Source organism: Ictidomys tridecemlineatus, chromosome Y, assembly GCF_052094955.1.
Source record: "Ictidomys tridecemlineatus isolate mIctTri1 chromosome Y, mIctTri1.hap1, whole genome shotgun sequence".
Classification (NCBI taxonomy): domain Eukaryota; kingdom Metazoa; phylum Chordata; class Mammalia; order Rodentia; family Sciuridae; genus Ictidomys; species Ictidomys tridecemlineatus.
The window spans coordinates 21,381,122-21,525,300 of NC_135494.1; the positions used below are offsets into that span (position 1 = coordinate 21,381,122).

General features: G+C 35.6%; 1 protein-coding gene across 1 annotated transcript; it reads left to right on the plus strand.

Moving 5' to 3' along the window:
- The first annotated feature begins 25,608 nt into the window (after positions 1 to 25,608).
- LOC144372100 (uncharacterized) lies at positions 25,609 to 100,364 on the plus strand. Its single transcript, XM_078035519.1, is given in 5 exon segments — positions 25,609 to 25,647; positions 47,004 to 47,072; positions 89,300 to 89,405; positions 89,962 to 89,969; positions 98,868 to 100,364. Coding segments are annotated over 4 exon segments (1,521 nt in total). The 5' UTR covers positions 25,609 to 25,647; positions 47,004 to 47,069; the 3' UTR covers positions 100,272 to 100,364.
- Positions 100,365 to 144,179: the final 43,815 nt, after the last annotated feature.

Consider the following 144,179-nt stretch of genomic DNA (forward strand, 5'->3'; position numbering starts at 1 on the left):
GAGATACTTTGAAAGTTTATAAATATATCCTTGGTCTCTAAAATTTCACCTACTAGAATTAATATTTCATTGATGATTCCTCCTTGTGTCAAATTATTACTATTGGGATAGCCAAATGATGATTTTTTTTTCATTGATTCTACATAACCAAAAATAGAAAAACCAACCAAAAGAGGGCAATAAGAAAAAGCTTATCATTTTGGTACTCTCTCACCCCAGACAGATGTAGACAGCAATTGCAATTTCAAGCTGATTACACATCTTTTTGATGCGTCCAATTCATCCTGGAGTACATTTGACTTTCTTGCAAAATAAAATGTTTCAAGCACATCATTTATTTTCTTGTTCCAGAGCTAGAATTAGCTGGAAGCTCTGTTTTCTGTTAGAGGAGGAATATCTGACCAGTATTTGAGGTGGTTTTCATAATTACCTTTGGGGTTATCATGTTAAGGACATGTATCATATCTATACTATAAAAATGTGTATTTTTTTTCTTTTTAATACATTTTTAATTGTCAATGACCCTTTATTTTCTTTATTGATGCACAGTGCTGTGAATAAAGCCCAGTGCCTCACTCATGCTAGGTAAGCCCTCTACCATTGAGGCACAACCCCAGACCAAAATGTGTATATTTTATATAATAAACACATGAAGAAGGGTCTTTTGCATATATTCTGATTTTGTCTGTATATATTCATGTATAAAAAGATTTAAACTGATAAATTACATATACACATGTAAAGAATATTTATTACAAATTTTTTTAGAAATTGTCTAAGTACTCTTTAAGAATTCAGTTTTTATATCTGTAAAATAATGTAGTATGTAATCATTTTTGAAAATAAGGTGAGATTTATAGAATATGTATTATTTCAACTACAAAGCATATTTAAAGCTCTGGTTTGTTAACACATCTTAAGTTCATTTTGTTCTAATACTTCTAACAACTTGCCAAGTTGCAGAAAGAAGCTGCCTGCCACACTGGCACTCTACCTGGTTACAGAAATTTTATTCATAATTAAATTTTAATTTTCATTACCAGTTGATAATTACTCAAAATATTTGACTCTCAAATTAACCTGAATGCTGCTGGTGAATTGCACATAGGGTTCCCTCTTCCACAAACCTGCCAATATATTTGGTGATATTAACATTATATCAGGGAAATATTTCTTCAGAGGAGCACATCATGAAAACTTTAGGCTTTGTAAACCAAAATTTTTCTGTGGTAATAGCCTCAAATCTGCAATATATAATAACTTAATGCCTGATGGCATTCCAATAAAACAATATTTTCAGGGTAAGGGGGTGAGGCTCAGTGGTAGAGTACTTGCATAGCAAACAAGAAGCCTGAGGACAAATCTCAGCATGGCAAAAGAAAACAACAATAGAAACACTTTATTTGCCACACTTTATTTGCATAACCACTGCTCCACTCCCTGCTCCCTCACCATCTTCACCATCTAGGTGCTTGACAGGGAAGTGTTCTCTGGGAAGATCATGCTTCTGGTGATGAGATACTCTTCCAGAAGGGGCTAAAGAGTGATGAACCAGCGAGAGGAGGGGTTCACCCAGCTGAATCTAATCCTCAACCTCAGCCTGGAACTCATACCCATCTCATCAAGTATTCTGATGATCAAGTATGCAAGGCCTAGGAGGGTTCTGAGGCCTGTCTGCACACTTGTCAGGCAACGGAGTCTGGGTTCTTACTGAAGAGCATTTGCTCATTTCAAACTCACTGTTCAGCCTCCTGGGAGCTACAAATGGCTTTTATCAAACAGTCCAGGTGTGTACTTGCTCACCCCAGTCTCCAAACACACCTTCTTATTTGCTCAGAGTGGCTGTTGTCCACAATTATTATTTAATTAGTATTCCATGCAGACCAGACCAGGAGTTGCACTTTCCAGGCCAGAAAAAAAAAAGGTGGTGAGATGTTTTTGACATCTTTCAGCATTGCCATTCTCCAAAAAAGTGAGGAGGTGGAGGCTGGCTTCTCCAACTGGACAAATGGGCAAACACAGTGCTATTTCTGCAAGAAGTTTTGTACCTGAAGACCTGAAGGGAAGCTGCAAGAATCACAAAATATAATCAGAATTTGTCACAGGACTCTGCACACGGGTTTTACTATGTTCAGAAAATCTCAGAACCTGTGGAGACTTACCTATACAACTGGAAGTTAGTGTCCACTCTCTCTCCTTATTTCTCTCATTTCTGCTGCTATAATTCATGACAGCAAGAAAGAAAAACAGTTTTTTCTTATCTGCTTCTTCCATGACTTTCTATTCTTTTTCCCCTTTATTTTCTCTATGGGAACCTGTGTTTAACAAGGTTAGTCCACATTATGTCTCCATAGGGGACCCAACAGCTTCAACATTTGGAACAATTTTTGTCATCAAGAATAGGAACGAATGAGGAGCTAAATTGGTGCTGACAGTGTATCCTGAGATATCTTTTCCACATTTGGGGCCTTGGGCTCACCTAATGGAGGAACCACACTTGAGATAAAAAAAACATGGGTTCTCTGTGCTTCTGCTTTCTGTTTTCTCTGTTTTTTTTAGCTAAGTCACTTCTACTTCTGGACCTAAGGTCATCAGGTATGAAGCAAGGGTGTTGGATTGTGCATTCATTTTCTGGGCTGTCATAAACAAAGGACTACAGACTGGGTGGCTTACACAAATAAAATTTATTTTCTCACTGTTCTGGAAGCCAGAAGTTCAAGACCTAAGGGTCAGCAGTGTTGGTTTCTCCTGAGGCCTCTCACCCTGCTTACAGGTGCTCTAAGCATCTTTCCTGTGTTCACATCGTTTTCCCTTGCAGTGTACCTATGTATTAATCTTTTGTTTTCTTTTTAAACTTTATTTTTTTATTTATTCACCTACTATTTATTTATTTATTTATTTATGTGTTGCTGAGGATTGAACCCAGGGTCTTGCACGTGTGAGACAAGTGCTCTACCACTGAGCCATAACACCAGCCCCCTAATCTTTTCTTATACTGATAACTTGTATTGGGCCAATCCTGATGAGCTCATTTTAAATAAATTATCTCTTTAAAGACCCTGTCTCCAAATTATGAGATATTTGGGTCATGACTTAAACATCTGAATGTTAATGGCATGGAATTCAGTCAATAACAGAGCAGATCAGCATTGTCCAAAGCATGGGCTTCTGCTACTGGTGAAGTTGACTTCATGTCAAAAGAGAAATCTAACTTGGAGAACTATTCATTTTTCTGAGTACTTGAAGAAGGAAGTGTTCAGCTTGATAGTAATGTGTCTTTAACATCTTTTTGAAACTTACTGGTACAAATGGAAAGCAGGCCGCAGGCACAGACCCTTAGGTGGTAACCATAAATATATTGGTTACCTATTGCTGTGTAACAAATCACCCTCAAACTCTAAGTACTAAAAAATGTACCTTTGATATACCACAGTTTCTAGGTTCAGGAACTCAATAATGATTTAAGTGGGTATTTCTGATTCGTGCTCTCTCCTAAGGTTGCTGTCATCTGAAGGTTTCACTTGCACTTGTGCATCCACCTCTAAGGTGGCTCCCAGTTGTGCTGGCAGTTGGCAGGAGCCCTCAGTTCTTTATCTTCCAGGCCTCTGCCCAGCCTGCCTGAGCATCTTCACAGTGTGGTGGCTGACTTCCTTCAAAATGAGAAATAGGAAAAACCAGAGAGCAACATGGTAGCAGCATTTCTTATATTTAGCCTTGGAAGCCACTTTCATAGAACCCTATTAGGTCTCTGTGGGATGAGTAAGATACAGCTGAGCTTTATTCACTGTAGAAAGATCTCCACAAAGGCATAATTATCAGGGATCACTGGGAGCATCTCAAGACTGGTACACTAGAAATTCATATGTTTTATCTTCTGCACTTTTTCGAGTGGCATGCTGTCTGTGTTATTATATAACCTGCTTTTCTTTACTCAATAATATGTTTTTGAGATATACATTGGTATAGATCTGATTCCTTAATTAATTTGTGAGTATTTGCCATTTTTCTTTATCCTTTGCCCTATTAATGGTCATTTAGATTGTCTCCAACTTTTGTTTTTATAACAAAGAAAATCTTTGTACCTGCCCTAGGATAAATAATGAAAAGAGAAATTGCTGGGTTGTAGAATTTGTGTATCTAATTATCAATTGCCCCTTAAAATAGTCACATGAGTTTCACAGCTATTCACAGAGTAGGAATGTTTCCATTTCTCTTTGATATAACCAACTCTCCCTGCAGCCAGCCATTTTAAATTTTGCCAATCTGAAACATAAAATATACATTTTTATTATTTTTATTTTTGGTTAAAAAACACATCAAATTTCCCAATGTAGCCATCTTTAAAGTGACCAGTTCAGTAGTGTTAACTATATTCACATTGTAGTGGAACAGATCTCTAGAACTTCTTCCTTTTGCAAAACTGAAACCCACATTTATTCAATAGTTCTCCATTTGCCTTCTTCAGCCCCTGGATTCTACAATTCGTTTTGTTGTAGAAATTTGACTACTTAAGATAAATAAAGATGTGTACATAGTACATATTTGTATTTTTTGCATCTGGCTTTATCTCAGCATAGTGAACTCTATGTACATGTAAATTGTGGTATGTGACAGTATTTCCTCCTTTCCAAGTTTGCATAATATTTCATTGTATGTATATGCCATATTTTCTTTCCTTATTTGTCTATAGATAGAATTTTATGTTGTTTCCATACCTTGGCTATTTTGGAAAATGTTGCTATATACACAGGTGTATAATTTTTTTTTTCAGTTCTTCCAAACATATATCCCAGAAATAGCATTGATGGGCAACTTGGTAGTTCTGTTATTAATTCTTGATGAACTTTTATGCTGTTTTCAAGTGCACTCACCTTTCTACATTACTACCCAGGGGAAAAATTTTTCAATTTCTCCACATTCTCAACAACACTTGTCACTGTTGTGCTAACAGTACCACTCAACATTTTGATTTTATACCTTACCAAGCACCAGTGGATTTAGGCATCTAAACACAATCCTTTTGAAAAATGGGAAATTATACTTCTGGGAAGTTAAATCCCTTGCCTCAGAGTACAGGGCTCATCAGTGGTAGAGCTAAAATAGAAGTCAGGATCATGGCCCACAAAGCTATATGCATCAATATGTCACCCTGCCCTCAAATTTGCAGTGATTCTTCAAGAAAAGAAAGTAGGGGAGAAAGAGCTGCTCCATGCTTCTGAATTTCTGCCTTTTGAACTTCACATGAGTAGAGAATCTGCCAAGCATTGTTGTTTTTGGACATGCGGGCTAAGTGGCTTTTGCCTCCACCTGGAAGGAAGCGGCGTCCATGCTAATACCCCAGATGGGTAATGTGTGATCAGAAGATTAGCTCCATTGTATGAGGCTGGATGCTTTCCACCAGAATTGTTTATGGAATACATTGTTTTTGCAAAGTTATTTGCTCCAGTAAATCTTCAAGCTCTTCAGGCCCCCTTGCCATGTAGAGGGTAAGATTTATGGGTAACAAGAAGTGTGGGCAGGAAAGGTTTATGAAAGAACGGATCCTCTGGGAGACTTCAGGAGTTCCTTCAAAAAGCAAGATTGTGGCCCTATTTTGTTTCATTTTTGAAACTGGATGTGCCAACTGGGTGTTGAACTTTTGTTTACTCTTGGTTGTGGGTGTCAATATTGTTGTGTTACTGTCTCTATTCCACATGAGCTCACCTCTGCACATTTCCATTTGTGTTGCTGAGATTTTGAGACATTACCTTGGTTTTGTTTTCCCTTGCCTTTCTGCCAGAAATATTATGCCCCTAACAGTATATACATGTACCCATTTGTTGTGAATCTACTAGCAGATGGTTCCTGTAGTGCCCAAAAAAAAACACTCCCCATTCAGAGGCAGTGCTCTTTGTGTGGTCTCAGTGTTGTAGTTCTGTGACAGAGAATGCATAGTGTCTGACATGTGGCAGGGTTGTCAGCTGCTAACATGTGCTGTCTCTTCATTGTTCTCTCTTTCTATACACCTACCCAGTCAGATAGAAAAACTGTCCCATCACTAGGATTTTCATACTGTTCTCAAATCTCAAGAATTAGGCTGTCTGATAGAGAAGGATGCAGAAAGCAGGAAGAAATATCAGGCTTCTTATCTCCTCTGAGCCTCAGTGTTCTTACCTGCACAATGGCATGATAATGTCACCCTGGAACCTGATATTCAGGTAGTCAAGCATATTGGTAGCTAAAGCACTTAGAACAATGCCTGGTACCTGGAAAACACTTAATAAAATGTTCTTGTTATTTCGTTGGTCTAGACCCTGTGCTAGGGATGCAGGAAGATTAAATGAGATGTAACCTTGTCTCTAAGAACTCAAGGTCAAGTGAAAACCACAATGAACCATCTAGTATATGAGGGAAGGGTAGAGAAGAGTGCAAAGTGGGCACTTATACCTGACGAGGGTATCAGGGGAGTCCTCTCGCAGAAGGTGATATTCAACCTGAGGTTAAAAAATGACTGCCTTTGCTACTTAGGCAATCCCACCAAAAGCACATCAGAGCCTCGCTGGACATCATTGATGTCTATGACTCCCATAATTATTCATTCATTCATTCAATCAGTTAACTGAGTATCAATGAAAACCTCCTGGTGATATGATACAACTTGAGCATTAAAATGAAGCTTATCAATCCTTTTGCAGCCACTGACTCCCCTCCCTGGTCCCAGCTGGCTCCAGGCACAACTTTGACAGTGTCCATAGAAAACCAAAAGGATGGAAGAAAAATGAACATGGAGGTTTACTCTCTATCCTGTGACTTTGCCAACCTGCTCCATGTCTCTGCCCCTCATCAGTCCTGTTAACACTGGGAGGTGACCTTGGTTCCCATTGGAAAAATGAAAATACTGAGGCCCAGAGACAGTTGTGTATTTCCATGGTGCCTTCCACTTTGTTTGTCTGGGAGACCTGGAGGAAGGCAGTATCTGCAACAGCAAGACCCATCATAAGCACGCTCTCCCCACAGCTAGACTGTGTGGAACTAAGCTACTTCTGGAGGTCTGTGACTCCCCCAGTATTCCTCCCAGACTAAACCCTCTGATGAGAGAAACTAGAACTTGAATGGAAATGGTTACTTCGTGACCCATATTTCCTTGGTTCAAGAGGTCTTTTCACCAAAAGACTCCATTGTTTCAGAATTCCTTCCTATATTCTAGTTTCACCAAGATGGTGTGGGGCTGTGGAAGGGAATCCAATGCCTCAAGCTGCTGCGCTGTAAGCCCTTGCCAGTCTCTGGGACAGTGACCTCCTTGCCCTTTGTCACTGGTTTAGCAGGCTACAGTTGCAGGTCCTACAGCTGCTGGACTTCTGGACAGTGATGGTCCACCCAGTCCACTCCTGGCACCTCCCAGTTGACCAGCCCTACCTTTCTGGTGCTAATTTTCTGCTAGAAAACTTGTTGCTCCACCCATTTTCCCTTGGTCATCTCTGCTCACCTTGTAACTTTCGGTCTCAGAGCCACTTCACCCCTCCCACAGCAACTCCTGTTAGTCTCACTACCACAATCAGTTTATTTCTGTGTCTCTCTTCAGGACACATGGAACTTTCAAGAAATTTTTGGATGCAAACTGCAAACTCTCATTCTGCCTAATCACACTGTATGCTGATTATATTTTGACATTGTCCCTAGTCAGAATTTCACATAGGAAATGATGCCAAATCTTCTCTGCTTCTGACTTTTCCATGCCCTCTATCTGCAATCTTCTGCTAGAAGTTCTGCCTAGATGAACATCTAAAATCTGACCACTTCCCCACCTGTGTCTCCTTCTTCTTTCATACTCCAGGCTCCACTGGGCTGGAGAGGGGCTAGCCTTTGAAGCTGCCAGAGAGGTGACCCCAAGAGAAGATGTCAGATAATCAGAGAACATATCGTGGCAGGTATCAGAAAATTTTACCAGTTACCCTGCCCATTGAAGTTCTTGAGAGGACTAAATGGCATTGTGCATATATATGCTATCTGTTCAAATAAGAATAGACCAGAAGAACAGATGGCTTGGATTCACATCCGACCTTCACCAGCAGGAAGCTCTATGACATATGACATTTCATTTAAACTCTAAACCTCAGTATGCTTGGCTATAAAATAAGAATAACATTAACCCTCACCTAACTGACTCCTGGGGTGAAATAACATGTCTAAGTCCCACTCACACATGGGTTTAGATGCTAGTGACAAAGTTTGAGTGTCAGTTTTGGAGGAATATGTGTTCTTTTGGTGCCACCCTGAATAAAAGTGAGTTTTAGTTCTAGTAAGGAAGAAGGAAATATATGTAGATTAGGTTTCTAGCAAGTGTCCCTGACCACAGTTGGTAAAGTTGCCTCAGCAGAGTGCCTAGTACAGAGTAAGTACTGGAACTATTAGCTAGTGGCAGTAATACTGATCATGAACTAAGCCAAATGGGATCTAAAATTTTGAATTAGTGTCTACTTGGTGGCAAGGATATTATGAAAGAAAGTCAGTGGAGTCCGTGGGAATCCCTGTGGGAATCCCCTTATTGTTTCTCTGCCAGATCCCTGTCTACATCACACAGAGTAGGTGCTTAATATTCTGTTGAGTTAATTAATAAGTATATCTCTTAGGTTCAGATGGGTTTCAGCCTCCTTCACTACATTTTTGAATCTCTGTCCCTATAACCTTCACTTGACATCCAAGTGATTTTTTTCAGGCACTTATTAGCTGGGTTCTACCCATCCCATGGTGTGCAAAAGCAAAACAGCATATTAAATTTCATTTCTAGCACTTTCTGGCCTGGGCTTTATGGACCCTGTCCTTCTATTTGCAATGCTTCTCCCTTCTCAACCTCCAGCAAGTGCTGATCCAGCAGCTAAAAGTAAGACGTGTGAATTTCTTCTCACTGTGTGGTCAGGTTTCTTAATCAATAGCCTGACTTGTCAGCACCAAGTAAAACAACTTTGATTTGAAGAGAAAGAGGGAGCCAAAGGACATGGGGCTGAAAAAGCAAGCAGCGAAAGAACCCTTTCTCCATACATTAATTAGTTCATTAAGTCAACAAATACTAGCAATTCTTTGAGCAAAGACAGGGTGCCACATGTTGCACTAAGTGCTATATGCAGATTTGCTCATTCAGTTCTCAAAATATTTCAAGGTGCTGTGATGATTCTTATTTTATACATGAGATGAATTAGAGAACATGTATGTCAGTAGCTGTGGAACTCTATCCTGAGTTAACTCTGCGCTCAGGGGCCAAAGATAGCAGTGAATAAGTAAGACAGGTCTTTCTCATCCTGCCTACGGGTGGGATATGAACAAAAGCCAAACAACTGGGGGCAAGAAATTGGAGAAGATGGTTAATGGGTACAGGCTTGCAGGACAGCAACAATCACATCTAATATTTCAGGACATGGTGGGGTAACTATGCTTTACCACATTCAATTGCATATTTCAAAATAGCCACTAGGGAGGACTTGTAATGCTCCCAGTAGAAAGAAATAATAAATGTTTGAGGTGATGGCTATGCCAATTGCCCTGACCTGATCACCATGCATTGTACACATGTATCATAATGTCACACTAGACCCCATAAACATGGACAATTATGTGCCAATTAAAATTTATATACACATATTTATTAAATGCATACACACATATTAAAGCAAGCAACAAAATTCACAGTAATTTCAAATAGTATTTTAGTTAGGCATGCTTTTGGAGGCAAGTAGAAGATAACCTGATTATCATGGCTCACACCCTAGGCCTTTGATTTTTCTCCCTGGAGCAGAAGATAGGAGGATGCTGGTATTGGATAGGTGGCTCTAACATTTGCATCCTCCCTGGGGTCCTGCAGTGTTCAAATACCTCCCCTCCTGTCCTCATTCCTGTACTTCAGCAGGAGGTAAAGAGGTGAAGACAGTGTGTATATCAGGTAGGGCAAGCAGATTTCTGCATCTCTCATGGGCCACCTCTGCCCAGCTGGCCACAAAAAAGAAGAGCAGTTACATTGGAAGTCATGTCCACTACCAACAATTTCTGATAAAGAAAATACCATGGAAGAAATTTACATGGGGTAATTGGTTAGAGGGATTCAGTGCAAAAGGTAGTCAGGGAAAGTGACATTTGAACCTCTGTGACCAGGAGCCAGCCCTGAAAATACTTGGGACACTTTTCCACATGGAGAACATCACAATACAAAGATCTTTGTTTGAAAATGATCATGGGAAGATCTCAGGAGACAGAGGCCCAGGGTAGTTGCAGCTCAAGACCGAAAGAGAGCAAACAAAATTAAGGCCAAAAGGGAGAAAGGAGCTAGATGGTGCAGGTCCCACAAGAAGTTGAAAGTTATTTGGTTCTAAGTGTAGTGGGAAGGTGAAAGCTTTTCATCAGAGGACTGACATGATCTGATTCATGTTTTAAAAACAATTACTTGGGCAGAAGAGCTCTTTTGAAAGTGAGGAGGCTTAATAAGAAGATCTAATTCCAGGTTATGTTATAGTTTTTCACAGCTCCTTCCTCTTGGTTAATTTTTTCTTCCTCTTTCACACCCCACTGCCTGCTGCTTAAAACTGGGCAGCTCTAAATTAAGCCCCTATTCTTTATTTCCTTCTTGTCTGTCTCTCCAGGTCTTTGCACAGGGCAAGACATTTGGCCAATGATTGATCAACATGGCTTGAACTGAACTGGAAAGAAGCGAGTACTTTTCTCAAAGACCTGTGAGCTCCTGCATCAACTCACCCTCCACTCACATCTTTTGGCTAGGTCAGTGGCTCTCAGCTGGGTAATTTTGCCTCCAAGGCGAAATTTGGTAATATCTGCATGCATATTTGGCTGTCATAACTAGAGAGAGAGTGGGGGAATGCTACTGGCCTCTAGTAGGTATTGGCTAGGGACACTGAAGAACAGTCTACAAAATGAAGGACACTCCATTACACAGAATTCTGTGGCCTCAAGTGCTAATAGTGTTGAGGCTGAGAAAATGTGGTTTATTTACATGCCTGCTTTTTTATTTCTCTAGTTTTTTCCTTTAAATATTTTACTTTTAAAGTGGAGTTTTAGAAAACACCATAAATTACTCCCCAAAAGTAGAAACTCATGTCACTTTCTATAAATAGATGATAATTGAAAGATACATACTCAGAAAACTAAAATCTATGGCATTCTAGCTGGATATTGTGATGAGCTCAAGACTCCAAACCTGAAGCTTGCTTTCTCTTTGTTAAAAATAGAATGTGATCAAGGTCCTAAGGATTAAGAAAGACTGAGGAACTATTCCAGATTAAATGAAAAATATGTGTAATCTGATTCCTAATTGGTTGTGCATCAGAAAAAAATAAAATTATCGAAAATTACTTCATTGGGACAACCAGAAGACTTTGACTATAGATTGTATGTTGGATTATATCATGGTGTCCACATTTCATTCCTGAATTTGGTAACCATATTGTGGTTATACAAATGAATGTCCCTGGTCTTAGGAAATACTTGAAATATTTAGAACTAAAGATCTTACATTGGAATCTCAATGCTTTAAAATAGTGTGTGTGTGTAATATGCATGTGCATAAACATATACCTATACACATATAAATACGTACAGAAAGAGAGGCATGCACACACAAAAGCTTACAAGGTAAATTGGTCAGGAATAATAGCTGTCAAATCTAGTGTATAAAAGATTATTTTGCTGTTCTTGTAACTCATAGCCTTGAATATTTCTAAAATAAAAAAAATTACACAAACAAACAGAAACTATTTTGAATTTACTTCTCATGGCACAAATCTCAAAAAAAATTTTTGGAGAACTGGTAGAGCACTTGCTTAGCATGTGTGAGGTACTGAGTTCGATCCTAAGCACCACATAAAAATTAAATTAAAAAAAAGGTATTGTGTCCATCTACAACTAAAAAATACATAAAATTTATTTTAAAGTTTTTTTAAGAGCTCAGGAGGCCTTCAGATGTTAAATGGTTTTTAGTGAATTGAATGATTCATGTTTTATTCCCCAAATTATTATCAAAATTAAAATGTCTCCTAAATGGAAAAAAATAGTATCTGCCCTGTCATTAAGTTTATGTAGATAAGATAGCCAAGTTATCTAAGAATCCAACCAGACTTGTTCTTTTTTAGGAGGGGTGGGGCAGGGTGTGCTATGATTGTGACATCACATGTCTGCAGAGCTGTCATTTTGCACATTCATGGAAGAATATGTTTGGTTGTATCCTGAGATTGTGATGCTCCTAGCATGTGTTGACTGATAATAAAGAAACACTAGCAGTAAGAGAGAGGTGTTGCAGATGGACTATGCCCAAGAGACTTTATTATCAGAAAGACTGAAAGAAAATAGATAGGATGCTGATTTTCCTCACTGCAGTTCACTGTGTTCAATTCACCCAGAGGCCTCTGCTGGCTCATCAGCTGGCTGTTTCTCTTCAGTCTCATCAAAGTGCTGTTGTGAGACTCAGTTTCCCCACCTGCAAAATGGAGATAATACAAAGTAAGCTGACTTGTAGTAGGGTCATCATGCCCTCTGAAGTCTCTAGCTATTACTGACATGAAACTCCACCCCCACCAGCATTCCAAGTGCCTGAGGGAAATTCCAATGCCTCTGCAAAAAACTCATTGAATTCCTAAGACCTTACATTCTTATGATACTTAGGGCTCAATTTCCTTCTTTCTTGGCTGATGTCTTGTTGGTCATCTGAGTCCTGTGACTTTGTATGTAAATCCATTGTCACAAGAAATCAGTCCTTTCCTGGGATTTCCAATACACACACATACACACAAAAAGAAGACATACAGGCTCAAAAATATACACACAGAGATGCACTCTTATGGATGAACTCAAACACATAGAAATAATGTACACACACAGATATGGACTGCCTCACAGAACCAAAAAAAAAAAAAAAAACACATAAAAATATAGACATACATACTTATAGACACTGAAATAGTTAGACATACACACACACATACAAATTAATAGACACAGAGACCCATGGACACAGACACCAAGCTTGTATGTGCAGCAGACTTTACAAAGGTTTGGGGATTTGGAAGGAGTTTTTAATGCAAACAACTTGTATAAGTTGTGAATGCTAGGAATCTTCCTTCAAAGCTCCCTTAACTGCTGTCCCTTTCCAACTTTTATATTTCCTGCCCTTCCCCAATATTCTCCTCCACTGTTTCCCTTATCAGAACAATTTGTTTCTTTTCAACTCCCTAATTTCAAAGTGTGCTCTGGACTTCTCTTTGCACCTCTCTCTTCTGATGATCTAGCTATGCTGAGAAACACTCTCTGATTTGGTCTTCTGCCCTCACATCAGGTTTTGCCAAGGAAAAAGAGCAGGAGAGAGATTAACTTGTCAACTGATGTGAACTATGTCACATGCCCTCACACAGACCTAACCTAAAATGCTGGTGTGGAGCTCACCTCTTGATTCTATTATTATTTACCAAGGGTTTTGTATTATGTTGTTTAAAGTATTTTTCTCCCTCTACAAAATCACAAAATATTCCTGCAGTCTCTTCACCCAGTTTCCTCTAATATTAACTCTTAAAAAGATTAACTAGGCTCAGCAGAAGGGTGAATTCCTGTAATCCCAGAAACTCAGGGGGGTAAGGCAGGTGGATATCAAGCTTGAGGCTAGCCTCAGAAAGTAAGCAAGGCCCTAAGCAACTTAGCAAGACCTTGTCTCTAATAAATAAATAAATAAAATAATAAGGGATAGGGTTTTCTCTCAGTGGCCAAGCACCCCTGGCTTCATCCCCAATACAAATACATAAATAAATAATTATAGTATAACTATAAAAACAAAGACAAAAACCTGGGTATAAAACTATCCACTAATCTATAGACTTTATTTGAATTTCACCAATTTTCATTTAAGGTCTTGTTTTTGTCTGGGATCTTGTGTTGCATTTAGTCATAATGACTCCTTAGTCTCTTCAAGTCTGGCAGTGCCTCAGTCTCTCTAGTCTTTTATGACCATTATCCTTTTAAAAGATGCTGCTCAGATGTTTTGCACAAGGTCTCTCCTCTTGGGTTTGGTGTTTACTTATGATTTGGCCGGGAGATGCCACAGAGGTGAAAGGTCCTTATGGGATTATTTGGTGGGAAGGGGGATACATCAACATGACTGGTTAGGAGTGATATTAATTTCAATCTTGTGATGCTTCTTGGATTTCTTATTATAAACTTACTATTTCTGCCTTTGTTATTAATAAATATCTTGGGAAAGATACCTTGAAAATATCTTATTTCTCTCTCAAGTTTTACTTATTTAGGGGATGTGGCTCAGTGGTAGAATACTGGTGTGTCATGCATGAGGCCCTAGATTAAATTCCCATACTAGAGGAAAAAAAATGTTTTTGCTCACTAACATTTTTGGCATCCATTCATAGATCTTACCCATAACACTTATTATTATAGTTTCCTAAAGGTTATTTTATTTTTATTTCACTTATTTTTCCTTTATTTATAAACTGTAATTTCTTTAAGGAAACAACTTTCTCTTTCTCTATTCTTTTCTTTCTTATTTTTTTTCTATTCATATGGACTTATGGTTACCTATTTAATTCTATGACTTATAGTCCAATACTATATTTAGTTGCTCAAAATGTTCCAACTTTGGCTGTTGGAAACTCTTTCATATTGGTTCCTGTATTTTTTCAATAAGTCCCTATCAAATTAACCAATTTATGCTGCAATCATTACATATATGTCACAAGGAATCCTCCTGATGTATGTAATTATAATGTACCATTTTTTTTTAAAAAAAAATTAAGCCCCTATTCCTTATTAAGTATCTCTCTATTTTCTGCCACCACAAGGTGTTCCAGGGTTATTATACATTTTTTCTGCTCCATTTCTGGGAGCAACAATTTCTTCAAGTCTCTATTATTGGAGAATAGTATTTAGAATCCAGATCTGGGTGGAGATCTGTCCTGCTCATTTCTTTGGAACAAGAGTTCTAAGTCCTCTTAGTGTTCAGAATTTGGAACTATGTTTTGTCTATAAATGCATGCATACACATACATCTCTTTTTCTTTGTTTTTTTTTTCCTTTCATTAAAAAGCTTTAGTTTATAATGATACTACTAATTTCAATTCTTTACCACAGTATTTATCCTAATGTCATTTTTTTTTTTTTTTTGTACTCGGATTGAACTCGCGGACATTCTACCACTGGGCTACCTCTCTAGCCTTTTTTATTTTATTTTGGGACAGGGTCTCACTAAATTGCTTAGATTGGTCTCAAACTTTCAATCCTGCTGCCTCAGCTTCCTGAGTAGTTGGAATCACAGGCCTGCACTACTGCACCCATCTAATGTCCTCTTTCCTTACTTGTAACTGTGGAATTCGTTCTTCCTTTTCTTTTTTACATTGAAAGGCTGTTGCTTACATATTGCTAAATTGTGAAAAATGTTCCTCGATTATGCCTCCCCAACTTTTTTCTCCCCTAAAAATGGCTGACACAAGAATACAAGATAGGTTGCTATATATTGCTGTCAGAAGCTGCACAAAAGAGAAGCCAGCTGATTTTATGGTCCTTATTCAGGCAAGAAGTACTAATCACACCCTTTATGCTTTATCAGTAGTGGGGTACAGGAGGGTCAGCCCAGGCTGTGGAATGTAAGCTCATTGTTCCAGCAAAATGAGTCAGATGAGATGGGAATGAACTTTTATTTAAGCCATTGTGTGTCAACATGGTTCTGAAAAAGAAAAAAAAAAAAGCATTTTCTCACTTCATCCCTCTGGGAAAAATTCCCAATCTGAGGCCTTCTCACTTTGGTCATTGGCCTTCCTGGAGGCAACTTGCCTCTTGGGCCACCTCTTTATCTCTTCATTGATTTCTGGTCTCTTTTCAAAGCAACAATGCCAACATACCTGCTGTTTTCTTTTCTTGCTACAAAAGAGGCTCTCCTTTATTTTCCACATGCCCTCTGGGTGTTCATCTCAGTGTGGGGTCTCAGCAAACACCACTCAAAGCTTGGGTTTTCAGAATATTTTCAATCAGAAAAGTCAAGATTCCATTTTTTCTTTATTCTGTAGCTTAAGCTTTGTTTTCCCTCAAAGGTTTCCTGTTCTGATGACATTTGGGTTGTGGGGAAAGTGATAAACCCAACCTGATATTTTATTAAATTGGGAGCCATCTTGCCACAAAGTCATGAAAAGCTAATTTCGGCTTTACTAGAAATTACTGCAAATTCTGAACCTGCTTGAAATGCCTGCCCGTGCTTTGAACTCACCCATGCCTGGCTCTCTGACTAGATAGCAGCCCTCTCTGAAACTTTAGTGACACCTCATAAATATTGGCCTTCCCTGGCCAGACAACGACCCTCTCTGAGGCTCTAATGGTCCTCATAAATTCTGATGTTGGGGCCAGCAAAAAATGTAAACTGCTTTCAGAGTTCTGTTATCTGTAACCCCCCCCCCTTTTGTGTAACTTTCTGGGCTATAAAGCTGGGCTGTAGGAAAGCTGGGGCTGCTGTCTTGTTCCCACGGTTTTGGGAGAAAAAGGCTGTCTGGCCGGTTGAAATAATAAGCTTGCTTTAATTTGATTTTAATTGGAGTCAGTGGTCTTTTCTTGCGTCCTGGTCTAACAATTTGGAGTTCCCCAGCGAGATGACCCTGCCTGACCAGATCACAAGACCAGACTGCTGGAAATTCTGAAGCAGGCCTTAGCTCCAGGGCTCCAGGGTGGAGAGCCACTCTAGGGGGTGTGCAACTTGAGACGTTCCAAGGCCTCGGGTGAGCCTTCAGTCCCTGGAACCCTGCAGTGAACTGCCGCACTAAAACTATTAGCAAGCACCTGGTGGAGGAGGCCTCCATAGGTAAGTGGCGCCTTTATAACATCTGATATCCGGTTAAGGGAGATCTCTTCTGATGACAAAGAGGTGGCCTGGCAAGGCTCACATATACTCCTGTCCGGACAGTACGAAAAATCGTTCTGTCTTTTGTTCTGTTCTGTAAGGAATTCCTCTGGAAGGGTAGAGAGGTGCTGACGGGCACGCACGCACTCCTACCCCGGAGCTCTGGCAAGACGTTGCATTGCTCCTCTGTTTTTCTGTTTTGGCATCGGGTTTCTGTTTTCTTGTTTTTGTTCTGTGTTCTATATTTTTTTTGTTTGTTTGTTTTTGTTTGTTTTTGTGCGTTTTGTTGTGTGATTTCTGTGGTGAAAACTTAAAGATATTGGACGTAAATATGGGTAATAAAGCAAGGAAGCCTGACATCCCTTTGGACTGTGTTTTAAGGAACTGCGATGAACTTTATCTCCCTTTGTTAAGCAGGAGGAGAGAAGCCCCTAGCTGGCTGCTTGAAGCACCTCCAGTGCAGAGGGCAATGCCTGCTGGGGACCTAAGAACTGAGTGTCTTCCAGGTTAACAAATGAGACTCCTTTAAAACCCCTTGTCCCTCCAGATCAAGAGAGTCACAACCTTTGGGCAGAGTCCCTGGTGTTTCTCCTTTGTTAGCAAAGCAATAAAACTCTCTTTTTCTTTTTCTCAAAACCCTGTCCTCATTATTAAATTGGCATTAATTGGCTCTAAGGTCAGGAACCAAACTTTCAGTTACAAATTTTGATACCATCCCCCCCCCCGAACTTTTTGAGAGCTGACTACTGAAATGTTAGGAGATGGAGTGTGCTTGGGGTGGAATCCTGTAAGTAATAGGAGGGACTGAGGGACTCCCAGCAGCTGCCGAAGCCCTGTTGCTTCGGGGATTCCCTCCTTCTTTCCCTTCACTGTAAGGATTATGCCACCTCTATCTTCTTTAAAAGAGAAAAAGAAAAAGAAGACTCTTAATGCAGTAAAGTCGCCATAGAGACCCTTGATTTTATATTTCAGGTTGCCCCTCTGTGAAAACATCTGGTCCCCTTGTGGGGACATCTATGGTGCCACTGGTGTAGGAGATTTTTCTCTTATCTGCTCTGTTTTAAAGGTTTCTGTCTGTCAGCCATAGTCTGGAGCTCCTCTCTGTCTGTCCTGTGTCTTTGTTTCTGACCCTTTAAGACATGTGCAATAGTGTGTTGATATTATAAATTGTTTTTTGGGAATGATCTTGGCTGAATGTGTGTCTAAAAGATGATGTTTTATTGTAAAAATCTGGTATCTGAATGGGTTTTTGATGCATTGCACAATTTTGCAGTTAAAAGTTGGGTTTAGGTAATTGTTTAGTTTATGATTTCAGATAATTCATGCCAGAGAACTTAAATACTTAGGATGGAAAACTAAAGAACTCTACTTCCAAGTTGGCAAGTAACTTCCCAATCATTCAGTCTTTTTTTTTTTTCACCAATTTTGAATTTGGTAGCCTGGGAAAATGTTACTGTGTGTACCAGTGCATTAATTTGGACAAGGATAGTAAATCATAGTATGGTATCTGTTGACAAAACAAGTTGTAAAGATATAAAATTTTGTGAATTGTATCTTAAACTTGTATCATAATTTTCAACATTCCAACCTGAAAATTATGACTTATAGTTAAAATGCCTTAGGCCTGAGGGGTCTGCTCAGAATAGCAGTTTTTCCCTGCTCCTTTCAGACCTCAGCCAGGACTTATTTGAAATGCAAATGAAAGAAGCCTGCAAGCTCAGTAGGAGACTGATCTGAGACCTAAGGAAAAAAAAAGTAAATTGTATGGTATTTACTAATTACTGGCCAGTCATTTTTACTAGGACTCTTGTTTTTTTTCCTTAGATTTTGTATTTTTTTGAGCTCATGATTTTGACCCTACAGACTTAGGTTAATGTCTTTTTGATCAGTCCTATCTTTGACCAACTGTGGAGTTTTTGAAACATTGCAATGGAGATTTCACCTGCGAAAAGCTACTAAGGCCTTTACTATTGTTATGTATGCACACTTTTGTTATGTGTTGTATGTCTATATATACATATGTCCGTATATCATATATATGATATACAAATTAACATATATAAGGAGCGCTCATAAAAACAAATTAAAAAAATGGATCCAAAGATCTTTAATTCATGTGATTTAAATGGTTCAATATTTTAAACAGATAAAAATAAATGTCTTTAAATTTAAGCTTACAAGTTTTTCTAGGTGTTCAAAAAACTCATAAAATATTAATGTCTATAAAATGTCTAATATGCCTTGGTTCTAGGACTTTTCCTTCAACAAAAAATGGTTTACACTGTTCAATACATTTGTCTAATATTTTGATAAATAAGTAAAGTAAATTTGATATGGGATTACTCATTCATGAGTACTTTTGTTAGATATCTGATTGATTTACTAAGGTCTGTATAAGTTTGTACTAAAATCTGTATAAGATTGTAAAAATCAGTCATGTGTTAAAGAGACAAAAATTTCTTAAAACATAAGTTTACCCATAACATTGTGTTTATTAAGTTTTACTTTTTTCTAGAGCAAGCAACCATAAAAATTAAACAACTGGTTAAATAAGAACTGTTATTTTAGAGCACTGTACTGCTCACACGCGCTTCCGGGTGGTCCTTTTGGAAAGCATTTATATTGAGATATGGTCTCACTAAGTTGCATAGGCTAGCTTTAAACTTGCCATCCTCCTAGCTCAGTCTTCCAAGTAGCTGGGAATACAGGCATGTTCCACCTCATCTTCCCGGGGCTCTCTCTTAAAGCAGATAAAATTTCTATTACCATTGTCTCTAGCAAACTTCCCCAAAATATCCTGGGCTCTAATAGCTTATGAGAGGCCAGTGTTCTTGGGTAGAAATACTAGCTGCTTTACGTAGAAAGGTTAGTGCACTAGAGGATGTTAGGCATCCCAAGAATCATTGGTAGGGCTGGAGAAAATAACTTGAGGCTAAGCTTCAAAGAAAAATGCCCCAAACCACATGGAGGCTTGGCCAGATTAACAAAGGATGGCTTTTCCCTTGCTTCCCTGGAGTGCCATGTGCCAGGAGTCTTCTTCCCTTGTTTTAACTCCTGCTGCTGTCAGCCCAGTGCTGCTTATCCTAACTGATACAGAATTATCAAACTAAATGTGTTAGTGAGTGGACAGCACTTGGAGCTGTGCTAGGCACCTTGTAGCTGCCCCTTTGATTAGATTTCACTTCCTGACTAATGATTTTACAGAACCTGACCTAGAAGAAGTAGACTATGCTGTCTTGTGGAACAGGATCAAACTCAGACTCAGGTTCAAATTCTGACTAACTATGAACACTTATGCAAGTTTCTTCATCTCCAGGACTGAAAGAATATATACCTTCAATAAATTTTAGCTCCTCTTCTTTAGAAACAATTATTACGATTTTCTCTGGAAAGAAATTCCATGTGTCTTCTCCCTAACATCATGTATATTCTATCTCCTGTATGCCATTCCATCATACTTTGTATCAGAAAAATGTTATCCAAGGAGACTACAGAATTCAATACAGTCTCATCATTTTCTGGTTCCTGCACAAAAAATATCACAGGGAGGCCTTAGAAAATTCATGCAATGAAGCTGAAACATTTTATTGATAACAATTTTCCCAAGATGGGGGATTTTAGCAGATGACCTCCTAGGCGTGTCTCTGTTTACTTTGGTGAACATTGGGGCCAGGGATAAGGTGGGGAGTTAAGACTGGTGCTAAAAGGCAGTGCCCTTGGTGCAAGTAGGGACAGGGCCTGGGGGTTGTCATGGAGGGCACTGGTTTGGGCTCCAGAGGAGCCTAGATTCCAATGTGGGCTCTTGCCACTTCCCAGCTGTATGACTTGGAGCCCATTGCTTAATCTTGCCACGCCAATTTTTCCTCTGTGAAATAGGGAGGATGGTAATACCCTCTTAGGGAAGTTGTGAGGATCCAAGGGGTGTTGTTAAAGTTCTCAGCTGCTATGATTACTATTTTTACCATGGGGGCTGAGGCTCGCACGTTCAGGGCCTGGGCAGGTGCATGCGCAAAAACACCGATGGGCCACATGAGACAGAGGTGCTGCCTAGCACCTGAGTTTTAATCCTTTTGGGTCATGGGGTAGGTGGAGTGGATTCAGGGATGAGGATATGGAGAGAAGTTTGCAAGAATGACTAGTACTGACCCTCAGGCGCGGTGGGCGGTGTAAAGGGGAGGGGCCAAGCTAGATCCAGGCTGGAGTACTGAGGGGAGGACCAAAGTCTCGCGAGATCTCACAGCGCTGGCGTTAGTGGTTGCAGAGGAGACAGCAGGAGAGGTGAGCAGCGGGCCCTGGGCAGAGGTGGCCATGACGGTGTCGGTGGTAGCGTCGGCTATTGGGAACTGAAGAGGGTGAAAGCAGCAGAGACCCATCCCCTGGCAAGGAGAGCGGGGCGGGTGGGTGGCCAGCTCTTTGGAGGCAGTCCAGCAGGGCCTGGGGCTGAAGCCGCGCCGCCTGGTCGGCGCCATACCTGATGGTGCAGGGTGGGGCGGCTGGGCCTTGGGCCAGTTCCCCCTCGCCAGTCAGATCTCGCTCTCGGTGGGATCCCGAACCCACCTCAATCTCCCAGGGCGGTGGGTTTGGCACTTCTGGCCATGGCTGATTCACTTTGCTGTGTGCCAGGCACTTAACTTGTTCACTTCCATGCTAGGGCTGCACAGAGAGGTGCAGCGCCCTGCCCAAAGTTGCACTGCTTGGATGTGGTGGGATGGGGCTTTCAATACTTGCACAGGCCTGTGCCCCTTCCTTGCCTCCAGTCCTTTTCCAAGCAGTGCTTGCAGCTGGTTTCCTGGGGTCCTGGTGGGGCTGCAGAGGGTGTGTCAGACCCACTCTGAAATTAGATGCAGCATGGTATGTGAATTCATTGGGAAAGGGTTTTTTCAAGCCTTTTGTCCAATTCCTGGAAGGTCTTCCACCCCTAATCTGTCATTTGGTGCTGTGTCAGAGAGAATAGGTGGCCATAGAGTGACCTTTGTACACAATGTGTGGGGTCAATAGCCCAAGGCTTGCCTCAGGCAAAGGAAAGTTTGATTCCCATTGAAGCACGTTATTCTAGCCTGGAACAATTGGTTGTCAACCACAGAAACAAGGCCCCTGGGTTTGGTGGTGAGCATTTGCAGAGCCCACTTCACTACTGAGCAGTGAGTTTCCTAAATCAGAGAACCTACCTACACACATAAGTGAAAGTGGGTATGATACTTTCACTTACATGTAAAAGAGAAATAAGGGTAGAACAATATATGATATGCAGTGCTGTCTCACTTATAACCAGAACTTTCAGCTGTGGTGGAAGACAGCATGCTTTTGAGTGCTTGCACCTGCTGCTAATCAAGAAGTTTGAGTGGTATTAGGATCTAGTTCAAACAAGAAAATCAAAGAGGGAGATGAAGATGGAAACTAGGGAGAAAACAGTGTTGGGATAACTTTATTTTAGCTAATAAAAAAGAAAGCCTAGATTGAAGTAGGGATGACATGTCAAGGTCAATTACACGGTGCCTCAGTCTACCCACAGGTCATACTATGGCCCTTCCATGGATCCCTTTACCAACTATGTCACAGGACATCCTTTGTGTCTTGTGCTTTGAGGTACTACTACTTGAGGGAACAGTAATGAGTTCCTTCAGTTGCTAGTAATAACAGTAAAATATTAATAAGATTAAAATTTTTGGATTAATTAAGGTGAGATTTATCTGCTATCTCATACTGTTAGCATATATACTACTCTATGTATACTCATTATTAAATTTATGTTGAGTTAATGTGTAGTGTAAAGAAATGAGCACTAATTTTCAGACAGTTTTCTTATTCTGCTGAATCATCCCTTACTACTTTGTCTTACATAATTAGAGGCAAGCTGTGGGATTTCCTATAAAAGCTTTAAATATTATATCTTTTTTATTTTTTATTTTTAAATTTTATGTCTTAAAGAAATGCTCACTTAAAGTGGGCTTGATTAAACCATTTTAAGATCAAAATTCTTGTGACCAGGATGAATCTTGATGATACAGATCCATCCCACCCAAGCATTTTGTGAAGCCTAGATCCTGGCTCCCAAATACTAAATGCCCCAGGGTGTCCCCCAAACTCTTTGATAACTAAAAATTTTTTTAAGGACATTTCTGACTCTTTGAGAATACTATTAAGAACATATCCATTATCTACTGAATTTTAACAAGAAAGGGGTGGCAAACAACTTTTTTCTATGATTTTTTTTTTCTGAAGTGTCTGACATATAACATAGACATGGTCTTGGTTAGTGACACTTTTGTCAATTATTTTAGAATCTTGGAAGGCATAGTTGTTTCCTGTCACAAAATCTTGTCTGTGTTTGATGGGAATTTAAATGAGAAATGTTGACAACACTAGAATCATTTTAGAAGTTTGATGTTAGAAAAGAGTTGGGCAGTGACAGCTGTGTGTATAATAGCAGGTCTGAGTTGAGTAGAATATACATTCATGTCATCACTTAGGTGCTGGGTTACTTACAGGGATTGGATTGAACCCATAGGCACTCTACCACTGAGTTATAACCCTTTTTTCCCTTCTTGAAATGGGATCTTCTGAAGCTGTTGAAGCAGTCTCAAACTTGGGATCCTCCTGCTTTCCTAATTTCTTACTCCTTCAAAAAGCTTTTTAAAAAACAGATTATCATATCCTTTAACTTGATTGAAGGGGGGAAAAGCATATTTTTTGTGATAACCACACCAAGATTGCTTTTCAGCATCTAATTTAAGAGCAAAAAATCTATATAAAAATCTATTTAAAGCTTTTTTTTAAGTCTTATATATAGGTGTCTCTTTTTCTTCTTTGTGTAAGTATTCTTTTTAACGTTAAAAAAACTTTTTAATGTTCTTTTTGTTAAAAGTTAAAATGACACAGCCATGCTTGGAAAAATCTGATTACCAACTGCTTTGCCTCTCCCCCCTTCACCCCTTTTTTTTGGATAACCTTCTTTAATTTATTTCCCATAGATGCCAATTGTTTCCTTTTATAGTTGGAGAAATGCCAGTGTACTATATTCTTTTTATATAAACTGTAGCATAATATGTAACTAATTCTGTCCCATGGCTTTTTCTTTATATGCTCTTGAGATCTTTTCCTATTAGTATTTATTTAGAAAGAATATAATCTTTGTTTATAGAAAACACTTTTTTATAAAAAAAAAAGCTGTGTTTAAATAGCATCTATTAAGTGCCTTGTTTACTTAACCAGCCACCCTTGTGGGTATTTGGGTCTTCTCTAGGTTTATCAAAAACCGTACTGTGGTGAAACAGCTTTTATATATATCATTTTACATATGCAGGTACATCTGTGGGATGCATTCCTAGAAGTGGGATCACTGTGCCAGAGGGCAGGACATTTATGGCTTTATTAAATACTTCCTTACTTAAGTGTTGCACCATTTTAAACTCCCAAAAGTACAGTTTCTCCTCTTTACCCTTGGAGGATTGGTTTGAGGACCCCTTTGTGGATACTGAGATTCAAGGATGCTTGAGTCTATTATATAAAAAGCATAGTATTTGCATATAACCTATGCACATCTGCATACTTTTAAATCATCTTTAGATTGCTTAAAAGACCTAATACAATATTAATGCCATGTAAATAGTTGTTACACTGTATTATTTAGGGATTAATGGCAAGGAAAAAAGTTAGTATATGTTCTGTATGATAATTTTTTAAATTTTTTTAAATCCAGTCTGAATACCACAGATACAGGAGGGCAGATTGAAGTGTATGAGAGAGTTCCTGTTTTTCTGGGGCCTTTCCAATGTACTGTGCCTTTACAACCCTTGAATTTGTTAACAGTTTGATGGATGAGAATTATCAATATAGAGTTGTTTTAATGTACATTGCTATCATTATTAATGAGGTTGAGTAAAACTAGTTTTACTTCTTTTTCTGTAAACTCTCTATTAATGTGTTTTTTCACATTTTTGTTTCAAATTGCTTTTTTTCCCTTTATCAATTTCTAGAAATTTATAAATTGTAGAGATTAGCCCTGTGTGATATGAATTGAAATTTTTCCCCAAATTTTCACTTATTTTTTATTTACTTTCACATATTTTGATATACAGAAGTCTTACATTTTTTTCTTTGAATTCTACAGTTTATATTACTCATTATGGTATGTTGATTTTTTAAAAAATTTTTCTTTATTTCTATGTGGTGCTGAGGATTGAACCCAGTGCCTCAAATTGCTAGGCAAGCACTCTACCACTGAGCTACAGCTCCAGTCCAGGTATCTGGATTTTAAGTCACTGAAAGGCCTCCAAGATTTTTAGAATTTGCCCATGGTTTCTTTAAGTACTTTTATGGTATCACTTTTATATTTAAATATTCAAACTAGGATTTTTTCTGGTGTTCAGAATGATGCATAGGTTCAACTTTATCTTTTTCTGTGTGCCTGTTATTTTCAGCTGTTGATTTTAGAGCCCTTCTTTGAATACTCTTATGGTATTTTAACTTTTGGAGGTATTGGGGTGTCTCTGGGGTTTGTATTCCATTAGTCTTTTTCTTCATACACCAGCATCACATTATTGGTTTTATAAAAGTTTTAACATCTTCTAAAACTAGTTTCCCCTTGTTGCTTTTCATATTCCTGGGAATTCTTGCTTGTTTATTTTTCCATGAGTACTTTTGAACTATTTTGTCTGGTGCCAGAAAAACAAAAATCTAAAAGAAACAAACATCAGATTAAATGTATACATTTAAAATCTATTTAACTTCTCCAACCTTTTTTTTTTTTCAGGTGCTAAGAAAGAATGTAAGACAGGAAAATAATTGTGGTAAGTGTTTTATGATTTTACATCTTAAAAATTCTTTAATTATTATTATTATTTATTCTGCTTCTTTAAGTTTTAAAAGGGATATTTTTTTAGGAGTGTTTCAGTTCATAGAACCTGTGGGTGGTAAGGTGGATACCAATAATGTGAGCTGTCTGAATAATGATGTTTGTCTTTCCCTATCTCTTTGACTCTAATATTTTAATTTCTATTATCTTGTCATTTTAAAGTGTGGTTCTGAGAAGGAGATCCTGTATTACATCTAGCAACATTCAATGAATTCTTTCCTCTTAAATAGGAGGTTGAAAAGACTTCAAGTAATTTTGGTGATATAGAGGCACTTCTTTATCTTAAAAGTTTGTTGTGATTTTTTATTATAATAATTAGAAAAATTTCTACCCATAAAAACAACATAATAACAATAGTAAGCCCTCAATTCTTGCACAAAGAAATGGCCACCATTAACTCATGTTTGGAAACTTATTGATGGATATGAAAGTATACAGAAAACTTTAAATAAATAGCAGTATAAAAGACTTTCAATAAATAGCAGTTTCTCTCTATATGGAGCTATGTGGTCATTTTTAATATGTTTTATATATCTCTATTTGTGAGTTGAAACTGATGTGCATAATCATGGGTGATCGATGGCTGCCTAGTTCTATTTTTTTTTAATTATTATTTTTTTATTTGTCAGTAGATCTTTATTTATATATGCAGTGCTGAGAATCAAACCCTGTTCTTCACAGGTGCCAGGCCAGTGCTCTACCACTGAGCTACAACCCCAGCCCTTGCTGCCTAGTTTTCCATCATTTAGAGGCATCATACTTTATCTATCTACTCCTTTGATAACCATTTACATTGTTACTTGTTTTTCTTTCTTGTGAATAATGGTATGTTGGTAATAGTATACTTATTCATTTATCTTCTTAGAGGTATAACTGCCAGGTCAAACATTATATATGTTTTAAATATTGATAACTATGGCTAAGCTGTTATCTGTAAAAACTATCCCCTTCAATGACCATGAGAATCTTATTTTCAAAACCCTTGCTCATACCAAGTTTTGTTAATCTTTTAATCTTTGCTAATCTAATAGATAAGAAAAAGTACATTTTTGAGTAACATGTTTTTAGTTGGTATTGGGGATTTAGCCCAGGGGCACCTCACCAGTAAATTAGATTTCCAGAACCTTTTATTTATATTTTATTTTATTATTTTGAGACAGGGCCTCACTAAGTTTCTGAGGCTGTCCTTGAACTTGTGATCCTCCTGCCGCAGTCTCTTGAGTTTCTGGGATAACAGGTGTGTTCCACTGTATTCAACTATTGAAGGAAACCTTGTGTTATTCAAAATTTTTTTTCATTCAATATTCTTATTAACAAAGAATTCTCTTCTTAAGTACATACTTGTGACTCTTATGTGTCAGATATTCTTAGGAATAAATGTGATGCAAATATTTAAGTATACTGAGTTGTTTTTTTTAATCTTTTGCCTTCATTTTAAATCAATATTAATATTTAAAAACTTGAGGTTTGGGATGTGGCTCAAGTGGTAGTGTGATAGCCTGGCATGCATGAGGCACTGAGTTCAATCCTCAGCACCACATTAAATTAAAATAAAGATATTGTGTCCACATAAAAAGTAAATATTAATAAAAATTGAAAACTTGATCAACAAACTATAATTGTTTTGAATACAGAATGTTTTCCTCTGCAAAGAGCAGTACTTTTGTGGTTTATTCACTGAAATGAAGCCTAAAGTAACTTTCAAAATAATTTTTTTAACAATTTTCATACATGGATACCAATGGCTTAATAGCATACAGAATATTATTTCCATAATTGGTTGATAATATACTGTTTTTGAGTCATGTAAACTATGTGATTGTGTGTTCATGTGTAAACCTATGTGTATTAAACCTATGTGTATTTCTTCTGTCCAAAAGATTTTTTCACTTCCTGATGTAAATATGATTTTTAATTTTATATTTGCTTTAGATTTTATTTCAATCAAATAAGAGTTACATATAAAGATGGCCTCACATGAAGCAGATTCACAACTTTGTCATTGACCTACTGTTTATTCTTTGGATTAATTAAAAAAAACATTAAACTGTCTTCTATATATAAATTACATCTTGATTGCCTTTCCTGAGGGGGCTTTTGTTTTCACTTCAATTAACATTATCTACAGAGTACCCCAAGGTTTGTACCATATGGTCCAACTGGTGATTTATTCACCAGATTTTATTCAGCACTGAGTACCTACCTACCTGGTGGGGCATCCACAGACACCCAAATCATTATTTACTTATTTGTTTAATTTTTTTTGTATTGGGGATTTAATCTAGGGGTACTTTACTACAGAAACACATGTCCAGCCCTTTTGTTTATTTATTTTTTATTTTGAGATAGGGTCTTGCTAAGTTGCTTAGGGCCTCTCTAAGTTTCTAAGGCTGGCCATGAACTTAGGATCCTCCTGCCTAAGCCTCAATCTCCCAATGGTTGATACGTATTTATTATTAGGTTGAAGATGTGAAAGTCAATACCCATACATTTTAATTTAGAGAAGACAAACATAGTTTTATTTAATTTAGATGTGCATAACTATGGCACTTGCTACTATTTCATTTGATGGTACTATGTTTCAAAATTTGATTTGTACTATATTCTAGTTAATTTTTAAAATCACATAAGCCATGTATTTTAAATTTTTTTTTTCATTATGGACAGAGTAAGTATTTAAACTAGGTATGCTGCTGGATTTGTTTAAGGTCTGTTTATGTTTCCCAGTATAGGCATGGCAATATTTTTCATAATATGTTGTTTGAAAATTAGGATAAAGTAAATGCCCACCCCACAAACAAAGTAAATATAATTGTATGGTTTACTTTTTTTTTTTTTTTAATAAAAGCAGAGAATTAGATTGCCAGTATTTGAGTAGAATAAATAAGTCTTTGTCTGGGACCTGCCTGTGAAGATTTTCTGACTCCTAAACCAGTTTTTCAAGGCCTAAGTAAATAGAGAGATGGAAAAATTAATGATATAATAGATTTAACCAGTGTTTTATTCTGTATTTTGTATATTTGATTTCTATTGAAATACAGGATTCTAAAGAATAAATGTAACTAGTTTTAATTAGTATTATTTCAGAAGTAGTTTTTCATGTGAAAATCTTAAAATCAAATAATCCTCTAGCAATTTTTATTTGCACTTTAATTTGCCTAGCAATTGTTTCTTTTTTTAATATTCATTTTTTAGTTTTAGTTGGACACAATACCTTTATTTTATTGATTTATATGTGATGCTGAATATTGAACCCACAGCCCTGCATGTGCCAGGCAAGCACTGTACCACAGAGCCATAACACTAGCCCCTAGCCATCATTTCTTAATACATAGTCCAAAATTAAATCAAGGCAGACTTGAAATGTCTTCATTATTGGGCAAGATTAATGAGGTTTTTCTGAGGTTTTTCTTCTGGGATCTTATTGTGGCTAATGATGTAATCTTATTTGTTTTCTAAAATCTTGATGTTTGAGGTTCTTGAATCTCTTTTCTGTGGCAGTAGAGGAAATTGTTTATACAGTGCCTTTTATTATACTGATGAGTTTATTTCTTTAATTTGTGCCCTAATGCCTACTAAAAATATCCCTGAAAAGTGAGGGATTAAATAGAAGTTGTAATTAAAATGAAGGCTTTATCCTTTATTTCTCCTGTCAGCTGCATTTGTTAAAATTTTTATACTACATTTAAATAGATTTTAAGACTTTATTACAGTGTTTGGATTGTGGCTCAGTGGTAGAGTGCCTTCCTGGCATGTGTGAGGCACTGGGTTTGATCTTCAGCAAAAAAATCAATCAATCAATCAAACAAACAATCAATTAATTATGTTCTTCTACAACTATCAAAAAAAAAAAGACTTCATTACATATAACATGGGTTGGATTTTGTGCATTTGAAACAGTTTCTTTCTATATGAGGCATAAAGCTTAATTTAGACTGGCATAGTAAGTGATCATTTTATTGGAAAGTTGGGTAGACAGAGAAGTTCAGTCTTCCTGTGAAGAATTTGAGACTTTGTACTCTTTGAGATAAAACAGCTTTGCAATCAAGGTGGTAGTACTGAGCTGCAGTGGGAGGAGAGATGCCAAGTGCTGGTGTACAGTGTAGATAAGAGCCACTCAGGGTTCCTTCTGTGGACTTTGCAATTGACCAGATCTCCCCAAGGGGCACTGTTAACTCAAAGTCTTATGAGTGGAATTTTAGAAAGAGGAGGGAATAAGAGTAGCTTTGGGGCACAAGGTCCATAAAGATTTCAGAGCTTAGTGAAACTCCCAAAGTTTTGAACATCCCATTTCCCTGAGAAATTTCCTCCCTCCTAACCCTGAAAGTTTTGTCCAGTGTGTGACATAATGCAAATTTGTGTGGAGCTAGGCAGAGCAAGTCTATTACTACAGAGTATAGATGCTGTCTTTAATTGGACATCCAGCATGGGAATATGGCTGAAAAACACTATCCCACACCCCCACACCTTATCTATAGCAGTGCAATTGGAATTTCAAACAAGCTTTTTCTTCTTTGGTTTGTTTAGAGAGGACACCTAGGTGCAGATTGTGTTTGTGTATGTTAAACCCACTGTGTTTTGTTTTAGATATATTTCAGTCTGTTCTAATATAACAATTTTCTTCAGTCTAAACATTCTAGAAGCCATAACTCAAACATTAATTGTTGTCAATGAGAAAGGATATCTTCTCACATCTTTTCTTGGTGGTTGAAACCATCCCACTTCTTTTTTCTTTTACCTTAAAAACAGATTACTGACACCTGGAAATTATAAACACATTGCATCAATCTTTATGGAAAGATTACCAATTATTGCACTGCAAAATAGGCATTTCTTTCTAATAGAGTGTTTCTCTTCATGTTTTTCTGTCTCTCAGTTTGGTACTTTTAAATACCTTGTAGGTGAATGAATGCTTTGTGTCATGCTGTGATTTAATATTTTTAGAGACTTTATTGATAGCTTTTCAAAACCTATGTGGGAGGGGAATGGAGGAGGAAGATTATTCATTCAGTATTAATTCTTCATAGCTCTTTAGATGTTTACAAGGTAGAATGATGGCCAATATTAATTACACCTACTCTGGTATAAGTTCTGAAATGAGTATTTTCTGTGAAGAGTTGTGAACAGTGAGGATTTTTGTGGTGGGCTTGGATTGAGCATTGCACTGTGCTCTTTGTGTGCATTATTACTTCATTTTATTCTCAAAACAACAAGGACTCAGTAAAATTGTGAAATTTGTCCTTGGGCATGTAGCTAGCAGGTTTAAAAAAATAAAAACAAACAAACAAAAAAATATCACTTGAATTCAGATTTCTCTATCTAAGTTCCAGTGCTTTCTTAGGCATACAGAGAAGGGTAATGCATACAGAGAAGCGTATTGGTAGAATCTTAGAAAATTGTATTGGACTTCAGAGGCTGCAACAGGAAGATCAATAGTATAAGGCCAGCTTCAGCAACTTAGTGAGACCATGTATTAAAATAAAAAGGTCTGGGGGTTTAGCCCCTTTATAGTACATCCATGTGTCGTTCAATCCTCAGTTTCACTAAAAAAGAAAAAAAAGTTGTTAGACTGTTTCCATTGTTGTATTTTAGATAATGGAAATGTTGAAAAGACTGACAATTACTTTATTCTCTCACCACCCTTGCCCTAATTCATACTATCCTTTTTATTTTTAATGTTCCTCAGAATCAACTAATGAAGTCTAGGAGCATGCCAGGGTGTCTGGCTCATTGTGTTCAATACAACATAGGCTTGATTAATTTAGCAGAACTCTGAAATGAAAGGTTCATGCTGCCAAGTACAAACAGACCTTCTGTGGGATGTTAATTTGATTATAGAAGAGAATGCTTGTTTTTTGTTTTTTCCTTGCTTTGTGCTAATAAATAAGCTGGCAGATTTTTTTATGAGTATACAGGATTTTGACTTGTTTATATCATGTAATTGATAAGAACTGGATAGTCTTAATAAACATTTTTCTTTTTGTAGTTCTTGGTTAGTTTCATTCTGTAACCTGCCAGCTAATTGTGAATTGCATTCTCTTTTGTTCTCTGCTCTTTTTACTTTGGATTTGGTTTTTAGATTGGTTGCAATAGGAATTTATTGGTAGGAACATAGATTATTTCCCCATTTGAACAGATTGTATGTTTTTATGACAGATTATTCTGTCACAGGCAGAGTGATTCACCAGAGCCTTGTGCAGAGGTGTTACTATTTGACTTTGTGTAGCCATTTTAAAAAATAACAGCTTTATTGATATATAATTCACATTACCATCAAGGTCACCCCTGAAATGTGCAATTCACTAAGTTTTAGTATATTCACATAGTTGTGTGCCTATTTTGTGTCTAATTCTGAAACACTTTTATCACCTTCAAAGAAGACCCATACCATTTAGTCATTACACTCCACTCACTCTTGCTCCATGTAGCTATGAATCTCTTTTCTCTCTTTGTGGATTTACTTGTTCTGGACATGTTATATAAATGTAATCATTCAATATATGGCCCTATGTGTCTGGCTTCTTAGCCTTTTTTTGAGATAGCACATAACAGAACTTTATTTTTTTTTATTGTGAAATAGTGTTCTGTTATGTGGATACACTGCAGTTTGTTTATCCATTTATTAGTTGATGGATATTTGGGTGACTTGCACTTTGTGGTTCTTATGATCATGCTGCTGTGAATATTTTTGTTTTTGAGTTGACTTATGTTTTCTTTTGGGTAGATACTTTTGAGTGAAATTTATTGGCCATAAGTAACTCTGCCAGACTGTTTTATAAAGTGACTCTACCATGTTACATTCCCATCATCAATGTTTGAAGATTCCATTTCTCCATATTCTTGCCAACACTTTAATATGGTTTTTTTTCATAGTAGTCATCCTAATGGGTATGAAGTGGCATCTCATTGTGGTTTTGATTTGGATTTCTCTGATAACTAATGAAATTGAATATTTTCATGTAATTGTTTGCCATTGTTTATCTTTCTTAGGCAAATGACTATTCAGATCCTTTGCCCATTTTAAAATTGAGCTGTTCTTTTCTTGTTCAGTTGTAATAGTTCTTATGTATTCTGGATATACACAAATGTACTCTTATCAGATATGTGAAGTATAATATTTTTCTTATTCTATAGCCTTTTCACATCTTATGAAGCATGTAGATTTTTTATTGGAGTCTAATTTGCCAGTTTTTTTGTCTCCTTATGCAGTTTCTCTGAAATTTTCTATAAGTTAAAAAACCTCGGACCTTATTTCTCAAATCTCCCATTAAATTTTTTTCTACAGAAATAATGGTCATTTCATTAACTACACAATGGGTTAGAGATATTAAAAAAAATTGTGTTTTCAAATATTTTCATGAAATTAATGGAAGAAGCCCAAGATTTCAAACCTGATATCTAGTGCCCTCTTTAAAATCAGAAAATGTCTTTGAGTGTTCTGCTTAGCTCAGAATGCACATATTATTCTGTAAATATTTATAGGTGTCTAATGTATTCTGAGGACTTGACTGGGCTTGAAGATCTAGGAATGCTGGAGACATGGTCCTGTCCTTTAAAAACAAGAAGTCATGTGTCAGGCTACAGATTTCTACAGAGGGTAGTGGCACCAGTGGAGGATAAGGGGTGAGAAATCCTAACAGTGAGTCATTGCTGGTGCTCTGTCTGCAGAGATGCATGGATGATCAGAACCTTTTGTTATAATCTTTGATTCTTCCTTTCAGATACTTGCTGCTGTGTGTGTTGTGTATATTGGCACCAGTGATCTGTAACAGCAATATTTATGGATATGTAATAAAATGTAGACATCATTGTGATGACTTTGATACCCAGAAGCAAACCTGAAGAAAGCCACTTTTCTGTGATTTCTTCAGGTTTTCAAGAATGGGAACTTCCTACTTACTAATTAATTCAGTGTGGTGGGTGTGGATTTCTGAGGTCCAGTCCAAAGCCAAGCAGTTCTGGGTAGTCAGAGCTAAAATTTGAGTCAAGGAGAAACAGCTCTTTGGCTGGAGAGAAGATTGTGTATAGAGAGTGGGGTGAGACCTGTTAAAGATTTTAGATCTTTCTTTAATAATGCAGAGCTATTGATGAGTTTGGGTGTGTGTGGGGAATATGGTTTTTCTTGTTATTGTATCACAGATGGTGGTTGTGAGGACTAGAAGTGGGGCTGTTGGACTAGTCCAGATAAGCGCCAATGAAGACCTGAGCTAGTGTACTGATGGTTGAGGTGAATACACAGACTGGAAATTTTTTGAAAGTGCAAATCTGGATGCTTGGCTGCATCAACCATCATAAGTTAAAAGGAGGATTATTAAGAAGAAAGATTTCTGAAGAAGGTTTCAAAGGAATGAAATGCCACAGAAGCCAGCAAGATTTTAGGCCCTTGGGGTTAAAAGTGACAAAGCAGGGGTCATCCTCAGGCTCTCTAAAAAGAGGGAGGAAAGAGGGTCTCCTCCCAGCCATACTTTTTAAAATCCCAAGAGCACTTTTTTTTAAATGTATATATATTTTTTAGTTGTTGATGAACTTTATTTTGTTTATTTTTATGTGGTTCTGAGAATCAAACCTGGTGGCTTACATATGCTAGACATGTTCTCTATCACTGAGCCACAACCCCAGCCCCCAAGATTACTTGTAGGTTTGGTTTTATTGCCTCCTGCTAAGGCAGAAGCTTTGCTGGGAACTCTCTGCTATCATCACTAGCATTCCCAGAATTTGGGAAGCATTGTGGAGCAGAGCCATCTGTTTTTTTTTTTTTTTTTTTTAATTCAATCTGGCTTGGGCAGTTATTAAGATTTGAAGCAAAGGTTGAAAATGCCTCAAAAGTTTGTGGCCTGAGTAGCCTATCATGATAGCATTTCTGTGCAAGATCAAGGTTCACAAGTGAGTAGACTAGAATGCATGAAGTAAACCGAGTTCACTTTTAGACCAGCTTACTTTGGGATGTGACTGCCCAGATGTTATGTTCCTGTGACTATTCACTTGACTCTATTCACTAATAGAAGCCTCTCTAGGGACTGGTTCTTTTCTTTGCTATGACTTTCAGAGCCTAGCATTACTGTACTTGGCACATCTGTGAATGAATGCATATAGGTAGCCATGCATAGCAGGCATAGGATGGATCATTTGATCAAGAAATATAGATTTAGGAGCCCCATGTAGAGCTAAGTGATTGATAAGTCTTGAGATTTATTCTTATTGGCTAAAAGACTTTTATGAAAGTTCAGTTGTGGTGTGGACCTGTAATTTTCATGTCTAAGTAACAAAATTGTGCCTTTTTGCCCTGCCTAGAATTTAATGCCTGTAATTTTCTGTTGATAATCCTGTCAGTGATTTTGTGTGTGTGTGAGGGGCAGATTAGAATCAGACTTGTGATGAATAGGTAAATGAAAGTGATAAGGCAGAGAATCTCTATTTTTTTTTTTTTTTAAGAATAACTGAGTTATAGGATGGAATCTTGGAAGTGATTTCAGATCACTCCTGTAAACTCTCACAAAAGATGTTTATAAAACACTTGGAACAATATATATTGTACTAAGAAAATGTGCTGTGATCTACTCTAGAGATACAAATCAGAGAACTTAATAAATCAGGTCTTATTTGTGAATGGAAAGGACTGAAAGTTCACCTTAAAAGTAAGAATTCAGTTGATGTCAAGATTGTGTATTCTGAGTAGCAGAAGTTAATGTAGTTCCATTTCTTATTCAAAAATAAAATGATTACAAATTTAATATTTTGGCATCTTGAAATCTGACTCCTGATTCCTATATCTTAATAGTTTTTGTAATACCAGCCTAGAATGGAATTTAACTTTAATATTTTTACTCTTTAATTTTGAGATGACTGTGTTTCTAATTCTGTCTTCACTCCATATTCAGTAAAGCCAAATTATTTTTAGCTTAGGTATGCCATAATTTTTATTATTAAATTTTATAAAAACATAATTTTTTTTATATAAATTAGTAATATTTCTCTCCACTTGGGAGAAGCTGCTTGATTCTTTTAAAAAATTAAGGCAAAAATATAATTATATTAACTTAGAGGCTAAATATTTTTGTCCTACCACCCTATCATATAACACAATATCATCGTCAGTTGCATATTTGTTTGTCCCTTGGTGTATTTGGGAAATTGGCTTCAGAACCCTCCTTAGACACCAAAATCTGAAGATACTAAACTCTCTTATATAAAATGATGTAATATTTGCATGTAAATTATACCCATTTTTCCATGTACTCTCTATCATCTCTAGATTATTTACAATATCTAATATAGTATAAATATGGTGTAAATAATTGTGATGTTGTATTACTTAGGGAATAATGACCCTCCAAAAAGTCTCTACATGTTCAGAACAAAAGCATGTTTTTTCCCAAATATTTTTGATCTACAGTTGGTCAAACCCATGCATGTAGAACCCTGGAATATTGAAGACCATTTTTTAAAATATTTATTTATTTTTTTAGTTGTAATTGGACACAATACCTTTATTTATTTTTATGAGGTGCTGAGGATTGAACCCAGGGCCTCTCATGTGCTAGGCGAGTGCTCTATTACTGATCCACAACCCCAGCCCACCAATGTGTTTTTAACAATTATGTTTATTGTCTCAAATCTTCCTATTCCCTGCAGTATATGTGAGCCTTTTAAAAAAAATTACTTAATTTTTTTTGACAAAAAACATTCAGTTGCCGAGTGTCTTTTAGCAAGTTGTAATAGACATTTCTAAGAATTCAAATTAAGTTATAGCATCTCAGCTTTTTAAATTACTGTAAGATACAGTGGTTTTCTTCAAATTAAAATGCTACAGGAGGGCAGTAATTGACAGTGGAGGTGTCAAGAGGAACCATAATTTGGCTCTTAGCTTCAATGGAACTCAAGCTGTATTGTTATTTCACAACATTAATTACAATCAGTATCAGAGATGAGATTTAATGTTTCATAATTTTAATTATAAGTGGTTAAATGTCTTTGCTTTTTTTTCACCAATTTACCAATTTTCATTTGTAAAACTCCAAAAAAAATCAATAAATAGAAGATGCAATAACTCAATACTATGGTTGTCTTCTTCATCTTTTGTTTAGCATATTGCTTCTCAGTGAAGATAAGAATACTTGGATATTGTGCTTGCAGAACTCATTGTCTAGATTCCATGATTACTGAACACTCAGGATTAGTATTGTTTAATGTAGATATGAATTTGCGTATGATGTGTTTGAAAGACGTGTAGAGAAATCATGTCAGTCAAAATTCATTAAAAGCTCATTGTTTAGCAAAATTATACCTTTGAGAACACAAAACATGACAGTTTTGAAGAATCTGAATAAATTTAGAAGAAGAGTAAATTTTTAAGGGAATCTGAAGCACATACCATCCACAGTTACCACTAACAAATGATTTTTATAGATTTTTGGGTACCTGGCATGAGTTCCTGGGTTCTTTTTTCAAATTACTCATTAGTTGTAATCAGTTATACATGACAGAAGAAAATGCTTCAATTCATTGTACACAAATGGAGGAGATGTTGGGTTCTTTTAGATAAACAACCTTAAACGGTATTATCATTGCAAGGGAAAAAGATAGTGTAAGGTTTTCAAATGGCTGCCCTTGCTATGCTGTAAAAGGTCTTGTATATTATGGCAGAGCTATGGATGGTTTTTTTTGTGGTGAATAATTAAGCTTGCATCTTCTATAAAATATAGTAATTTCCATTATTGGTCCAGTTAGCTGAGTTCAGTAATGAAGAATATGCTGTTACAGAATATTATTTTTGATACCAACTGTTAGAGAATTTACTTAAAACTTTCTATTTGTTATTGATATTTAAAAAAATAATAATTTGGGGTCTGTCTTTTCATATCCTTTTATATTTCTAAGCCAGAATGACTACTTAGAGCTGGCAGACTCCATACTTGCTGTGTGTGGAAGTAATTTTTAATCTTTGTTCTGAGTTCACTTAAGATATGAGAGATACTTGTCATTTTGGAATTCTAAGCTGTTAGTATACAGTTCTTCAGTCATGTTATTGAAATTTATTATTTTAACCTTTAATTAGAAGAGTCATTGTTCTTCGCTGTCTGTGGTCTTCTTCCATTGCTATTCTTTCGTTATGTGATTTAAGTGTTGCTAAACCTTACAAATTATTCCGTGGAATAAATTTTAATTTGGTACTGTCCATTCTTCAAAAAATCCAGCCCTTTTAACCATAACATACAGAGAGCACATGTGCAGTAAACATTTATTTGAATTAATGAATTTCTTTAGGGCTGCTTTCAAACACAGTGTTTTCAGTATTCAGTGACTGAGCCTACAGTACTGATAGTTTAGCTAAACATTCAGAGTTCATTTGAAGCCAGTAAACAGACAACTGTGCAATCCAGGGAGATCAATTTGTTAACTTTTCTATCCAATAGTAATTTAGGTTTATTTAGAGAGAGAGAGAGAGAGAGAGAGAGAGAGGGAGAGAGAGAGAGAGACAGAGAGAGGGAGGGAGGGAGGGAGGGAGGAGAGAGAGAGAATTTTTAAATTTTTGTTTTTTAGGTTTTGGTGAGTACAACATCTTTATTTCATTTTTATGTGGTCCTGAGGATCAAAGCCAGCACCGCACCCATGCTAGGTGAGCACATTACCACTTGAGCCACATCCATAATCCAGTAATTTACTTTTACAGTCGTGTTTATATAGAGTAAATTTCAAAGGAAAAGGTGTATTTGAAGCAGTTATATGAGTAAGTTTGCTACAGTGAAAATTTTCGGTATGCTAACAGAAAAGGGACAATGTAAAATTGATATTATATAATTCAGGTAGCTCTTTTTAAAGACAGTTTTATTGAGGTATAATTGACATCCAATAACCTTCACGTTTAAAGTGTATGATTTAATCATTTTTGACACATATTCACACCCAAGAAACCATCATAACAATGAGGAGAATGAAAAGATCTATCACCACCCCAAATTTTTATGTTTTTCTCTCCTCATGGTCCTCTGTCCCTTTCTCCAGGCAACCACCAACCTACTGATCTGCTGTCATTATAGGTTAGTTTACTTATTCTAGTGTTTTATGTAAATGAATTTATATCACATGTACTCTTTTTTTTTTTTTGGCTCTTTCACTCAGTGTAATTATTTTGAGATTTGTCTCTGTTTCTGATTATACCAGTTGTTTATTCTTTTGAGTGCTCAAAGTATTCCATTGTATGCATGTATCTGTTCAACATTGACAGCCATTTGGGTGTTTTCAGCTTTTGGCTCTTAGAACTAAATATATCTGAACAACTATATTACAGATCTTTGTGTGGATTTATGCTCGCTTTTCTCTTTGGAAAATACCCAGAAGTGATATAAGTAGAACATGTGGTAGGGTATTTTTAATTTTTAAAACTGAAAAACTGTTTTCCAAGTTGTCGTTTCCTTTTACATTCCTACCAGCAGTGAATGAAGAATCAGTTGCCCCAAGTCTTTATCTTAAATACTTACTGTGGTAGTCTTTTTAAATTTTATTCCTCTAATAGATACATAGTATTACCTCATTGTGATTTTTAAAATATTTTTTTAGGTGCAGATGTACACAATACCTTAATTTTTTAAATTTATTTTTATGCAGTCCTGAAGATTGAACCGATTGCCTCATATGTACAAGGCAAGTGCTGTGCCACTGAGTCACAACCCCAGCCTCTCATTGTGATATTAATTTGTATTTTCCTATTGGCTGATGATGATGTTGAGCATATTTTTATGTGCTTATTTGCCATTTTTTGGTACAGTATCAAATCTTGTATGCTATTATTTATTGGGGTATTTGTTTTTCTTATTTATTAAGTTTTAAAAGTTCTTTTTATATTCTGGATACAAATTCTTTATCAGATTTATGATATTTTGTCCCAGGCTGACATGTTTTACATTCCCCTAGCAGTGTCTTTCAAAGAACAGATGTTCTTAATTTTGATGAAATTCAATTTACTAGTTGTTCTTTAATGCACTTTTTGTATCATATCTAAGAACTCTTTGCCTAACCCCAAGTCACAGAAGTTAGCTCCTGTTTCCTTGAGGAGGTTTATTGATTTAGGTTTTACACTTAGGAATATGACCCATTTTGAGTTAATTTCTGTATGTGGTACAAAACAGGGGTAAAAATTCATGAGTTATTGTATATGGGTTTTTAGTTTTCCAGCAACATTTATTAAAAATGAACAGTGTCTCTTTGCTGAATTGCCTTTGTACCATTGCCAAAATAAGTTTTCTGTGTACATGAATCTATTTTGGCCTCTATTTTGTACCATGATCTACTTGTTTATCTTTATATCAGTACCACATTGTCTGAATTACTTTACCTTTGTAATAGTGTTTGTCTTATGATTTTTTTTTGCAAAGTTCTTTGGACTGTTCTGGGTCCTTTGCATATGCATTGGAAGTTTATAATCAGCTTACCTGTTTATACAAAACAGCCTGCTGAGATTCTGAGATACTGAGTCTATGAATCAACTTGGAGAGAATTGACTTCTTAACATCATTGAGTCTTCCAACAAATGAACATGTTATTTCTTCCCATTTGTTTAGATTTTCTTTAATTTCTCTCAGCAATCTTTTAAAAGTAGAAGTCTTGCATATCTCTTTCAAATTTGTCTTAAATATTTGACATTTTTGGTATTATTATAGTATGTTTAAAAAATTCAATATAAAATTTTTCATTACCAACAGAACAATTCAGTTCCATATCTAGCTCTGGTATCATGCAGCTTTGCCAAACTCACCTTCTAGCAGTAGTTTTTTTGGGGGGTATATTTCATTAGATTTTCCTATATAGATAATCTCATCATTTAAAAATATAGCTTGAATTCTTCCTTTCTCACTTGACTGTCAGTTTTTTTTTTTTTTTTGCCTTATTAAAGTAAGCAAAATCTCTGGTATATTGTTGGATAGAAATGATGGGAGTGGTCATCCTTATCTTGTTCCTTATGTTAAAAGAAAAACATTCAATCTTTTTTAAATTATGTGTGCTGTTAAATATAGGTTAATTTTGTGGATTTTTTTTTATCAGAAAGAGACTGTTGTATTCCTAAGGTTTTTATTGTTGTTGTTTTTGAACTAAGAATGGGTATTGGATTGTTATTATTTGTTTGCTAATATAATGATGTGTAATATGTTTTGAATGGCAAACCAGCTTTGAAATATTAGCATGAATCTCATTTAGTCATGAGGTATTATTCATTTTATATATTATTGTATTTAATTCATTTAAATTTTGCTTGGGAACTGGATGTGGTGGAATACACTTATAACCCCAGCTACTCTGAGGCAGGAGGTTCACAAGTTCAAGGCTATGATGGGTAACTAAGTGAGACCCTGTATCAAAATAAAAAGGACTGAGGATGTGGCATTAGCCTAGCCACATTAGAGCATTATCTTAGCATGTGTGAAGCCCTGGGTTGTATCCCTTTTTACAACCCCCCACTCTCCCCACAATTTTTGTATAGAATTTTGCACCTGTGTTCATGAGAGGTATCACAACCTCTTGTAATGTCATTTTCTGGCTTTGATAGCAGGTTAATGCTGGCCTCAGAATAAGTTAGGAAGCATTTCCTCCTTTTCAGTTTTCTTATAGAACATGTATAATTCTTTTTTTCCCTACATGTTTGTTGGAATTTTCCAGTGAAGCTATCTGGATCTGAAAAAAATTTTAACGGAAGATTTTCAAGCTCCAGTTTTTTTTTTGTACTTTTTTTTTATTGGTTGTTCAAAACATTACAAAGCTCATGACATATCATCTTCCATACATTTGATTCAAGTGGGTTATGAACTCCCATTTTTTACCCAAAATACAAGTTACAGAATTACATCAGTTACACATCCACATTTTTACATAATACCATATTAATGACTGTTGTATTCTGCTAACTTTCCTATCCCCTACTATTCGCCCTCCCCTTTCCTCTCATTTTCCCTCTCTACCCCATCTGCTGTTGTTTAATTCTCTCCTTTTTTTTTTTAAATACAAATTCTCTTAAATATAAACCTGTGACTACTCAATTCAGGTTTTCATTGTAGGCGAGTTTGGTGGTATCTTTCTAGAAATTTGTTGTTTTTATTTAGGTTGATAGATTTATTGGCATATGTCCTTTCCATATCTCTACAAACTATGGTGATATCATTTTTTCTTTCCTGATATTAGTAATATGTATATTCTCTTTTTTTTCCTCATTAGCCCAACTGGAGGTTTCCACTTTTTTTTCTGTCTTCTCAAAGAACCAGTGTTTTATTTATTTATTTATTTATTTTTTATTTATTTTGTGTATGTGTGTGTGTGTGTGCTTGGGGTCAAGCCAGGGCCTTACACATGGTAAGTACACACCGTACTACTGAGTTATACCCCAGCCCAAGAACCAGCATTTAATTAGTTTATTTTTCTCTATTTTCTCTACTTTTTTCTGTTGTTTATTTATTGATCTTTCTGCTCTTTCTTCATTACTTCTTTTTCTCATTTACTCTCTGCATGTGATTTAATTATTTCTTTTACCATATTTAAAAATTTTTATACATAAAATATGCTTCTTTGAAGATTGTCATTTAAATTATTTTCTCCCTGAGACATAAAGATATTGAGGCACAGAGAAGTGTGCTGTAGCTCATTGGTAGAGTGTTTCCCTCACATATGAAGCATGAGGTTTGATCCTTAGCACCACATAAAAAGAAATAAATAAAGATTAAAAAAAAAGAGGAACTAGCAGAAACTAATGTTTGGGGTACCTTACTTTGTTGAAATCTGTGAAATAATTTCTGAGAGCAAATCCTAAGTGTTATTTTTTTTGTTACTTTCTTTTGATTTTTGCAGTGGTAGGGATTGAACTCAGGGATGCTCTGCCACTGAACTACATCCCCAGTCCTTTTTATTTTGGGGCAGGGTCTCAATTGCTGAAGTTTGCCTTGAACTTATCATTCTACTGTCTCTGTCTCCTGTGTAGCTGGGATTATAGGCACCTGTGTGCCCAGTTTTCTGGTGTTAGTTTTTTTTAGATGGACACAATACCTTTAATTTATTTACTTATTTTTATGTGGTGCTGAGAATCTACAGGAGAAGAACATGACCCTCTGAGGACTGGAATGTAAATAAATTTTTTTATTTCAAAGGGGTTTCCTGGAATTAGTGCTTAAGAATTCAATTAGAAATGGTGAACATGAACCTAATTAACCTAAAGTTGTCATGGCAGAGGATACTTGAGAGTTTTATGTTATCCTACTGTCAGTTCAAAGTCAAGAAGTGTATCTGGTCAAGATTCTTTTTGATCTTTTTTTAGATCTTCAAAAAAACTGAAGTTCAAGAGAGCCATGCTATTATCTTTTTAGAGAGAACACACTTTCTTCTGTCCCAGTTTCACCCTGTTCCCCCTTCACATCACTTCTAATAAACTCATTGCCTGCCACTCTGATAAGTTTGGAAACTTATATCTCGATTGAAAAAAAAAAAAAAGTCTGCATTTGAAGGGGGTGGTCTTCATTCTATCTCAGTTTTTCTGAGTGTCCCAGCCCTGTATCACTAAAAGATCCTTGCCAGCTGAAGGGCTATCAGAGACTCCCTGGAGTGCCTTCACTTCATAGTTTATACTGCTCTCTAGAGGGAAAAGACACAGGGGATGATATTCACTAGGCCCTCCAAAAGAATTTAGACATGGTGGCTGTTAAAACCTTTTGTTAAGCAGTTATGAAACCCACAAATAGGACAATATAGGATGTTAGAATGAGGACACATGAAACCAGAAATTCTTAAAGAAGGAATTTCAAATCAGATATTGTGATAAGGTGTCTTTACCTGGGAAGACAAAGAACAGAGACAAATTGTTCTTATTTTTAAAACTGTCAAGTTACACTTGTCTGCTTTTCTCTCATGTGAAATCCTCACAAAGAAAAACCAAAATCTTTAATCTGACATCCAGTTCTTGGAGAATACTGCATTTATTTGAAATGTACAATAGAAATAAAAAAAAAAAACCAGTTGATAAAACAAAGAGGGAATGCTGGAATTAAATATGTGAACAGAGCTGAGTGCAATGGTGCACTCATGTAATCCCAGTATCTTTGAAGGCTGAAGCAGGAGGATAATGAGTTCAGTTTTAGCTTCAGCAAAGATGAGGTGTTAAGCAACTCAGTGAGAATCTTTCTCGAAATAAAATACAAAATAGGGATTGAGATTTGGCTCAGGGGTCCAGTGAGTGAATACATTTTAGAATGACTTGTTATCCAATGACAGATAAATAATCCACTCACTATTGACTGGATGCCACAATTCAATCACAAGATACCAGCTAGTTTCTATGTGGAAAATACCTGGTATCTTATAGACAGTGTGGTGAAGATGTTCCTGCACCTCCTGTCTGACAGGGTCACAGTGTGGGGGATTCTTTGGCAGGGCTGCACCACAATGGGTAATGTTTAGTGTTTTGTTTATTATACTCATGAGATAGATAATAGGGCGTACAAGGGTCAATAAAAAAAGTACATGTTGCCTGAGATTGCAGGAAAATTCCCCGAATGAGATTAAGGATACAAATAAGATATGTCCTGAGATGTATTTTAGTATCTCTGACAATACAAACAATAGTGTTTTTCTTAAGATATTCACAGGGAAAAGATTGCAAATCAAGGTTCCTGAGAAAAGCTTAACAATTTACACTAAGCTCCTCATTCTAAAGCCACAACCTGTCCAACATACATTCCTTTTACTAACAGAGCCTTCTTTGCCCTACACAGGAATTAATGATGAAAATAGGAATCACATAGTTAATAGTAATAGCAAATGAGTTGAAGTGCAGAGCCTGCTGTTTAATTAAAAATTATAAGGAGATAAGAATTCATAATTTGATGAAGGACCAAAGAAACTCTTTCAAAAAGCAGTTAAATAGGTCATGTGAAAAAAGAAAATTAGTTTGGAAAAACAGAATAATGTAAAATTTTATATAGATATATTTTAAAGTCAGTTCAGAGTAGTAGGCTTTTAAGTAATAGGCTTTCACTCTTTTAAGTGTGTATTATTAAGATTTTAGTTTAGAAGCAAAAAAGCTTACCAATAACCATAGGTATGCTTTAAATTTAAAAGTTAATAATAGGTCATGATACAGGTAGTCAAGTTGCATAGTCTAGTACTTAGTGATTGAAGTGAAAATGTAAAAGCTTAATTGTGATTGGCAAAAGTTACAGGGATATATTTTAAACAATTTGTTAAATATCTTATGAAGTTAATATATGTCATAAAAGATTGCAACTCTTGAAAATTATGTAAATGAAAGAAGTTTTGGGCTTTGATGCTATTTTAACTAAATGAGTAAATACCTGTAAAAAAGGTATAAATATAAAGTCCCCACTATGGGCATCAGATCCTTCTGAAGGCTGCTTGTAACTTGCAACCCGTCATCCTGTCTCCTCTTCTTTAGCTGAGGCCACATATCCTTCAGTACCCAATGCCATTCATACTTCAGGACCCCTGGATTCCTTCTAGGGCTGGACACTGGCAATAATAATTAAAATTTTTTTTATTTAAATTTGAAGTTGACTCTGTTGATGGGCTGTATTGAATTATAGAAAAAAATCTATATAGACATAATGCCTGTGATTTGTGCTAATATTCTCATAGTACCCCATATCAAAGAAAAAACAGACATCATAATTCTATTATTATGCTCAAGGCACAATTGCAAATAATTTATTTTTTAATTTCTTATACTCTAGGTTCAGAAATACTGAGAGATCTAGAGACCTGGCACTGTTCACTTCTTGTTTATTTTATTAAACTAGAAACTTTAAAATTTTATTTTTGCTCCATTTTTTGTAGAGGAGTAGGACAATGCTGCCTCAGGGAATTACTTATGAGTGGAAGTCTCAAGCTCTTTTCTCATTAGGCCAGAGAACAGAAATATTAAATAAAATTTTAAAGTAGTTGTGATACTTAATTTTTATATAAATGCACTTCTGTCTAGGCTAGATCTAAATATTGGGAGGAAATTCTGCCATGAAATAATTTTATCCTGAGGCATTTAATGCAATTCACAGCAAAAAAAAATAAAAAATAAAAAATAAAAACAAAGAATAAAATCAATAAAAAGATTCCAAAGCTGTGGAGCATGCCTGTAATATTGTAATATCAGTTACTTGAAAAGCCATCAAAAGAGAATTTGAGACCCTTCCCCAGGACTCTATCTGTGTTACTATTAATCCTTCAATCCATTCATCTGTGGTCCTGGGACTTAGTAGTGAATAATACCCATGGATCTGATCTCCAGTATTTTTTTTTCTACTGACAATTGAACTCAGGGGCACATGACCACTGAGAGGACATTCACAGTCCTATTTCTATTTTATTTAAACACATCATCTCAGTGAGGTTCTTAGTGCCTTGCCATTGCTGAGGCTTGCTTTGAACTCACTGTCCTGCCTCAGCCTCTCCAGTTGCTTGGATTATAGGCATGCACCCCTGCATGTGGTAGATCCCCAGTGTTTGATCAACAGAAACAGAGCAGACAAAAACCTGTCTTTGTGTCCTTATTTGATTCTGATCTGGATGAAATTTACTATCACTCAAAGAGTAGGCCTACTGAATTAAACAGACAGTATAGATACATAAATCAAATCAGGTTAAATTTAGGAAGCCAATTTTGAGTGAATTTGGAAAGTTGGAGACTATCCCCTGAGGGATATTATCAGGAAACTGCCCCTGCTCCAACCTGTTGCCAAGGTAACCTGTCCCAGGAATTTCCCCTCCCTACAGAGAGCTATAAGATTGTTAATGTGTCCTTGTACTCCATCCTGCCCTCCCCCCTTAAACCCACCTATTTCTCAACTTTAGGTCATCCCACCAAGCATTTTTGGGTCTAGACATGTCCTCAGGAAGGACAAAGATAAGGGTGCAAAGGCAGGAGAACAAAGGAAGCCTAGGACATATAAAAAGGGCAGAACACCTTGCTTCTTGGAATACCCTGATATCAACTATGTCCCACTTCTCCCTTGTGGGAGAAGTCTATGTTACTCTTTTCTAAATAAATCCTGCTTTGTATGCTTGCCTCAACATGCTTCTCTAATGTTCAAACTTCAACATGTGAAAAAATAAGACTTGTCACCAGTTACCAGTGGTGTCACTACCAGCCTCAATTTTGGAGGAAGTTCCTGAAGCCCTTTCCAACCTGTCTCTTGGTGAGAACTGTCCCAATCAAGACACAGCCAGTGATGAGGGGGCAGACTTCCACAGTATTCTATTCTTTTTGTTTTTGGAATCTGCCATTCATTGAATCCATTTCTTTGCTTCCAGGTTTCTGTGCTACACTGGAGCTTAAAAAAAAATAAGGGGAACACTAAGCATCCTGAAATCCAGAAAATGGTAAGTGTGTGTTCTTATTTTGAGACTTGATATGGAGGCTGTTTGAAGCCAGTGGGATTGGCAATGGTGGCTGGAAACTCATAATTGTCTCCAGAGTCTGGTGGGTAGAAGGTCTCTCTTTGGCAGCTTAGCCTTTAGTTTTCTCTGACTACTATAGTGGAGCTTAGATCAGTATTTGAGACCTCAAGTCTTTTGTTCCATAATTGTATGGTGTTTTCAGGGCCTTCCTGAATTCCTATGTGGGCATCTGTGTGCCATTATTTTACCATGTCCCCAAAATATGTGGTGAAGACTGAGATAATCATCAGAAGAGTACCCCAACTTCATTAGTTGTGTTACTGTGTGAGAGAAGCTGTGGCTTTTTTAGGGACCCCTGTTATTGTTCCTTCTAAGTGTTTATTGTTGTTGTATATATGTTTATTTATTTTATACCAGGAATTATTCCCAGAGGTGTTTATCTACTGACCCACATTCTCAACCTTTTTCTATATATTTATGTAGAGACAAGGTCTCTCTGAGTTCCTTAGAACCTCACTAACTTGCTCAAGCTGGTTTTGAACTCCACATCCTCATTGCTCCTGAGCTTTTTAAATGTAGACTAAGAAGTAACTCAAATCCTGAATGGCTATCTGATAGTTTAGCAATTATAGGTCTGAGATTAAATCTCAAATTTCCAGCTCTCTTTACATTCTCAAAGGCAGGTTTCTTGCTCAATTTGATTGAGAAAAAATAAAATAGATAGTAAAATTACAAGGCAGCTGTATAATGGACATCTTATTTAACCACACCTGAAGATTAATGGATAGATATGTTAATGAGAACCATTAAGGCCTATTCAAATTAAAAGAACACTTGAGATTCACTTGTGGGTATACCTTCAACCAAATTCTTTGTCCTTGGGGTGAACCCAATTGGAAGTCACTGGAAGGAGGATGGGATACCAAAAGGACAAACTTCAGCCTAGTTGGTAATAAGAATGCCTTTTTAAATACTCATTTTAAATAGATTTTAACCAATGCTCTACCAAAAACCATATTTAAACTTCAAACCTGACACACAAAAAATGGGTTCTTCTGCTATCATGCCCTCTCCCACATTTTGGGAGTTGTATTTCTTCTTGCTAAAATAAATCCTATTCTTTTTACTATTACCTTCACTGAGTGTCCATAGATTTTATTCTTCAAAACTTGTGAGACAAGATCCCAGAGAAAATTGGTTAAATGGGAAATTTTGTTTCATCTCAAAACTTCAGTTTCAACATAATTATTTTTTCCCATGTTTTGTTTTAAAGGGATGCTTTATTTGTATTTTTTTTTCTCCAAGAACTGCATGGCAATTTTAAAAGATTTTGCTTTATCCTTGTGAGACTTTCACATAAGAAAAAAGCAGGGAAAAATTAGATGACATTAAAAATGATGATATTTTTCTTAATAAAATAATATAGTCAATGTGTCCCAGTCGCCAGGGGCAAAATTAAAACATATGCAGTCAAGGAGAGAAATAAAAAATATTCAAATTCTTCTACCCCTTTCAATGCTTTCTTTACTCAAATTGTTCAATGTATTGTTAGACCAGGATGCAAGAAAAGACCACTGACTCCAATTAAAATCAAATTAAAGCAAGCTTATTATTTCGACCGGCCGGACTGCCTTTTCCTCCCAAAATGGCAGGAACAAGACAGCAGCCTCACCTTTCTTACAGCCCAGCTTTATAGCCCAGAAAGTTACACAAAAGGGGGGTTACAGATATCAGAACTCTGACAAGCATCACACTAATGGTAGTTTACATTTTTTGCTGGCTCCAACATCAGAATTTATGAAGACCATTAGAGCCTCAGAGAGGGTCGTTGTCTGGCCAGGGAAGGCCAATATTTATGAGGTGTCACTAAAGTTTCAGAGAGGGCTGCTATCTGGTCAGAGAGCCAGGCATGGGTGAGTTCAAGGCACGGGCAGGCATTCCAAGCAGGTTCAGAATTTGCAGTAATTTATAGTAAAGCCGAAATTAGCTTTTCATGGCTTTGTGGTGAGAGGGCTCCCAATTTAATAAAAGATCAGGTTGGGTTTATCATTCAATGTATTTATACTTTATAGGTTCTTACTCAAGAAAATAACAATCCTGAATGCTTGGCCCTGCAGTAGACATAATCAATTCACAGCAACAACAACAACAACAAAAACAAAAAATAGGTTGATTAATTTACTACTAACAAACCTAGATTAATTCTAAACACTGCAGAAGTCACTTAATCATGACAGGCTAGTGACAGACTCTGTGTACTAAGATTAAATGTCAGAACAAAATTCTTAAACCTTAGGCTTTTAGTCCAGCAGATGCACACTCACTCAGACCATGGTGACCAGATCCAGAACCAAGGCAGGCTTCTCCTGGCTTGGATTGGACAGCATGTTAAGAAGAGAACCTTCAGAGAAGTTGTGGCTTTCACCAAAATTCAGATAAAGTGGTAGAGTTTGAGAGATGAGAAAATCTTGCAGAGGATCAGAAGAACAATGACAAGTGATGGGATATCAGATCCTCATCAGGCTCTTCAACTTGAGTGCATCCTAGTTTCTGCTGGCTAAATTCCTGTTCATTAGCTCTATTATTTATACTAAATTTGAGGGATTTAAACCTCTCTTTTAATTCTTATTAGCTATCATGGGATTTCTCCATGACATCCTTTACCCTGGGGTCAGAAACTTCTGGTCTTGTGGTCTCCACTCTGATTTTCTTGTCTTTCTCTCTTATTAGGCAAGTATAGCCTGCCAGATATTTCACTCTCTTTATCAGGTTAAGGGGAAGTAACTTTTTTTTTTATTAGGCCATACTGTAGGACTCTTTGGGTTTCCCTGGTGTGACTGCATGTTTCAAACTGGAGTTTTTAAAATAGAGTTGTTTAAGCTCAGTGCTAAGTCCATCCTCACAGTCCCAATTAAAGACTTTTTAAAAATGTAATGGGACCTTAATTGATGTTTTCCCCTCCATATATGTAAGACCACTTTATTAAAATGACTTGTAGAAGCATTCCAAACATTTCCAGCCAACATCTTTGTCCTAGTGTGGAGGAAGATAAACATGGGACTGGACTTGATTTAAACTATAAGGAAGTTTAATCACAAGGGCTAGAGTACATAGTGAATCTGAACATCAAAAGCCATGTGAGGAACATGGTACATTTAAAAAAAATAGTTATCAATGGACTTTTATTTTACTTATTGATATGTGGATTTGAGGATTGAACACAAGTGACTCAACATGCTAGGCAAGCACTCTGTTACTGAGCTGAAACCCCAGTCCTAACCTGATACATTTTTAATAACCTGTTTTACATAGACATTAACCAGTAGCCTTAATACTTTTTCAATATCTGTTTGGATTGAATTAATAACCCAAAAATCAGTAAAGCAAATAATCTAATTTTATCTCCAACTGTCGTTTCAGATATCACAGTGTGTGAGTTAAGATTCTCTTTTAAAGAACTTAACTCTGTGTTGTGTTCTCATTCCAACCCCCCATATTTGCCAAGTCCTTAGTTTTAGAACAGTATAACATAAGGTGTCCACAGATATCAATGTCTCTTAGCCTATTTAGAAAATATCATTATCTGAGTCTTGTCTTCTAGAGATCAGTTTGAACTATAAGTGTGTAGCATCTAAGGGGAGTAGTTCAGTGCTGTGAAGCTGGAAGGAACCTTTTGATGTTCCTTTCATCTAAAAGGATGTTTTTTTGGGGGGTGCATAAAAGGAATTAAACTCAGAGATTAAACCTTTTCTCTAGCCCTAATTTACATTTTCTTTGAAAAGAGTTGCTTAGTGCCTTACCATTGCTGAGGCTGCTTTGAACTCTCCATCATCTGCCTCAAACTTCCAAACCCCTGGGATTAGAGGCATTTCCCACCATGCCTGGCTGGCATTTTATTTTTTTATCAGATACTGTGAATAAAGCTACAATAAAAATGGAATTGCAGTTATTTCTTTGAGAAAAGTTTTCCAATTCATTTAGATGTATTCCCAGAAATATTATTACTGGATTATATGGAATTTTTTAGCCAGATTTTATTATTATTATTATTATTATTATTATTTGAGTCACTATAGATTAACCCATAGGCACTTTGTCACTGTGCTATACACCAACCTGTTTCCCTTTTTTGAGACAGCATCTCACTCATTTGGTTACAACCTTGCCAAATTGCTGAGACTGGTCTTAAACTTGAGATTCTCCCTTCTTATACTCCTGAGCCACTGGAGTATAGGCATATGCAGCCTTGCTTTGCTACCCAAAATTATTATTAGTGGATTATATGTCATTTTTTATCTTGAGCTTTTGAAGAACCTTAACACTTTTTTCAAAAAATATATTTATTAATTTTCACTAATATTTTTACATGTATATGTACACTGGCATAATTGTAATCTTTCAGAAATTGTTCACCTTAGTTGGTTTTGCACTGGGAGATAAACCGAGGAGTACAAACCACAGAGCCACATCCCCAGTCCTTTTTATGTTTTATTTTGAGACAATGTCTAAGTTACTTAGAGGCTTGCTAAGATGCTGAGAGTGTCTTTCAAATCACAATTATAAACCTCTGGATTACAGGCCTCTGCCACCACACCTGGCTCTCAGATTTTACCTAAAAACATTATGAGAGCCTTGCAGAGGGCACAGAAAATTGATTGAATTTATACATTAAATTCCTGAGGCAAGTTTATGTGAAGTAGCCAGTGTACGAGTGTTCTGTAAAGATTTATTTGAATAAACAGATTTGTGTTTTCTGATTTCTAATATTGGTTATCATAATCCATAAAGGTGAGAGAAATACAATGTAATTTATTGGTTTTCAATCTATGTAGATTTGCACATTCTCAGTCTCTTTTGCTTCCAGAGCTTAGAAGTTCAGGACATAGTAACTTGAAGAAAAGATGTTTAAGTTGAGAAATTTAGTATACAAGCAAACTCCTCCTAGGAGCAATTGGTAGCTCTGGCTTTATTACTGGAGTTAGCAGGGTTGGGGCTGGGCTCATGAACTGCTAGAATTTTACTCAGGGTACCAGGGGGTTCATTGTATTTCCTCCTATTATATCCACAATAAAATCTAGGGAGAATATCATCTGACAGCAACAGCAATTGGGAAAATATGTTGGCAAATGTTTTCTTGAGATAAAAAACAACGTTGATATTTGGCCTTGATCCCAGTTGATAAAACACTGCAGAGGCTTTCATTGCCCCTAGAAATCACCATACATTCTGTGGCTTTGACACTTCTGTTTAACTATTTCTTACTTCTGTTTACTCTGGGTGATATTGGCCATTGGGGATTTGTTCTCAAATGTGGTAATTTGCTCAACACTGGGCAAATACTCAGTGTACCCCAGATTTTCATTCCGATTGAAGGTAAATATTTTTTAAATTGCTGAATGTATTTCAGTCTCTCTATTCATTTATAACTTTGTGAAAGAGACACTCAGAACATGAGTAGCTTTTTATTAATTATATTTTTAGATGGAGGAAAACTCTAGAATTTTAATATTCTGCCTTATTTTTAACATCATCCCCCATTAACATATGCCTTTTATTGTTTCTAAGTTTGGAACCAAGTACCTTGCACATTCTGCACACACACACACTCTACTTGTAAATTGTGCTACTAGTCCCAAATTCCAACTTCATATTGGATAATTTTACCATTCATGTCTAATATTATTTTTCACATTGATAGTTTTTATTTAGGCCTTCCTATTGCTCTTAACAATGCCAAAAAATGACATATTTGTCGATTCAGATTTGGATAATTTATGATTCATTTGTTTGTATTATTGCCATACAGTTTCATAGTACACATTAATGTCACAAAAGAATAGCAACTTTATTTGGTCTTAAAAATAGAAGGTTTTTGGCTATTTTACATATTTTTTTCTACATAAATTTCAAAAAAACAATTCATGCATAGTAAAATTTTAATGGGAAAATATTATACATTAAACAGAGATAAATGGTTTTCTTTGTAATTATGAGTTTTATTTACATACATGGTGTATACAATGGAGCATTTTATGTCCTCTGTAAATTTTTGTTTTGTGATAAATTGCACATATTTTCCTTGAAAGCCTCTCTCTATATAATGTGTTACACAGATATCACCTGTATATAATACTTATGCAATATTTTGTTCTGTCAATTAAACTGAATAAAATTATGTTGTGGAGACAAATGATACAAGTCATGGAACATAACAGGAAACAGTTTTCTTTGGCTGCAGCCAGGTTCAGAGGGCATAGCTTTTGGTATAATCAATCAAACCCCTGAACCCCAAGTTTGGGTAGCTTCAAAATTCTATACCCAGCATATAAGTGGAGTGCTCAGAAGCTCACAGTCTGCAGAAGTTTACATAGAAGCAGTTTTTTTTTCTTTCACTTTTCTCAGCAAGTTAACCCTTTAAGGATTGCACCTGAGAAGGGGAGAGATTCTTCTTTCTTTGCTCCTCCTGCCTGCTATTACTAGGGAGCCCAATTGGTAACTTCTCTTATCTTAGAAATGTAAACAGCTGTGTGAAGTCCCAGCTCCAGGCCAAGAGGCCTTGTTTACATTTTTTTTTTTTAACAAACTACTCTACTGAATACATGTTTGTGAGAAACTAGTAAGTGGGTGTACAGTACCTGGAGTGCTGATTTCCTCCCAGGTATTGGCCAATTAAAACAGGGCAACATTGAAATTGGAAATTTATCTACTTTGAACTCTTTTGTAGAGACTCTTTTTGTGATAGTCCAAAAATCAGCCAAGTTGAAGTTTTCTGGAGAAGCCCAGTTAAAAATTTCTATGGAGAAAACAGAAGCTACTTCAATGAAACTAAAAATGTGTCTGATCCCAAGAAAGCAGTTTCTTCAAAGTATAGTATTTATTTCATTTTGAATGTACTTCATCTTTGCACCTATTTTTCTGGTTTCAACAGCATGGATGAACATATTTGTAGCCTTATGCTATCATATAACTACATATTATCAGGATCAGAAACACAATATTTTATATAGGCTTTGCTACTGTTTGAGGAGTATCATCTATAATAAATAAACACTTTACACAAAAAATAATAGCGATTTATATTCTTTCTCTAATTCAAAAGAATTTGTTTCTTGCCCTCATAAATACTGTGTAATTTTTTTGGCATCAGATGTTAATTTGCATTTTTATAATTTGTTAAGATGTTAAGAGGTTTTAATTTTTGAACATTTCTCCTACCATAAGTACCCTTATTTATTTATTTTTATGTGGTGCTGAGGATGGAACCAAGGGCCTCACATGTGCCAGGTGAGTGATTTGCCACTGATCCAGAACTCCAGCCCATCTTTGTACCACTTAACAAAAAAAGTTTATTTCTTAATGTTGCCCAATTTATAATTTTTTAATATATTTATGTAACTTTCTGAAAATAAATAACTGCTCTGTTTCGTGGTTCTTGAGATTTAAACCAAAGTTGCCATTACACTCATTAACATCCCGAGGCATTTTTTAAAAATCTCTTTATTTTAATTTTTTTCTTTTCTTTTTTATTGGTTGTTCAAAACATTACAAAGCTCTTGACATATCACATTTCATACATTAGATTTAAGTGGGTTATGAACTCCCATTATTACCCCAAATACAGATTTCAGAATCACATCGGTTACAAATCCACATTTTTACATAATGCCATATTAGTAACTGTTGTATTCTGCTACCTTTCCTATACTCTACTATCCCCCCTCCTCTCCCCTCACATCTTCTCTCTCTACCCTACTGTAATTCATTTCTCTCATTTTTTTTCCATTCCCCTCACAAGCTCTTATATGTAATTTTATATAACCATGAGGGTCTCCTTCCATTTCCATGGAATTTCCCTTTCTCTCCCTTTTCTTCCCACCTCATGTCTCTGTTTAATGTTAATCTTATCCTCCTGCTCTTCCTCCCTGCTCTGTTCTTAGTTGCTTTCATTATATTAAAGAAGACATTTGGCATTTGTTTTTTAGGGATTGGCTTGCTTCACTTAGCATAATCTGCTCTAATGCCATCCATTTCCCTGCAAATTCCATGATTTTGTCATTTTTTAGTGCTGTGTAATGCTCCATTGTTTATAAGTGCCCCTTTTTTTAATCCATTCATTTATTAAAGGGCATCTGGGTTGGTTCCACAGTCTAGCTATTGTGAATTGTGCTGCTATGAACATCAATGTAGCAGTATCCCTGTAGTACGCTCTTTTAAGGTCTTCAGGGAATAGTCTGAGAAGGGCAATAGCTGGGTCAAATGGTGGTTTCATTCCCAGCTTTTCCAGGAATCTCCATACTGCTTTCCAAATTGGCCGCACCAATTTGCAGTCCCACCAACAATGTAGAAGAGTACCCTTTTCTTCACATTCTCGCCAACACTTGTTGTTGTTTGACTTCATAGTGGCTGCCAATCTTACTGGAGTGAGATGATATCTTAGGGTGGTTTTGATTTGCATTTCTCTGACTGCTAGAGATGGTGAGCATTTTTTTTATGTACTTGTTGATTGATTGTATGTCCTTCTCTGAGAAGTGTTTGTTCAGGTCCGTGGCCCATTTGTTGATTGGGTTATTTGTTATCTTATTGCTTTTTTTTTTTTCTCAGCAAGAGAAACAATAAGAGAGGTAAATAGGGAGCCTACATCATGGGAACAAATTTTTACTCCTCACACTTCAGATAGAGCCCTAATATCTAGAGTATACAAAGAACTCAAAAAAATAAAATCTATTTAGATAGAGACAGGTTGTTGGCAAGTGGCCAAGCTAACCTTGAAATTTTAACCTTTGTGCCTTAATCTTCCAAATAGATGGCATTAGAGGCAAGTACTATGAAATTTTCAATATAAATTCCTTTTATTCATGCTGGGGATTGAATGCAGGGGCAACTGACAAATGAATCATATTCCTAGGATTATTTTAAATATTATATAGTGACAGAGTCTCACTGAGCTTTTTAGTGACTCTTTTTGTTGTGGCTGAAATTTAACTCACAATCCTCCTGCCTCAGGCTTCAGAGTTTTGGAATTGCAGGCATATGCCACCACACCTAGCATAAATTCCTTGTTATAGTAACTTTTGACAGATATATATGGATTATTGAATCTAGGGGTGGTATACCCTTAAGCCACAGCCACATACCGAGGCCATTCAATATTTTATTTTGAGACAGAAACTTCCTCATGGTGGTCATGGCCTTCCTGTGTTGACGAGGCTTTCTTTGAACTTTTGGTTCTTCAGCTTCTACCTCCCAAGTCATTAAGATTTTTTGTGTAATATTATTCACAGATATATTCTATTTTTATATTGAAGAATATAATACTTCTGAAAATGAGTTTCTTTTGGTATTAATAAAGCATATAATAGTTTACTCCAAAAATAATTCCTTGTCCCAATAATTTTTTTGGAAAGAAAGTCATATTTCTATTTCTGCAATGCACTGCAAACTTTCTCTAAATTTCAAGTTTCTTGTTGTTTGTTTTGTTTTGTTTCATTTTCTTTTTCTTAATAAAGGTTCTGTGTTACTTACACACATCTATTTATTCATTTTATTATAAGGTATTTAATCATTTCTATAAGTTCATATTGTACAACAATGTGTGGTAAAATCCATCTTGTTCAGTGATGTAGTTCAAGTAAATATAATATGTAGCCTGAACATTTGGCAATACAAAATTCTAGATGTCAGTATTCTCTATGACATATAAAAAATAAATAAGATAAATTTAAAAAAAAAGTTAAAATTTTAGAGTTCATTTCTTGCAATTTATACCTATTATTAAATGAGGTTTATTTGGTACAGGTACATATATATTACTTTTATATACAATTAATATTTTATTGCTACATCTCAAATTAATCATATCTCTTTCAATTTAATTTGTCTTTTGGAAGCACCCACACATGTCATTCTATACAGATGTACATTTTATGTGGTGTGAAAATTTTGCTTTTGCTTAGTATCTTCTGCCCTTTACTCTCCTTTTTATGAAATTGTCTTTTCAAAATTATTCATTTTCATGAATTTTAGATGTTTTATTTTAACTAGTGAAGTCTGTAGATTTTCTTTTTATCCTCAGCTTTAGGTGCATTCCACTATATAAAGTTTTAATGTTTTGTAATTGACCTCTAATATTCTGTAAAATTTATCCCCAATTCTGAGCACTCTGGACTATTGATGTCTGAATGGAAAAAATCTCAAAATTATTCATGCACCAAGCAGGAAATGGATGGAGCAGAATGAAAGACTGGTGGATGCTAAGTATGTAGGTGACATTATTTTTTTTAAGTATTGGTGGAGGGGCTGAGTTTTTGTCTCAGCTCTAGATTTTTGACCTAGCACATAAGAGGCCCTGTGTTTGATCATCAGCACCACATAAAAATAAATAAATAAAATAAAGATATTGTGTCCAACTACAACTGAAAATAAACACATTAAAAATTGTGGAATATATGAGGGTAGGAAGAAAAAGATCAATTAAAAAAAAACTTGAGCAGCAGAAGGGTTCAGATGCAACAAGTCTACAATGGCATTATGAGGTTACAGAGGTAGTGTTCTTGAAAGCAGAAATAAAATTTGGGGAGAAAGAAAAAGGTAACTTGCACTATTCCCAAGTGAGAGAGCCAGGTGAGTGGGTTCTGTTTTTAACTCTTCCCATCCAGAAGTGGAATTGACAGTTCATAAGGTATGCCTCAGTAAGTAGTAGAATACCATATAGAAGTACCTTTACACTTTTTTAAGGTTACAAGATCTCTTTTACAATTTCAGTCACATTACATCTTTGTACTTTTTAGTTATTCATTCATTTATTCAATTATTTATTTGTTTCTTTATTTACTCACTTTTTCTTGTCATTGTTTTTACATTCCTAGTGATTATATAATGGCATAAATATCCTGAATGTTAACTTATCTAATATTGGTTTATGTGTTTATGTATATACTTATTATTTGAAGAATTTCCCCCTTGCCAAGCCTGATTTATATTAAATCTTAATCATTTTTATAAATAGTTGATAAAAACACATTATTTTAAACAGCTTAAGGATCTATCTCATGAGCATAATTCCAATCACAAACTAAAGTGGGCATCTGGGTCAATTAAAAGCTGTGTCAAATCTCCTCTTTGTTCCTATTTACATCTAATATAGGACTCCTGTCTCACTTATATATATTTGAGAACATACTAATTTCTGAATTCAGCATTTAATAAATGCAGATGAGTTTCCATCAAAAATCCCACTATTGTTTTTAAATCGTTTAAATCCTTTACCCTGAAAGTTTCACTGATTATCCCCCCTCCCTCCCTCCGTGTCTGTCTCTGTCTGTCTGTCTCTCTCTCTCTCTCTCTCTCCCTCTCTCTCTCTTTCATATTACAGACTGAACCCAGGAATGCTTTCCTGCTAAGAAACATCCTCAGCCCTTTATAAAATATTTTATATAGAAAAAGGGTTTTGGGGAGTTTCTTAGAGCCTCACTAAGTTGCTGAGGATGGCTGCCTTTGAACTAGTGATCTTTCACCCACAGCCTCAGAAGACTCCAGAATTACAGGCATGCACCACTGCATAGAGATTTTGATATTCTCTTTAAAAAATCAATCACAACTCTAATAATTGAAATTGCATTTACATCACTCTTTTTTAATGCAGTAATATATTAGCATCTAAAATATTTTTTGAAACAAATTTATAAGATGACTACTATTTTATTCCCAGAGTTTATTCTGTTACCTCTTTAGGATTGATAAATGTTCTTCTTTCTCTTCTTTCTTCTTCTTAGATATGTGTGTCTCTTGTTATCAAATGGGTCTATGATAAGTGTGTTGAAAAATATGATTCTAAACCATCACAAATCCCCACATTTCAAGAGTGTTGAGAGCAGAAAAAGAACAATATTCATAACTAATGAATCACTTTCAGTGGAAGCATAGTACCAGTGTCCAACGTGGAATGCAATCAAGATGCTTCAGTGGTAAGGTGGTGTCAGAATCACCACCCTAGGGATTTGGGGACCTTTAAAGCACCATGTCCATATCAGAATCTTTTACTCACCTTTTAAATACAGTTACTGTTGCTTGCATAAAAAGTAAAACACTATGTATAAGAAAGGTGAATGAGAATTAAATCCTCTGGAGGCACCAAGGTTGATCTTTAACTCTAGTTGAAAATTAGTAAAATAAGAAAGACCTTGCAATAGCCCCATCTTTCCAAACTACATGGAATAGAACATTTAGATGTACTGAACTGAAATGACAAAAATGCATTTCATGAGGTGGCATCAAAGAAATTTTAATGGCAGAATCCTGGAAATGTGGGATAAAAATATAAACATACATATACAGTTAAATGGAGAAAAAGGTAAATAATAAGCTCATAAATGCAGGGGTAAATTCAGTGTACCTGAGTTGTATGTACAAGGTAATGATAACACCTAAAAGATGAAGAAAGTAGTAATTGAGGTGATACAGAACTCTATAATTGTGGGGAATAATAATAAAATTTAATAAAAATAGATACTGTTATATGCCTTTGGGTATGCCTCTTTCCTCTGCTGTTCATCTGAATTTGATTCTCTCAAATAAGCTTAGCTGGGTAAAGTGCTTTCTGAGTTTTTGTTGTTTTTTTGTTTTGTTTTGTTTTGTTTTCAGGATTTTGTCAGCTATGTCTTTTTTTTTTTTTTTGAGAGTCTTAAAAAGAGAGAGAGAATCTTAATTATTTTTTAGTTTTCAGCAGACACAACATCTTTGTTTGTATGTGGTGCTAAGGATCGAACCCAGGCCACACGCATACCAGGCAAGCATGCTGCCACTTGAGCCGCATCCCCAGCCCTCAGCTATGTCTTGTAATGCCCAGTCCTGAACTTACTTTTGTTGCTCTTTTACAACTATTCTCATCTGCAGAGGCACAAACCCACTTCACTCATTTTGTTCAATGAACTGACTTTTTTTTATCTTTGCAAACAATGTTTGGAATAGTCAGTCTATTGGAGGGTCTTCCATATCATATAATATGGTTCTCAGACCCTGTGGGAATTGAGGGTATTTACCTGCTATGCTACTATCATCTTCCCTATGAGAAGGCTTATCTATCTTTTGTGTTTTGAGTACTCCACCAACTCAGAAGAGAAGTATTTGTGGTCACAAGCTAAAGAACACTAGAAGCTACGAGATTTGAGAAAATGCAAGGAATAATTTTCTCTTTGACTTCTATAGGAAATATGGCTATTTCATCACTTTGATAAAAATTTATATACTCAACGTCATTCACACTGTGAAAGTCTTGTATATAAATAATCCATAATTGTAAGAAATAATTTCTGGTTATTTCATTTCAATAAGTGACTTAATTTTTTTATCCATATTAAAAATCAGAAATTACTGAAAATTAAATCTATACAGTCAAATTTTCATCATGATAATGTGATCCAAATTAAGTAGGAATTAAGAGAACATTGAACATAGATGCTATAAAACATGATTGAAACTTCCCTGCCTTTTTTAAGTGTCAGAAACAGGTTGATGAAGCAGCTTTAAATTTCTGAATAGTATGTAAGTTTATTTGTGATTTATTTTTCAGTACTAGTTTCCAGGGCTGGGGATATAGCTCAGTTGGTAGAGTGCTTGCCTTGCATGTGCAAGGCCCTGGGTTCAACCCCTAGCACACACACATACACACACAAAAAAAAAAAAAAGAGAGAAAGAAATAGCATTTTCTTTGTGATGTAACTTATTGGTGTTCTTTGCTAAACTATTCTCATAGTGTTAGATACTCACATGTTCTCTTTGCTTTTAGTTACTTCTGATAACTTCTGCCTTAACTATTATTTTCTTATGAACCTAATAGGAATACATTTTATTATTTGGAACTAAAAAACCTGATTTTCACAAAAGGAGGTTTTCTACTGTTAAATATATTCTTATTATTCTAGTTTTATATTTTGGAGATTGGCTGTTTTATTTTCAGCTTTTTTACCTACTCAATTTAAACTTGGTCAATTTTTTGGCTAGTTTCTTATAATATGTTTAATCAAGTGAATGTAGTTTGATCAATTTTATGGTCCTATTCTCTACTTTTATACCTCATTGATATTGGTTTCTTCAAAGTTTCCCATCAAAGTTTCTGATTGGTGGTGGGGATAACTAGAAACTAAACTCAGTGCTACTGGAGTACTGAGCCTCATACCCAGACTTTTTTTGTGTTTGATTCAGTGTCAGGGCCTCACAGATTTGCTTAGTGCCTTGTTGCTGAGGATAGCTTTGAAGTTGAATTCCTCCATCCTCAGTCTCCAGAGCTACTGGGATTCTAGGCTTAAGCCACCTAACGCAGCTAGATCTTGTATGTTTTAATTTGGTGTCATTTTAAACTTGCAAATACAACTATGTTGTACTTACAGAAATATATTTCCATTTATTATGCAACTATTATTGTGGTAGCAATTTTTTTTGTGGGGGTAATGTTTCTCTATAATTTTTTTATTGTACTTACTAAATTAAATATATAATATATCATGTTAATGTCATGTTATTTACAGTTTTTTTACAACATTTATTATTTTTGTAGCTATCTAGTAACTAAAAATGAATAAGCTCATAATTGTTCAATCTTATATGACCCCAATGTAGCTAGTTTCAGACACACTTTTTAGTGTTTGTACTCAAATTTGTCATAACTAAAATAATATAGTCAGTGTGTCCCAGTTGCCAGGGGTCAAAATTGCAACATATACAGTGAAGGAGAGAAATAAAAAATGTCCAAATTCTTTTGCCCCTTTCAATGCTTTATTCACTCAAATTGCTCAATGCATTTATACTCTATAGGTTCTTACTCAAGAAAATAACAATCCTGAATGCTAGTCCCTGCAGTAGACATAATTCATTCAAAGCAAAAATTAGGTTGATTAATTTACTGCTAACAAACCTAGATTAATTCTAAACACTGAAAAACTCACTTAATCATGACAGGCTATTGACAGATATTCCCTCTGTGTGCTAAGTTTAAATGTCAGATCAAAATTCTTAAGCCTTAGGCTTTTAATCCAGCAGATGCACACTCAGGTGGTGTCCAGGTCCAGAACCAAGGCAGGCTTTTCCTGGCTTGGAGTGACAATAGCTTGAGGTGAGCACCTATGTAGAAGTTGTGGCTTTCACCAAAGTCCAGATGAAGTGATAGAGTTTGAGAGATTAGAAAATCATGCAGAGGATCAGAATAACAATGACAAGTAATGGGATGTCAGGTCCTTATCAGGCTTTTCACCTTGAGTGCATCCTTGTTTCAGCTGGCTAAATTCCTGTTCATTAGCTCTATTATTTATACTAAATTTGGGGGCTTTTGACCTCTCTTTCAATTCTTACTAGCAATTCTTATTAGATATCATGGGATTTCTCCATGACATCATTTATCCTGGGGTCAGAATCTTCTGTTCTGTGGTCTGCACCCTGATCTTCTTCCCTTTTGCTCTTATAAGGCAAGTATATCCTGCCAGATATTTCACTCTGTTTATCAGGTTGAGGGGAATTAACTTTTTTTAGGCCATACTGGAGGACTCTGTGGGTGTGCCTGGTGAGACTGCATGTTTACTTATTAATATGTGGATCTGAGGATTGAACACAGTGCCTCACACATGCTAGGCAAGCCCTCTGCTACTGAGCCAAAACCCCAGCCCTAACCTGGTACATTTTTAATAACCTGTTTTACATAGTCATTAACCAGTAGCCTTAATACTTTTTCAATATATGTTTGGATTGAATTGATAACCCAAAAATCAGTGAAGCAAAGAATCTAATTTTATCTTCAACTGTGGTTTCAGATATCACAGTGTCTGAGTTATGATTTCCCTTTGAAGAACTTAACTGTGTGTTGTGTTCTCATTCCAACCTCTCATATTTGCCCAGTCCTTAGTTTTAAAAAAGTCTGAAATAAGGTGTCCACAGATACTAATATGTCTTAGCCTATTTAGAAGTCTTGTCTTCTAGAGATCAGTTTGAACTATAAGTGTGTAGCATCTAAGGGGAGTAGTTGAATGCTGTGAAGCAGGAAGGAATCTTCTTATGTTCCTTTCATTTAAAAGGAAGTTTGTTTTGGGGGTGCATACCAGGAATTAAACTCAGAGGCACTCCACCACTTAGCCTCATCCCCAGCCCTATTACATTTTCCTTTGGAAAGATTTGCTTAGTGCCTTACCATTGCTGAGGCTGCGTGAACTCTTCATCCTCTGCCTAAAAATCCCAAGCCCCTGGGATTACAGGCATTTCCCACCATTCCTGCCTGGCATTTCATATTCTTTTTGTATTAGATACTGTGAATAAATCTACAATGAAAATGGAATTGCAGTTATTTCTTGAGAAAAGTTTTTTCAATTCATTTAGATGTATGCCCAGAAATATTATTACTAGATTATATGTCACTTTTTACCTAGATTTATTATTATTATTTGTATTTATTGAGTCACTCTAGATTAACCCATGGGCATTTTGTCACTGTGCTATACACCAACCTGTTTCCCTTTTTTGAGACACCATCTCACTCATTTGGTTAAGAACTTGCCAAATTGCTGAGACTGGTTTTGAACTTGAGATTCTCCTTTCTTATCTTTCTGAGCCACTGGGAGCATAGACATGTGCAGCCTTGCTCTGCTACCCAAAATTATTATTAGTGGGTTATGAATCCTTTTTTTTTTCTTGAGCATTTAAAGAACCTTAAAAATTTTTTCAAAAAGTATATTTGTTAATTTTATGTTTTCATCAATATTTTTATATGTATATGTATACTGGCATAATTGTACCTGAGTTTTCTCTATCTTTGTAAGCAATGTTTGGAATAGTCAGTCTATTGGAGGGTCTTCCATATCATATAATATGGTTCTCAGACCCTGTGGGAATTGGCTACATTACTATCATCTTCCCTGTGAGAAGGCTTATCTATCTTTTGTGTTTTGAGTACTCCACCAACTCAGAAGAGAAGCATTTGTGGTCACAAGCTAAAGAAAACTTAGAATCTACGAGATTTGAGAAAATGCAAGGAATAGTTTTCTCTTAGACTTTTATAGGAAGTATGGCTATTTCATCACTTTGATAAAAATTCATATACTCACCATCACTCACACTGTGAAAGTCTTGTATTTAAATAATTCATAATTATAAAAAATAATTTCTGGTTATTTCATTTCAATAAGTGACTTACTTCTTTTTTTAGCCATACTAAAAATCAGAAATTACTTCAAATTAAATATATGTATTCAAATTTCCATCATGATAATGTGAACTGCATTAAGTAGGAATTAAGAGAACATTGAACAAAGTTGCTATAAAACATGATTAAAACTTCCCTGTCTTTTAAGAGTGTCAGAAACAGGTAGAAGAAGCAGCTTTAAATTTCTGAATAGTATGTAAGTGTATTTGTGATTCATTTTTCAGTACCAGTTTCCAGGGCTGGATATATAGCTCAGTTGGTAGAGTGCTTGCCTTGCATGCACAATTCCTGGGTTCAATCCCTAGCACTAGGAGAGGGAGAGGGAGAGGGAGAGGGAGAAATACCAGTTACTTTGTGATGTAATTTATTGGTGTTTTTTAATAAACTATTCTTTTCATGTTAGACACTCACATGTTCTCTTTGCTTTTAGTTATTTCTGATAACTTCTTTCTTAACTATTATTTTCTCATGAGTCTAATAGGGATACATTTTATTATTTGGAACTAAAAAAACCTGATTTTTCACAAAACGAGGTTTTCTATTATATATATTCTGATCATTCTTGTTTTATATTTTGGAGATTGGCTGTTACATTTTCAGCTTTTTAACCTACTTAATTTAAACTTGGTCAATTTGTTGGCTAGTTTCCTATCATTTGTTTCATCAAGTAAATGTAATTTGCTCAATTTTATGGTCTCATTCTCTAATTTTCTACCTCATTGATATTGGTTTCTTCAAAGTTTCCCATCAAAGTCTCTGATTGGTGGTGGCGATAACTAGAAACTAAACTCAGTGCTACTGGAATACTGAGCTTCATACCCTGACCTATTTTGTATTTGATTCAGTGTCAGGGCCTCATAGATTTGCTTAGTGCCTTGTTGCTGAGCATAGCTTTGAAATTGAATTCCTCCATCCTCAGTCTCCAGAGCTACTGGGATTATAGGCTTAAGCCATGTTACCCAGCTAGATCTTGCACATTTTAATTTGATGTCATTTTAAACTTGCAAATACAACTATATTGCACTTACAGAAATATATTTCCATTCATTATATTAAACTATTATTGTGGTAGTAATTTTTTTGGGGGAGTAATGTTTCTTTTTAATTTCTCTGTTGTACTTACTAAATTAAATATATAATATATCATGTTAGTGTCATGTTATTGGCACTAACATGATATATCATTTAATATTTTTGTAGCTATCTTGTAACTACAAAAAATTAATATTATTTACAGCATTTAATATTTTTATAGCTAACTTGTAACTAAAAATAAATAACCTCATATTTCTTCAATCTTAAATGACCCCAGTGTAGCTAGTTTCAGACACACTTTTTAGTGTTTGTACTCAAATTTGTCATTTTATGATCAGTAAGCCAATGACAAAGTTTAGATTCATTCAAAATAGAATCATTTAATTGTCTTTATTCAGGTTATCATCACATCTGATAATCCTATAAAGAACATAGTAGTGTGCCTACTTCATAGTTGATTGTGAGTTGTTTTAGTAATTAATATGTTACCACAAGGTATCCATTAGAAACAGCTCATAATTTACTCAGTGTACATTTTTTAAAACATGATCTTTTGAGAGACCTTTAGCATGAAAGCATGATGATATGCATGAACATTTAGCCCAGCAGAACTAATGAACAGGAAAAAAAAAAACTGTTTATAATTTCTGGTCCAGAAATGTAGCTCAAGAAAATAGATAACTAAAGGCAATAAAAATACACATTTTCTACTTTCTTAATGGATATTCAAAACAACGTATAAAACTGCATATTTAGAATATGTCTCTAGTACCTCAAAAATTGAAAAAAAAAAGAAACTCACACTATGTGGAAAGTATTCTAAGTATTCTTCTTTATATTATTTGACACATATTTTGGGGTTTCTAAAAAAAACATGTAAAAAATAGAGAGTGTCTTTAGACTTTAGTGTTTAACATTTTTATTCATCACACACACACACACACACACACACACACACACACATATACATTTGGCTTTGTATAAAAATCCTGGTTGAATTTTACTAAGTTTTTTCAGAGTGCAACTACAGGCTTCAGGATGTGTATCTTCTAGTCTAGCATGTACTTAGTGCCACATTAGGTATTCACCAGTGGAAATCAGCCCTCATATGGGCTGAGGAGAAACTATCATTCAATTTCATTTAATCTAGCTTTTCTCTTAGTGAATATGTAGGAGCAATGCTCTGTTCTGAATTCTGTAAGCCCACCAACGTAACTAAGGCACTGATTAATTAATTAATTAATTGGTTATTTTTTTAATCGTATTCTGGAATTGGCGTAAGTAAATATGTGGCTCTTTATTTTATTCTTATTTTTATCTTTCTTTGTAATGGGGATTAAATCTAGCAGTGCTCTATAATTGAGCAAAATCATGTCTGCTTATGTTGTCCAATTTGTTTTGTACTTCCATTAGTATCAGGAATTAAACCCAGAGAAACTTAACCACTGAGTTAGTTCAAAAACTTTTTTTTTGTTTTTAAATTTCGGTGGTTGCCTTTAACCTTGATAATTACCTGCTTTTGCCTTCTGAGCTACAGTTATTACAGAAATTCACCATTATAACAAGGAGTCTTGTACTTATTGGTTGGCCTCACCATCACAACTTACTACAATTATAGATGTACACCATCATGCCTGGTGCTTGCTGAGCAATTGAGGTACTGGGTTCAATTCTCAGCATCACATATCCATAAATAAATAAATAAAAGTCCATCCACAAAGCATGTATATATATATATATATATATATATATATATATATATATATATATATATATATACACTGGTTATTAAACCCATACTATTATAATAATTAGGCTTCATTAATCTGGATAATGAACTAAAAGTAATGTATATATCCTGGTCTCAGGGGATTACAATTCTTCAGTTATTTACAATATATATCATGTACCTTTCATTTGCAAATTTAATTTATCTTCTTCAAGTAGAAATTAAAATTGAGGCTAAACAACGTTTAGTGCAGATTTTTTTCACCTAAGAAATAAGTGCTGATTTTGTAATTTAAAGAACTATTAGATAATTAATTCATTTGTAATAAATTTCAGGTATTAGTTATTTTAGGGGTTTTGGTGATTGACCCCATTGACCCTTTACCAATGAGTCACAGCCTGAATATTTTCAATTTTAAGACATGGTCTCTCTATGTTGCAGAGGACATCAGTAAGTTGTTGAAGTTGGACTCCAACTTGCAATCCTCCTGACTCAATCTTCAACATTTCTTTAATTACAGTAGTGTTCCAGTGCCCCCCTACAGTTATTAGATTTTAAGAGAGCACAATTGGAAATAGAATGACCTTGCTTAGCTGGCTTTATATTTGTAATCCTCTGGCCTCAGCTTCCAAAATTGCCAGTTTTACAGATGTATGATAAATTGTGTATTACTCATATATGTGTAAATAACATCAGGGAACTTTATCCTCAGGTACTTATTTCTCAATTTTCATTTTGTCTTTTAGTAAATGCTTGTGACTCCTTTTTCATAAATCTGACTGTCCCTATGCATAGTTCCTTCTGTCTGAAAACATGGCCATGAGATATAGATGATTTTTGTTTGTTTTAACACAGACCTGTGCCTTGCTATGTTAGAATAACACCCAGAACATATGCACAAGCATAGATAAGAAGATTGCTGACACTTAACTAGAGCAAAAGCGAGATTGAGGAGGCTAAGGAACCCAGAGAACTGAGGAGTGTGTGAGACTGAGAACACTAATCAGCAGGGAGATCAAGTTTATATTCTATATAAAATAAATAGGCAATACAAGAAAGCATATGTGTGAAGTATTAGAAGATAGTAGTTACTCATGTAAAATATTTATTCACTCATAAAACAGCAACAACAATCAATAGATTATTAGCAGAATGTTCATTAGAACATAATAAATGTTAATTTTAGCAAAAGGAAATATATATAATACAAAGTTGAAAATTGGCATTAGATATCCTTTCAAAAAGAGATAAATAGACAGATATTGCAAGACATACCTTTAATCCCATGACTGAGGGCTGAGGCAGAAGGATTATAAATTGGAGGCCAGCCTAATACACTTAGAAAAACTGTCTGCCACTGTAAAAAGTAATCAAAAGGATTAGGGATATAATTCATTGGAATATGACCCCAAGGTGCCCTCTGTGTCTAAAAATGCAAAACAGAGAGAGTGAGAGAAAGATAGAAAATAAGGGGCTGAGAGAGAGAGAGACAGAAAGAGAGAGAGAGAAGAAAGGAGAGAGAGAGAGGGTGGGGGGCAACCAAGATTAAAAATGTATGTTTGTACATGGGTTTTTGAGAGAGAGAGAGAGAGAGAGAGAGAGAGAGAGAGAGAGAGAGAGAGAGAGAGAGAGAACACAAACCATGATTAAAAACATACATTTGTATATGGGTTGTGGCAAAACAGTGAAACACCTGCCATGCTTGTGCAAGATCTTGGGTTTGATCTCCAACAGTGCATGCACACACACACACACACACACACACACACACACAAATAAATATTTATTAACATAAGAATATTAAAAACTAGACAACTTTACAATAGTGGTTGATGTATAGACATATTTTCTTATATACTTATTAAAAATTATAAAGTAAAAATGAAAATTAAAAAAACTACAGTATATTCACATAAATGTAAGTGGATCTCATAATGAAAACTCAGTGTCTTTTTGAACAATAATTAGTTACATTTTTTATTTTTCTATTTTACCGGCTAGAATTTTGACTGCTTTATGCATTCCATAAATTATTTATCTTTTAATTTCTGCAAAGAACATGTGAACATAAAATTAACTTTATAAATATTTTCAGGGTGTAATTCTTTATCATTTAGCATAGTCACATGTATACCATTTTAAAATTTAGTTTCAGGAACTATTTTAGATGAAAAGAAATTAGTGCCCACTAGCAGTTTTTTCTTTTCTTTTTTTTTTTTTTTCAGGAAGCTCTTGGCAATGACTAATATGTGTTTTTGCTTCTTGAATTTACTTGCTCAGAAAATTACAAATAATATTAATTGTTAAACACATTACAGTTTTGTTGCAGTAATTCACTTGCAGGTCAGCATGGGAAAAGAAAGAAGAAGAAGCAGAGCAAGCAAAGCAGCAGGAGAAAAAAAGTCCTTTATTGTGTACAAGCAATCTTTTTATAGTATTGTGAACAAAGAAGACAGCCTTCCAACATCAATAAATCAGGTCTTTCAGCTAATTAAACATAGCATCCAGAAGTTTTACTTTCTAATCAGAAGTCACCCGCTTCTCATGGCTAATATATTCTCATCTCAGAGTATGTTGAGCTCTGCTCTTTGTTAGTAATAGAAAATAAAATTTTTCTCAGCACCCTCCTAGCCCACTTGGCAGAACATCCCGTTTGCAGGCAAGTCCTCCCAAGGACAGCAGACACCTCTTTTTCAAGCATGTCCACTGTTACCTTATCTAAACCTTGAAGGAGCCTCTGGTTTGCAAGCAGGCCCTCCCAAGGACAGCAGACACCTGGTTTTCAAGCATGTCTGCTGTTACCTATCTATACCTTGACAGAATATCCCGTTTGCAGGCAGACTCCATCAAGGACAGTAATAGTAACGCAGTTACATCTGATTCTCTACAAGTTTTTCTGCTTATTTTCAATTGGCTTAAGGTTTCCATGTACACATTTACTGTAACATTTAGTCCTCTCATGAAACATACTTGTTCAATATTGCTGGGATAACAGTTTAGAGGTAGAGTGCTTTTCTAGCCTGTGTGATGCCCAGAGTTCAATTCCTAGCAACAGAAAGATAATATTCCTGAGTAATATTCTACTGTAAGAATTTACATGTTTCCATTTATCTATTTACCTTGCATTGATTTTACATTTTGGTTCTTATGAATAGTCCAACAATAAATATTCCTATATGAATGACAGATTTCTAATTACTTTTGGTATATTTCAGAGGTAAATACTTGTTCATCTAGTAATTCTTATTGTACCAAAAAATCACCAAGTTAATTTTACTTTTATATCAAAGAGGAATGAGATTTTCAATTTTCTGCATAATGACCTATTTTTCTTTTCCATATTGATCCTTTTTAGGGTTTTTTTTTTTGCAAATGTTAATTATTTTTTTACATGATGTAAAATAGTTGCATTTGGATAGGCAAAAGGAACAAAAGAATGCTGCAGAAAATAAACACATAGTGATTTATTCAACAGTCTCACAAAAACAAATTAGAACTGCGTCAGAAATTTGTACATGTCAAGTGGTATGAAGTCATCTAGATCTTAGGACTTATCATTGACTTAACAGCTTGAAAAATTTGAGGGTCTCTGGGATGTATAACATCTTTAAATGGTTGAGTCTCTTATTGTGGGGTAATTATGAAGGGTGAATTTTGGCACTGGAGTGTGAAATCCTAAAAATTATATATGTATGTATATATGTATATATATAGGCTGTGGGCTCAATCAGCTTCTTAATAAGGAGTATTGACTGCCCTCTAGCCAATGTGAGAATCTGGAACAAATACTTCTTTGAAAACAAAAAAGAAAACTTCATAATTATGTCTTCACTTTCATGTTGAGGTGATTTTTTGTACAGAAGTTGTTTCAAGTCCAATTTATTATTTCTTATTTTTACTTTGGAAGCATAACTAAGACTTCACAGTTAAATCTGATTTAGAAATATGTAATTGTTTTTTTCTTAAGTTTTATAGTTTTAACTCATATTCTGGTGTAAGATACATTTCATATTAAATATTGTACATAATGTTATCTAAAATCCAATAACATAACTTGAAACATAAATATGCATTTATATCAATCTTGCTTAAGGCATAGACTACTTATTCTCCATTTAATATTTCTAACAAAATTTTCAAAATTAAATTGACTGGAAGTGTGAAGTTTACTTATAGGCTTTCAGTTTCTTTTCATTGTTGTATTGTCTGATCTTGTTCATATATGTACTACCTGAATATTCAAATAATTATGATGCTTAAGGTGATAGGAAATATCAGTGTCAATAAGATATACTATGTAACAGTAGATAATTTTTACTTAATTTTATGAGACATAAACAAGAACAAGTAGTGAGAAAAATTGAAGCACAATATTTTAAAAAAGATTTTTTTTTTTTTTGTACCTGGGGTTGAACCCAGGGGCACTGCACCACTGATCCACATTCCTATACCTTTTTATTTTTATTTAGAGACAGAATTTCTCAAAGTTGTTTAGAGCCTCACTAGGTTCCTGATACTATCTCTGAACTTACTTTTTTTCTATCTCAGCCTCTTGAGCCACTTTAATTTTAGGTTTGTGCTACCATTCTTGGTTAGTTTAAGTATTTCACAGTGACGCAATATTTTTCACCTGTATTATTAAAAATTATTCTCACTTATTAACAGAAGTGTTAGTAATCAAAAAACTTTAGGATAAATGTGGCTTCTTTAGTTGATAGCTGACACTGAATTTTTATCTCTATACCAGGATCTACTCTTGTGACAGGGGTGGCTTCACTTACATCAGGTGTGTTGTAGAATTGATTTTTATTTAAATTATTATTTGTGTTTCATTAATTTGTATTCATATATTTTAACTAAAACTAATATTTGGATTTCTCTCCATTAAATATTTAGAATAATTCTTGCAATTAAATTTAAGGTGTTATCCTATCAATGCATATATATCAAAATCATGGAATTTACTTCTAATTTATGTCATTTAAAAATTATTTTGTATTGACACAAGTTCCATGTAGCTTCATGTTCTTATATAAAAAGACCCAGATAGTAATCTCATCAGAGAGTTCTAGTGCATTCTTTGGTATCTTATTTAAAAGCGCTAGTTCTGCTACATTCTCTTTTATGGGTTTTGAAATTTTCATTTTTAGCACTTTTGGGAAACAGATGAAGTATTCTTTCTAGAATTTTTAAAGAATATTTTATCACCACTCCTGTGGAATGCATTCTAGTATTTTCATGAAAATGTATTGTTGATTATTGATTTTCTAAATTGAGACTTCAGCCATTACTCGAAATTATTCCAAGTCCTTTCTAGAAGCTTCAAAAGAACACTCTTGAGTATATTATTTCCATCAGTGATATACATAATATGAACAAAGATCCTGTTTTTCTGGTGTGTCTATTCAAAACCTCAAAGAGTAAAAGAATTTGTATGTGGTATGTGGTCTAGTGGAATTTTGGGGGATTTAGAGTCACATGCATAATTGATTCTGAATTCTACCTAGTCTGCTTAATAGCTGTGGATATTTGAACACATTTAATTTCTTCAAATCATTATATAAGCTTCATGTATAAAATAGGGTAGTATGATATAGAGTGCATGATATAAGCAATTATTTCTTCTTTTCTGTACTTATAAACTAGGTATTGTGTTTTTTATCTTGACCTGTTAAAATGCAGAATCTGTTTTCAAGTCCAAGATCTAATATTTCTTTCTTTTCTTTTCTTTCCTCCCTATCTCCTTCCTTATTTCTTTTCTTTCTTTACTGCTTTCTTTTCTCATTCCTTCCTTCCTTCCTTCTTTCCTTTCTTCCTTCCTTCCTTCCTTCCTTCCTTCCTTCCTTCTTTCCTTTTTTTTTCTTTCTTTTTCTTTTCTTTTCTTTTTTTTTTTTGGGGGTATGGAGTACTAGGGATTGACCTCAGCAGCACTTGACTACGGAGCCACATCCCCAGCCCTATTTTGTATTTTATTTTAGACAGGGTCTTACTGAGTTTCTTAGTTCCTGTCATTTCTGAGGCTCAGTTTAAACTTTTTTTTTTTTAACAATCCTCCTGCCTCAGTCTCCTAAGCCACTTGGATTCTGGTCATGCACCACTGTGCCTGATATTTTTTTTTTAATTTATTTTGGCTCATAGGAACCAGTAAAGATGAAAGTGAATAGTATGGTACCTATAATCAAAAGGCCTTTATTTCTTTTGATTTTGCTTTTCAAATCCTGTTGTGTACAAAATAACAAGCCCACATTAGAGGAGGAATTATCAAAGCAGAGAATTAAGGTGCTTCTGGTGAGGATGATAGCTTACCCTCTGAAGTTAAGCAGTCATCAGCTAACTGTTTCTACCATGAAAAAACAGATAAGGCCAGCATGAATTAATTGAAGACCAATCATCATCTAATAATCTCTAGGCTGACTCATCTATCAGTTATAATTGGAAACCAGGATTCTCTCATACTTTGAGAGAATTCTGTGGAAAACAGCAGTTGCCTTATTGGCACTGTTTTTCTTTTTCCCTAATTTAATTCCGGACCATTATTGAGGTGCTATTAGCTTATGCAGACATGTATACATCACATTGATGAAAATTCTCACAGTACCTCATAGCAAATGAGGAAATATTATCAGATCCTAGGCATTAGGTAAAAGGCTAAGTTGCAAAATAAGATGTTTTTCTTTAATATATTTAAGTTTTACAGTCAATGCTGTGAAAAGATATACCAAAATGAGACATCCAACTCTTGGAACTCTGTCTTCTCTTTTATGCTGTCTGACATCTGAAATGGGAATAAGTTTGTGTTCAGCATCAAATTGAAATAACATCATCATCTTTTGGACCCTGTCTGTTTTGTCTTCCTTCTCTTTCTGAGGGTAGTGCCACTTTTGCTGTTTGGTTTTGTGGAAAAGCATTGATTAAAAAGTGTATTCTCTCACCTCTTGCATAGAATGAAGGGATCCAGGCTTTTTGATTAGCCAAGGTCAGAGTAGCCATATTCTCAAAACTGAATGTAACCACTATGAATTAAGATGTTCTAGAGCCTTAAAATAGAGGGAGTTGTGAGAATTTAGTTCTAAATACATATATCTTCTTTATTAGTAATTATATATTTGTCGCATAATAATACTACTCTTGATATATTCAGTTTTGTGATTAAAATAAATTTCAACTATGTCTTTTTTAATTGTATATATTAAAATAGTTAAAAACTACACCTGTGCCTAACACTATTTGTATTGGACATTAGGGGGTTACTTCCCAGTTGAGAGCTCTAACTGCCTTTTTAGAAAATAGATCAGAAAAGTTAAATACAAAAAAAGTTACTGTCCATTATATGGTTTCCAATAATTAACAATAAGTATGCATATAATTCATACATTTATATTATCCTATATAAAAGGCTCAATTTAAATATACTACTGCATGGCTAGACTCCATCACTTTTGGAAAAACTTGCCTTTTAAAGAAGCTGTTATCTGTACTCAATTCTAATCACCTTAAAAGAAAAGTGAAGTAAATGTACCCAAGAACCTGCCTATCTTGACTCCTTCTGACCTCATTCATTCCTGGAGGTGGTGCCATCTCCTGTCATTTGAATAGTAGGCTCAGTGCATTCAGACTAAAAGGGCATCAGTTTATATTCAGTTGCTCTTGGGTGATAATTGTTCAGTCCAACATATGATAAGTACAAAAGGTATGACTTACATTATCTACTTGAGTTTTAATTTCTGGAGCTTGTCATTCTTTCAGATTCATTTCTAGGCTTCCTTCTCAATGCTCAGGAAAACCAGATTCTGCTTCTACCCAGATAATAAAAATAATCTATAGAGAGAATGCAAGTCACCCTGAAAGCCAGGCAATAATGACTGTGCACGGTTTTTAGACTGTATCTGTACACTGGAAAGGGAGACTCTTTTTGAAAGACATTTCAAACAACAATTACTATGGCTGGAAGTGGTTTTGGTAGATGGGAACTGCCCAGCAGACTCCATGCAAAAATGAATCATCTTATAGAGAAGTTCATTCTTAGTCTCCTCTGGCCAATTCAGTGGGAAAAAACATCAGCAGCTGAAATTCTGAACATTCTGTCCTATCCAATCATGGTATCTTCAGCCATGGATTGGAGCATATGTGGACAGCTTTGTTCTGGATGCATGGGATCTCCTCAGATTTTGTGGTACTGATTGATATGATCATCAAGAGAGAATCCCAAATCCAGATGTATTTTTTTTCTCTGCATAAAAGTGTTGCTGGTATATAGGTGACTGAGTTTCTTTTTTCTCCTGTGCTTTCTATATGTCTAAGAAGCAGAATATCAAATTCAGAACTCTGGACTTTTTCTTCCATTGAATGGAAGATGTTAAGAGATTACATCAGTCAGTGAAGAAAAAATTTCCTGCTGGGAAAAGTTGGCTGTCATGAAATTTTTAGACGGGCAAGCTGGAGACTGGAGCTCTTTGTGTGCTGAACACCCATAAATTCATAAACCAAATTATTTGTGATTTAACTTCTCTGTTCTGATCTCAGGGTTTTAAGCCCATGGATGCCCCTGCATGAACATAGATAAGTATCATTTTTTCTGTATTCTTAGTTCTATGAATGTGACAATCTGTTTTGCTATAAAGGTAACATTTAACTTTGGAAACAAACAACCATACTTCTGTCTGTTAATATCATTATTATTTTATTATTTTAGATAATTAAAGAAAGGTGTACCATACTACTCAGGCACATTGACTGTCCTATGTCAAGTTTATTTTGAGTAAGCATCTCACTAAGATGCTTAAGCTAATCTTGATTTTGAAATTTTTCTTTATTTTCCTTTTTAATACCTCGTTTTATAGTCACCACCACTAGATATAATGTATAAATTTGTTTCTTATAAAAACTTTGCATATTTTATATTAAATAATTATTTTTTCCAGTGAATGCTTTATTAAGTCATACCAAGAAATGATACAATGGCATTTTTTTATTCAGATACTCCATTTTTAATTCAACTTTCTTTGGAAACGTTGTCATTTTTTCCGCTTTATTTTAGTTTAATTTTTGTGTTTTATCATTCTGTAAATTGCCAGAGTCTTTTTCAATATTATATCTTTAGTTCCACAGGGCTAATTTTTCACCTCATTATGAGATGTATATTTATGATTTATTTATGTAATTATACAGAATAATGAGTTAAACATGTAGCTCATTTTAAATCCTACAGTCATGTGTGACACAATGTTTTATGTACTCTAATGGCTAAATAACAACCTAGGTATATAGTGGTGTATATAATCTAGAATTATGTAAGTACCCTGCATCAAGAGCAAAATAACAGAATCACCCTATGGTGCGTTTTCCAGAATGCATCCACATCATTAAATGAGGCATCATTGTACACACCATACATTTAAAAAGTATATAATACATAAACAATACTTTAAAATTTTACTAATACATATAATTTTTATTTTGAAATTTACCAGAATTCTTTTAATTTTAGTTGTATTCTCAATGCAACGTTTGAAATTACTGCTAATTTCTATGCTATATTTACTGTTAATATGTTTAAATATTACTTCTTTGTTAGTATTTTTTCTTTACTCTCTACCTATAAAAATATCCTTTCTCAAAATATTGAAACCAATATACAGCTAATGAATTCTTAGTTTTATTTTTAATTCATAATTTAATAGTGTAATTACTTTTTAACCATAACTTAGACATATTTTTCAAAATGTGTCTAATTTCCAAAAACATATACAAATTAACAAATTTTCAAAAAGTTTGCAAATTTTTTTTCTTTGGTCCTGGTAATAGAACCCAGGGACTTATGCATGTGAGGCAAGCACTTTACCACATTTCAGCTTTATAATGAATTAATTCATTCATTACACCAAAGTATTTTCTAGTGCCCTTTTTTAGTCTCTTCCCCACCACCTTTTGTGAAATAATTTGATCTTATTTAATGATGCAAGTACTTGAACTGCACCAAAACTCTACAGATCAATGAATTATTAAAAGTGAAACCTACTATGTAACTACTATTTTTATTAAGAAATAGAACATTAATGATGCTACAGAGAAGAGCTTCATGTCCTATTGCTTTCAATATACCCTCCAATCACCCTAGTGGTAACTTCAACTTTTCCATTCCAACTTGTTTTTTTAATGTATTATTCTTTAAAATAATTAATATGTACAAGAGTGGGACCATTTATTTATTTAATTATATAAAAGATGAGTAAAATATGTAATGCATTGTGTAGGAAACACAATCTTACACTAAATATGCTTAAAGTTTTGTTGGTGGAACTAATTGGAGGGTGATTCAGCAGTCAGATAAAAGAGGGGTAGCTCAAAATGTCAGGGATGGCACACTAAGAGTTCAGGTATGAGACATTACAAGAGTATAAGGATTTGGTGGGATTGTTTAAATAAAAAGAAAAAAAAATAGGTATGAGTTACAGGACACAATCTGAGGGAGCTTAAATGGAACAGGTCCAGAAGTGGAGCAACAACAGATTTAAGTTGGATGAGCAGTGCCTGGAGAGAAAGAAATTAGTAGTCTTAAAGAAAAAGAGTGTGACATCTCTGGTAGGGGCAGGAAGCCAGATGTGTTGCATACTTGTTTGATTACACTGTTACACCTTTAAGTTCTAGTTTTTAGGAATTTCTATATATGAGGCCACTGGGGTAAATATTATGCTGCCACAATATGTCTTGTTTTCTCTCACTTGGGATGAATGTTTTTCTCATCTAATACACAGTTTACAGTTTCTTCTTCCTCCTCAGATCCATTCTTTTACTCACTTACCACTTTTTTTCTACTCTCTCTAGTTTGCATTTTCTTCCATAGTGTCTAGGTTCAGATCCTTGATTCTCAACTATGCCACATTCCTTATGATTTACTCTGACATTGTTGTGGTACTGGGCATAGGCTTATGGGAATCTTGGTAACCAGGGCCTTGACTTAGGGAATCTGGAATGTAGAAGGTCATGGCAGATGCAGTCTATTTTCATGATGAAAACCGCAGTGGCAATTACCTGTTTAAACATTCAGAATATTTTGTTGCCAAGGAATAGAACTGATGACTCATTAATGTTTACCTATTTAGGCAGTACCAAATCAATTTTTCCACAAGGCTCTAAATTTTTGCATGGCAAAGAAAAGGATTTGACAATTCTAATAAATTAGCATGTTTGTAATTTCAATCTTTTTTTCCCCTTTTTTTTCATGTTTTCCTTCCTGATTGTTATGCAATAGTGAATTTGCTTTAGTGTTAACTTGTCTCAGTTGTAGTGATTTATACTCTTTTTTTGAAAATTTATGTGATGGTTGAATATTTCTTCTTTTATTAAGTGGATTTTTTTTTCTGTAACATACTCTTTTGGTATCTTTTTTTTTCACAAATATAACTCCACTTTCATTCTGTCATATCACTTTTTTGCTACATATCTACTTTGCAAGTATTTTCTCCCAATTTGTATTTTAGCTTTGATCACTGAGTGTTCTTCATTCTAAAATATTAAAAAATGCCCTTTAAGTACATAAATCCATGGAAATATACAGGGAAAGTTTTTAAAAATTAAGTAAAAGAGCTCACTGATGTAGTTTCTCTTTTACCAGTTTTCAAATAAGTATCATGCATGCTTATTGTAAGAGGATGATCAAGGACAGGCAGAAAGTATGAATAGAGTATTAGTTGGAATAATCTAATGCCCCATAAAATTGAGAGAGTTTCCAGTGTTCCAAGAAAAAACAAATAAGACGGGCACTCTGGACATGGCTCTGTCCTCTGCTCTGCATCTAGAGACAGTGTATAATGTCACATTTTTTACCCATTACACTCACTTTTGTGCATAATTAACCTGTTTTTGCTACATTCTCCTGGCTCTGTGTTCCTTCTCTTTTTTCATCTACTTTGCATAAAATATCCTCTTGTGTGATTCTTTCAATTATTCTCTGCAAGAATAAAATAACTCAATGCAGCATCTGCATTCTATATTTCTACAGTTCTCAGATTCTATGAAGTTTGAATGTCATAACTTACTGTGACAGCATCATGTGCTCACTCTCACACTATGTTATCTATATCTATCCATATGTATATCTATCTTTCTAAAATCATTTTAGCTTCTAATGGCTACTGGTATCTTTTCTGTGGTTATAAATGTTTAGATAGATAGATAGATATAGATACAGAGAGTTTGTCTCTCTTAACTCTTTTGAAGGCTGAATCACTACAAAAAATTGGGAAACATGTAACCACAGAAAAGAGACCTATAGCTATTAGAAGCTAAAATGATTCTCTTGCAGTGTTTGTGGAAAGAGTGTGGCTTTGGTAATATTTTGATATTAATCCTCTGTTGTGATAATAAAAACATCCATGTCTATAGAAGAATGAGTTTCTATTATTTTAAACTGTTATATTTGTGATTATTTCCTTTGGTAGCAATGAGAATCTAGGGATTTTTTGCAAGTTTAATTGATGATGTGACAAAAAAAATTATGCTAAAGTGGTAAGTATCAAATATAAATAGTTGTTTTTCAGGTTGTGCATATATTTGCAAATTATAATTGAAAGCTGACAATCATATTTTCAGAAACAGAAACAGCACCTTGGTAAAGCAAATTCTTCAAATTTTTCAGTATTTAAACTTTTTTCTTTAATTTCTTAACTTCTGCTTACTGTAGATGTGACTTTACGAAGTATTCTATGTTTTATATAACTTCTCACTACTTATTCTTTATAAAGTATTTTGTTATAAAAAACTTTTGAATATATTTTATATTTTGCAGTGTTCACGTGTAGGGCTGATTCTGACAAACTTTCTGAAAATATTTGTTTTTATTTTTAAAGATTGGAGGAATTCTTTATTGCTTCTGTCATCTACTTAAGTGAGAACAGAAAAGTTACTGTTTCATGTTTCTTTCACTTCTTTCTCTGAGTGGATGTATTTGTGTCTCTTTAGTGGTCTTGTTTTTTGTTTGTTTGTTTGTTTCTGAATTGTAGGTTTGTGAGATACTCACCAATGTTTTTAATATGGTGAAAGTAAGATCTTTTTATCTCTTGCTTTATTAATTTTGTTCTTTCCTCAAATGAGTAATGACAGAACTTAAAAAGTAGATATTTTCAAGGTCCTCATAATTGAAGTGTGTAAAAATAAGATACTTTAGAGAAAATGAAAAAGTCAACAAAGCATATGCACTTGGGCTTCTGATTAATGTGTATTATGTGGTGAATTTCTGGCAGAATGTTATCTAAAGTGTGTTTTTATTGTGTAAATACAATTTTGAGAGTGAAGATTTAAATTCACAATGGTCACATAGAACTGTTTTTCATCTCTAATGTATTTTAGAGTTTTCACCAGGGGTATTAAAGGATTTCTATACTTCTTATTATGTAGTGTTAGTGACTTTGGAATTCTCAAATTCACTTTCCTAAAATCTTTAGAAAGCTGAGAGCAAAGTATCTTGTAGAACATACAACAATCAGTACAAAGAATAATATATTTTGTTAGTTTAACCGTACAGCCTAAGTTTTAAAAAGATTAGAAATCTTTATTTTGGTACCATTGATTGAACCTAGGTACACTTAAGCACTGAGCTGCATCCCGAGCTCCTACACCTTTTTAATACTTTTATTAGAGATAGCGTTTTGCTGAATGACTTAGAGCCTTGCTAAGTAACAGAGGCAATATTTGTCCTTGTGATCTTCCTGCCTCATCCTTTCAAGTCACTGGAATTATAGGTGTGTACCACCATGGATAGCATACATTATTAGTCTTATGATTGATACTTGTTTCTCTTTGTTTTATAATATCTATGATTTTTTTGTACAAAAATTATATGGTGTATTTTGGGATATATAATGTGTACATTAATATTTATAGTAATTGCACAAAGGGTTCAAGAAAATAAACAGTCTGTGGTAAGGTTTTTAGTTTGTATTTAGTAAACAGATATAATATTGACTCTAATTAAGTTGAAATGATAAGATGGAAATTATGATTTTCATAATAGCAACCAGAAAAATAAAATATAGTGTCATTGAAATACTAGGAAAGAATAAGCTGAATGGAATAATTATTTATTTAAAATTATTGATGGGCCCACTAGTCCTAATAGTTCAATATAAGAGATAACTCAAATGTTCTTGAATGTTTAAATGAACAATTTGAAGTGCATCCATAAATGACACCTTGCTATGTTACCAAGCCTGTCATTGAACTTGCAATCCAGCAGTACCAGACACCTTTATTGTACAATTATTGGCATGCAACACAACCCATGGCTTAAGAAATTTTCTTTAATAATTGTCCCCTATTAAATTCTTTGATAAAATTATGTGTTTCAAAATCAAGACACTTATAACTGTGTCCTGTGCCTGGTATATTTCCAGTAATTTTTTAACTGAGTTGAATGGGGAAAAATGACTATCAAAGATCAGTGTATGCAAAGAACATCAATAATACAATACAGGTTCTGTGGTTTAAATAACTACCTCATAATGGTCCATGTATTAGAAGTCCTTTCCTAAGGTTGTTTTATTTAGTCAAAACATAAGAAAGTAATGCCTATTGGGAATTGTTTAGTTCTTGGTAGAGTATGTATTTGGAACAAATTGTTGACACCTGGTGCAATTCTATGCCATGTGTTCCTGCCATAATGTGCTTACTCACTTCAAATATAAAGCTGTAATACCAGTACCATATCAACAAGAATCTCCAGAATTTTTAATTAAAATAAGATTTTTTTTCTATTTGCTACTTGATTATCACAAGTGCTTTTCGTAGCTTAAAACAAAACAAAACAAAAAACTGAAAAATTGTGTAGCTAAATTCATGAACATATATCTTATGTGTTTTTGCAACTCATTTTTTAAAAGATGTTAATTTAAAGTAATGTTTTTTAGTTTTACTATACATGGTAATTTTTTTTCCAATCTTTCAAGAACACTGATGGGTGGGTTTTTCTCCAGACATATGAAATCCAGGGTTATGGATTACATTATTTTAATGCATTTTTTTTTTTTAAATTAAAGAGCCCTTCAAGTGCCTGTACACTTAAGACAGAATTGGAAACCATTGGTTTCCAGTTGAAAATGCTTTAAGTCTCTGTGTTTTCCTTGTGAGCTGTGTAGATTTGTCCACTTCACCCTTTCCTGTGGGGGTTTATAGTAAACAGATTTGCGATGTTGAAAAAAATAAAAGGATGATTTTCTTAAATTTTCAGGTATTTACAAAAACTGTTTGGTGAGGAAGTATTTTTTTCAGTAGATCTATCTTGTTCCCTTGCTTTCATATCAAGAAACTATTTCATAAAAAGAATGTCTAGGTTAGACTAGACTCAAAATTACAAAAGACTACAAATACAAAAAAAAATAAATAAACTACGTTGAAGATATACTGTATGCACAGTTTTTACTATTAACTCATGGTGAGAAATAAAAATGAATCATTTAGCTTAATTTTCAAAACATAGTCCAAATTGATTTACCCAAGTTATACTCTATTAAAAAAATACTTGAGTGTTCTTGAAAGTATTTGAATAGTAAAAAGTAGTTAAAGATATGAAGCTAAAAAATGTGCTTCTATAGCAGAGGTGTAATTTTTTAGTTCATAGAATCCTCGAAAAGTTTTATGTATTTTTTTGGTTTTTTTGGTGCTGGGAATTTATCCCAGGGTCTTTTGCATTCAAGGCAAGTATTATCAATTGAACTATATTAAGAGCCATAGAAATGTAGCATGATTCTATAATCTACAAAAATCATTGAGTTTTTGAGACAGACAGTTGTGATTCTGAGTTCAAAACCTGAATAGCCTCTTATTACCTGTGGTATTGTAAAATTGTATTAATTAACACAATAGACATACAAAGATTCTCTAAAAGAAAAGAAAAAAGATTATATAATGCAAAAATATCTCCAGTTCCATATACTTCCCTGTATCTCAGCAAATTGGCAATTCTCTGTTATAGCTCTCCTTATCAAGAGGTAGTATATCTTTGCCAATATGTGAATAAAAAGTATGGCTATTATATTACATCCAGTAGAATAGGGTAAATATGGAAACCTACTGGTATTGTGATTAGACCTAAAGTATGTTGAATTCTTCCAGTTTTTATCTTTGTAAACTTCATCATCTTAAGAAGAAGAAGCTCATATTAGGATTATAAAGGAGAAGAGACCATGTGGATGAGAATAAAAAGACCAAAATGGACAGTCATCTCTCTTCCAGGAACAGGGTAACCATGTCAAATTGTGGAGCATACATATATAAAATTTCTGCTGAAATCAGAATAGCTCAGATAATCAATATAATTTTGGCTTACTCAAAAACTCTTCATTTGAATTATGAATTAGTAAGTTTTCTGGTAGTTTGTAATACTTCATAGCTTAATACATTTAATAGAAACAGGAAGCCAGAATTCAAAACATAAAATTTCAAATTAAATGCATAGATTTAGGCATGAAAGAAGCACTGAATTTATTTTTCTTGATTTAATGTTAAAAGATCTGTAAAATAATTTTGAGTAATGCCAAAATGCATATAGACATTAAAATGTTAATTAGTACTTTAACTCACAGCATACTCTACAACAAAAGACAAGCCAGACAACCATATCTGGATCACTAGGATGAAGGCCCAATGGAAAAATTAAAAAATATATAATTTTTTTGTTCACAACTAAAAAGTATATACAGACATGAAGATATATGAGGACACTTCCCTCTGGATTTTCATCATCAGTTGTTTGCTCTTTAATATATGAAAAGCTACTATAACAGTTATCAGTTTGAAAGAATGGCCAGCTTTAGGCAACTCTCATAGCCTCCTGGGTCTAAAAATATTTTTTCTTTCTCATTTGGTTTAAAGGAGAAATAGTGTTAAGGAAAACATGTTTTCTCAACTCTGATAAGAAAGCAGAATTTCAGTCATTCAATTTTTTGCAGAGTAGGAAACCACATCGCTTAATATATACTTTTGATGTCGCAGCCACTTGCCATATGTAGCTAATGAGTTCTTGGAATATGGCTGGTCTACCTTGAAAAGTATTAGAAGTAGAAAAAAGTGTGAGATTTGAAAGTTTAATGAAAAACACATGTAGTTAGCTAACAATTTTCATTGTTTCTCTATTAGAATAATAAAATTATGAATAATATTGGGTTAAAATATAAATAATTTTCCTAGAAATTATAATCATAATTTTATGTAATAAAATATTTAAATTATTTTATATTTTAAATTATTGTATAGTACAAATTATTTGTTGTAACATAAATTATAAAAATTTATCGACATTTATTTATTATTATAATTATTTATTTTACTTATGGCATCTAAATCTCAGTTATACATATTTATCATTTTATTTTTTAAACTATGCACGATGCTATAGAAGATTATCTACTTTTTCTAAACTCTAGCTGCATCAAAATTCCTGAACAAGAGCTGAGTGCATTTTGCATACCTGAAATGCTAGTGATTCAGAAAAATAAAGAAAGTTAATCACAAGCTTAGGGTCAGCCTCAAAGACTTAGTGAGATTTTGGCAAAAAAAAAAAAAATGAAAACAACTGGAGATGATCCTCAGTGATGCATCACTGGGTCTATCCCTGGAACCAACCAACCAAACAACCAACCAAACAAACCTCATTTAGCCAGAGTATGAAGGTTTTGAAACCCAAATATGTAAAGTAATTCTCACTATATTATTTGCATTTCTCAATCTGTTATTGGCATTATTGTCCCTGATAATTGATATGACATTATATTCAACATTAAATATTTATGTCCCATTCTATGGCCAGGTCTTCTAGTACTTAAATGGCTCTGTCTGAGAGGGAATATAATTAATAGTTCATTATTTTGGGGTCCTAAAGCCTTAGTTGAAATTGTTTCACCTGGCACTCAGAGGCAGAGGAGTCTGATGTTGATATTTTCTTTATTCAGGTAAAAATTATTTAATCAGAAGTGATTGGGGTAATAATTATTGAATCAAAGCAACAACCAAAGAATAGAGGGTAGGCTTCAAAATATGGGAGAAAATTCATCTCTGTCTCAGGCAGATCTCTTGATCCATCTCCAGGTTTTGTGATGCCTGGGTATCTCTTTCACAAGCCTTTTCCCTCTTACTCTCAGGGTATTTTTTTAAAAAATATTCATGTATTTTTAGTTTTAGGTGGATACATTAGTTTGTTTTTATGTGAGGCCGAGGATTGAACCCATTGCCACATGCATCCTAGGCAAGCAGTCTACCAGAGCCATAACCACAGGCCCTCGAGAATTTTTAAAAATGATAAGTCTGCAGGGCTCGACATTATGAAGCAGAAGAAGGGGGTTGAGTAAAAGTAGTCCAAACTAATTGTGAGAACCTAGGCTTTCCTGACATCACCTTTTTAATCTTTTAACTCTACTCTAAATTTGATAAAGCTCAATATACTGCCACCTCTGGCCTAAGAATGGGGTTGACTGTGAGGATTCTACTTTTTTGTCCTGTTCCAGATTGGTGACCTCTTCCTGGCCTGAAAGTAACTGTGTTTTCTTGCCTACACCGCTTCAGAGTGGATTTTATAGACAGGATCAGGACATGAGAATTTTGACTCATGTAAATAATTCATATTTGGAGGAGCTGTGGTCCAAGAAATTTTCAGTTTCTCTTTCCTTACCAGGTGGCACCCACTTTTTAAAGTGCATTTTCCAAATGTGTGGTAAGCATGATTTTCCTAAATGTCATCTTTTCTCAGCTAATTCACTATATTATGAAGTATGGTTCTATTCTCTTTCAAATAGCACATAGTTTTATTTCATCTTTTTCTTGGTTTTGGATGGAATTTTTAAAAGTGAATGAGTGTGTATGTGCATGTGTATGGTTGTACTTTTATATGAGAGGAACATGGAGTTATGAAACACTTTAAAAAATATTTGTACCTAATGTTGTGTGTGAAGATGCATGTTCAGAGTCTCAGAATTTCAGTAGGCTGAAGCAAGAGGATCAATATATTGAGAATTAAAAATAAAAAGAGGAGGTGGATGTTGCTCAGTGTGTAGACACTGCTGAATTTAATCTTTAGTATTAAAATTAAAAACATCTTTGAACCTTTTGTTTATTTGTCCTTCATAAGCATAGATAGCAAGTTTGGGGTCCCCTTAAGAAACTTTAGAGTATGATGTCTCTTAAGTGTCTGCCATGTCTTTGAGTGGCCATGGTGTAAAAATTACATGAAGCTAACCCAAGGTGTTCACAGCTCCCTTGTTGAATTACCTAGAGAATACCAACCTGGGTATAATCCTCTTTTCCTACAGAGTACCTTGTGGTCAGAGAATGGGGCACCTTTTTTGACTAGATGAATACTCTAGATACTCTAAAGATTACAGAGATATCTTTTGTAGGATTTATGTAAATATCAAATATTGGAATATTAATATTATTTTCCTCAAATGTTAGGTTCAGCTCCACAGAAATACATTGCTGCTCAGATCCATTGATTTTGTAACTGAAAAGAAAGGCAAATATGATTTTTGACTTCCATTTTCTTACTCACCTAGGGAAGATTTTTTTATAATGTGCCAGAATTTGAAAGGAGAATAAACTGTAGCAACGATGTAGAAAAAAAAAAATCCTACTGTGTTTGTGCAGATGTCTTCACGGAAAAACTCACTATATGCTAATTGGAAGACATAATGTAGTGCCTCATGTTTGGGGTGGTAATTATATGGATTGACCATCTCTCACTTATTCTAATATTTTTATTACATATAAAATGTAATTTGTCACTAATATTTGAAATGTTTAAAAAAAAGTTTCCAAAGAGAAAAGATAGAGTTAAATTTCAAATCAAATTGTATTCAAACTAAGGTAATTTTTTGAGCCTGTAAAAGAACATCATTGAAGGTTAAGTAAGATTTTAGTTGTATCTATGGCTATAATTTTCCTTGATGTGGGGCTATTTCTAGAATGTCAGGTTAGAAAAATTCAGAGATAGGCAATGCATGCATCCAAAATCTTAGGCTGTCAAGTTTTTTTTTTTTTTTTTTTTAAGAAATAGAAAATAAGTAAGGTGAAATTAAAATGGACCAAAGAAGGTTAGAAAATTCATAAAATTCTGGGCACGTTAGGCCATGCCAGTAATCACAAAACCTGGAGGTTGAAAAAGAAAGATCAAACCTGAAGTTCAGTGTAGCAACTTAGTGAGACACTGTCTCAAAAAAAAAAAAAAGAAAAAAGAAAAGAAAAGGCCTAGAATATATCTTAGTTGTAGAATGCCCCCTTACCAAAAAATAAATCAAAATTCCAGATGAAGATTCCTTTATCCTAAGCCAACAAATACTTAGGAGTTTTAAGAAAATTTTGTGTATGTTGTTTTGGGTTGACATGAGATGGCTTAATATTCTAAGGGTTTCACATAAAGGAGAGAGAGACTTAAGATTCACTTTTTTTTTAAACAAATATTTTGTTCTTACCCCTGAATATAAAGGTGTTCAATTAATTTTTTTTATGGACAACAATGTGAATATTCTGATTGAGTTTCTAAACCATCATATTTAAAATAGTGAGGATCTTCTAAATCATATTGGGAAGGGAGCTCTTCTTTAGTAGAACAGAAAAATTGGAGGTAATATCTTCAACCAGTTATTTCCTAAAATGGCGTATAAGGTGTCCCATTTTTCTCTGTCATTTTTTATATTTTATGCAAGGTTTCAATTGTCAAGTTCCCTATTTATATAATTTATAAGAAGCGGGTATACATAAGTGTGTTCTTTCTTATCAGAATAAGTAACTTGTTTGTGTAGATGTAGAGACCCCTAATTTATAGGAAATGAATCATAAATATAAATATTATTCTATTCTAGGACTTGAAACTGGCACTTCATTTAGGAAAATTTTATAGGCATAACACCAGACTTGTGGGATATGTACTAGATGTTATCATAATTGAATTATGAGACTACTAATTGTTGAAATTTTGGTTGTTGTTCACACATTTAGTATCAATAGTGGTTGCAGAGTCAGGAGTCGTGGCTCAAACCTGTAATCACAGTGATGTAAAAAAATGAGATAGGAAGAAAGTAAATTTGAGTCCAATCTCAGTAATATAGAGACCCTAAGCAACTTTGTAAGCCCATTTATCACAATTAAAAAAATAAAATAAAAACTTCTTGAAATGCATTTCAGGGGTAGAGAGCTCCTGGGTTAAATCTCTAATTAAAAAAAAAATGCTGTTTCAGAAGAAAGACATCACATAGAATGTAAAACTAACTTCATGTATGTATTGGTTCACTAGTGATAAGTGAGACCCTGGAAAAAGATGTATTTCTATGTAGTCAGGAAGGCATTTAGGGTGCCAGAACCTTTCAGAATTTTTGTTCTTAATTTCTTAGTATTCTCTCACTTTCTACTTTGAAATGAGCCAGGTGAGGATACAGTTTCACAGAGTGGTTATACAAATCTGGGAATGTGAAACCTGATGTATCAGTTTCCTTATGAACTGAGAGATTAACAGTCTATTCACTTAATTTTTTTTTATTTTTATTTTTTGTTATATAACTTTGTTTCATGTAGTTCAAGTTGACCCAAGTACCCAAGTGTTTTGTAATAGTTTGATAGTTAAAAATTTTATCGTTTTAGAAGTGTGATATTGTGGTCTGCAGAAGTAAAAATATTTTTTTTAAGATAGTATAGATTTATGGTATGTTTAAATAATGAGAAGATAGACAACTTTGGAGATAACCATTCAAATACATATGTGGTCTGTTGAAAGTTTTGGTGTGTCTTTAGTGATCTCTTATGTCTTCAACACGCTAAGGTGACCACTGTTGTATAAGTATAGTTATTACTTATATTTTTCCTATGTATTTCTCAAGTATCATTGCTTTGTTTGTTGTGCTTTTTTTGAATATTCAATAACTAATTGCAACTATTATTTATCTTTTGGAATTATGTTGGATCTTTTCCACTTTTTTGCTTCAGTGTTTTGCTTCTCATGTGTTGCTCCCTGGATTTCATTATACCAAATTTATCCAACAATTTTACTGCTTATAACAAATTATTGGCACTGGGGTTATAGCTCAGTTGGTAGAGTGCTTCCCTTTCATGCACAAGGCCCTGGGTTCAATCCCCAGCACCATAAAAATATATAAGTATCTTATTGAACGGTGACATCACTACCATATGTGAAAACCATCTCTTTTAACTCATTAAAATTTTTGTGAAGTTAAATACTGTGTCATAAATCATATTGTTTATGTGATGTGTATTTATTCATTTTTGCTTCAGGAACCATTGACATTAAGGGATGTGGTCATTGATTTTTCAGAAGAGGAATGGAAATGCCTGGACCCTTCTCAGCAGACTTTATATGGAGATGTGATGTTAGAGATCTGTAGACACCTATGCTTTATTGGTGAGCCTAAATTTTATTCAGAACTTCTAATTTAAAACCAATATTTAATTTTTTAACTGTATAGTGTATCTTATGCCAGCTTCTATTTTGTATGAAAAAGTTTTAGTTTCTTGTTTTTTAGGACAAAGATTGGGCATTTGTTTTTTATAGAAAAGAAAGTGTTTAATATTTTTCTTTATCTTTAACTTATCATTTCTAATTAGTGCTCACAATGTAGAGAATAAAAATGGTTTCAAATTATTTTAGTGTTTTTGTCTGAAAAAATATTTGGAAAATAATTGTGTAGAATATTAAGGGTGTTTTATCTTTATTTTTTTCTATGGAAGAAAATATTAAAAAGCCTTCTGTAGTTATCAAGAAAATAACAAAATGTGACATACTCCATTTTCCATCAAAAACATCTTGCTCTCTGTAAGTTATCCTTGGTCACCTTTTTTTCCCCCCAAAAAATAATCTTGGAATTTGAAGAGAAAATTGACAGCAGACATATATCAAAGTGGGAAAAAATCAATGAAGCAAAGAATACAGATAAGAGGTTCAAATGTCAAAGAGGAATTCACATTTAAAAATGTTAATTGATAAGCTAAAATCTGACACAAAAAATTAATTTTTTCAAGCCTAGGTTTATTTCTGTTACAATAATTAAAGAGCATTGCATGCTCTATGTTTATCATGCATATGAATGATTTAAGCTCTTTTTGTTCTCCAGTGATCTCCCTACATTCAAATACACAAAGCATTGTTAAAAAAAAAAAAAAGACAGAGTCAAGAGGCAGGAAAGGTGGGATAATGGCAAGGAGGCCAAGCTGCCTCATTTCAATAGGTTAATTTAGTTCATTGTCATCACTACTACATATTGTTCATTTTATTACTAGGGAGGTTACCAACTTAGCAACATTATGTACCTTATTCCTCAGTTATATACTAAGTTGTAATGTGCAATGTTAGGAGTTTTGTGTAGCTCTCAAGAAAGTCCGTTGTATAAACTTACTGTTATGTAGACAGTTTTAGGCTCAGTGAAACATTGTGCTTATCTATAAAGAGAGTTATTTTATTCCCAGGAGCTGTGTGCCAGAGATCATATTTGAGGCTGATAACACTCTAGTGAAGAGCATTTTCAAGTAGGGAATTGACATAGCACCTTGACATTGCACATGTATTTTTTTTATTATTTTTCTGCCATGTAATAAATAGCAGTATTTCATAATACCTGCTCCTAATGGTTATGTAAGTATAGCTGATCAATGTGGTTTAAAGAAGAATTTTCAGGGCTGGGGCTGTAGTTTAGTGGCAGAGGGCTTTCCTCACATTGTGCAGTACTGTGTTTGATCGTTAGCACTACATAAAAATAAACAGATATAATAAATGCATTCTGTCCACCTATCACTACAAAAAAAAGTAAAAAGATTTATTTTTATTGTAATACAATTATCCAGAATTTTGTGGGTTACATTTTTCTAATTCTTTTTTTTTTTTTTTTTTTTTTTTAGTTTCACTCTATAGAGAGCTTCAGTGTTGTTCATTAGGTTTTCTCACATTCGTGATATTGTTTTTGTTTTTAAAGAGAGAGTGAGAGAGAGGAGAGAGAGAGAGAGAGAGAGAGAGAGAGAATTTTTAATATTTATTTTTTAGTTCTCGGCGGACACAACATCTTTGTTGGTATGTGGTGCTGAGGATCGAACCCGGGCCGCACACATGCCAGGCGAGCGCGCTACCGCTTGAGCCACATCCCCAGCTCCGTGATATTGTTTTGATTTCTATACCTATATGTTATAATTGAACAGAAATTATCATGATTTGTCACTTTAGGAAAACATTAGTTGAAGTTAAACTGCACGTGAACCATGTTCCAATTTTCAATCAATTTTGCTATGATTTTTTTACATGTATAAATATTAACCCTTTTTATATATGATTTTATATAGTACATTGATTGTTTCTACTCAGTTTTTGTGCTTAATCATATAATGTATTTAAGTTTATATATTTATACACACACACACACACACACACACACACACATACACACACACACACACATACAGTGGATTGAACTCACTTTTAGTTTACAATAGACTCTGGCTAAGTGGCTGAAGCTGAAATTCTATTTTCATGCCTCAGCCTTTCTTCCAAGTTGCTAGAATTAATGGCATATTCATTATCTCTCTATATATGAATCTGTTCTTTTGTCTAGGAGTAAGACTTTAGTATTTTAAAGGTACCATAAAGATGATTCCAATTCTGTTTATCTTTTATGTATTTGTCAAATTTTTAATTTTGATAAAAATTGTATACTGTATAACTTTCCAGAACTTATTGTTTTATATATTTTGAATTTACTGCTCAGTAGTATTCATATAAATTGTTTTGTAAGATTTTTTTTTCTAGAATGTGTGTATCACATATAAAGTAAATTTATTTTTTCCTTCAAGCAATTGATTGTTTGTCTCACCTTTTCATCCTTGATGCCATTCTTTTTGGTGTCTATATTTGGCTACAGTAGATATCTCTCATACATAGAGTTACCTGGTATTTTTTTTATTGATATTACTATTTCACTTAATATACTATCTTAAAAATTGATCATTTAAATATTATACAATTTCTTATCTTTGTAAAATTTTAAAAGTTTTCATATTTCATTTCAAATCGCCTACATGTAGTCATGTGAAATGTAATTTGATTGGTTTGCCACATTGGTCTCTATTGAATGTTTTTTTAATGAGAATAGGTCTGTAAATATATTTTGATTTGACCATCAAGTTGAGGGCTAATTGATATGCTTTTAGTTTTATTACTCATGTCTTCCTCATTTAACCTCAAGTTAATATGCTCTATTGAATATTGTAACTTTTATTGTATTTATATAAGGAAGCATTTTTTTTATTTTAATATGTATAGTTATGTATGTACCCAGGATATTCCATAGAATTGTTCAAATAACTTATTTTGTACATGCAAAAATAATATTGATTTTTTAATTGGTATTACATGGACTTCATAGATTACTTTGGGTGCTTTAGGCTTTTTTTCTGTAACAGAGGTGTTTACCCTCTGAGCCACATCTACACCCCTTTTTTGGGAAGGTTACTGAGGATTGACCTTAGGGGCACTTGCCCACTGAGCTACATCCCAAGCCCCATTTTGTATTTTATTTAGAAACATGGTCTCCTTCAGTTGCTTACCACCTTGTTTTGATGAGGCTGGATTTGAGCTCACAATCCTGCTGACTCCCAAGCTTCTTGAATTAAAAGTGGGTGTTATCATGCTTGGCTGGCAGATGTTTTATATATCGTTTTGTTACAATGTCTAGGTAAGTTGCTTAGGGCCTTGCTTAATTGCTGAATTTGGCTTTAAACTCATATTCATAAATTTTAAATATCACTTTTGCTTTTGATTTCTGTCTTATTATGTTAGAATGCAACTTCAATATTGTAATATCTGTTAACATTTGTTTTGTGCGTTTAACCTTATTTCTTTGGAATAATATTCCAGAGACTACAGAGAATATTGCCTCTGTAAACCAAAATGGTTTTTAATGTTATTTGAAGGTTTTTTTTTTTTAATTCCTTGGGTAATAATGCAATTCTATTTTTTATTCTTTGCATTAATTGGGGATTGATGTCTTCTATTATTATGTTTTTGCTTTCTATGGTGTTGAATTTTGTCTTTTCTTTCTGTAGTTGAAAAACTTTATTGGAGTTACAAATATAATTCCATATGATTGTATTCTAAGCATTTGGCATATTTATTGTTATATAATATTCTACTTTGTCTCTTATTTATATAAATATTATCAACAATTTTGAATGTAATATTTGTTTTATCCTTTTGTTTTTAATCTTTCTGTGACTTTATATCTAAAGAGAATTTTTGTAGATTTAAATCTGACATACTTAAAATATTTTTAAGTTTAATCTTGTTGGTCATATTGTGTTTTGATTAGTTTTTTTTCAAAATTGTTTATTGATATTGAAATTAGTGATGAGGAAAAACTTCTATAGTTATCAAATTTTGTTGATTTCTTATATTTTTTTCTACTATTAAAATATGCTTTAATGCATAGCTCATACATTTTTATGGTGATAATTTACTTTTTTCTATTTTTTTTTATCCTTGATGTTTATTTTGTCATTACTTTGTAATTATTTAAGTGCTTAAAAACTGTAGAATGAATTGGAAATTACATTCTTATATTCTTAAATGAATATACAACCAGTGTAACTCCACATAATAGATTGTTATAATTTTTGAATGTATGATATATGAAGATACATTCTACTGTCATGTATAACTAAAGGAAAATTAATAAAAAAATAAAGTACTTATTTTGCACTACATTTTATTCAGAATTTATTGATTTTCTAAAACAATCAATTTCTTTACATGTGTTGCCATGATTTGTTTGATGCCACACCTGCTTTTCTAATTTATACTAATTAGCAAATATTCATGATAATTTTTATGCTTTAGTTTTCCACATTCTATTGTAGAATGAAATGTTTTACATACAACAATGAAAGTATAATAAAATATATATTTGTATATATTTTTCTTTTCCACAAGAGCTTTCAAATTTTATATGATTTCTGTTGTGCAGAATATTTTATTGCAAATATTCCACTGATTATTTCTCTTACATCAGGTAAAGAAGTAAAGCAATTTTTGAATATTTTTATATCTTTAAAGATGTATTTTTCATAAAATTCAAAAAAAATGGTATTGGTAGATAAAGTATTCTAGGTTCATATTTTCTTTTTCTTTCAACATACATACCTATATATCCCAATTCTTTTCTGGAAGTCTTCTAAAAAGAAATCAAATGTTAATCATAAAAGAATATCTTTGTAAATAAAATTTCTTTTTTTATATCTTTTGATATCAATTATTTTTTGAAGAGTTTTAAAAGTTTGGTTATAAATTTACTAACTTTTTTCATTTATTTATTTAGAATTCAACTCAGAGGCACTCAACCATTGAGTTACAACACCATCACTATTGTGTATTTCACTTAGAGACAGGTTCTCACTGAGGTGCTTACTGCCTCATCATTGCTGAGTCTGTCTTTGAACTCCTGATCCTCCTTTCTCAGCCTCCCGAGATGCTGGGGTTAATGTTATGCACGACTGTGTCTAACACTAACTGTGTCTTTTAATTAATTCTAGCATTTGATATAATTTATTCCTCAAATTTTTAATTCATGAGACTGTGTGTGTGTCGGGGGAGGAGTGCTGGGAATCAAGCCCAGCCTTTTGCATGTGAGTCAAGCAATCTACCATCTAAAATGTATCCCCAACCTGAGACATTTTTAAATGAATATTTCCAGTATATAATTTCTACTTTTTCTGTTCCTATTTTTCTGTATTTATTTTCAATTTTCTACATTTTTATTTAGTTTAATAAATATCTTTCAAGAGGTTATTGCGCATTGCTTAGATAATTAACAACATCAATTTTCCAACTCTCAACTTTTGGTTTGCTTGAGTAGATTATACCCTTTATTGTGTGAGCTATTATTTTCATTGAGATTTTTCTATTTAAAATATGTTAAAGTTAATCATTATAGTCATTTTGGAAAATATTTAGAAGTTACAATGTAAACAAAAACAGGTCATGTGCAATGATATATAAATGTAATTCCATATAATTGGGAATCTACGGCAGTGGAATGCCAGGTTAAAATAAATTTTAGCATTGTTGTAATAAACTGTCTCAAAAAAAGTATAAACATAGAAAGGTCTATGGATGTATTTTAGTGATAGAATATCACTGTGTTTAATCCTAAGAAATGCTTCCCAAAAAGATAAAAAGAGAAAAAAAAATAAGAGATTTATTTTCTGCAACATTTGAGTCACAGGTGGAGTTCAAATATGTTGAAGTGAAGGGCTTTGATTATGATATCAGTCAGTTTGAATGTTGTCATCATCTGTGGTGCTACAAATTCTTAAGATGATTTTCAAAGTTCTCACAGCTTTTGTCAGCATATTATAGTAAATTCTGTATATTTCTTGAGTAATAATGGCTTTAAATTATTCTGTTCTGGTGCTATGTCCCTTCCCCATCTTGATAAGTTTTTATATATTTGCAGAGTCTATTTCCCATAGTGTTATAAGTGGAATAACTTGCTATTTTAATTTATTTCAGGTATGACTTCTAATCCAAACCAAGAATTTTCAGAAAAAGAAGAAATAAAATATTTTGTGCAAAACTTGATAAAGAGCAGGTATGGATACCAAGAGAGTTATATACTTAATTTTAAACAAGAAATAGAAATTAAAAGAGAGGAAAGTTCAAAAAATTTTAATAAACAGGAAAAAAATAATGAAAATTATTTATACACAAAATTACAAATTAATCAGGTTACATTATTACAAACATCTCAGAAGACTGACTCCTCAACTTGTGACAGCCACTTCTTGTTTTGTTAAAATTTTTTAAGTACATTATTGTAATTTTAAAATATTCTGTATAAAACCACTACAATGCACAGTATTTTCAAATGCAAAAACATGTATCAACCTACATATACATTCAATGTTTACAGGCCATTATAAAGCTGAGTCTTTAAAATACCTTCAGGAAAATAAAGACTCAACCAGTTTTGGAAGCTTTATAAATAAAACTAGAATAGAAATGGGCATTTTAGTGAAAAAAATCTAAACAGCAATAAAATGCTTATTAATCAGTTATGTTTTAACTTTTAATAATCTATGTGATTGCACATTAGATAAAAGTCTACGGATCACTAATACAAAATTGCAATATTCTAATCTGTTTTATGAAGTTATAACAAGGTGATTTTCTACACAATATAGACAAATTGTCTCATCATTTAAACACCTGTATAGTATTTTTACTTAGAGACAAGAAAAATATTCAGATTAAGGAGAAATGGAAATGCTGCAATAAGCCTCACTAGGACTTTCTGTTGAAAAGAACTATTGATTAATTGAATATTTTTAAGGTGAAAGTTTGGTCGCCATTGCTTTTTAAATGCACTAATAATTAAAAATTTTAAATGCACTAATAATTAAAAGAGAAGAGAAGCAGCGATGTACTTCTAAAACACATCAAATAAGCAAACAGCTCATCTGTCATGTACAGCAACTGAAACAAAGGAAAGACTCAGGAACTTCTAGCACAGTCTCCCAGAAAACCCAAAGCCCAAATGGCATGCAGGAATGCATCACACCTCAAAAGTAGACATGGGGGTCTTATGACAACAATGCAAGTCTTCTGACACTCTTCTGGGCTCATACTGAGGAGTAGAAAATATGCCTGGTGCATAAGCAGTAGGGAAGGTGTGGGGCTAATGAAGAACAATGAAGGACTAAAGCTTGTAATTGTAAAACTTTTAAGACAATTAAAACAGCCACATTGGTGAGGTAAGACCACCTTTGAATGGGGCATGTCTTACCATGAAATTTCTCCTCCTTAGGGAACAAAGATCTATAATGTCTTTGTCAATCCATGATTCGTTCTACTGTGTCAGGATAGCATTTTTGTAGACTCTTCTTCCTGAAACTTGATGGTTTGAGTCAAGGTTGCTTGTAAATATTTATAATTTGAATTCAACTTGAAGCACTCTTTGTGTAGTTACCTATCTATTCATGACTTACAAATTATCATAATCACTCCATGTCATGGGACCTCAAGCATTCCACCTGAGTCATTTCCTTTTGGAAAGTGATGAGCCACCTGAAAAAAAAAATGAATATCTGAAATAAATAAATAAAGGAATATGACACAAGGCCATAACTTATGATAAAAGAGGTAAAGCACCTTACAGATACTCTAGACCACATAAGATCTAAAGAAAGATGACTAGATAATTTTTCCATTCTTTATTTAAGGGAGTGTACATCAAAGTTAGGAATAAAATATCAACAGTAAAATTCTTTCTTTAGACATGTAGATTGGCATTTTAGCAAGTCTCACCCATCTATATGATGCTGTGGCTATGTGGCTCCAATGGATGATACCATCTCCAGGGCCATGCTGAATTTAGACAAAGCTAGGTAGTATATAACATGTATTGGATAGTCCCAAACAAGCTGGATTTCAACTGTGAGTTTCCAGATACCAGTCTTTTTCTCCTAATGGATTCCATGCTTTAAAAAAAACAATTCATGCAGAGTTCATAGATATCTTTCAGCAGATCCATCTGACATGCACTGCTTTATCTTTCATATCAACAGTGATTTTGACCAGTCTCCAAGTGAATACCCAAAATATCTATGCATTCTGTGGTTGTGGGTGGAATGAGAAAAACTTTCCAAGTTTAAGATCCAGAGACTTCCTGGATCCTATACACGTCCCCAGTGAACTAAATCTTAGGCCATAGCACTACTCATCTATGCATCTCAAGGAATATGTTTTCAACAAATCCAGAGTATTTTCTAACCGATTTCAGTGAGCTAGTTACATAGAAAGAATTTTAACAACACCCTCAGTGATATATATTTTTGCTGGAAAATTGAGCAGCCCAGCTCAGATGCAGTTTGGTCTTTGGTTAATGAAAATGTTCTGGCACATAAGTGCCATGTTTAGGTTCCTGTGCCTTCAGGAATTCCTGCAAATTAAAACCAAACAATAGTGTGTTTGAGGCAAGTTGGAACTGTAGGGATATGGGGCATTGGCTAAGCTGGAAAAAGACAACAACACATATGGCAGTCATATCTGAGGACTCATGTGTGCTTTTAAATATATCTGCACAGCATTTTGTAATTATACCCTTCCTCTGAAAGATACAAAATTTTCTATGTAGTCAAGTTCATTCTTCAGTTAGTGGAATAATTTGAAATGCACCATTTTGTAAATATCCACAAATATTTCTGTTCAGGACCTATAGACAATCTCTACACAAAGTATTCAGCAGTATGTTAGATTTGGTGTAAAACAATGTAAATTCTGTGAAAGTCATTAAAATTTCCCTTTTTTTTAAATCCTAGAAAACACCCATGTGATCAGTTAAAAGAGCTTTACAATGATAAATGTGAAAAAGTTTTTAATCCATGCCCAAAATTTATTTATCCAAGCTTTCATAATCAAGAGACAAATTACAGATATAAGGTATGTAAAAGCATTTTTAATAAAACTACAAGAATTCCTGAACTCCAGAGAATTAATTTTGGTGGGAAGCCCTACAAGTTTAAAAAATATGTAAAAGAATTTAAAGATCCCTCAATTGTTTCTCAGAGCAGTGATAAATCCTCCATTAGTAAAAAATGTGAAAAATATTTTACTCAAATTCCATCCATTACTAAAAACCATAGGCTTTACAATGAAGATATACCCTACAAATTGAAGAAATATGAAAATGTCTTCAAGTGTTGCTCAAACCTTTTTAAACACTACAGTAATTATACTAGAGAGAAAATCTGGAAATGTAAAGAAAGTGTCAAAGTTTTTAATCAAAACTCACAGCTTACTGAACACCAGAAAATTTATACTGGAGAAAAGCCATACAAATGTACAGAATGTGACAAAGCTTTTAATGGAAAATCACACCTTAATCAACACCAGAGAATTCATACTGGAGAAAAACCACACAAATGTAAAGAATGTGGCTGGGCTTTTAGTGGAAAATCGTGCCTTAATCTGCACCAGAGAATTCATACTGGAGAAAAGCCATACAAATGTACAGAATGTGGCAAAGCTTTTAATCGAAAATCACACCTTACTCAACACCAGAGAATTCATACTGGAGAAAAGCCATACAAATGTAAAGAATGTGGCAAATCTTTTAATTATACACTAAGCCTTACTCAACACCAGAGAATTCATACTGGAGAAAAGCCATACAAGTGTAAAGAATGTGGCAAAGCTTTTAATTATACACTAAGCCTTAGTCGACACCAGAGAATTCATACTGGAGAAAAGCCATACAAATGTACAGAATGTGGGAAAGCTTTTAATCAAAAATCACACCTTACTCAACACCAGAGAATTCATATTGGAGAAAAGCCATACAAATGTAAAGAATGTGGCAAGGCTTTTAATTCAAAATATTACCTTAGTGAACACCAGAGAATCCATACTGGAGAAATTCCATACAAATGTAAAGAATGTGACAAAGCTTTTAATCTAAAATCAGGCCTTACTAAACACCAGAGAATTCATACTGAAGAAAAGCCATACAAATGTAGAGAATGTGGCAAGGGTTTTAATCTAAAATCAGGCCTTACTCAGCACCAGAGAATTCATACTGGAGAAAAGCCATACAAGTGTAAAGAATGTGGCAAAGCTTTTAATTATAGACTAAGCCTTACTCAACACCAGAGAATTCATACTGGAGAAAAGCCATACAAATGTACAGAATGTGGCAAAGCTTTTAATCAAAAATCACAACATACTGAACACCAGAGACTTCACACTGGAGAAATGCCATATGAATGTAAAGAATGTGGCAAGGCTTTTAATCGAAAATCACACCTTACTCAACACCAGAGAATTCATACTGGAGAAAAGCCATACAAATGTAAAGAATGTGGCAAGGCTTTTAATTCAAAATATTACCTTAGTGAACACCAGAGAATCCATACTGGAGAAATGCCATACAAATGTAAAGAATGTGGCAAGGCTTTTAATCAAAAATCAGGCCTTACTAAACACCAGAGAATTCATACTGGAGAAAAGCCATAGAAATGTAGAGAATGTGGCAAGGGTTTTAATCTAAAATCAGGCCTTACTCAGAACCAGAGAATTCACACTGGAGAAAAGCCATACAAGTGTAAAGAATGTGGCAAAGCTTTTAATTATAGACTAAGCCTTACTCGACACCAGAGAATTCATACTGGAGAAAAGCCATACAAATGTACAGAATGTGGCAAAGCTTTTAATTGAAAATCACAACTTACTCAACACAAGAGACTTCACACTGAAGAAATGCCATGTGAATGTAAAGAACGTGGCAAGGCTTTTAATCGAAAAATCACACCTTACTCAATACCAGAGAATTCATACTGGAGAAAAGCCATACAAATGTAGAGAATGTGGTGAGGGTTTTAATCTAAAATCAGGCCTTACTCAGAACCAGAGAATTCATCCTGGAGTAAAGCTATAGAAATGTAAAGAATGTGGCAAAGCTTTTAATTATAGACTAAGCCTTACTCTACACCAGAGAATTCATACTGGAGAAAAGCCATACAAATGTAATGAATGTAGCAAAGCGTTTAATTCAAAATCTCAACTTAGTGAACACCAGAGAATCCATACTGGAGAAATGCCATACAAATGTAAAGAATGTGGCAAAGCTTTTATTCAAAAATCACATCTTACTGGACACCAGAAAATTCATACTGGAAAAAAGCCATACAAATGTAAAGAATGTGGTAAAGCTTTTAATAAAAGATTATACCTTACGCAACACCAGAGAATTCATACTGGGGAGACACCATACAAATATCAATGTTGTAAAGCTTGTCATTGAAAGTCACTCCTTAGTCAACACCAGAGACTTCATATAGGAGAAAAGCCATACAAATGAAAAAAATGTGGCAAAGTTTTTAACCAAAAATCATACATTATTTGACACCAGAGAATTAATACTGGGGAAAAGCCATACTATTGTAAAGAATATGGCAAAGCTCTTTATCAAAGATCACACATTTTTCAACTCCAGAGAATTCGTAAGGGGAGAAACCGTACAAATGCAAAGAATGTGGCAAAGCTATTTTATTATGAAAAGTATTGTTGTTCACCAAATATTCATACTGGATAAGAGCCATGTCAATATTATGAATGTGGCAAAGTTTTAAGTGTGCTTCAATTGTTAACAAGAAATAGGTCATTCATACTTGAGACAATTCTCAAAAATCTATAGACTGTAAAAGCCATTTGTTGTAATATCACACCTCATTCGTCACCAGAAACTTCTTACTGGAACGAAAAATTACAATTGTCCAGAGATAGCTCTGCAGTGCTCACTCCATGAAACCTCAACCTTTGCCCAACTGGCTATAACACAGGAGCCCATGGAAGTGGGCAGGAAGCATGGTTGGACCCTTGGCCCTCTTTCCTTCTGTGGACCTCTCCAGGTTCACTTGTCCTTTCATCAGTTTTTGTTTGAATTGATTAAATTCAAATCATACTTATTTTCCAAAGCTATCTCTCTACTTAAAGGCCTCTTTTGTGTCAAACTGACACATTAATAAAACCATTTTATGCCTAAAGTCTATGATCACATCAATGTTTTTCTAATAACCTCAGATGGACAGCATGTTCTTTTTTTAATGTCTTATTTATTTATTGTATTTTGGGGGTATACTGAGGATTTAATTCAGGAGCACTCAAACACTAAGCCACATACATCCCTAGTTTGTATTTATTTATAGGCACAATTTCACTGAGTTTATTAAGGCCTCACTTTTAGTACTCAGGCTGGGTTTGAACTTGTGGTTCTACTGCCTCAGCCTCCTGTGCTGCTTGGATGACAAGCATGCATGTCAATGTCTTTTGCTCTGAGGTTAGTTAAATTTTACTCAGGATTTTATGGGCATAAAAAGCATTAAAAAGATATTTTTTGTCACACTTCAGGCATCAGATTCTAGCTTTTCAAATGATACATCTTAGGTTTCTACATCAAATGCAGAGTTCACAAGTTTGAAACCAGGTGCTGAGAAACAAAGATTTTGAAAAGCAAAATACAATAAATGTTGTGGTTAAATTCACACATGTAGTGGGTGTGAATGCTCACACTGAATAGACAGCAGGAGGCCTGTCTATGACCCTGAGAGCCCTGATACTCCATACATGACTTTGAGTCTTTGATCCTCCAGAGGGTTTGCACATATGAGAAAGAAGCATACTACCTTTTTCCACCCCTAAACATACTATAGCAGTTACTAGCAGATCAGGGGTAGCACTGTGTGTCTTTGTACCAATGTGTTGCTCTGCTTGCATATGACATCTGTTTTTGAGAACACTGAGCCAGTTCCTGATAAAACATAGTTTCCCTTTTTTCTCTTAAAAGAAAACCACAGCCCTGAAAAGTTTTTAAATCAATGATTGTGTTACATTTGAAAAAAATATAAGAATTGTTAAAAAATGGTGTAAATGAAAAGCATTGGACTGATGAGTCCATCCTGCCAGTAACACTTACAGGGATACAGTTGTGTCACCCAGAAAAAATGTCTGTCCCATGCCACATTGTGAACGCTCAGATAGCTAACATCTTTCCCAGAATCCATCCTTGGCTCCTCAAGGTGCTTCTTTCCAGGGAATGATGTTTTTAACAGTCAATATTGTATGAGGAAATCTCTTCCACTGAAGTACTTCAGGTTCTCTCAGGATCCTGGAAGACTCAGTCTTCATCTGGGCACAGTGATGCACACTTTTCATCCAAGCAGCAGGAGAGGCTGAGGAAGGAGGATCACAGTTTCAAAACCAGCCTCAGCAATTTTACAAGAATCTAAGCTACTTAGGAAGATCTTAACTCTAAATAAAAAGATTTGGGAATGTGGCTCAGTGGTAGAGAGCACTTTGGTTTGATCCCAAGTACAAAAAAAAAAAAAAGACAAAGAGACTCAGGTTTTTTGGTCATCAGACTCAGGTTTTTGCTGTGCATAAGTCCGAACAATTGCAACATTTAAAAAGCTTTTATTAAAAAAATGATAATAGCTATAGTTACTTCATGATCACAATTCAGACTCAAGAATCATGACTTAATCAACACCAGAGAATTCACACTGGAGAAAACCCATAGCAACGTAAAGAAGGTGACAAAGCTGTTAATAAAAGAACAACACCAGAGAATTCATACTGGGGAGAAACCATACAAATATCAATAATGTGGCAAAGCTTAGGAAGATCATAACTCTAAATAAAAGAGACCCCAAGAAGACACAGAGACATCCTTGCAAACTCCACTGCAGGTGTGAACTTAGCTTTATACTTCACTGCTCAGAAGTTCTCAGCCATGGCAGTGGTTACACCCAGTGGACATTGAGCCTTTTAGAGGCATTTTTTATTTTCAAGGTAGGGAATAGGTTTACTAAATATCATCATGGTTGGCAAGCCCCTTGCCAAAAATAAGTCTTTGGTCTCTAAGTTTAACCATGCTTAGGCTCAGGAACTCTGGGGTAGATCATACATGCTGGAAAAAAAACTGGGATTTTTCTAATTTATTGTTTTCTCCCCAGTGCTTTAAGCACAATGATTGTCTCAAAGTAGTGAGGAAGAAGGAAAGAAAAAAAAAAGGAGCAAAAGGAGAAACACAGCATATTATCAGAAGATACCTAAATCCTGAAGGCAGGATAATTATTAATTTGGCCCTGATTGTGGTGCTACTAACTCTCTGACCAAGAGTTCTATCATCCTTCCCAAACCTTACCAGTCTCAGGTCAGTTATCAATATTGAGCCAGATGCCTGTACTTGAACATCAGACAAGATTCTTCCTTAGCAGAAACCCCATTGAGGATGTAGTCTTTCCAGCTCTTCTATTCCAGGAATAAATAGTGAGTCATTGAGGACTCCACCTGCATTCACGTGCACACATGCGCACATGTGCGTGTGCACACACACACACATATTCAGGCGATCAGAATCTGCAACCCCATGCTGAATCAGGGGGCCTGGGACATTATCTTGCCATCTACAAGAAAAACATTTAACTTCTGATCCTGCACATTCCACAATTTTCTGTGCAGTGTTTCACTTTCCCCTTCGAAGTTGCTATACCAGAGGAAAAAAAAGGTCCAGTGAGATTCAAAGCCAGGCCCCTGCCCTCATCTCTCTACCTGAGTAGTTTGCCTTGTCCCAAACATCCTGAGCTTGCCCCAGGCAGGTATCACTTGGTTATAAATTGAGGACCAAAGGACAGAGGAGAGACTGATGACAGGCATTAGATTTCTCTGCTCTGCTGGCCAAGCTTTAGGCCTCACTGGAAGATACTCTATTAAAACAAAAAGACCTGTTGCTCTGCAATCACCCAAAAGGGACTATAGGGTCAGTGAAGCAAAATAATCATCATCATCATCATCATCATCATCATCATCATCATCATCATCAATCACAAACACAGGTTCTTGCCTGAGGGAGTAGAGAGCATGCCTCTAGAAGGACCTACAGAGTCATTTCCTTTTTTTTTTTCTGGAAATAGAATGTACTTGTGTTACCACAGCCTTTTATAACCTGGACTCTCTTTCTTTGACAATGGGGCTTTGCTGACCATGAAGGGGATATATTCTTTGACTGTGTGTATGTGTGTGGGTGTGTGTGTGTATCTTGGGGGCAGAGGAAGGTACTTGGGATTTAACTCATGATCCTTCTACAGCTGTTTTTCTATACTGGAAGAAGATACCTAGATGTTTTTTTTCTGTAAATTTCACTGTGAGCCAGGGTCTCACTAAATTGTTCAGGCTGACCTTGTACTTAAAATCCACCAGCTTCAGTCCCCTGAATCCCTTGATTTATAGGTATGGACCACCACACCCAGGCATGCTCTAGTTCACCCAGTCATGACCTTCTGTAGAGAGTTAATTCTTAGAAATACTTAGCCATCTTCCCAAGTTGTTCATGTGAAAATTAACTAATATTATTTCCATACTACCAATATCCTTCCTGTTATGCTCCCAGCATCCAAAATCAGCTTTGTCTGATCTAATCATGGCATGTCTAGGTACCAGAATACCAGAGATGGCTCATGCCCCCTAAAGCTCACTGAAATTATAACATATTAACCCTAAATCCACTTATGCTGTCTCATCTTTTCTTCCTGCACAAATACAAGGAAGTCTCTTTCCCATTTTATTCATCATCTCCCACACCCTCATCTCCTGACGAACCGTGGAGCTTCCCAAATGCCTCTTCAGTACTGCTTGTTGAAAACTGTTCTCTGTGACAGTGCATGTGTTTATGTGCATCTTCTACATATGCATAAAACAAACTCAAAGAACTCTCAGGGCAATGGAAAATCTATAAATCTCAAAAGGGCCAGAGCAACTACATCTGTAACCTGTACCACTTGATCTTTTTCATGAGGAGGCACTGAAGCCCCTTCTTTCTGTTAGGCCTTCCCCCTCTTAGAGTTGGGGAACACAATGTGCTGCCAGAGGTGAGTGCAAAGGAGGGGCACTGCACCTGGAATGTGGGAATTGTGCAGGCACTGTTCCTGTTGCACCATTGTTGTAAACGTGGGTTGCAAAAGAGGTACATTAGCAGATAAAGTCCACTATAGTCTGGAGTAGAGCTAGGCTTTTATGCCAAGATTCAAATTTAAGATATCTTCCTACCTTCTCAGTTACCTTCCTTATAAACACGTTAAAGCATCAAAAAAGGCAGGCCACATGTTCTGGGTGTTCATAAAACCAGATTATACTTTTTAGGAGAAGAAAATATTGTCTCTACTTTTCTCCTCCAGATTGTTATTGTTAGCGCCTATGACCATATCTCTGCCACCACCAGGACTTCAGTCTGTGGGGAAATAGTCTGCCTGTCCTATATGGGGAGGAGGACCTGTACCATTCTAAAAAAATTTCCAGCTACAGTACTATAGTAGTACTGTAGTCAAAGACCCTAGTTTCATATAACTTCCTAGAATCTAAAGTAAAACCTGCCTCAGCACAGGACACTTCAGGGACTATGATGGAAGCAACCAACAGAAGCCCCCAGTTACCTGCAGAGTGCCCTTCTTTGACAAAAACAAAAGAAAACAAAACAAAAAACATGCTCACCATCTAGTGGTCTTATCTGGCAACTGTGGGTATCTGTACATCATGATGCAGAATCCTTATTTAAAAAAACAATGGTCCATGGTTATCATGGTTATAGTGCAGTAACATGGCCTTTAGAGATTCTTTTTTTATTTTTTAAAATATTTTGTTTTTCGTTTGAGGTGGATGCAATTTATTTGAATTTTAATTCCATGTGGTGCTGAGGATCAAACCCAGTGCCTCATGCATGCTATGAGAACACACTTCCACTGAGTCACAAATCCAGCCCCCTTTAGAGTTTTTAAACAAGAGATTTGGTATTGCTTTAATCTCTGGAAGAGAAGTAACAGTTAAAATGTTTACAGGGATTTGACTCTTAGCTGTGGGTGTTGTGATTGAAGGTCTTATTGGGGACATTGTAACAGGATTCCCTGAACATCTCAGCAGTAGAGATCCATGCACCCAGCCCCTTAAATCTCAGGGTCTGTTCATCAGGGCTGAAACTAGACAATTTTGGATGCAGGTCATTAAGCTGTAAGTTAATGAGGTCATAATAACTTTTTTTTTTGTAAAATGGTAAAAAAAAAATAGTTCTTGGAGTAGAGACTAAATCAGGGCACAGATTTTAAGCCCCAACCATACAACTGAATGGATAATTAAAATTAAGATTTTTGAGCCAGTCGGAGTCTCATATAATAAGGCTGAACTGCAACCTGAGAATTCACATTTCTATCCAGTTCTCTGTTAAAACTGATGTTTGTCTGGGGTCCAGTCTTTGGGATGCAGTATCAACCATAGTATTACTTAGGCTAAACTACTTCTTGCTAAATGATAGGGGATAGACTTGAGTGGGGAGAGCATGCGGTTCAGGGAATAATTCTATAAAAGTGGGGATCACTGTGCTGATCCCCACATGCTTTTATATCATGAAGAAATTAACCTGCAACCTGGCCTGACTTAAGTGGTCAGGGTATATCACATTCCTCAGTAAACTGTTATCTGCAGGAAAAAAATCGGGTATAAAATAATGTCCATAAGAAGAAGCTGTGTTACCCTTAAGAAGGGAATTTTTGTTACTCTTTCCATATATCACATTCTTAAACCAAGAGAGATAAAAATATTTTTTCCTAGCTCTAAAATCTGCAAGAATTTATGGTTAAGAATCCAATGTCAGGAAGATGTAAACAACCTAAACAGACCAATATCAAGTGAGGAAATAGAAGGAGCCATCAAAAGACTATCAACCAAGAAAAGCCCAGAACCAGATGGATATACAGCAGAGTTTTACAAGAACTTTAAAGAAGAACTAATACCAATACTCCATAGTGTATTTCAGGAGATAGAAAAAGAGGGAGAACTTCCAAATTCATTCTATGAGGCCAATATCACCCTGATTCCCAAACCAGATAAGGACACCTCAAAGAAAGAAAACTAGAGACCAATATCCCTAATGAATTTAGATGCAAAAATCCTCAATAAAATTTTGGCAAATCATATACAAAAACATATCAAAAATATCGTGCACCATGATCAAGTAGAATTCATCCCTGGGATGCAAGGCTGGTTCAATATACAGAAATCAATAAACGTTATTTACCACATCAATAGACTTAAAAGATAAGAACCATATAATCATCTCGATAGACGCAGAAAAAGCATTTGACAAAGTACAGCATCCTTTTATGTTCAAAACGTTACAAAACTAGGGATAACAGGAACTTACCTCAAAATTTTAAAAGCTACATATGCAAAGCCTTAGGCTAGCATCATTTGAAATGGAAAAAAAATGAAGGCATTCCCTCTAAAATCTGGAAGAAGAAAGGTATGCTCTCTCTCACTGCTTCTATTCAATATAGTTCTTGAAATAGTGGCCAGATCAATTAGACAAACAAAAGAAATTAAAGGCATTAAGATAGGAAAAGAAGCACTTAAATTATCACTATTTGCGGATGATATGATCCTATACGTAGAAGACACAAAAGGTTCTACAAAGAAACTACTAGAGCTAATAAATGAATTCAGCAAAGTGGCAGGATATAAAATCAACACGCATAAATCTAAGGCATTCCTGTATATCAGCGACAAATCTTCTGAACTGGAAATGAGAAAAACCACCCCATTCACAATATCTTCAAAGAAAAAAAAATATTTGGGAATCAAGCTAACAAAAGAGGTGAAAGATTTATATAATGAAAACTACAGAATCCTAAAGAGAGAAATAGAAGAAGATCTTAGAAGATCGAAAAATATTTCCTGTTCATGGACAGGAAGAACTAATATCATCAAAATGGCGATATTACCGAAAGTTCTCTATAGGTTCAGTGAAATGCCAATCAAAATCCTAATGGCATTTCTTGTAGAAATAGATCAAACAATCATGAAATTCATATGGAAAAATTAAAGACCCAGAATAGCAAAAGCAATTCTAAGCAGGAAGTGTGAATCAGGAAGTGTAGCGATACCAGATTTCAATCTGTACTACAAAGCAATAGTAACAAGAACAGCATGGTACTGGTACCAAAACAGGCAGGTGGACCAATGGTATAGAATAGAAGATACAGAAACCAATCCACAAAATTACAACTATCTTATATTCGATAAAGGGGCTAAAAGCATGCAATGGAGGAAGGATAGCGTCTTCAACAAATGGTGCTGGGAAAACTGGAAATCCATATGCAACAAAATGAAACTGAATCCCCTCCTCTCACCATGCACAAAAGTCAACTCAAAATGGATCAAGGACCTTGATATCAAATCAGAGACTATGCATCTGATAGAAGAAAAGGTTGGCTCCTATCTACATATTGTGGCGTCAGGCTCCAAATTCCTTAATAGGACACCCATAGCACAAGAGTTAATAACAAGAATCAACAAATGGGACTTATTTAAACTAAAAAGTTTTTTTCTCAGCAAGAGAAACAATAAGAGAGGTAAACAGGGAGCCTACATCATGGGAACAAATTTTTACTCCTCACACTTCAGATTGAGCCCTAATATCCAGAGTATACAAAGAACTCAAAAAATTAAACAATAAGAAAACAAAGAACCCAATCAGCAAATGGGCCAAAGACGTGAACAGACACTTCTCAGAGGAGGATATACAATCAATCAACAAGTACATGAAAAAATGCTCACCATCTCTAGCAGTCAGAGAAATGCAAATCAAAACCACCCCAAGATACCAGCTCACTCCAGTGAGATTGGCAGCCATTATGAAGTCAAACAACAACAAGTGCTGGCGAGGATGCTGGGAAACAGGTACTCTTGTACATTGATGATGGTACTGCAAATTGGTGCGGCCAATATAGAAAGCAGTATGGAGATTCTTGGGAAAGTTGGGAATGGAACCACCATTTGACCCAGCTATTGTCCTTCTTGGACTATTCCTTGAAGATCTTAAAAGAGTGTACTACAGGGATACTGCCACATCGATGTTTGTAGTGGCACAATTCACAATAGCTAGACTGTGGAACCAACCCCAATGCCCCTCAATTGATGAATGGATAAAAAAAATGTGGCATTTATACACAATGGAGTACTATGCAGCACTAAGAAATGACAAAATCATGGAATTTGCAGGGAAATAGATGGCATTAGAGCAGATTATGCTAAGTGAAGCTAGCCAATCCCTAAAAAACAAATGCCAAATGTCTTCTTTGATATAATGAGAGCAACTAAGAACAGAGCAGGGAGGAAGAGCAGGAGGAAAAGATTAACATTAAACAGAGTCATGAGGTGGGAGGGAAAGGGAGAAAAAAGAGAAATTGCATGGTAATTAAAGGAGAACCTCATTGTTATACAAAATTACATATAAGAGGTTTTGAAGGGAATGGGAAAAAATAAGGAGAGAAATGAATTACAGCAGATGGGGTAGAGAGAGAAGATGGGAGGGGAGGGGAAGGGGGATAGTAGAGGATAGGAAAGGTAGCAGAATACAACAGTTACTAATATGGCATTATGTAAAAATGTGGATGTGTAACCGATGTGATTCTGTAATTTTTGTAATGTTTTGAGTAACCAATATAAAAAAAATAATAATTCAATGAGAATCAGTTGCATTGGCCAAGGTGACCTAAAGTTATCATAGCAGTGGGGACTTGACAATTGGATGTCATCCAGCTGTCAGTTCAAAGTCAAGTAGTAGGCCTGGGTGGTACTTTTTGGAAACTTCTCTGGGATACCCAACTAAAGTGGATTGCATGAAAGGGACACTGTCTCTCTCCCCTTTCAGAGGACCCATTATATACTTTGAGAGTGTCCCCTTTCCTTGTTTATCCCTTCAATAAAGTAATGCCTGCTTTTCTGAGTGAAATATCTGAAATCTTTCTGACTTAGTTACAAGAATTAGAGTTTGAAAGGGGACCTTCTTACTGTCTCAGTTTATATAAAGTCACCGACTTTGTATCATTAAACATTTAAAAAGTTCTCATGATCTACATTAAATTTGCTCCAGCTACACTTTCAAGATTTATAGAGTTGTAGTCTCCAGCTCTTTCAGGAAAAGCCAAAAGATAGAGCTAAGATAAAGCTAAATGGTGTGACTGTCTTTTTTCTCATACTCTAGTGGTTAGGACCACCAGGAGATAAGGTTGAGTCCAGTTCCTGTGCAGCAAAGATCTTTGGTTCCCACTTCTCTGTTCAAATAACCAATGAGGTTAGGATGGTCATAATCCACAGTATTTGAGGCCAGGAATGAGATGTCTCCAAAAGATACATGTGCATTTTCATCACTTTCAAATAAAAATTTGCATGAGAGGTGATTTATGCTAGAAAATTATCAAAACAAATGGTAAGGCTGTGCACTGGATAACCAGAAAAATTCAATCAGAGAATCATTTCCATCCTGTATCTCCAGCATAAGGGGCTCTGGCAAATGCTTGGCTCAATAAATGACTCTTAGTTTAGAAATAAGCAATGATCTGATCTCCACCCACAAATTCTGTTCAGCCTATTCAAACCACTAGTACATACAGCCAATCAGAAGTTATCCCTGCTCAAGGGACACTCAAGAAACTGGAAACAATAACCTTGCTTTACCTGTTCTACTCACTCAAGAAAAGTATCTCAGTTGATGTGGTTATAATATGCATTGCAGAACTAGTAAAAAAAAGAATTTGCCTGAAACTAAAAACAAATTATTAACTATAAATGTATGCCCACTTATAAATGTGAGTTTAATACAGTAAAAGAAACAAACACTTTCAGAGTTAATTTGTCCACTGAGCAACATCCCCAGCCCTATTTTGAATTTTATTTAGAGAGAGAGTTGCTTAATACTGTGGTATTGCTGAGGCTGGCTTTGAACTCAGGATGCTCCTTCCACAGGCTCCAGGGCCACTTGGATTACAGGCATGTGCTATTGCACCTGGCCCCAAATTTGTTTTTTTTTTTTACAAGTAAAATATCTGTAGGTAATTCTGACTTAGGCACAGGTGATTTCAGGAATCAGTGTCCTTTCATCTCTCACTTCCCATTTCATTTTCCCATTTCATTACAGGGCAATAAGGTTTCCATGCTCATTTTCTACACTTTCTACAGTTATTTGTGGGCTCAGGAACAGTATTTCCAGGCCAGCTCAAACCAACTTGGCAGGTTAAGAGCCACTTGTTCAGGGGGCTTCATGCTAACATGTCTTGGTCTGGGTAACCTGTCTGACTCACCCCACATGGAGTGGAATGCAGAAGGGGATTCCCAGGAAAAAACACAAGAATTTTCTGGAAGAAGAGAAAACAGACACTGGAGACAAATAACACATTAGACTCCCTTCTGATCTTCAGGGAAGCCATTGTCTATACTGAGGAGCTGAGAAGTCTATGTTAGTTTATGACACTGTTCAAGCACTCAGGGCTCAGGACATCCCCAATTCATAGATGAGGAAAACAGAACTCAGAGGGGGTTAAAATTCCTGTCGAAGGCCACTGGCCTTGAAAGTGGTAGACCTGAATATAAAGACAAATCCAGACTGTTTTGAATCAGTCTTGACCTCCCAGCTCAAGGTTAGTCTCTATCAAGTACAAGAAGCTTCTAATTGACATAGAGGAAAAAGAGGGGTAGCAGAAAAGATAAAGATTTCCTGACAGAACTTCACATAGGCCCTGTACTGGTAAGTTTGTTCCTGAATTTGGGAGGCTCCCTGCCTACTGATACCTTCTAGTGATTGATACATATATATATTCCCATATCACCTTTGCAGTTTTGGCATTACTATTGTTTTTTGTTCACTTATTTTTCTTAAGTCAACTTGCCTGTTATACTTACAGAAATGTCCTCAAAACCTTAAGTGTTTGTGGCAGTTTTAAATCAAAATGAGTAATGTTTGCCTCAAATAAAAAATAGTTTTAAAATTTGATAAAAGTATTAAATGAATGGCTAGCCATCTGTTCACCATTTAATATCTTCCCAAAACTGAGGTGGGGTTATCAGAATCAACTTCTAAAATTAGAGCTACCAGGTCACACCAGAACACAAATGACCCCTATGCTCCTCCTCCACATGCAGTTTTCCATTCCTGCAATTTCCTCTGCACTCTAAGAGCAAGTCTAAGGAAGTACCAGCTCCTCTAAACCAGGATGCCATGTTATCCTACCCAAAATGTGGCCAAGTCTCCACACCTTATTCTCAGGCTCTAGGTCCTGGCCACTGCAACCCTAGTTTCTGAACACATAGTTTTATAGGTATATAAATTTATTCAGGGGCCTTGGTTTCTTCTAGCACTATTTGGCCTGAACATTGTATCATGTTATAATTCCCATTTCACCTTTAGTGTGATTATTGCTTTAAGTGCCCAGGGAAGAAGTCACCAGGTTTGCACAGTGTATCCAGGAAGCCCGGCAGTGCTAGGCCATACACATATTTGCCCACTTTTCTTCTGCCTACCTGCTGCACAAATGTCTATCTTAGACCAAATTTCAGGGGAAGACACAGAGGCCACAAACCCCAAAATCAAGGAGGGCCTTTGAGAGTAATAACAAATACCAGTAACTGTGAAGAGAAAAAAGTCAGTCCTCAGGGACCTGGTTTAACTATCTTGCAAAAACAGCTGTGATAGAGCTGTATTTGATCAACATCCCTTGATTTCTTGCACAAGGTTTTCTTTTATTCAACTGTGATTATTTCTATCACAAATGACTTTGATCTCCTTTCTCTAAGGATAGAATGTGAAAACTTCTCCTTCTAAAATTGTTTAGTCTCTCTGGAACAGCCATGTAGACATAATGACTTTCTCTCACCTAGCAGATGAACCACATGACATCCTAGTAGCTAATGATCTTATAGAAATAGAAATTAAAAAAAAACTTGAAAAAACAAAAGGATCTAAAGAACCCCACCACACCTTGCCCTCATCCTGAAAACTCCAAAACTTTTTATCCTGTGGGTGGAAAAGGCTTCATGTGACTGCTTAAACCAGAAGGCTGCACATAAAGGACATTTTGTCTCTCTCAGAAATCAATATGAAGTCATTGTGTCTTCAAGAAGGCAGGTTGTGGCTTTTCTTTCACAGTTGGCTACTTAGATCCCTTCTGCTCAGCCCTGTTTCACAACTGGGTTTAAGTCTGGCTCATCTCTCAGTTTGGTAAGGGTCATCCTTAGAAGGTCAATGCATCCCACCTATTCAAACTCAGTACAACTACACCAGAAAGACAGTTGAGTACGGGTGAGAGACACAAAGAGTCTAAGGAGCAGATGTCTAAACAATTTAAGGACAGATATTCTCCCAAACACGTAGAATTCCAGGAAAGTGTGATCTTGTTGAAAAGGGATGGGAGAGAACAGAAATCATTCCCCAACCAAGAATACTTTCTCTGCACTCACTTCTTGTTTTATTATTTGGGGTAAAATGTTTATATTTTACAGATTATTTTTTGAATAGCTAAAAATTATAAGGAAGCTAATCATCCAAGATAGCAATATGGCTAAGAATCTATGGTGCAACTCTTCTAAAGGCTCTTATGCAGACCTAAGAATGATGGTTTAAAAATATGGATAGTTTAATTCAGATAATGTTCATATGTAAAAAAATAGTTAATTGCATGTGTGATGAGATTACTACTGTGCTAGGTGATGCTACATTTCTTGAGCAAAATGTTTCAACCTATGTACAACTATAGTGCACCTAGTGAACTTCTGGACTAGTACATTCAAATATAGAAAGATATGACCCAAGTCTAATCCCTGTTACCACTCAGTGCCTCAGAGTGGCCTGGGATACCCAACTCCAGCCTGTATGCCCTAAACAGCTGTTCCTAAGAATTTATGCTAGGAAGCTCATCCAGGTGCCTAACCTGTCCTGCTTCATAGGAGGTGCCACACCAAGAAGAATGACACTGTATTTTGCAGAGTGCATGTGGTCTTGAGGATTATTGTTTTTTAAATTTTAAGGATTAGAATGGACATTCCAATGAGAATGAATGTGTTTGTGTTGCTTGGGGGTTGAGCTCTGAACCTGACCTCAGGAGGTATACAATTACATCTTGCTCTTTCTTCAGTATTGTAAGAGAACTCAAGGTCACTAGTACCTGCCATGTGCCACAGCCACAGTTCTCTGTGTCTGTTTTTCTGTCTCCCTTCTTGCTGCTCATTTTGACAGCAGAATCACACAGGGAGTTTCTTCATCAGCTCTGTGTAAGGCCATAGTTTGACATGCTGCTTGTTTACACCTGGATAAAACTAGAGCTGTGGTCCCCTTCTTTGTTGGGACTGCTACCTCTACTGGCCAGAAAATACAAGGGTAGTGTGGGTCATGTCTGCCATGACCAAGAGTCTGTGCCAGGATTACGGTCAGCTCCTGGACCAAATTGCCCTAAAAGGCTTGCTGCATTAATTTAACCTTGAAAATTCAAGAAGATACTTACCTCAAGTTTTTACTTCCAGAGATACATGGCACACCATATCTAGGAGCATCTTGAGCACATTGCTACCAGTCTAAGCTTGGCTTAGCTAAGGAACTGGTCTTTGGTGAAATAACCCATCTCTCTCCCCAAGATCTGAGGATCAGGCCTAGTTTCCATTCACCTACACTTCATTGGGAAAGGTGTGGTTTTTGGCCCCAATATGTTTCATTCCTTTCTTGCTCCCTTCTCCTTTTTCCCTTCTCTCCTCATATGTATTTTTTTCTCATAATCATGGGCAAGACAACTGTGTACAAGTCATTCCTGGACTCTCGGTCATGTACCTTAACCTTCCCAGTCAATCTTTCAAGTGAAATCTTGTCCCCACTTCATAATTAAAGCAAAACTGGTCCCCAGAATACAATGGATGTTGTTACTGAGAAGCAAAAGTGAAAAACACTGAGAAGGCAACATCTCTAGCAATTAGAAAAATACAAATTAAAACTAAATACCATCTCATACTAACTATGATGTCAATTATCAAGAATATAAGTAAAAGCAAATTTTGGTGAGGATGTGGGGGAAAGAAAACACTCAAAAATTGTTGTGAGACTTCAAATTTGTGTAACCTCTGTGGAATGCAGTATGCAGATTTAAAAAAATACACTAGGAATTTTGAACCAATTATCACATTCTTTGGCATATATACAAAGGAATTAATATCAGCATAATACAGTGACACAGCCACACGAATGTTTTTAGCAACCCAATTCACAATAGCTAAGCTATGGGACCAAGCTAGATGCCCATCAACAGATAATGAATAGAGAAATTGTTGTATATATGCACACAATAAAATATTACTCAGCCTTAAAGAAGAATGACTCCATGAAATTGCCAGTAAATAAATGGATATGGAGATTGATATGCTAAGTAAAAAAAGAGAATCCAAAAAAAAAACAATAGGTGAAATGTTTTTGCTGACATGTCCAGGCTAAACCACAATAATTGAGGGAGGGAAAGAGGAGAAGTTCAGTAGATTATCCAAAGAAGCATTCAAGAAAGATAGAATAGATATGAATAGAAATGACAGAAGAATGAATGTAACATACCTTAGGTTGTATGCATATAAAAATATATAAATAAATTCCACCATCATATCCACCAACAGCAATGAGATTCAGAATTAGAATAATTATAAATGAACACAATACCTTTATTTTATTTATTTTTTGTGGTGCTGAGGATTGAATGCAGTTCTTCACATGTGTCTGGCAATTATGAATCATAAATAGGAATTCCTATGCTTGTTTAAGTTTACCAAAATAAATTCTATGACATATTTAATTAAGAAGAACAACTAAAATAACGTAAATTTAAAAATAATGCATAGGAACATAGGAATAAACTGATAGCATCATTGTCTGATAATGAAATGTCTTTAGGTTTATTCCAGAATTTTCTGAGTCTGTCCCCAAGTGGAGTATGCAAAGGTGTTCAGTCATGAAAATGAGGTAGAAGTTCAGAATGATGCAAAGAGGAGCAGAAGGGACTGCACCCCTTTTGCATTGATATGCAGGTGAAGGAATTCAAGAACGCAGGTAATCTCAAGGAAGCCCATGGTTTAACTAGGACACAGAGGAGCAGGGTGCCATGACCAAGGGTCTGTGCTAGCATTAAGCTCAGCTATTTTTTTATTGGCACATATATGGAGTTATTCATAGAATTAGAAAAATCTGGAATTAGTTTTCCTGAATTCAAAATGAAAGACAAATATTTTTTTTCTTTTTGAAGAGAGAGACCCTTGACCCTCTCTTAACAATTAGTATTGTCTGTAATATGTGATTTTTTTGAAACCCTGATATTTGGGGAGTAAGACACAGAACTCTGCTTTGAATCAGATCTGCTCTGTTTGCATCAAAACAAGCAGGAAAAGGTGAGCAGTTTATAATGCTATTTTTTTTCTTTGTAAAGTGCAGAGTGTCCAGCTCTAATTATGGATGCACCCCTGGGCAGATTATTTTTTAGTTTTGAGGAAAGGCAGGTGAGCGCCCAGGGCCCAAGTTTTAGGTGAGGTCAGGGGAGGGGGGGGTAGCCAGACAAAGTGCACAGGTTTGCCTTGGTCTGTGCAATTATGCCATCATGTGGCAACCGCAGGTATTTTTCTTAAAAAATGCCTCACAAGAGAGCAAGGGAGCCCAGAGACAGCTGGGTTGTACACATGTTTGTGCTCTCTGATGTCTCTTCTGTTCTGATCCTTTCATTCTGCCTCCAGATTAAACTAAAAAAAAATCAAGCTCTAATGTTGCCATCCAGGTCCAAGTCTACTGTAGGGCACCTGCCGAACCTGCTGGAAGCCTTCACCAATGGGTGCACTCATCATTGTCAGGGTTTACTGGGGACTTAATATTTATTTTCTCTTCCTACTGTTTTTGCTTTAGCTCCCAACCCCAGGTAGCCCATGTACCAGTCAACTCCACTGGGCTTATAGTTCTTTTACAAGATGTACTGACAACTTCCCAAGAGACTAAAAGACCATATCCATTTATGTATTTTTACACAGATAAAAAAAACAAAAATTCAGCACTCTTAAGAATGTTTTGTCGTGGTCTTTGTATAGGAAGTGGCCTAGGTGATGAAACTTTGAAGAATCAAAGTCAATTATTCAGCATTCGAACCAAATAGAACTTAGAACTCTGGTAACCAGCCACACACATTCCAGAGAGGGTGCATTATTCCTCTCATTTAAATGGAGATGCACAAGAGAAAAATATGTTTTTATGATGTATGAAAACCTTGCATGGTTCTAGGCACAAAAATGTCCTGAGCATATTTACATGTTGTCTCAGCCTTCACACCAGGGTATCAAGAGGTATTTACAGGTAAAAGAGAGCAATCCAGAGAAGAGCAATCCAGGCACGTCCTCATCTTGGATCACAGCTGCAATGTCTTTTGACCTTCTCCTTCTCTTTGTGTGTGTAGGGGTGGGCAGTATTTGCAGGCACATGCAATGGCAGAATTAGGTTATATTGGGACATGTGTGGTAGGGTGTGGATATTTAAATATTGGATTCTAGTTTTTCTACTGAAATAATTATCCAAAGACCTTATTCTGTAATCCAATGTATGGAGGCCTATGCATATATTTATCTATTTTTAATCTGTGTATAAAAATTTTCAGTGGGAGTTTCACCTGTGGAAACAGCCATGATGGTTAGGGTTAACTGCTGTCCTACATGTAAGACAAACTCTTTGCAGAGCTACTTGTAGACCATCAAGAAGCTACATTTTAATTCTGTCTCCTGTAGAAAGAGCAAGTGCACCACAAAACCCACAATAATATCTGTGGTCTGAGGTTAGCTGAGCCTTCTGGAAAATTGTCTCCACAGGAAAAACCTGGAGTTGGTCAGAATATGACAGAACAAATACTCATGATTGGGAATCCTCTAAACTTTTAGAACTTTACCACTTGAATGACCTACATGCCTTTTCCAAAATAATCTGGACTGTATTATTTCTCCTGACAACATAATAGGTGTGATATTCAGATTACATACAAGTAGAAATAACAGAAAAATCACATTCACATCAATGTCAGTATTTTTTGGGCACTGAATATTTCTTTTGTAATGTTACTGTTTTTGTTTTAGCCATCTGCCCCAGGTAGCCCATGTACCAGTAAATTCCAATGGCCTCCTAGTTCTTGTATGAAAATTATATACAAACATCCTCACCAGGAATGTTTTGACACAAAGAGATGTAAGAGTTACATTAATTAAGGAGGTAAAATAGTACATATTTTGCATTAGTGTGCCATACCACAAATCTCTATATCCCCATCAGGTAAGGAGCTGTGTTTTTGCATACATTAAGAATATTCTAGTAAGAAATGTCTTTTCTTGCAGTAGATCAGACTTTCAATGCTGTTTGAAGGTGATGCGATCCAATTGTAAATTCATTCAGCCAGGTGGAGGGACAGTGTATGTGTGTCCAAATGGGGTGCATTAGTTTCACAGGGCTAATGTAAGACAATGCACTGATGGGGTTACATAGAAATTTATTTGTTCTAATTCTAGAATTTGTATATCAAGGTAATTGCTGGAATGATTTCTTTTGAGGTGCACTCTTTGACATGTAGATTGCCATCTTTTGTCTCCATGACATTTTCCTGGGTTTCTCTGTGTCCTTAGAATTTAATTTGCTCTAAACATTAAACTTTGAGACACACTTGATTATACTTGCTGGGACCATTTACATATTAAGTGACCAAATTAAGATTACCAAAGATTTGAAAAGAATATCCTCACTTAATAGTCCTAATTCAGTCTTTAATAAAGAGCTGTTTTGAGAATAGCTTAATTATTTTTTCCCCAGTGCCCATGTAATATTATTCTTCAGTATGTTGCATACCCTGAACCTAAAATAACACTTGCCTTCTTTTTGCAGCCCATTGTTCTATTCTTTGATAGATGTTTAGATGTCACTTTTATCCCTGAATTGTGTCTAGCTTCTAGTAGTGATTTGATCAGGCCTGTTCTTTACTTGAGCAGCTGTGGGCTTTCCCTCCAATATTTATTGAGCTATAATGGATATTTCTTTCTCTAATGACAAAACAGTAATCACACCTTAATTATATTTATTCTTTTATCTTATCATGACAGTTTTATTTACTTTTGTCTAATAGTAGAAATCTATTACAGAATCGTCACTTTGTGGTTAGGTATTCTTGCCTATCTTACATTCAATATATTTGTATAATGGTAGACAGGTTTTTTTTGTTTGGAGATCTAAGTGGCCAACAAGAATATTTGGTATTTTAAAAAACTAGTTATGTTTAATCTAAAGACAATATTCTGAATGCAAATGTGTCAAGGATGATAATTTTAAAAAAATCGTGAAATGATGTAATCTTGGAGTAAAATATATTTTTTCTGCCAAGTGGCTGCACTTATGTAAAGATTTATGAAGAATTTTTCTGTAAGTATAAGAAGAAGCTTGTTTTGTTTTGATGTTCAAAAGAGATATTTCTAAGACAATTTGCTAAATAGATTTTAATTGAAATTATATAAGTAATTGTGGCATAAACTTTTTTCTCCCCTAACTTAAAACCCATGGAGTCTCCACTTTAAGCCCAGTTTTTTTATTTGTCCAACTAGGTCTACAAAAACACTGTTTTAATGCAGACTGTTTTTAAGCTTATTTAGCATGTATTTCTACTTTTGTTGTTGAAACAGAAATACAAACCTGAAATATATGTAAAAGTCATGTTTTAAAATTCTAAAATTACTAATGACCTTAGAAAATGTGACAGCTGCTATCACTTTTCATTTGTTTTATGAAAAGTAATTTATATATTCACATTATATTGATTTTAATCATAACAGATGCTTTTCAAGTTTGGGTGAAACAAAAAAAAATGAAGAATCAACATCTCATTGTCTTAAAAAATTGTTAGGCTGAGCAAATGGTAGTGCAAAGTTTCATAGAAACATTCTGGAAGATACCACTAAGAAAATTTTCCAAACTTTTGGAGCATTTTACATAAATGTTCCAGAAGTTTGCAGTATTTAACACAGTATGATAGGTAAAGGTGTCAGAAGTGCTAGAGAGAAATTTGCACTAGGGATGAAGAGGTAGATTAAATTAAGCTTCTTCTTATTTGTTATCAATTACAGCATAATTCATGAAGAAATAATCATTCTAACTTGATAGCAAATAAACATCTATACATTTATTAACTTGTGATCTAGCTTCATTTTTAATATAATGTTTATTCAGAAAGTGTAAAAGGATATAAAATGAAGAAAAAACATTTAGTTTTGAGTTTTTTTTTTTAATTTGCAGATTAACTCCAAAGAGTGCATAATTTCGAATGATCTAATGAAGTAAAAATACTGTTAAGGCTTTAGCTTCATGTACCATCAAACAAATGGTAGAATATTGTGGTGGTAGTTTTTTGTTGTTGTTGTTGTACAAAGAGATGAAATGAGACTGATTATGAATATTTACACGTCTGCAAAGCCATTTAGGTTTCTAGTGTCCACCAGAGTGTCTGCCTACTTATTGGCTGGCTTGGTTATGAAACATTTAGAAAGCCCTTCACTACTTGTTTTACAAACAGCTTTTTCATTTTTTTCATACAAATCCTCATTAATTGCATGTATAAAATTAATCATCCAGCTAAGAAAGGGAGTATTACACTTACTACTCAGTGTATATATGTATGTTTTTTTGTGTGTATGTGTGTGTGTGTCTGTGTATTTGTGTATTTGTATTTTTTTTCAAAATTTTATTCAAAAGTGAGGTAAGGGTTTCAATTCAGTCATGGCCTCTTCCTACACCTATTGTGCCTGGAATATTTCAGGAGTCCTTACTAATATTGCAGGTATTTCTTTCTCTTTTCTTTGCTGGGATTATTATAAGCCAATAAATAGAATAAATATATCTCAGAGATGCCAAGTTTTATCTCACTTATTGGGCATATGTAGGCCTAAGTGAATAATCATTGGGTTTTTTTGGGGAAAAGCAGATTTTAAGTTCCTTGATATGAGAATTTGTGATCATTTAGCAGAACTTGTCCCCATGGGTATGACTACCAATAGAATATGTATGATATAATATGATGGCATGACTTGGTAATAGGAATAAAATTAGTTTAACCTGATTTATTTATTTATAATTATTTATTTAATAGATATTTAATATACATATAATTGTATACTTATATATTTATGATTTTGAATATATGAATCTCTCTGTCTCACACGCATATATGTTTATAATATTGTCTTTAAGATAAGCAAGGTTTGGGGATGGTTTGGGGTGAGTGTAATAGTGAAAAGACCAAGGACAATTGCTGAATTTTTGACTTGAGTACTCTAGGGTAGTTGCTGATACCCAATCCTGTATGGGGCAGAAAGACCACATGAGGCAGGGAAAAGATTGCTAGTCTTGAAGAAGGCTTTTGTGTTGATGTTGTGATTTTTCCTAGATATCCAATTGAACATGTCTGAAGGTGACAGGAGAGGACTGGGAAGAAAGGAATTTGGAAAATACTGCCATGAGACTGAGCATGACCCTGGGTGTGGGTGAATATATAGAAGTACAGGGACCATTACTCTGAGCTAGGGCTCAGAGAAATCTATATTTATCAATGGAGAAGAAAAGTCTATGAAAAAGGCAGAGAGTGAGAGCATCTAGTTAAGGAGATAGAAAACCAGGGAAATGTAATGACATGGATTTTTGGAAGAGATGAATTTTAAAAGAAAGGCAGAACCTTGTGTTCTGGAAACCACTAAAAGTGTGGCAAAGGAGAGACCTTGAGATTTGGCACCATAGTGGTTTATGATGATCTCAGTGAAATCCCTTTTCTTAGGTTGTTGGAACTGAGGGCAATTGGATGATTTATGGAAAAACTAGGGTCAGCTTAGTGAAGGCAATAGCTGGAGATTGTTTTTCTAATTGTGCACAATGAGATAAAGAGAGACTTAGTCAGATGTTAACATTTATGATCTCTGAGATGTGGAAAGAGATAATTCCTGCAATTGCTTTTTTGTGGCTTCAGAGATCTTTTTTCTATTACCATGTCTGCTACCTACACCCTGAAGTTGACTTTTTAAAAGGAATATGGAAGCCATGTAGTAATTTCTGGATAGTAGGAAGGGTGCTGGGTCAGGGCAAGGGATGAAAGTAGAAGATAGATAATTAGATATGATCACTGTATACCATGCATTTGAAATTATTATGCTCAATTTCATTAACATATGCAATAAATATTTGTTAATTAAAAACAAATTAAAACTAATTATTCTATTTGATCACTGAAAGGTAGGTACTCAACACTGAGGGAGAGTGTATTCTTATGGTTTGTTTCCTGCTTGTGAAAATGGTCACTGTCAATCACCTATAAAGAAAACTAATTAAATAAGTGGAGATTCCTTGGAAAGCTGGGAATAAAACCACCATTTGACCCAGCTATTCCCCTTCTCTGACTATACCCAACAGACCTAAAAAGAACATACTACAGGGACACAGCTACTCAATGTTTATAGCAGCACAATCACAATAGCTAGATTGTGGAACCAACCTAAATGCCCTTCAAGAGATGAATAGATAAAAAAATGTGGCATTTATACACAATGGAATATTATTCAGCACTAAAAAATAACAAAATCATTGCATTTGCAGGGAAATGGATGGCATTAGAGCAGATTGTGCTAAGCGTAGTTAGCGAATCCCTAATAAACAAATGCTGATTGTCTTCTCTGATATAAGGGAGAAAGAACATGAGAAGAAGATTACACGAAAGAAGGAAAAGAGGTGGGAGGGAATGGGAGGGAGAAGGGCAATTGCATGGAAGATGGAGGGAGATCCGAATGTTTTCACAAAATAGATATATGGACATATACGACAGTTTGAGGGGGAAGGGAAGAAAAAAAGAGAAAGAGATAAGTGTCCCAGTAGAATGGGTAGAGAGATGTGATGGGAGGGGAGGGGAGGGGAGGGGGGATAGGGAGGGCAGAAGAATACAACTGACACTAGGATTTCTGTATGTATACACATGGATGTATAACCAATGTGATCCTGCAATCTGTAGACGTGGAAAAATGAGAATTAATACCCTATTTGAATCAAATGTGTGATATGTCAAGATCATTGTATTGTCTTGAGTAACTAATAAAAAAATGAAATAAAATTTAATCTTAAGTAAAGCTATACATATCAGTTTGTATTCCAGGTCAAATCTTTATTTCCTTGAACTGGGTGAGTTAATTCTCGCCAGTGTGGAAAAAATAGCTCTTCTTTAAATCATTTTCAATGTTTTCAAGGCAACAGTGGCACAAATAATCAAAGTCTTATATTAATGGTGTCAACTTACTGTCAACAGAATTGCAGGAAGCAAAAAATCAAGTCAAATCCAGGTGAAACACTGGCAGCTATAAAAATATATGAAAAATAAACCAAATAATTTCTTGTTATCAATTTCTAATTTTATTACATTTTACTGAAAAATTAAATGATATTAATTCGATATTTTAACATGTGTTGAGACTTATTTTGGGGCCTATCCTATGATCCATCTTGGAGACTGTTCCATGCACTGATGAGAAGAATGTGTATTCAAATTTTCACCAGACAGTTGGACCTGCTAGCATCTTGATCTTGTGCATCCCAGTCTTCAGAACTATGAGAAAATAAAATTATGTTATTTGTTAAAAAATAATAATAATTGTGGAAGGAATAGTATGGATTTGTAATGCCTTGTTGTCACAGCATGATGAGGTTACCTGATGGTCACTGAAACATTTAAATTGCTACAGTCCATCCATTGTGAAAAGTCATTTGTGCCAGGTTCATTCTTTGGGAATGTAATACTTTTTCCTTATTCCTTCATTATTTGTTGCAATCAAGTCACTGAATTTGCCCATCCATAAAATGACAAGGATTCTAAGCTTCACATGTAGTAGGGGATGCTATTATCCTGCATTGTTTTGAACTATTCTATATAAAAGAGTTGTCTGTTTCCATCACTTTTTATCAATGAAGTCTATTATGTTTTATCAGTAAATATAGACTCATTTTCTGCTTTCACTTATAATTTACTGTAAAAGGTTTTTGTTTTATTGGTCATATTTTTCCAACTTTCACTATTTCAGGATCTTTTACCTTAGTTCTTATGTCACTTTTCAGAAATCCACATATGGGACACCTTGGGAGACTCTCCTCCTACTCTTTCTTCTCTTCCTCCTTCATATGTTAAGGCTCATTTTGTAATTTATTTTACCAGATCTTAGAATCAGCACTTTCTCTAGGGAAATATACACCTTTTTACTGGTATTTTTAGGGAAACGTGTACTTTTTCAGGTCCAATGCAAAATGAAAACTTAGAGTCTCTGTCTAAAAGCAGGTGACCTGTGCCACAGCAATCTATTTCTTTTATGATCTTGATCTCTTCATATATCACGGTACAGTTTGTCTGTCTTATAATTGTCCTTTTTATTATAACATTTTTAATTATGTGCAAGACTTCTAACATTCATCTTTAAGTATACCACATCAATTCTAAATGCAAACTTACTAAAAAGTTCACATTGTAGAGCTTGCACATACATGTTGTGTTCATTAATACCAAAGAAGTGAATGTGTTACACAGAACCAGTGCAGTTGTTTTTACTACACCTTGATAACTGTGAAAGTTTTTCCACCTGGTTTGTTAATGAGTTTGAAATAACTGGAAGAAAACTGACTGTGGATCACCCTACTTCCCCTTATCTTCAGCTGGAGAGATGGGCTGACACAGTGAAGTATCTTGAGTGACAAAGATGTCTTCTTTCTATATTTAAGTCTAATTCTGTTTGGACATTAATGTGTGGTCTCCCTGGGTTTTATCATCCTCCCTTTTTTTACTTAAGTGTGGATAGGACATGGTCACATTGGACCTAACTTTCTCTTAGCTCCCATATTTCTTGGCCCACTGGACTTCTATGTTGATGGGAATGAAATCTCAGTATGCATGAGGTGGCCAAATGTGATATATCTGCAGGTTACATTTGTGTGCTGTGTTCATACCTGTGGTCCATTGTCTTCTTGGAATTTATGAAAAGTAAGTAGTAAGATATAATCAATAAAAATTATGATAGCAATAGCACAATATTCAATAAAGGACAGGTCCACTTTGAGCAGAAATCCTGACTGTGTAGAAGAGCATCATGGGGCCAGGCCTCCTTTCTCTGTCTTCTGCCTCCTCCTCTCTCTCCATCATTCTTTCCTCCCTCCATCACTTGCTTCCTTCATTCCTCTCTTGCACAATAGTAAGAACACTAAGTAGGATATATGTACTCTGAAAACATATATAAGTGAACATTATAGTATTGTAAAGTGTAAGTACAGAAGTATTCTGCAAATATCTAGAAGTTGTTTATCTTATACAATTAAACTTTTGTATCCATTGAAGATTAGCACCCATTTTACCTGAATCACATTCCTTTGGAAGCAACATACTATTCTGTTTCCTTTTGGTTTTGCCACTAGAGATTGAATCCACAGTACTTAACCACTGAGCCACATCCCCAGAGTTTTTATTTATTTATTTTTAATTTAGAGACACAGTCTCAGTTGCTTGCTTAGTGCCTGGCTAACTTGATGAGGCTGGTTTTTAACTTGTTATCTTGCCACCTCAGCTTCTTAATCCACTGATATTCAAGGTATGTCCCAACATGCCCAGCTCGTGTACTGGTTTTTCATAGGGATTTTTTTGTGTGTGTGTTTTAGACTTTATACTCTTCTCAGGTGATGTGTAAGTAATTTCTATCATTCTAACAGTTAAATATTTTCCCTGTTCATGCATTAGTGTGTTGTGCAGAAGCTTTTGGTTTAATAAAATTATACTAGTCTGTTTATGGTTCTGTCCTCTGTCATTTTACTGTCATAGCCAAAGCACCATTACTTAAATCAATGTTGTAAAGTGTTTCTTCTGTGTTTTCTTTTATATTTTGCTCACAAACTTATGCTCTTCTTTCTTTCTTTTTTTTAAATTTAGATTGAAAAATAGCATCTTCATTTGCTTGTGTGGTATAACATGATATTTTGATACATGCAACACTGTGTAGTGATCAAATCAGAGTAAAGATCATATTTGTCACCTTAGTAGGATGGAAAAAGATTAGTAAATGGAAGCCAAGCATTTTCTTCCACGAATTTTACGGACTCATGTCTCACTGTTATATATTTTTCTCTCTGACTTCATGTTTTGATATGGTGTAAGAAAAGTCTTGGTTTTCTTTCTTCCCCATGTGGACATAGAGTGTCCTCAGCACCATTTGTTAAGGAGACAAATGTATTATTGTATTATTGACCCCCTCCTCAAAGATGATTGTGAAGGGAATGTCCGGGCTTATCCTTGTTCTCTTTTCTGTGCATTGGTCTATACGTTGCCTTCTATTTCAGTACAACAGTGTTTTAATTTTTATAGTTTGCAATTTGTTTGTTTCTATCTTTTTGGCATTTGTTACAATTATCTATACATAACAGTATAATGCATTGGCACAGCATGTATAAATGGAGTATAACTTCACGTTTTTCTTGTTGTACACGATGTAGAATTGCAGCAGTCATGTAATTGTATAAGCATGCAGGGTAATAACATCTGATCCATTTCATTATCCTTCAAAACCTCATACCTCTTTTCCTCCCTACTCTTTTCTCTTTCTAATCCAAAGTGCATTTAATCTTCTCTAGTCTCTTTTATTGTGAATTAGCATCTGCACACCAGATAAAATATTCAGCGCTTGGAACGTTTCTGTTGGTTTTTTAGATTAGCATGGTATTCTCAAGTTCCATTCATTTGCTGGCAAGTGGCATAATTTCATTCTTTTTAGGGTTGAGTAATATTCCACACACACACACACACACACACATGTGTGTGCGTGTGTGTATGTATGTGTTTGTGTTTGTGTGTGTGTGTGTGTGTGTATCACATTTTATTTATGTATTCTTCTGTTGAAGGGAGCTAGGTTGGTTCCCTAGTTTAGACATTGTGAAATGACCTACTCTACATTGATGTGACCACCAGCAATGTACGAGTGTACTATTTCTCCCATATCCTCATGAACACTATTAATGCTTGTATTCTTGATAATTGCCATTATGACTACATTTTAGTCAAATGAAGTATTAAAATAGTTTTAATTTGGATTTCTCTAATTGCTAAATATGATGGTCTTTTTTAATATGTTTTTTGATCAATTGTATTTCTTCTTGTATGAAGTGTCTGTTCAGTTCCTTAGTCCATTTATTGATGGGTTATGTCACTTTTTTGGCATTAATATTGTTGAGGTCTTCTTATATCTTGGAGATTACTGCTCTATTTGATGTGTGTGTGACCCCCTCCTTGAGGGGTGGGTTGGTGGGGGGGCTTGGGCTCCCAGTACTTGAAGAGGATTTGGCCCTGGCGACCCCCTCCCTGAGGATGCCCAGGACACAGGACACAGAGAGAGCGTGGTCCCCAGGGATATCCCCGGGGGTTCCCAGAACTTGGAGAGGGCACCCTGGACTTTGACAAGCTGGACCCCCTGCTCCTTAGGGGTCGAGCAAATGACGCCCCCTTCATACTGCCTCTGTTCCCCCTGGAGCTGCCTCTATTGCCCAAGCTTCCCTGTATTGCACAAACCTGAGTGCCCTGGCTCCTCCTGTGTAAGCCGGCTCTTGGGAAGCAGCCTGTAGCCTGCCTTTTCTTTTACTTTTTTTTTTTGCCTTTTGAAGAGAGAAAAACAGAGTGTTCGATTTTGTACTATTTATGTTTCTAATAGGGAAGAAACAGTTGTGTGTGCATGTGTGTTGTGCTTGTTTTTGAAAGAAATGGGAAGAAGAGGAAAAAAATACTATGCCTTTTCTTTGCTCTGGCTACACCCTTCTGTGCTTCTGACACCCCTGCCCCTACCCTTTTGTTCTTTTGTTTTGCTGTGGGTCCACATTCCTGTTTGTAATCCTTTGTTCTCCCAGTTTTCTGTTTTCAGTATAAGTTTCCCTTGTGTGTAGGATAGACAGCTTTTATAGTGTTAAGATATATCTCTACTATACATAGTTTTCTAGTGTTTTGACCATGTATTTAGTGAAATGCTTTTCCTGCAATTATTGAGATAATTTTCTTACTCTTGCCTTTACATCTATTTACTTAAAAAACGTTTATTTATTTCCATGTGTTGAACAGTAATAAGTGGCAACATGTTCAGGCTCCAGGCTGCTGATGGTGAGAGTGAAATCTGTCCAAGATCCACTGCCACTGAACCTCAAGGGGACCCCAGATTCCAAACTGTTTGCAACATAGATGAGGAGCTTAGGAGCTTGACCAGATTTCTGTTGATACCAGTGTAAATAATTACTAATGCCCTGACTGGCCCTACAGGTGATGGTGACTCTGTCTCCACGAGACACAGGCAAGGAGGATGGAGACTGGGTCATCGTGATGTTACATCTGAAACCTGCCATTGGAAACATAAAAATAAATATTCATATGATCCTTAAGTTTCAAGAGAACTTTTCCGAGTAACAAGGCAGCACTTACCACACTGTGATTAGTAAATCGCCAGTACTGTCCCTCCTTTCCTGGGAGGCAGAGCAGCAGGAGCCCCAGGAGCTGAGCAGGGGCCCTCATGTGAGGGCAGGTGTCCTGACTGGGACTGACCCCTGCACAGGGTGTGAGCAGCCTCTTAAGAAGTCCTCAGGGCAGTGGGCTGTGCTGTGGGCAGATGCAAATGATCAGGGCTGGGCAGGCTGGGTGTTGGGAGCCACAGCCAAAGGGGCCCCAGCAAACTTCCAGCTGCCAGCTGATGATTGGCTCACAGTGGCCCCAGCAACATCTAGCTGATTGGCTCCTCTGTGGTGATGTTCATTGGGCTGTTTCCCTGCCCTTCAGACTGCCAGCTGATGATTGGCTGACATTGGCCCTAGCAACATCTAGCTGATTGGCTCCTCCATGGAGCTGCTCATGGGGCTGTTTCCCTGCCCTTTCAGACCACGGAGCTGCTCATTGGGGGACTTATTTGGCTCTGCCCACGCAACCCAGACAATCGGCCTCAAGAGCAGGAGGATTGTGGGAGGTGGTGAAGGTTTGTGTGGGTGAGAGGCTTGTGGAAGCCAGTGGTGGCAGTTGGGCTCTGAGGGTTTTTTCCTGAGGAGCTGTTTTGTTTGGCGTTTGTAGTTCTAAAAATAAAGTTAGTTTCTTTTGACAAGTGGCTCCTGAATTGTGCCGCGCCAGACTGCGGCATTTGGTGGCTCACACGGGGAGCAACTGATGGTAAGTAAACTGCTCGCCCCTGAGGGCAGGGCAAGAGGATGGGTAGCCATTCTAAGTTTTCTCTCTTTTTTTTTTGCTTCATTTTTGTTTTATCTTGCCTGTCCCTGGAGATGAGTGAGACAGAAGAAAAACCGCTCACATCTGAGGAAAAACTATTTGCGTCTGAGGAACAGATAGAGAGAAAGGACGGATACACATTTCAGGAGGATAGAAAGGCTGATATAATAAATTATTGTTCCATTTTTATTGCATTCTGTCTCGGTTTTGTTTGGCGTCATCTTGTTGGGTTGTATTATAGTAGAAATACAGGATCAGAAATTAGTAAAAAACAAACCGAAAGACTGTTAAGTAAATTATTAGAGGAAGGAGGCTTCCCAGTAGAATCAAGAGCAGTCAGGGCATACGTTGATATAATACAAAAATGTAGCCCATGCCTTTTTAAGGAGGAGTTGTTAGATATATCAAAATGGAACCATCATAGTGAAGATTTAAAAAGAATAGAAAAGAACAACCCAGGGACTCTGCCAGTTGGCACATTGCCATTGTGGACGTTCGTATCTGGTTTGCTTAGTCCAAAGCCTTCAGTTCAGACAAAGGTAGAGGAAGGAGAAGACATATTGATTCAAGTAACAGAGAAGGTCTCTCAAGTTAGTCAGAAAGAGGAAAAGATTCAAGTAAAAGAGAAGGTCTTTCAAGCTAGTGAGACAGAGGAAGGAAGTTTAGAGCAGAAAAAGCCATCAGGGGAAAAGTTACAACAGGAGACTGCAAATAACACCTTTCTATCAGAGAGCGTAAGTGTCCAACCAACAGCACCACCTCTACAGGAGACTGCTACTAACAGCATTCTATCACCAGAGGGCATAAGTGTCTAATCAGCAGCACCACCTCCATATGCTAGGAGACTCCCAACCCCCGCAGTTGATAGTTGGGATCCTGAGACAGGATCTCAAGTATGCCCTGTATTTGAGGTAGGAGGGCAGCGAATTTACCAGGGTTTAAATTTCAAAACAGTGAAAGAGCTAAAAGAGGCTGTAACAACCTATGGTCCTCAAGCACCCTTCACTGTAAGCTTGGTCGAATCCATTACCAACTTAAACATGACGCCAGCAGATTGGGCTAATATTTGTAAAGCTGTGCTACATGGAGGACAATACCTGTTATGGAAGGTTGCCAATGAGGAATTTTGCAAGGAGATGGCTAGGCGAAATGCAGCAGCTGGTTATCCTCAGAGAAATCTAGATATGTTGTTATGAAAGGGACCTTATGAGGATCGGCAGCAACAAATTGCATATGATCCTGGTGTATATTTACAAATTGCTGTAGATGCTGTTAAGGCATGGAAGACTTTACAAAGACATGGAGGTGTACAAGGTCAATTACCTAAGATAATACAAGGAGCTAATGAACCTTACACTGAATTTGTAGATAGGCTTATTCAAACAGCTACCAGAGTTTTGGGGAATACAGAACAAGCAATGCAATTAATAAAACAACTGGCTTATGTCCAAGTGGATCGTTGGTGCAGAGATATCATTAGACCATTAAAACAGGAAGATTTAAACACATATATTAAATTATGTAGAGACATTAATTAACAAGAGCAAGTCATGGCAGCTGCAGTAAAACAGGCTTTAGATGCCAGAGACATTAATGAACAAGGGCAAATTGTGGCAGCTGCAGTAAAACAGGCTTTAGATGCCAGGCCATGAACATGCTACAATTGTCAACAAACAGGACATTTTAAAAGGAATTGCCCCATAGGAGGAGGGTTTAACAAAACTAGGTATCAAAGGAGTAGAATACCGGGTACTTGCCCACAATGCCGTAGAGGGAGACATTGGGCTAATGAATGCCGTTCTCAAACCACCATAGAGGGTACTCTAATATAGAAAAACAAATAAGGACCAAGTGTTTATCCATGATATCGTGGAGAAAGGCATCGGGCTCCATTGCCAAAAAATGGACAGGGGGCCCCAATGCTCCGGGGCCCCAAACCACAAATATACGGAGCACTGGAGGAACCCAGGAACCCCACCAGGGTAGTGAGCAGGACACATTGTCCATCAGATCCCTCATCAGACAAACCAGAGGGAGCGCAGGGTTGGACATCTGCGCCTCCGCCAGATCAGTACTAACTCCAGAGATGGGAGTTCAAATCATTCCCACAGGGGTAAAAGCACCTCTTCCCAAAGGAAGAGTAGGCTTGTTATTCGGACGCACCTCTTCTACTCTAAAAGGACTTTTAATAAGTTCTGGGGTAATTGATCCCAATTATGAAGGTGAAATAAAAATTATAGGCAGTTCTCCAAAGGGTATATCAGTAATTTCACCAGGAGATAGAATAGCACAGTTACTAATAATACCAAGCCTACATGATAAATTTTCCAGTCATGCTGTAGAAAGAGGTTCCAAGGAATTAGGCTCCACAGGTGTAGATTGGGCTATGCTTTCTTTAAATTTAGATTCTCACCCCATGCTAAAACTAAATATTCAAGGACATAAATTTAATGAGCTACTGAATACAGATGCAAACCTTAGCATCATCTCTCGTCAAGAATGGCCAAAACATTTGCCATTACAACAAGCCACTCAAACGCTTCGAGGCCTAGGAGTGGCAACTAATCCTGATAGAAGTGCAATGGAATTAGATTGGAAGGATCCTGAAGGATGTGAAGGAACTATACAGCCATATGTATTGGATCATCTTCCTGTACATTTATGGGGACGAGATGTCCTAGATCAATTAGGTTTGACATTAACAAATAACATCAATCAAAATGCACCCACTATTATGGCTAGACAAGGTTTTAGGAAAGGAAAAAGATTAGAAAAACAAGAACAAGGTATAGCAACACCAATACAAATAGATCAAGGAACAGAGAGACATGGGTTGGATTTTCACAAAGGGCCACTGAGACAATAAAAATTACATGGAAATCAGAAAGACCAGTATGGGATCCTCAGTGGCCCTTGACTAAAGAAAAGATACAAGTAGCCCATGATCTGGTCAAACAACAATTAGCTGAAGGACATATACAACCTTCTGTATTTCCCCATAATACTCCCATTTTTTTCATCAAAAAGAAATCTGGTAAATGGAGATTATTGCAAGATTTAAGAGCCATTAATAATGAAATGGTCATTATGGGACCTGCTCAATCGGGGATTCCTCAATTGTCTGCTTTGCCATAAACTTGGTATGTTTTAGTTATAGATATTAAAGATCATATTTTTTTTCAATTACAATTCATCCTGAGGATAGTCCACGTTTTGCATTTACTATCCCTGCACTGAATCATGAAGGTCCTGATCAGAGATATGAATGGAAAGTATTCTCTCAAGGGATGGCTAACAGCCCAACTATGTGTCAAATTTATGTTAACAAAGTAATCCAGCCACTTAGAAATCAAAATCCTGAACTACAAATATTTCACTGTATGGATGATGTATTATTAGCCCACAAAGCTAAAAACACATTGCTAGAATGTTATGCCACACTTACAAACTTATTAAAAAATTATAATCTAGAGATAGCAATAGATAACGTACAATTAAATTTTCCAATTAATTTTTTAGGAGTTCTATTATCCTCAACCATGGTCCATCCACCAAAAATTCAAATACGAGTAGATTAACTCAAATTACTTAATGACTTTCAAAAGTTATTAGGAGACATAAATTGGATAAGGCCTTATCTAGGTATACAAACAGGAGAATTGGGACCTTTATTTGATATTCTAAAAGGTCCATCAGACACAAATTCACCCCGAATGTTAACGCCTGAAGCAAGAAAGGCATTAAAAATCATTAAAACATATATGGAAAATATGCATTTAGATAGAATTGATATAAGTTTGCCTTTATTATTTATTGTACTACCAACAAAAAATATTCCTACAGGAGTATTTTGGCAAGAAGGTCCATTATTATAGATACATTTATCTTATTCTCCTAACACTATTCTTACTAGGTATCCTGAGGCTTTAGGACAATTAAAACTCAAAGGAATAAAAACAGCAAAGGGAGTATTTGGAATTTCTCACAATAAAATTATTGCACCATATACTATGAATCAAATTGATGAATTAGCTAATGCGTTAAATACTTGGGCAATAATCATGTGCAAATCTAATGTTTCATTTGATAACCACTTACCATCTAATCTTTTATTGTCTTTTTGGTCATTGCATCCTGTAATTTTCCCAAAAATGACAAGAAAAACACCTATCATGAATGCTCCAAATATATTCACTGATAGGTCAAATAATGGTACAGCAGCAATAGTTACACCTGATCAAACTTTTACATTTTTAGTACCCAAACAATCAGCTCAAAAGGTAGAGCTTAATGCAGTATTACAAGCTTTTGTGATGTTTAAAGCTTCTGTATTTAATTTATTTTCTGATAGTCAGTATATAGTTAATGCTATAGTATTCCTTGAAGATGCTGGTAGGATTTCCCCTTCTTCTACTGTTTTCTCTTTGTTTTCCACTATACAAAGTTTAATCTGGGACAGAAAAGATCCATTCTTTACAGGACATATCAGGGCACATACAGGATTGCCTGGAGCCCTTAGTTTGGGCAATGATTCAGCAGATAAAACTACACATGACATACATATTTTTTCTACACTGTAAGAAGCTATAAATTTTCATAAAAGGTTCCATGTGAATGCTAATACTTTACAAAAGCGTTTTAAAATAACTAAGAAACAAGCTAGACAAATAATAAAACAATGTCAAAATTGTGTGACCCTTTTACCACAAGTTAATCTTGGAGTCAATCCTAGAGGATTGATACCTAACCATATTTGGCAGATGGACGTCACACAGTTGCCAGAATTTGGAAAATTAAAATATTTGCATGTTACAGTTGATACTTCTTCTGGATTTTTGATGGGCTCCCTTCATGCCAGAGAAAAAACTAAAGATGTTATAGCTCATTGCTTACAAAATTTTGCCACTGTGGGCATTCCAAAACAGTTAAAAACAGATAATGCCCCTGATTATACTTCTACCTCTTTTAAACAATTTTGCTCATCATTTGGCATTGCTCATATAACAAGAATCCCATACAATCCACAGGGACAAGGCATAGTTGAAAGAGACAATCAAACTATTAAAATGTACTTATTAAAGCAAAAAGATGGAATTGGGAAGGGGTATATATTCCCCAAAGATAAACTTAAAATAACCCTTTTTACTCTAAACTTTTTAAATTTGGATTCATCAGGACTTAGTGCTGTAGAAAGACATATGTGTCCAAAAAATGTAAATAAGCCCAAGGTACTTTGGAAATATATTCTAACAGGACAATGGAAAGTTCCTGACCCAGTAATTGTCTGGAGTCAGGGGTCTGTTTGTGTGTTTCCATAGGAAGAACAGCAGCCAATTTGGATTCCAGAGAGATTAACCAAGGTCCTGACCCAGTGATTGTCTGGAGTCGAGGGCCTGTTTCTATGTTTCCACAGAGAGCAGCAGCCGAATTGGATTCCAGAGAGATTAACTAAAGTGATTTATACAGACCAAAAAGAAGATGATTTGGCTCAAATCCATAACAGCTGATATCCCAAACTCCAATTTGGCTACCCTTACATCTGCGACAGAACCAGGATGCTTTTTTCAATATCTCTTTTATTATTGCCTTTTCCCATATCATGAAGTTCTATTTTGTTTTTTGAGCTCATACAGACCTAGGTTAATGTTTGGCTAATCAGTTCTATTTTTTTTGACTATAGAGTTTTTAAACATTGCAATGGAGATTTCACCTGTAAAAAGTTATAAGGCCTTTACTATTATGTTATGTGTTGTATGTATTATATTATGTGTGCACACTTGTGTTTTGTGTTATATGTTTGAATGTATGTATGTATGTCCATATATCATATATGATGAGCACTCATGAAAAAATGGATCCAAATATTTTTTATTCACGTTATTTAAATGGTTTAATTTAAATTGGGTAAACAGCTGTTGAACATTGTTTTAATATGTGTACAAATAAGCAGGTTAACAGATCTGTTTACTTTCACCTTTCCTTTTCATTATATTTAATAATTCTCTTCAAGATAATGTAAATTGTTAAGTAAATTGTTTTCTTTTAGTGCCTTCTGGAATGTTACATAATTTTTTCTTTAGCCATTATTGCCAAAATTCCTATCTTCATCCTAGTGCCAGTGAAGACAAAATAAAACTAACTACAGCTTCTGCAATAGCCATCACTGAACTGCTTGCAGAACTTACCTAGACTATCTGTCACTTATATGCATTATGAACTCACTTGTATGCATTGTGAACTATCTGTTTGTGCATCGACTTGTGGTAGTGTTGGGGTATTTTTGCTGATGATGTCATCGGTGGTACAATTTTCCCAAAAGGAGCTGTCAATGGGCTTCGTATATCTTCCTCCCTTCTGCTTCTCATGATCATTCAGCTAAAATTTGGGGGCCAACAGAGGTGAGGCAAAGAACCTCACCCCCCTGCTGGTACCTCTCCACAGGTGTGGCTGTATACTGGACCAGTAGTCAATGACGGGTAAGATCCAATTACAATGGTACCAACCTAAGACAGGAGGCTGACGCCCTGAGGTCAGCTCATCCGAAGACGGGTAAGGACCATATGTAGTATTGGACAACCTAAGGCACGCACGGTCCCCAAGCCACATGCTTGTTGTTTAAACAGAGAGGGGGAGATGTTGAGAGCCACAGCGAAAGGGGCCCCAGCAAACTTCCAGCTTCCAGCAAACTTCCAGCTGCCGGCTGATGATTGGCTCACAGCGGCCCCAGCAACATCTAGATGATTGGCTCCTCTGCGGTGATGATCACTGGGCTATTTCCCTGCCCTTCAGACTGCCAGCTGAAGATTGGCTCACAGCGGCCCTAGCAACATCTAGCTGATTGCTCATTGGGCTGTTTTCCTGCCTTTTCAGACCACAGAGCTGCTCATTGGGGGACTTCTTTGGCTCCTCCCATGCAACCCAGCCAATCGGCCTCAAGAGCAGGAGGATTGTGGGAGGTGGTGGAGGTTTGTGTGGGTGAGAGGCTTGTGGAAGCCGGTGGTGGCAGTTGGGCTCTGACGCTTTTTTCCTGAGGAGCTGTGTTGTTTGGCGTTTGTAGTTCTAAAAATAAAGTTAGTTTCTTTTGACAAGTGGCTCCTGAAATGTGCCCAGCCAGACTGCAGCAGCTGAGCACAGCTGCAGGGTGGGCTTCTCCTGATCAATCAACACAGGCTCAGTGTGTCCAGGTGTCCCAGGTCAGACCAGGCAGCTCAGATTTGCTTTGGGAACATGGTTTTCTGGGGACACAGGACACAGTCAGCACCCTGAGCTATGAGGTTCAGCAAAGACCCACCAGAGCTTCATCTCAGCCAGTGTCCAATTTTCTTAGAAATAAATGAAATGAATATTATATGCCACATACATAATATTTAGGAGATAAATTATATGAATCTATCTGTGTTTAATCTGCATCTCTAGTATGAGTATATATCTGCACATAGATATGCCCTGACTTTTGGTTTAATGTGTGGCTTTATTTTTTTTCTTTTTTCTTTGTTACCTTTTTAGTTCTGGTGATCTTCACAGAGTCTTTTACATGCTAGGCCAGTAGGAGCTACACCAAAATAAGTTTCATTTTATTTATATTTAGTGATCCTATAATTTTCCTGGAGTGCCCTTGATCCTGCAGTCCTCCTCCCTTAGTCTCAAGGTATCCAAGACTATAGGTATGTACCACCCTGCCCATGGGACTCTAAGTTCAGATACCCTGAGCCTGGGCAGGTAAAGCTGACATCTCTCACCTGAACCCATGCTGCCCCTCCACTCTTAGGACTGAGCATGAGCACCATGGACTTTAGGACCTGCACAGGGTCCTCCTGCTGCCTGGAACAGCGATCTTCCAATTTCTCAGGACACTGGGTAACCCACGGGGCTATGGTTACAGATAGGAGCAGGTGTCATACAGATGAGCAGTTGTTCTTGACCCCAAGAGGACAGAAGATCTGTGTCCAGAGTTGGGCAAGGGCAGCTCCTCCTGCTGGCTTCCCCGAAACAGGGCAGAACAGCTGGCTCAGTGACTGCATGGCCACAGGAGAAACCCATCCACATCAGCTGCTGGTCACCCCTCTGACTGGACAGATAGAGGTGCCTCTGGCAGCTCCACAGCTCACATAATACAGGGACTCTGCTCACAGTGGACCATGTCAGCCTCATGATCAGCTTCTGAACATCTGTTGCTCTCCTTTCTGCTCTCTATAAGACCAACAGGAACCACTTTTGACTCTCCAATGAGAATCCAAGGGGTGGTGTCAGAGGCAGGCCAAGGGCCAGTATATGCAGGAGAAAAGGGTTGTTACCCTGTGTGGTCATTGCCAATGTAGCCATGCCCATAGCTGTAGATGGGAGAGGCTGGAGCAAGGGCACAACCAGTCTGAGCTCAGGAGGTGCTCACTTAGAGCTGCAGGCTCTGGCTTTGAACTATGAGGATTTGGGAAAACATTCAGCCTTTGTTTTTTGGGATTGGCTTATTTTACGTAGCTTGATGTTCTCCAACTCCAACCATTTACTGGCAAATACCATCATTTTACTCTTCTTTAAAGCTGAGTAATATTTCATTGAGTATATATAATATATTTTATTTTTCCATTCATCTATTGAGGGACACTTAAGTTGGTTACATAGTCTAACTATTGTGAATTGAGCTGCTCTAAACATTGATGCAGCTGCATTATTGTAGCATGCTGATTTTAAGTCTTTGGGGTAAAAACCAAGGAGTTGGATAGCTGGGTCAAATGGTGGCTTGATTCCCAGTTTTCTGAGTAATCTCCATACTGCTTTCCATAGTGGTTTTACCAATTTGAAGTCACACCAGCTATGTGTGAGTGAATGTTTTTAGTTTATTCATATAGAGTGTTCCTGTAATTTTACTGGGGTGGTCTTGAATCTGGACTCCTCCTCCCTTAGTGTCTAAGGTAGGAGGGATTATAGGCATGAGCCACCCTACCCATTGGACGTTAAATTTTGAAGCAGTCAGCTTGGATATTTAAGGTTGGCATCTCTTGCCTAAACCATGGCTGCTACTCCACTCAGAGGGAATGAGCATGAGCATCATGGAGTTCATGACCTGCTCCTTTGTACCTGCTAGTCAAAATTGACCTTTGCATTGCTGAGGACACTGGGTGACCTGAGGGGCTCTGGTTACAGATAGAAGCAGGTTGTCATACACATGGGTGGTTATTCTGGGCCCCAAGAGGACAGCAGTTTTGAGTCCAGTGGTTGGCATGGGCAGCTTCTCCCTTGTGTTTTCCCCACAGGGAAGAGAACAGCTGGCTCAGTTACTGCATGTCCACAGGACAAACCCATTCAAAGCTTCTGGTGGCCACTCTTCTTTCTGGGGAAACAGGGGTGCCTTTGGCAGCTCCACAGTTCACATGATGCAGGAATTCTTCTGACTGTGAACATAGTGTTGTCCTGTGTGTAAGTATTTTTTTTATTGAGTGAAAGAATGAATATTATGTTTTTGATCATTGTTTTAATGAGAATCTGTCAAACACATTTTCTATACAACTTTTGTTGGAATATAGAAATCAGATTATTTGCATTGGGGATTGGGATATTGCAGGGAGTTGTTTCACCATGTCACCTCCCCAGAAACTCAGAAACCGCCTCAGCCATGGCTCCTGGAGACTTGGCTACTCTTGAAGAGGGTGGAATACATCAGCATCAACCCTTTGGTGCTGGTTCTGGAGCAGCCCTAGATGCAGATGCCTTTAAGTCCCAATGCACCAGGTTTTGACCAATTATTGCCTCCAGTCTGGCTTGGCAGTGCCAGGTTGCAGTAACTTGGGTGTTGCCTATTCAGATAATGAGGCATGGCTCCAGGTGTAGGCATCACCCATGGGGGTTCAGTTACATTCACCTGTTCCTTTGTAAACCTTACTTCTTGCCTCATTTGAATGGTTTCTCCCCAATAAAAGGGTTCAGAACTTCCTCCCAGCTCTCTTCCTTGCCTGGTTGCCCCCCATGCATCAGCTGCTGCTGAAGACCAGTCACTAAACCCCCCTAAAAAAGTACTTTCTTTGTCTGTGTCTTTATTCCCCAAATTAACATAGAGTGACCCTGGTGAATTTAGTCGTGTGACATGACAGTGCTGGTTCTGCAGTAATAAAACAGAAATGAGCTAGAGGATTGTGGAAGCTTTCACTGATTTCAAAGGAAGTCCTGGGAGGCCTGACTAAGTGTGCCAAGGTCAGAGTCCCTTGGGGTGCCTATGAGAGGGCAATGTTTGGGAAAGTGGAAGGAGTGGAAGATCCATTGGAGATCCCTGAGACTGAGAGACACCAGTAACACAGAACATCTGGTGAGGAAAGCTGCAGAATCAAGCAGAAATAAGACCAGAGAGAAAGCATGTTGGTTGTACCCACGAAGCCATCTGTGGAGATCCACAGCCCTTTGGAGAGAATATCAGAGCACCATGTGACTCAGGTGCTTTATGTGGGGCTACAGGACTAATTTTCCCAGCTGGATATTGGTATACTCGTCCCATTCCTTCTTTGTATGCCCTGTGACTTTCTTTCTTTTAAAATTTTTCTTCTTTTTTTATTTTAGAATATAAATGCTTACTTGGTGCTTTATGGAATACATGTAACATGATTTTGATTTTTACAGGGCATCACACTGAGAATTTGCTTTGAACTTGGACTTGAGCCACCCAGGAACTGTGAAGCATATGCAAACAACTGTGATGGCCTAAATGTATTTCACATTGTGAGGTGGGCATAAGCCCACCTGGGGGGTCAGGGCACAATGTTATGATGTGGATATAAGACGTTCCCCAAAAGCTCATGTGTGAGACAATGCAAGGGTAATTAGAGATGAAATAATCAGATTATGAGTTGTGCATTCATCCTCTGAAGATTAACTAGGGGGTTACTGTAGTCAGGAAAGGTGTGCCTGGAGGCTGGTCATTTGGCACGTGCCTTTGAGTGATAGATTTTGCCCTTCTGTGCAGTGCCACATCCTAAGTGTTATCTCTTCCTGTACTTTTCTGCCAAGATGCTCTGCCTCAGCTGGGGCCCAGAGCAATGCAGTTGGCTGTCTATTAAATGAGACATTGAAATAGTGAGCCCAAATAAACTTGTCCTCTTATTTTGCTTGTCAGGTTTCTGGTTCCAGAAGTGAAAAAGCTGACTAAAGCAACTTCCAACCTCCTTAGTGATCAAATGACACTAGCAGTTTCCTTTCTCTGCCAGGCCCTTTGGCTTGGTCTTAGGGTGAAACTGGCCTCATAGAACAGAGTGGGAAGTTCTTTTTTCTGCTTGTCAAGACAGTTGTGTAAGATTGATGACATTTCTACTTCAAGTATGTGATTAAATTCCTAAATGACGTCCTGACTCTGTGCTTTGCTTTATTTCAACATTTTAAAATTCATTTCCTGTTATAATTCTATCCAATTTTTCTAGATATTCCTGAGTCTTAATAATTTATCTCTTTCTGAGAGTTGTTGTGTTCCATTTAAATTGCATAATTTGACAGTAATGGCATGTTTTCATATTATAATGTTTTTAAATTTCTATAGGTCATCTCTGCCTTCCATCTTTTTTCTGAATGAATTTTTGTAAGGGTCTGCTAAGTTTTTCATCTTCTCAGGAAATAACCATTTGATGTCACTGATTTTCTGGTTTTCTTTCATTTATCTGTCTTCTACTTTACATCATTTTCTTCTATCTGCTTGCTCTAGATTTCTCTTTTTTCTCCTAGTTTCTAAGAATACATAATTGATTTCAGATTTTTTTATCATTACTAGAACATAAAATTAGAGGCTTATATTTGTAAATTCAAATATTCATTTGTTCTCTAAAAATTTGCCACTTTGACAGAGTGGCAGCTTGGCCATTTCCTCACTTGGGAAGCAACAGAAGGAGCTGGAGAAGTGGAATGAAGAGGTCATCCTGAGATTCCTGGGAGTTGTGAAGTTCAGGCCCATCACCAGGGGAAGCTCCCACATGGAACACCTGAGTGCAGGGGCCATTTGACAAGAAAGGAAGGAAATAGCCAAAGCCATAATACTATGACAGTTAAGGTGGACACCCCAAAAGGCCCCAGGGTACAGATTCCTTTTTCTCACCAATGTTACCAACCATCTTCTTGAGATGGTGGAGATCTGACCAGCATCCAGCTCAAGCAGTATCACCAAGTGGAGAAACTTTCCAGATGGTTGATGAATTGGTATGAGTTGACGAGAGGGATGTCCTCTGGAAAGACTTGACTTGGTGCTTTGTTATGGGCTAAGAAAACATTAATAAACCAACAAAAGCTCATATGTAAACAGACAAATTTAGGAATTAATATGAATCTTATTAGATTAAAATGTTGCAAAGCACAACTTAGAGTAGCTCTGCTTCTTTTGTGGGGATATAGAATCCCAAGGAAAGCTAGACCAATGGTATAGAATAGAGGACACAGAGTCAAACCCACATGAATGCAGTTATCTCATATTAGCTCCCAAAACAAACATGGGAGACAAGATAGCCTATTCAACAAATGGTGCTGGGAAAACTGGAAAGCCATATGCAGAAAAATGAAATCAAGTCCCTAACTCTCACCATGCACAAAACTCAACTAAAAGTGGGTCAAGGACCAGAGACCCTGTGCCTAATAGAAGAAAAAGTAGGCCCAAATCTTCATCATGTCAGATCAGACACCCACTTTCTTAACAAGACTCCTAAAGTGCAAGAAATAAAATCAAGAATCAATAAATGGGTAGGATTCAAACTAAAAAGCTTCTTCTCAGCAACATAATTAGTGAGGTGAAGAGAGAGCTTAAAGAATGGGAGCAATGTTTTACCACAAGAACATCAGATAGAGCACTAATCTCTAGGATATATAAAGAACTCAAAAAAGTAACACCAAATTAATAGTAATAATAATAATAATAATAATAATAACAATAATAATAATAATAATAACAACAACAACCACCCAATCATTAAATGGGCTAAGGAACAAGAGAAGAAATATAATTGATCTCAGAAGAAGACATACAGTCAATCAACCAATATATGCAAAAATGTTCAACATCTCTAGCAATTACATAAATGTAAATTGAAACAACTCTAATATTTTATCTCACTCCAGGTAGAATGGCAGGTAGCAAGAATACAAGCAACAATATGTGTTGGTGAGAATGTGGGAAAGAAGGCACACACTTAACATTGCTCATGGTACTGCAAATTGGTGAAACCTATCTGAAAGCACTATAGATATTTCTTAGGAAATTTGGAATGGAACAATCATTTGAACCAGATATCCCACTCCTTGGATTATATTCAAAGGACTCAAAAAGAGCATTCTACAGTAACACTGCCATATCAATATTTATAGGAGCACAATTTACAATAGCTAAGCTGTGGAACAAATCTAAAAGTCCTTCAACATATGAATGGATAATGAAACGTGGTATATATATATATATATATATATATATATATATAATATTTCATTATATATATATATAATATTTCATTATATATATATATATATATATATATATATAAAATGAAATATTGCTCAGAATTAGAAAAGAATAAAATTATGGCTTTTCAAGTAAATGAATAGAGTGGGAGAATATCATGCTAAGCAAAATATACCAATCCCCAAAATCCAAATGCCAAATGTTGTCTCTGATAAGTGGATGCTGCTCAATAATGCAGGATGTGGGGAGGCATGGGATAAATGGAGGAACTTTGGATTGGAAAATAGGAGGGAAAGGAGGGAAAGGGGCCTGGAGGTAGGAAAGAAGGTGGAATAAGAAGAACATCATTAACCTGGTTTCATGTATGATTGCAGGAATGATGTTACTCTACTTCGTGTATAACCAGAGAAGTAAACATTGTGCCCCATTTGTGTACTAAGAATTGAAGAGTATTGAGCTGTCATATATAACTAATTAGAACAAATGAATGAAAATTTTAAAAAATAATGCTCATTGCAGAGCAGCAAGGGCTATATTCAAACACATGGTGGGCCACTGTTATAAAGCTTCATCCATGGCTAAGTCACATCCAACCAGGGTACATTATCCTGTAGTGATTAACCCTGAATCAGACCATTTATGTTGGGGACAGACCTTTGCCAATCATGGACCCTGTGAATCAGATGGAGTATTTAAAAGACCCTTTGTCTCACAAGGACACATGTGAGGACTTTCTTCCCCAGGGTCTGCAGCAGCCTCCAGAATCTCAGGAGGCCTTTAATAGACATGGCACTCTCCAGTTCCTCTCCCGACCTGAAACCCTAAACTAGGACAATGCATTATTAATACCACCCGTAGTTAAGAGGAGGAAGTTTCCATGCATTTTCTAGAGTACAATAGGTATTTTCTCAGGATGTGAATCAAAGAATATGCTTGTTTTCTCAGTCTGACAGTTGTAGGGTATTATTGGAACATTTAGCAGTGTGGATTGGCATGAGTTTCAATTTGGGT